At 43.1% G+C, this 144,179-nt stretch overlaps 2 protein-coding genes across 4 annotated transcripts in view; both read left to right on the plus strand.

Moving 5' to 3' along the window:
* The first annotated feature begins 844 nt into the window (after positions 1 to 844).
* Positions 845 to 80,467, plus strand: TADA2A (transcriptional adaptor 2A). 2 transcript variants are annotated; one of them, XM_073616059.1, is made up of 15 exons: positions 845 to 999; positions 17,241 to 17,347; positions 21,760 to 21,819; positions 24,932 to 25,023; positions 44,176 to 44,330; positions 55,262 to 55,350; positions 58,935 to 59,007; positions 59,560 to 59,623; positions 62,614 to 62,657; positions 62,790 to 62,900; positions 64,063 to 64,134; positions 66,155 to 66,287; positions 73,529 to 73,572; positions 76,211 to 76,284; positions 79,586 to 80,467. In XM_073616059.1, exons 1-15 carry the CDS (start codon positions 975 to 977, stop codon positions 79,775 to 79,777), a joined length of 1,335 nt encoding a protein of 444 aa, XP_073472160.1. In that variant the 5' UTR covers positions 845 to 974; the 3' UTR covers positions 79,778 to 80,467. The 2 variants fall into 2 exon arrangements, with proteins under 2 accessions (XP_073472160.1, XP_073472161.1); XM_073616060.1 differs by lacking the exons at positions 845 to 999; positions 17,241 to 17,347 and having other exon boundaries at positions 21,772 to 21,819; positions 24,948 to 25,023.
* A 49,750-nt stretch (positions 80,468 to 130,217) lies between these two features.
* ACACA (acetyl-CoA carboxylase alpha) overlaps positions 130,218 to 144,179 on the plus strand; it is a 571,750-nt gene continuing 557,788 nt past the window's right edge. The window contains exon 1 of one of the 2 annotated variants that reach the window (XM_073616063.1): positions 130,218 to 130,343. Coding sequence is in view for 1 of the 2 variants with exons in the window: in XM_073616061.1 (XP_073472162.1) it covers positions 130,392 to 130,470 (79 nt within the window). In the remaining variant the exon portion in view is untranslated. Of the gene's footprint in view, positions 130,471 to 144,179 lie in introns of both variants that reach the window. The other variant, XM_073616061.1, reaches the window with a different exon arrangement.

Genomic DNA, 144,179 nt, shown 5'->3' on the forward strand with positions numbered 1-144,179 from the left:
TCCCGGGCCATAGAAGATAATTTTTATTTTTTTTAATCTTTTGCTTTTAAATGTAAATTTGAGTTTTGGAGTCTTTTTGATCGCAGATCTGTCAATAAAGAGGACCTGTCATCCTTTTTTCTATTGCAAGAGATGTTTACATTCTTTGTAATAGGAATAAAAGTGCTATATATATATATATAAATTAATTTAAAGTACCCCATCCCTCCATGCTCGTGCGCAGAAGTGAATGCATACATAAGTTGCAAAAGCCTATGTAAATGAGGTTCAAACCACACAGGTGAGCCGCGATCGTTAGAGCGAGAGAAATAATTCTAGAGCAAGACCTCCTCTGTAACGTTACAGGTAACCTGTAAAAATTTTTAAAGTGCCGTCTATAAAGATTGAGTACCGTAGTTTGGCGCCATTCCACGAGCGTGCGCAATTTTAAAGCATGATATGTTAGTTATCTATTTACTCAGCGTAACATTATCTTTTATATTTAAGAAATTTGGTTATCCGTGGTGTTTTTTCACATTAAAATTAATTAAAGTGTATTTTTTCCAAACAAATTGAAAGACCGCTGTGCAAATACAGGGTGACAAAAAATATTGCGACAATCGCCATTTTATTCTCTAGGGTATCTGCTAAAACAAATTAAAAATAAAACATATAATGTTTGGGGGTTCTAAGTAAATTTCTAGCAAAAAGTACTGATTTAATCTTTTAAACAAAATGTTCTAGAAAGGGCCTGGCCAGCAAGAAATGGTGGGCGATGATAGAATGATACACAGTATAAGCTACTTGGGAGCTTCTATCTCTTCCAGAATCCTTTCAATCGGTAATCCCCTCTGCTGCAAGGAGGCTGGACGACACTCTCGGTTATCGACTATTATAGCCTGGCGTTCCCATGTTTCCCATAGACTAGGCCCTCTGCGGATTGGCTGACCAGGACAGAGGCTGCGGCGATACGTGGAGAGCGAGCTGTGAACATTATGGACCGGTTGGCTCCGTACAGAGGTGAGTGGCCGTACGAAACAGATGTACGGACCGGAAGCGGGATCTGGGACTTGTGGAGAGCGGCTGTGTGCTTGTTTGTATTGTACACAGGATTGTGTGCTCCTCCTGGAATAAATGAGCTGTGCAGAGCACCATGGCTTCTATTGGGGTGAATGGGAACACGAACGTATTTCCATCTATACAGTAATGCAGTGCACTAGGTTCAGGGGTGACCTGGCAGTGGTGCATTGGGCAGCCCATTCATTTCAATGGGCAGAAAAAGGAGTCCCAGTCCCTTTTCCAAATACACACCACTCTGGACCGTATGGTCCTTCGCACCCACAAAAAAAAGTGTTGCAAGGTTGTTTGATCCTGTCTTCTCTGATTCCCCTCCCTTTGTTTACTGTCCCCAATCCATCTCTGCATAAGACAGACTTTTGGAGGCACTCTGCACGTCCTCAGTTTGGTGTGTATTGCTAGAGAGTTTTTTTCTTGGGAGAGTGCATGGCCAGCACAGGGCCAATCAGCACTGTCCAGACAGAGGGTCAGGGGTCCTGCAGCCTCATAGGGCATCAAATGGAAAGCCAAAAAGAGACACATTGCTTCTAGGCTAACTTTGGGTGCAAAGACAGGTACCAGGTGCAGACCTCGGCTCGCCACCATCCACAATGGATAAAAAAACTAAATGGTCGCACACTGGAAATCCAAAACTTGCTTGTGTAATCTTCATTGTCAAAAGTTGACAGATACAGGGATTGCAGTTGACGCGTTTCACAAGTGTGTAGCTTGCTTGTTCAACAAGCAAGCTACACACTTGTGAAACGCGTCAACTGCAATCCCTGTATCTGTCAACTTTTGACAATGAAGATTTCACAAGCAAGTTTTGGATTTCCAGTGTGCGACCATTTAGTTTTTTTATCCTCATAGGGCAGTCAGTGCAGTATGAAAACTCCTCCTACGAGCTTTACCAGACACTAATTGTGACAAGACTGCTATATACTGCTGATGAGAAAATGTATAACTTTTGCATTTCTGTGTGCTGTGGGAGACCAGATATAGTGAATGCAGGCTCCTGGGTAAGGATAAGCTCTGGCGTGTTCGAACACCCCACATGCAGAGCCCGCCAGGAAGTCAGTGCTGCACTAATCACAGGCAGTGAGACATTTCCTGATCTCTGCAGCCGCACATCGGGAAATGTCTCACTGCCTGTGATTAGCGCTGTGCAGTGCCGACTTCCTGGCGGACTCTGCATGTGGGGTGTGCGAACACGCCGGAGCTCATCCTTACTCCTGGGTTTAGGAACACTTTAACCACTTGAGCCCCGGACCATTATGCTGCCTAAGGACCAGAGGTCTTTTTCCAATTTGGCACTGCGTCGCTTTAACTGCTAATTGCGCGGTCATGTAATGCTGTACCCAAACAAAATTTGCGTCCTTTTCTTCCCACAAATAAAGCTTTCTTTTGATGGTATTTGATCACCTCTGCAGTTTTTATTTTTTGCGCTATAAACGGAAAAAGACCGAAAATTTTGAAAAAAAATGATATTTTCTACTTTTTGTTATAAAAAAAATCCAATAAACTAAATTTTAGTCATACATTTAGGCCAAAATGTATTTGGCCACATGTCTTTGGTAAAAAAAATGTCAATAAGCATATATTTATTGGTTTGCGCAAAAGTTATAGCGTCTACAAACTAGGGTACATTTTCTGTAAATTACACAGCTTTTAGTTTATGACTGCCTATGTCATTTCTTGAGGTGCTAAAATGGCAGGGCAGTACAACCCCCCCCCCAAATGACCCCATTTTGGAAAGTAGACACCCCAAGGAAATTGCTGAGAGGCATGTTGAACCCATTGAATATTTATTTTTTTTGTCCCAAGTGATTGAATAATGACAAAAAAAAAAAAAATATTTACAAAAAGTTGTCACTAAATGATATATTGCTCACACAGGCCATGGGCCTATGTGGAATTGCACCCAAAAATACATTCAGCTGCTTCTCCTGAGTATGGAGATACCACATGTGTGGGACTTTTTGGGAGCCTAGCCGCGTACGGGGCCCCCGAAAACCAAGCACCGCCTTCAGGATTTCTAAGGGTGTAAATTTTTGATTTCACTCTTCACTGCCTATCACAGTTTCAGAGGCCATGGAATGCCCAGGTGGCACAAAACCCCCCCCAAATGACCCCATTTTGGAAAGTAGACACCCCAAGCTATTTGCTGAGAGGCATGTTGAGTCCATGGAATATTTTATATTTTGACACAAGTTGCGGGAAGGTGACACTTTTTTTTTTTTTTTTTTTTGCACAAAGTTGTCACTAAATTATATATTGCTCACACAGGGCATGGGCATATGTGGAATTGCACCCCAAAATACATTTAGCTGCTTCTCCTGAGTATGGGGATACCACATGTGTGGGACTTTTTGGGAGCCTAGCCGCGTACGGGGCCCCGAAAACCAAGCACCGCCTTCAGGATTTCCAAGGGTGAAAATTTTTGATTTCACTCTTCACTGCCTATCACAGTTTCGGAGGCCATGGAATGCCCAGGTGGCACAACCCCCCCAAATGACCCCATTTTGGAAAGTAGACACCCCAAGCTATTTGCTGAGAGGCATGGTGAGTATTTTGCAGCTCTCATTTGTTTTTGAAAATGAAGAAAGACAAGAAAAAACTTTTTTTTTTTTTCTTTTTTCAATTTTCAAAACTTTGTGACAAAAAGTGAGGTCTGCAAAATACTCACTATACCTCTCAGCAAATAGCTTTGGGTGTCTACTTTCCAAAATGGGGTCATTTGGGGGGGTTTTGTGCCACCTGGGCATTCCATGGCCTCCGAAACTGTGATAGGCAGTGAAAAGTGAAATCAAAAATTCACGCCCTTAGAAAGCCTGAAGGCGGTGCTTGGTTTTCGGGGTCCCGTACACGGCTAGGCTCCCAAAAAGTCTCACACATGTGGTATCCCCGTACTCAGGAGAAGCAGCAGAATGTATTTTGGGGTGTAATTTCACATATTCCCATGGCATGTTTGAGCAATATATCATTTAGTGACAACTTTGTCCAAAAAAAAAAAAAAAAAAAAAAAATTTGTCTCTTTCCCGCAACTTGTGTCGCAATATAAAATATTCCATGGACTCGACATGCCTCTCAGCAAATAGCTTGGGGTGTCTACTTTCCAAAATGGGGTCATTTGGGGGGGTTTTGAACTGTCCTGGCATTTTATGCACAACATTTAGAAGCTTATGTCACACATCACCAACTCTTCTAACCACTTGAAGACAAAGCCCTTTCTGACACTCATTGTTTACATGAAAAAGTTATTTTTTTTTGCAAAAAAATTACTTTGAACCCCCAAACATTATATATTTTTTTAAAGCAAATGCCCTACAGATTAAAATGGTGGGTGTTTCATTTTTTTTTTTCACACAGTATTTGCGCAGCGATTTTTCAAACGCATTTTTTGGGGAAAAAACACACTTTTTTAAATTTTAATGCACTAAAACACACTATATTGCCCAAATGTTTGATGAAATAAAAAAGATGATCTTAGGCCGAGTACATGGATACCAAACATGACATGCTTTAAAATTGCGCACAAACGTGCAGTGGCAACAAAATAAATGCATTTTTAAAAGCCTTTAAAAGCCTTTACAGGTTACCACTTTAGATTTACAGAGGAGGTCTACTGCAAAAATTACTGCCCTCAATCTGACCTTCGCAGCGATACCTCACATGCATGGTGCAATTGCTGTTTACGTTTGACGACAGACCGCCGTTTGCGTTCGCCTTAGCGCGAGAGCAGGGGGCGACAGGGGTGCTTTTTTTTTTTTTTTTTTTCTTTATTATTTTTTTGCTTTTTTATCTTATTTTTAAACTGTTCCTTCCATTTTTTTTTTTTTAATCATTTTTATTGTTATCTCGGGGAATGCAAATATCCCCTATGATAGCAATAGGTAGTGACAGGTACTCTTTTTTGAAAAAATTGGGGTCTATTAGACCCTAGATCTCTCCTCTGCCCTCAAAGCATCTGATGACACCAAGATCGGTGTGATAAAATGCTTCCCCAATTTCCCAATGGCGCTATTTACATCCGGCGAAATCTAAGTCATAAAATGATCGTAGCTTCCGGTTTCTTAGGCCATAGAGATGTTTGGAGCCACTCTGGTCTCTGATCAGCTCTATGGTCAGCTGGCTGAATCACCGGCTGCATTCTCAGGTTCCCTGTTGAGACAGGAGAGCCAGAGAAAAACACGGAAGACGGTGTGTGGGGGGGGGGGGGCATTCCCTCCCACGGCTTGTAAAAGCAGTCTAGAGGCTAATTAGCCACTAGGATTGCTTTTACATGAAAGCCGACCGCTGGCTGAAAAGAATGATACCAAGATGATACCTAAACCTGCAGGCATCATTCTGGTATAACCATTCAAAGTCGTGAATGGCGTACCTGAAGACAAAAAAATGGTTAACAATAAAGCACAGTAAACAGTAAAGTATAAATAATTACATACCTGAAAAACAAACATGATAAAACATAATAACAATAACAATAAAACATTGCAGAATAGAATACAGTAAAAAAAGAGCAGAACAATAGAGAGAGAGAATAGAGAGAGAGAACAATAAAACGACAACTATTTTTTTTTATTTTATATATATATATATTTTTTTACACTTTTTTTTTGTAACTAACTTTTATAACTGTAACCGGTTCCAGGTTCGGGTCTCTCAAAATGCGATGGCATCTTGGGAGACCCTGTGAAAGTGTGCCTAGTCTGTGCAATGCTGTACCCTACGCTAATAACTAGTGCATGGTAGCGTTCAAAACATTCACCAATGCAAAGACCAGGATTGTCAGGACAGGAGGGACAATAATAGCGGGTGTCACGCCTATATCCGCGCTTGCTGCAGACACGACATCTTTTTGGGGGGGTTCGTTGGGTAGGGGTACTCGGGAGGACATAAAAATGCCTCTCATGCAGCGGACTGCATTTGGTTGGGGATGTGAATGGGGGAAGTACGGGCGCTGCAGAAGCGGTGTGTTCCCAATTAGGATTGGCGAATGCAGCAGGAAGGGCACTATGGGCATGACGGGCCTGTGTTTGTCTTTTTGGTGGCAGCGGGACACTACTTGTGCTTGCCACCTCACCAGCTTGAACTGCACTTATGGGACTCGCCACGTCACCAAGTGTTACTGCAGCGCTGGTTTGACTACGACCGGGGTGTACTAGGCCGCTGGTGCTTGCCAGTTCAATAAAAAGCTTCCAAAAAAACTGTTAGCGATCGCAGGGATCAGGCCTGACTCTGCAAACGCTGCAGTTATGCGTTTAGTGTTTTGTAAGTGACAGTGATCGATCGATAGATACTGCACTTGGGTGGGCTGGGCTGGGCCGGGCGGAGGGGCAAAACGCAGGTGCTAGCAGGTATCTGGGCTGCTGGTGTCAGTTTGTGACTTGGGGGGGGATCGGGGTGTTTTGTGTGCCTGGCATGTTCTACTGTGTGTGTGTTGTGCACTCACTCACTTGTCTTCTCTCCTCGGGCCGGAACGGAAATTACCGAGCCGAGGAGAGATGACATCATTTCCTTTGCTGCTGTTTAGCATACAGCAGCAAAGAAATGTTCTCATTGGCCGGCGGCGATCGCGAGGGGGGGGCCACGAACGGATGGCCTCCCCCTCATCTCCGATCGCCGTGGGAGAAAAGACGACCGCCTCGGGCACCGGGGGGGGGGGTCCGATCGGACCCCCCACCCGCGGAAGGCAAATCACGTACATGTACGTGATTTTGCCTGTCCGTGCCACCTTGCCGACGTAAATCGGCGTGAGGCGGTCGTCAAGTGGTTAATTGCATTTCCATGGGTCTGCTAAATAGCAGCGTATTTCTCTGCGTGTTGGGAAAGCACGTGATTCTGCAGGCATTCTCGATAAGAAACAGTGTGACCCTAGCCCAACGTGCAACATAACCAACTTGCACTAATGCAGCAATTTTTTAAAAACTTTTTTGGCTAGGGTACAATACGACGTGCCGGTGTTTCGTCAGTATTTGTAACGGAAGTGAAGTTCAGTCACCTCCATCTTGCTACACCCCGCACCCATCCACAGTAAGGATTAGGGTTGCCACTAAGGATGAGCTCCGGCGTGTTCGCACACTCCACGTGCAGAGCCCACCAGGAAGTTGGCACGGCGCTGCGCTAATCACAGGCAGTGAGACATTGTCCCGATGTGCGGCTGCAGAGATCAGGAAATGTCTCACTGCCTGTGATTAGTGCAGCGCAGTGCTGACTTCCTGGTGGGCTGTGCGAACACGCCAGAGCTCATCCTTAGTTGCCACCTCATCCCTTTAAACCCGAACACATATTGATTACACAGGTTCTGAGGCTGACTAAGGTGGTAATTATACTCACTTAGTGCCTTGCCTGCATTCAATTAGCCACATAACCTGTGTAATTCATATGTGTTCGGGTTTAATGGGATGAGGTGGCAACTAGGGGTGCAACGGATCAAAAAACTCACGGTTCGGATCGTTCCTCGGATTAGGAGTCACGGTTCGGATCATTTTCGGATCAACAAAAAAAAAAATCTCCCCCACTGTAATATCCACAATCTCCCTATTGGCAGGGTGTGGCAGAGTATTGCAGGGTATTGGCGGGTATATTGGCAGGGTATGGAGGAGTATTGGCAGGGCATTGCAGAGTATTGGCAGGGCATTGCAGAGTATTGGCACTGCTGCCATCCGATCTCTCCCCTCCACTGTACAGATCAGTACAGAGAGGGGAGAGAGGAACCGATGTCATGACATGACGCCGGTTTGTTACAAGCGATCACTCCGTCATTTGACGGAGCGATCACGTGCTAAACTGCCGCCGGGTGTACCAAGATGGCCGGAGCTAGGCCGAAGCCGCGGCCTTTCCTATGGCCGAGGCCACAGAGCGCTCCGAGGTTCGCGGGTGTCCCGTACGGATCAACCTCTGCTGATCGGATCACGGATCGATGACGATCCGTTGCACCCCTAGTGGCAACGCTAGTAAGGATACAGTGAGAAGGCAGCAAGCAGACCTCTTGTTGCACCAACCGGAGTCTTGCATTTCACACTTATTTTTAATAGTAAACTGAGCTTATATAGTGAAATTCAGTATTTAAAAATCCGTCTGACTGTTTTAGATGTTGAATTTTAAAAGCAGCGGCAAGCCTGCTGATCTCGCAGGTTTACTAATCTGAAAGAGCACCACTGCTTTGAAAAATCAACATCAAAACAGTCTGATGGATTTCAAAATACTGAATCTTACAATGTAAGCTCCGTTTACTGTTAAAAATAAGTGTGAAATGCAAGACTCCGGTGGGTGTAACAAGATGTCTGCTTGCTGCCTTTTCACTGTATCCTTACTGTGGACGAGTGCGGGGTGTAGTAAGATGGCGGAGACAGAACGTTGCATCCGTTACAAAATCTGACGGGTCACCTAATCTGATGAAATGCCAGGAATGTGCACATTGAACGACGTTGCTATTTTGCAGACGCACAGCGGTTCCATTAATTGGTAATTGCACTCCCATGCATCTGAAAACGCACCACATTTTCGCATGTGCCAAACTGTTTGCTGCTGCAGCATTATGCCATTCGGGCTGGTGTGTTTTTGGAAGAGTCAGGGGCTTCTTTTGTGCATTTCTTACGCATAGGGAAATAAATTGGCTACCTTACATGCAATGTGCAGGAACACGCCTTTCTGTGTGTGTTTCCTTTATTTTTATTTTCTCAAGTCATCTTCCAGGACGGCACACCTGAGAGATGAGAGGCTCCTCCCCACAGGAAACACAATCAAACAACAGCTGTTTTAAGTCCACACCCTTCCGCCTGATCCTCAGTTTTTGATTGTGTTTCTCCCTACACGGCAAAACTGTTTGTTTTTTTCCAAATGACCGAAGCCTGGGGCTGGTGGTCTCCCCCTGGGAGCCGGACCAAATGCCTGGGAAGCCTCTGGGTCTGGCGGGATATATTTATCCTTCCCGGGGGGTTCCCCTATCCTTTCCTCAGGGGGGGCAGCAGAAACTGGAAGAGCCCCCCTGAGAGCTGAAGGCCCCTGGGTACAGTGGTGTCCCCAGAACTTCAGGGGCCCTTATCCTGTCTCCCCCCCCTTACCTGTCCGGAAGTCCTTTCAGATGGGGGTGCTGGCTGTCGGTTCTTTCCAGGGGGATCGTATCCCCTGACTCCTGGGTCCCTGGTAGCTCGCGTGGGCTGCTGGAGAGGGCACCGCCTGAACGACCCGCGTTCTTACCCAGAAGGGAAGGCTGAGAGTCAGCAGGAGCAGGCGCCCACATCCTCCTTTCGAGGAGGCACCAGTTTACTATGGTGAATGTCTGCCTAAACCACCTCATGGGAATGAGGAACGTACGGCATTGCCCCCCCCATGTGTATATACTGACTGGACAGTGCAGGACACAACCTAACCTTGCAGCTCCCTAAAGGGACAGCAGTTGGAGGGGGGGGCACTTTGGCGGCTATCCTCCTTGCGTGTGGACCATAAGGATGGAAAAGCAAGCCCGGTGGCTGTGGAAAAAGGGGAAGACGACAACGGTGAGTCAAAAATCCCCAATCCCAGCCAGATGGTTTCTGGGCATTTGAGATCTCCCCTGGGGTCTGGATTCAAATAGCCCAGAAGCTTTTGCTAAATACACCAGCCACAGCTCCCTCCTACATCAGAGATGCTGTATGGTGGACAAGTGGTGCAGAGGAGCGAGTGTGCCTAAACCACCTCAGATGGGAAAGAGGTAGGTAAGGCATTTTTTCCCCTTCCACCTGTATTTACTGAGTGGTGCAGTGGAGGACCTGGGGTCTGCATAACAAAATAGCCCAGAAGCTACTGCTAAAAACCACCAGCCACAGCTTCCTCTTATAGCAGAGACACTGTGGTTATCACAACAGTAGGTTGCCAGCCTCTCCCTACATACCCAGTTGTGGTACATTAGTAGGGGTGAATACAGCAAAGAGGGTGACCTGGTAGAACAAAGAGTTCCTTACTGGCCAGGTATACCACTGAACAAGTTATTAATGGTGCAATGGTTGAAGGATTCAGGAGTAAGCTCCCTTGCTCAGCAGGTGCACTAGGTTATCTGGCCCTATTAGCCCAGCTGCTAGGAATCTGCTTAAAGTTGCTCCAAGATGCTTAAAAGCTGACCTAACTTTCAACAATGTGGCAGGGACCAAGCTTCTGTGTGGCACAGTAGGGGTTCCCTTGTGACAGATCCTCCTTTTGGGGGTTGCTTGCTATGGGTAACTTTTCATAAGCTCCAACCTCCCACTCCACTCTTACATTGTGGTTATATTTTAATGCAGGGGGTAGGGATGAGCTCCGGCGTGTTCGCATGGCGCACGTGCCGAGCCCGCCAGGAAGTCGGCACGGGGCAGCGCTAATCACAAGCAGTGAGACATTTCCCGATGTGCGGCTGCAGAGATCGGGAAATGTCTCACTGCTTGTGATTAGCGCTGCGCCGTGCCGACTTCCTGGCGGGCTCGGCACGTGCGCCATGCGAACACGCCGGAGCTCATCCCTAGCAGGGGGTAAGAAAAACCTTTTTGTTGGTTTGGGCTACAGTCCACTCAGTGACAGATCTAAAAGCGATTTACCATAAATCGTTTTTCCTATATCCTTTGATTAAGGATTTTCTGTGCAAACATATGCAAGAGCTAGATGGCTATAGGATTGCTTCTTTAAGGGCTGCAGGTGGCTATTTACCTCCAGGCTAAATTGGTAACCACCCTTTTTAGAGGTCTTATATTGGTCTCTAGGGCTGGGCTCATTGAGACTTTAGTTACTGATCAGCCCCACCCGTGTATGAGCTGGCTAGCGTTTGCTCAATCTACGGAGGTAAGGTAGGACAACAGCTACTATAGTAAGGTGTCCAACCATTTTAGGATTGGTTCCTTCACTGGTGGTGAAGGATTAGTATCTACAGCCCAGGCTATGCCTATGAAATAATTTGCTCCTGTTTGGTTATTTCATAAAGGGATACACCATGACTCCTTCTTGGCTGCTCACCAGTAGACCTCAGTAGTGAAGGTTTGTGTTTGGTGGCACAACTAAAGTACACATTGAGATTTGTGACCTCTCTGCTGAAGCTTGTTGGGTGTCCTTTATATCCTAAAGGTACTGCTTTGTTTGGCTACAGATCAGAAAATACAACAGGGAAGGTGGTCTGTACTTTCTGGTTTTGTGCCGCACGCCAGAAACGCACATCATTGAGTCTGGTGATGACATTTCTGCTCATAATTGTTATATTGCTGCACATCAGACCTACACAAGATTGGGGTCTGTTTTGTGGGGTTTTTGTGTCCTGTATTACTGCCTTATTGGTTGCTTATCAGAAAGGCAGGAGGAAAGATTGATGGCAGGGGTAGTACATATACTGCCTTTGGTAATCGGTACAGCACCACAAGGTGGCGTCGTGCTGATTCAGACAGTGCTATTAACGGCAATAGCTGCCGATTTTAGGCATGCGATTTGACATGTGAGTCGCATGCCAAATCGCTTCAATATGGATGTGCTATCTCTATTCAGAATTGTTAGATTGTTGCACATTAGAGATATACACGATAGAAGTTTGTCTGTGGGTCCTGTATTACTGCCTTATTGGTTGCTTATCAGAAAGGTAGCAGTGAAGATGGATGGTCCTGATTTTGTTGGAAAATACAAATTGAACCTGTGCCATGGGTAGTACACATACTGCCATTGGTAATCGGTGCAGCACCACAAAGTGACGTGCTGATTCAGACAGCGCTATTAACAGCAATGGCTACCGATTTTAGGCATGCGACTTTGACATGTTGAGTTGCATGCCAAATCACTTCAATATGGATGTGCTATCTCTATTCAGAACTGTTATATTATTGCACATCAGACATATACAAGATTGAGGTTTGTCTGTGGGTACTGTATCACTGCCTTATTGGTTGCTTATCAGAAAGGCAGCAGTGATGACGGATGGTCCTGATTTTGTTGGAAAATACAAAATTGAACCTGTGCCAGGGGTAGTACACATACTGCCATTGGTAATCAGTGCAGCACCACAAAGTGGCCCGGGCTGATTCAGACAGTGCTATTAACGGCAATGGCTGCCAATTTTAGGCATGCGATTTGACATGTTGAGTCACATGCCAAATCACTTGAATATGGATGTGCTATCTCTATTCAAGATTGTTGTTGCACATCAGACACATACAAAATTGAAGGTTTACTGCCTTATTGGCTGCATATCAGAAAGGACACAACAGTGAAGGTTGTTTGTCTTTTTCTGATTTGTTTTTGCTGCTCAGCAGGGAGACACATTGAGGGTAATGACGACATCTCTGCTCAGTATTGGTATATGCTACACATCAGACATACACAAAGATTGAACATTGTTTGTGTCCTGTATGTCCTATATTTACTGACTTATCGTCCGTATATCAGAAAGGCACAGCAGTAAGTGGTGTTTCTCATTGATCTTCCTTGCTGTTTCTTAGGTATACACAGTAGGGGGTTGTTGGCTGCACTCCTCCAGGGAGCCACAGCATGGGGACCCCTTGTTTGTTCGACCCGAAAACTGCTTTTCCTGCGACCTGTGTAATCTTGAGGTCTGTGGTTCCGTAAGCAGGGACTGCTGGATACGCTGCGACCTGGAGTCGCACAGTCACGAATGATACCCTTTGGAAGCCATAGTATGACTTCTCATGCGTCTTGCAGTCCCAAGTGGCAGGTTGGGTCGCACGGGTGTGGGAACCCTAAGCTTATCTGTCCCTTCTGGTTCAGGTTTTGCAATGCTGCAGGAATACTCATTGTGGAGTTATTGCCTTATTTTGCAGTAGACCAGAAAGATCGCAGCTGTAAAGGCTGTCTGTTGTTTGTTTTTATGTGGCTGCACAGCAGAAGTACTCAACATTGAAGCTTGTTGGTGCTTTCTGTTTCATATTGCCTTACCTTATGGCACTTCAGAAAAACACAATGCTGTAGGTTGCTTGTGTTCTTTCTCTGTTGGTTCTATGTAACTGCACTACAGAACTGCATAACAGGAAGGATTGTCTTATAACTGTACTTGGTGGTTCGTCATAAATACGCAACATAGAAGTTTGGGTCTTTCTGTCTTTTCTTTATAGCCTTGTTTTGCTGTACATCAGTAAAATGCCACTGTAAAAGGGGGTTCCCGTCCTTTCTGTATTTACCAGTTATGACCTAGCTAGCTGCACTTCAGAAATGTGCAGCATTTAAGGTGTGTTTGTGTCTTAATGCTTACATATTGGCCGCACATCAGAAAACCAGACTGTGAGGTTCAGATTTGGGTCTCTTCCCATATTTGATATTTTGGTTTAGCTAGTCACACTCAGATACACAACATTGATGTCTATGCTTGTGTCCTTTCTGTCTAAATCTATTGTGCTATGTCCACAATCTATGATTTTTTTTATTTGTGATATTAATAATACATGTACCACCTTTTTGTATTTCAGCCTTCTCTTCCGTGAAAGGGCCAGGAGTTCTGGTGCAGATGTCACATGTCAGAAAGCCTCGACCCCTTACATTCAGGGATGCCAGAGCCATTTCCTAGGGTTGAAGCCCAGTAGAGTTATGGGTCACTGGAGGAAGGCGATAATGAATCGCCCCGTTTAATAAGAACTTAGGAAGTTCGGTTCAGAGGAGTTTTATGGCCTGAAGATGAAGTATAAACATGTATACCTGACTAAATAGGTTACAGCTCGGTGCATGGCCTTCATTTTGCCCTTCTAGCAAGACTAGATGTAGCAATATGAGTGTTCTTCTCCGGCTATAGATGTTAATCTCCTGAGTAGGCTCTCAGGCGTAAGTAAAACTATAGATTGGGCATGCCTTAAACGCAGGGATTAAGTTTTTGTTAATCTATTTCCCTTAAGTAGGTTCCCCTTCAGTCTTTGACGTAAAGCTAAAAATGAACAAAAAGGGTTGTCTGTCAGGGGCCCCCCTTTTTTGGCAGTTTTATTTCCCTGGACAGGGTTGTGTTAAGACAGGCCCCCTTATGGATCAATGTAGTGTCCTTGTCTTACAACACAGGTCTCCGATTAATCTTTTTAGTGGTTCTAAACAGCACCTATAGGCAGAATAGGCCATTGTTGGTAGATGTGTGACAGACAACATTGATAACCTACAAGTTTAACATGTTTTCTGATTCCATCTTTAAGAGCCCACTCCACCTAGATCCTGCATCCGAAACAGAGAAGGCAGGGACACCGGTGGAGTAGACCGGCAGATCAGCCGCATGATCCAGCTATGATACCTTCATCAAGCATATGGAGTAAAGGTAAAGCTTACTGCAGAACCGAGGTTCGCCAAGAGTCTTGCAGTGGTCCCACCCTAAGGTAGGCCTGAAGTACTTGATTATCCTCTCAGGTGTGCCGTCCTGGAAGATGACTTGAGAAAAGTACTAGTTACTTACCGGTAACTGTCTTTCTGGGAAATCTTCCAGGACGGCAGGCCTACTTCCCACCCGTTGGAGGAGGGAAAATTTTAGAACACTAGAAGGTGAGTGCCTATGAGGAATGATTTCCCTTGTGAACCAGGTTCAGGAGTTACTTCTCTACAAACTGAGGATCAGGGGGAAGGGTGTGGACTTAAAACAGCTGTTGATTGATTGTGGGGAGGAGTCTCTCATCTCTCAGGTGTGCCGTCCTGGAAGATTTCCCAGAAAGACAGTTACCGGTAAGTAACTAGTACTTTTTTTCTAGGCTTGAGTTTTTTTGTTTTGGCCAATGGAAAGCCAGTTACTAGGAAGAGGAGATGGCTGTTTAGGTTAAAAAAAAAAAAAAACAAGAAACTTGGGACACATTAAATCATTCACAGGCCAACTCACTAGGTGTAGCCACTGTAACCGCAAGCAACATGGAACATATAAAGGACTTCAAGGTCCATAAAGCGGTTACTTAAATTATTTACGTTGTCTAAATTTAGGCCACATATATCACTTAACTGCTTTATAAACCCCGGTGTTCAGGCCGAGTCCTTTATATGTTTTAGGTTCACTTACCGCTGAGACGCAATGTGTAAAGCGTGCATGTTTTTATCGCATGTTAATGTGCGCTGCATTAAGCAGCCCACTTAAAATGAAAAGGCTGACACACACACCCCAGAAACCCATAAATCAAACCTGCACCCATTATTTTAGACAGTGCCCTGTTATTCCACAGCACACTTCTGTTGGCACGGTGCACTGGAATGCCTTTCAGAAATGGTGCTGTATTGTACCATGTCAGGTGGCATGAGGTAACGTGTATGGGACCATTTGTGTTCCCATAGCCATAGCATAATCACAGATGAGCTCTCGGGTGTGTTGGGATCCTAATCCAAACCCGCCTAAGCTATCCTGCTAGAAAGTGGTCATAGTCATAAGCGGACAGGTCATTCCCCGCCCCACAGCCGTGCATAAGCACACTCATTGCATACAAGCGGCTGCAGGTCAGGGAATGCCTCATCCGCTTATGACTGGCGATCTGGAGTGACTGCTTCCTTGCAGGATAGCTCAGGTGGGTTTGGACTAAGATTCTAACACATCTGGACTCATCCCTATTGATAATGGGAACTGAACTGGCGGCCTGGTTTACACCTTTTGCGTTATAGAATGTCCAAAAATGTATTTCTTAAAACCTTTAGCCTAGGTTCACACTGTGAACTACATGTGAATCGCACCACATTCCTGTGCAAATCGCATGCGATTCTGTGCTATTTGGGCCCATTAATTTTGGATGACTCAAATCATACCGCATACGCATCAAACAGGTGCAGGCAGCTTCTTTCTTTCTTTTTTTTTATATTCTCACTCTAACCAGATTGCATGGGTGTTTACACTCATGCTATCCGGTTCAGACAAACGCACTGCATTTGTGACTTGCTTTTGGGGTGTTGTTAACTTTCCACTGACACCTGCAGCAGATCGCAGAACACAGTGCGTTTTCTATGCGGTGCGGGAAACACACAGGAATCGCTGTGTTTCCTGCAGAGTGAGCTGGGGCTCAATCGAATGAGCCCCATTCACATCTGGGCCGTGTGTTGGTAAAAATTCTGCACATCCAATTTTCTGCACAGTGATGCCTAATAGAATAATGAAAATGTGTAAAATACACCACAACGCATGTTAGAAAAAATAAAAAAAAAACTCCAATAGATGTGAGCCCAGCCTTAGGTCTGAAAACCTCTCATTGAAGTCTGTGGGGACAAAAACGCCCCATTTTGCATTAAAAAAAAAAGCTCATGTACCTCTTTGAGCTTCAGGAGCCTGAGCACTCATATGTGAACACACACAATTTAAAAGCATAGGATTGTGATTGAGCGTTTTGGAGATTTCTTGTTTCTTTGGCTAGGGAAGCAACACTATAGCAATAGGTAAGATTTATAGCTGCTTTCATAGCATTTCTGCTGTTGGTATGTTGCCACCAGCAACTGGATTCCTCGAGTGACATTGGCTTAAGGGTTTGTAGTGTGGCCAAAGCTTTCATCACCACTAAAGTCTTTGTTTTAAGCTATGATGTTATACTTGAAGGGGATCTGTGGTCTCAAAGTGAACCCTAGGAAGCAGCTAGCAATTTGTGTCTTCCATTAAACAACTGCTACCTGATAGTACCTGCTGTTACTCCCAGTGTCCTGCAGAGTGCCTCCAAACACCAGAAATATGGTGCACTCTTCTATGGCCACGTCTGTAGCCCACTGCCTGTTGGCTCTTTACTTAACCAGTAGTGAGGTGTGGGAGGGAGCTGTCCAGAGCCAGTATTCATTGATAGTGATTGCTGTTTGCATAGGAAAATGGCACATAGCCATCTATAATCTGTTTTTATCATTGAAAAGTGTGTATATATATATATATATATATATATATATATATATATATATATATATATATATATATATATATATATTCTTTTAACCTCTGTAAAAAAATATCAGTAAAGTGTGCCGTGTGGCTATGTTTAGTGTCACTGTACATCAACTTGAATACCGGTAAAGAATGCAGTATTTTTAAATAGTAGGTTCACCGAAAACTGAGCTTAGCTTTATTGGGAACCCAGGAGAAATGTTTTCTCCAAGAAATTCCACCAGCAGCACTACAAATGACCTTGCTTGGCTTTAGTTTTCCTAAATTATGACCATGCTGTCTACAGATTTGCAATATTTTTCTCATGTGTTTTGTGTCCATTACATAGAGATGCAGCTACATGCAGTTTAATTCTTCATTTTCAGTTATTGGCTGTTTTATTTATTATATGCCTGTTTGTTACACCCTATAGGGGATGCCTTTGATAAACCACCTTGTCGAGGCTGTTCCTCTTACCTTATGGAGCCATACATCAAGTGTGCTGAATGCGGACCTCCAGAATTTCTACTTTGTTTGCAGGTACAATTTCCTAATGCCTTTATTCTGTTGCAGGGAAACCTTTACATTTTCCTGAGCCCTATTTTACAATTACACTGAAATCTGTACTTTGGTCGCATATGTTCCGGAGATGGGGCTGCTGTGAACTTCACAAGGCACAGTGAAAATGCCATTCTGTACAGATATTGCAGGTCTTTTCTTTAAGAAGCTGGATTACCTTGAATTTTAATAGTCTTAAGTCTAGTACACACGGGCCAAATGTCAGGTGGCATTGGCTGGTTCAATAGAAACATTCCCACATTCGGCCTGTGTGTACTGTCAAAGGGGCATGGCCGACAAAGGTCTGCCGACCGGTTCCCAGTCATTGCTGTCATCCAATGGCCCCCTGTGAGAACACAATAGAACAGCAGGGGAGATCGATGTACTAACGTCAGATAGTTAGTACAGCGGCTCCTCCTGAGCTGTCAGTTCTTTTTCATGCAGCCCTGATGGGTTGAATGAGAAAACAACTACTAGTGTGTACTAGGCGTTAGTACCTGTAGCTGTAGTGGCAATTGTAATGCTGAAGGTTAGAAGGAACTGCCTTACTATGTGTTAGTAAAACTATACATATCATCATAACGTTATACACATCATTTGGTGGTAAATGGTAATGGATATCCTCCTGATTTTTTTTTTATATTATTATCAAAGAAAAACTGTCCCAAGATATATAATATAACATATATTTTTTTTTATTTAGCTGTATGTTTCTTGCTACTACAATAACCTTCCACTAAAGAACAGCCCAAATTAAATTCTCCTGCTCCTGACAATTGCAGCGATACCACATATGTGTATGTTAGTTGTTTGGACCCGTAGTACAGCCCAAAAACAATATAGTGCGCATTAACCCTGTCACTTTTTCTCTGCGCTCTCCTAGCGCAAATATGCAGCCCCACGGAAAAAAGCCCAGTCCAGTGGGGCCGCATATTTGCATCCGCTTGGCGTGAAGGGGTTAATGCAGGGAATGCATTAAGGTAAAAAAAAAAACGTTTAGGCTTTAGAACCACTTTAAATGTATGCAGCTATGTCACGCTGATTGCTTACAGCTCCTCTCTGCATTCAGTTGCAAATCAGTTTCACACACTGAGCACAGAGCCGTTCAGTGTGTGAAACTGTCAGTGGAGTGTGGGGAGTAACAATGGCAACACACGCCTGGTTGCCCTTATTTAAAATTGCGCCGGCCGCCGCCTTGCATCATGTCATTTCTGGTTTTGAAATAACGTGATACTACGGCCCAGCGACGCCTATTGCCTCCTGGGATTGATGACAAAAGGGGGGGGTTTCGGATTTCATTCCTTCAGGCGTCTGGGTGTGGAGTCTGTACACAGGCTGAACCGCTGCATCCAGTGCATGGAAAGCTCCACGCTGACCACTCTGGAGCGCGGAAGAGGAAATGACATAACTGATGCACGGCAAACGTCCAGGCTAATGTTGGGGATGATGCAGGGATAGTACAGGCTACGCGCTCGGGGCTCACAGCTCCTTCTACTGGCCTTTATGCTCCCTGGAGGAGAGCAGCTTGAATATATAGTGGAGGCAATTAGGTTAAAGTGTATGGGCTGGAGGTCTGTGGCTGTGGAACCACAACAGCCAGCAGACCCACAAAGCACAAAAAAGTTGAAAGTAAAGTATGAAGAATTAAAAATATGATGAATTGGGGGTAAGTTTAATAAATATAAGGATAATAATAGTAAGTGGAATTAGAGTTAAAACATTTATTTAGAAGATGAAAAAAATGTGGAAAATTAAAAATGAAATAAAAATAAATATAAACTAAAAAAATAAAAAATAAAATGAAAAATAAAAATAAAAATGGGAAAAAACAATGAAAAATAGAAATAAAAATAAATGTAAAATTAGAATAAAAATAAAAATGAAAATGAAACCTAAAAATTAAAGATAAAAATAGAAATAGAAAATGGGAGACAAAAAATCAAAAAATGAGATTAAAAAGCACTGGATTACACATTATGAGGATGAGCTCAGGGGGGACATGAGGGAAGGGGGGGTGGAGGAAAAATGGGGTGAAGTTGTTATATAGAACGGTGGAGTTCTATAGGTGGGAGGAAAAAGGGGGAGTTCACCCCCTTTTTCGTCCCCCCCCCCCCCCCCCCCCCCTTCCCTCATGTCCCCCCTGAGCTCATCCTCATAATGTGTATCCCAGTGCTTTTTAATCTCATTTTTTTATTTTTTGTTTTTTGTCTCCCATTTTCTATTTCTATTTTTATCTTTAATTTTTATGTTTCATTTTCATTTTTATTTCTTATTTTTATTTTTATTCTAATTTTACATTTATTTTTATACTTATTTTTATTTTTATTTCTATTTTTCATTGTTTTTTCCCATTTTTATTTTTCATTTTATTTTTTATTTTATATTTATTTTTATTTCATTTTTAATTTTCCACATTTTTTTCATCTTCTAAATAAATGTTTTAACTCTAATTCCACTTACTATTATTATCCTTATATTTATTAAACTTACCCCCAATTCATCATATTTTTAATTCTTCATACTTTACTTTCAACTTTTTTGTGCTTTGTGGGTCTGCTGGCTGTTGTGGTTCCACAGCCACAGACCTCCAGCCCATACACTTTAACCCAATTGCCTCCACTATATATTCAAGCTGCTCTCCTCCAGGGAGCATAAAGGCCAGTAGAAGGAGCTGTGAGCCCCGAGCGCGTAGCCTGTACTATCCCTGCATCATCCCCAACATTAGCCTGGACGTTTGCCTTGCATCAGTTATGTCATTTCCTCTTCCGCGCTCCAGAGTGGTCAGCGTGGAGCTTTCCATGCACTGGATGCAGCGGTTCAGCCTGTGTACAGACTCCACACCCAGACGCCTGAAGGAATGAAATCCGAGCCGGAAACAAGATAACAGCACATCCCAGGACACTTTCCATCTCAAAGAAACACCTCCACCCTGCGAACCAGTAAGTGTAATTGTTACACTAACTTTTATTTTTGCATAAACAAGCTACCACAGTTGGCGCCTCCACACCCCTCCTTTTTTCAACATTGATTATCAACAGAGGTAATGGACACCCTCTGAGGATGGCTGCCTCCTCATTCTAGAATTGACCTGCCTTATTTTAATGTGCTATTATAGCTACCATTGTACTATTTACCTTAGACATCACATGTTGCGGAGCGCCGGAATCCCCCCCCTTTTGTCATCAATCCCAGGAGGCAATAGGCATCGCTGGGCCGTAGTATCACGTTATTTCAAAACCAGAAATGACGTGCAAGGCGGCGGCCGGCGCAATTTTAAATAAGGGCAACCAGGCGTGTGTTGCCATTGTTACTCCCCACACTCCACTGACAGTTTCACACACTGAACGGCTCTGTGCTCAGTGTGTGAAACTGATTTGCAACTGAATGCAGAGAGGAGCTGTAAGCAATCAGCGTGACATAGCTGCATACATTTAAAGTGGTTCTAAAGCCTAAACTTTTTTTTTTACCTTAATGCATTCCCTGCATTAACCCCTTCACGCCAAGTGGATGCAAATATGCGGCCCCACTGGACTGGGCTTTTTTCCGTGGGGCTGCATATTTGCGCTAGGAGAGCGCAGAGAAAAAGTGCCAGGGTTAATGCGCACTATATTGTTTTTGGGCTGTACTACGGGTCCAAACAACTAACATACACATATGTGGTATCGCTGCAATTGTCAGGAGCAGAAGAATTTAATTTGGGCTGTTCTTTAGTGGAAGGTTATTGTAGTAGCAAGAAACATACAGCTAAATAAAAAAAAATATATGTTATATTATATATCTTGGGACAGTTTTTCTTTGATAATAATATAAAAAAAAATCAGGAGGATATCCATTACCATTTAGCACCAAATGATGTGTATAACGTTATGATGATATGTATAGTTTTACTAACACATGTCAATGTTGCAAAATTGTGCTTGGGCATTACCTGAGCCCCCACTCAGCGCTGTGCCTTTCTGTAGTGGCTCTCCCTGCTCTCACAAGCTTTAGCTTGGCTCCCGCTGCTGTCGGTTAAATCCTGTGAGGAGGGAGCAGGGGGCTGGGCTGAGCCACGTTGCCTGTATCTAAGGACACAGGCAGCATGGCTCGGTATTAAGCTTATAGGTGTGCCACAATAGGAAGTGGCTTCTTATGGTAGCACGCCGAGAAGAGGAGGATCATCCAAGAGCGCTGGATGGGGACCAGAGAAGAGGAGGATTGGGGCTGCTCTGTGAAACTCTATCGCACAGAGCAGGTAGGTATGTCATGTTTTGTTATTTAAAAAAACAAAATGTTGACTTTACATTCGCTTAAAATTGGGCATATTTTTCAAATCCTTGCACCCCCCAACCTTCGCTCAATTAAATACTGTTCGTATTTTAAAACTGTCTTTTTTTTTGTTTGTTTGTTTTTAGTGTTTCTCAAGAGGATTTGAGTACAAGAAGCACCAGAGTGACCACAGTTATGAGATCATGGTAGATAAAATTTCATATGACATGATCATGTAGATTAACAAAACTATGGTTAACAGTACCTATTTAATCCAGCCTCATTTTTATTTAGGGATAATTTATGCTTTGCTGGTTTATCTTTGGGGAATGGTTAACATTTTCCATGGTTGAACTGACTATAATATGACAGCGATGTCTACTAACCTTCGGGAACCATGTTTAGGTGCACATTGGCCATACAGCATAGTTCAAAAAATACAAAAAGAAAGTAAGACGCTTCACATGTACCAAATTATAGTGCACTGTGTATTCAAATAGTCTGTATATGTTGTGAGTCCATAAATATCATCCAATAGGTGTCCTGACATCATCAAGGAAAACTTTCCTAATCTAAATCATCTTAAAAAAATTATAAAAGATACCAAAAAACCCATAAAACAGAAATGGCTAATATTTGGTGTAGCTGCCCCTTTAAGTGCCCTAAGGAGCACTTCTGAACTAAGAAGTGCAAAAAGAAAGTAAGGCACTTCACATGTAATAAACAATTGTGCACTATACAGTGCTCAGCATAAAAGAGTACACCCCAACAAATTTGTCAGAAAATCTTTACTTTCCTTTTAGAATTAACTTTTTCTATGGGACACTATACGACAAAATACTCCCACAAATACTCCCCAGGCCATTGAGTGCAACCAAGATTTGTTAATTTGCACACACTAAAGTATTTTTCCTAACAAGACAATGTTACAAAAATGAATACACCCCAATGGAAGTCTTAGGAGCAAAGCTAAATTTTAGACAACAAAATCCTAATTAGTAAGAATTTAACTATTATTATTATTATACAGGATTTATATAGCGACAATAGTTTGCACAGTGCTTTACAACATGAGGGTGACTACAGTTGAGTCTAATTATTCATTAAACAGGTGTCCAGCAGACAGTTGATTATAAAAGGGCATTCTTTACAAAGAAAACCCCTTCCCATTTCATGCTGTCAGCAATGGCACCACACGGAAGAGAAATGCCACCAGGCCTGAGAAAGAAAAAACTTTCTTTACACAAGAAAGTTGAAGGCTACAAGAAGATCAGCAAAGCTTTACTTATCAGTCAGAATACTGTAGCAAAAGTGATACAAAAATGTAACTAAGATGGAACTGCAACCATCTCGCAGAGACATGCAGGCTCTCCATGGAAGTTAACATCTCGACAGGAGAGTCTTCTAATGAGAAGGGTTGAAGGAAATCATACAAGTTCACTGCAGTTAGCTAAAGTAGAAAGCCAAACTGGGGTGATTATTTCCCATGACACAATACGGTGTACACTGCAGAGGAATGGTGTGCATGGGTGTCGTCCAGGAAGAAAACCTCTCCTAAAGCCCACGCACAAAAAAGCCCACATAGAATTTGCCAGGTCCCATACTGAAAAAGAAAAAGAATACTGGGACTCTGGAGTGCTGAAACCAAGATAAATGTTTTTGGAACTGATGGCTTCAAAACTGTATGGAGTTGCAAATGTAAGGAGTACAAAGAAAAATGCATGGTGCCTACAGTGAAACGTGGTGGTGGCAATGTCCTTCTCTGGGGCTGCATGAGTTCTGCTGGTGTCGGGGAGCTGCATTTCATTGATGGTGTTATGAATTCACAGATGTGCTGCTCTATATTGAAAGAGAAGATGCTACCATAACTCCGTGCCCTTGGTTGTTGTGCACTTTTCCAACATGACAATGATCCAAAACGCACATCTAAGGCCACTGTTGTATTTCTGAAGAATGGTGAAAGTGATTCAGTGGCCAAGTATGTCTCCAGATCTGTACCCAATCGAATACCTATGGGGAATTCTGAAGAGACAAGTTGAGCATCACTTACCATCCAGGCTCTAAAAGAGGTTGTTATTGAAGAATGGAAAAAGATAGATGTTGCAATATGTCGCCAACTTGTTCATTCCATGCCAAGAAGACTTGGCGCTGTCCTTACAAATCATGGAGGTAATACAAAATACTAGATACATAATACATAGTAGTTTTTATTGTGGTGTGTATTCATTTTTGAATCAACTAGTTTAAGTAAAACTGAAGACTTTGTAATCTAAATTACGTCATTAACCTTGCTTTCATTTAATGAACTAAACAAATGTTCTATAAAACTCAGTTTTGACAAAATTTGGGAAATTGTTCTTGTGTTTGAGATGTTGATTAAAATCTTACTTTTCAAAAGGGGTGTACTCATTTATGCTGAGCACTGTATATTCAAATAGTCTGTGTGTAGTTAGTCCAATAAATACCATCCAGTAAGTGTCCCCACACCACCAGGAAAAACTTTCCCAATCTTAACACTCCTCTTCATTCCTTTTCACCCTAAACACACAGACAGGGAAGTATCGCCACATATGTGAAGAGTGCAAACTCGCCAAATATTTTTGACCCCTTTTTACAGAAAGCACTTTGTGGGTCTAGGCTCCCATGTATATTCCTATTACCCAAGTTCTCTGTTCTCCTGGATACTCCAAGTAGTCTGTTGGCTCTCCTTCCCTCTCAAGTATAAGGAATTGCATATGCTGAAGAGAAACTAATATAGTGTAGTATTTGTTGAAATCCTAATACATCACATATAGGTAATGAAAATCGCTCACATTTGCAAGTGCCACAGGTTGGCACCAATATAAATAGCCTTGTTCCAAACTCCATAAGCTTCCTGAGGATGCCATTCTGGAGAAATGCGTTGAGACAGGACTACGGCCGCCACTTCCGATTCTTTGACGTTGCATCCGGGGCCGCAGCTTCTGTGTTTTGGAATGCATGAGAGCGGAAGCGTTCCATCCCTTATACTACAAGGCTGTTTATATTGGTGCCTATCTGTGGCCCTTGATCAGATGACGTTAAACTTAGAAATATTCTCACTGATGTTACCACTCCGTGTAGCCTTGTATTTACCGCTATAAACTGATATCATAGTTTTCTTCCACATGTCTTTTGTAATGTTTCAGTGTTTTAAGATTTCACAAAGCAAGTCCTCCCCCTTTTTTTTTTTTTTTTTTTTTTGTAATGGGAAACATATGAAGGCTATCATTCTTATGTAATCTAATAAATAAAAAACATATGTGGTGGTCCTGTATTCCTTTCTTTCTTTTTAAATAGACCTCCGATTTTCCAGTACTGGATCCCAGCTGGACAGCTCAAGAGGAAATGGCTCTGCTGGAAGCTGTGATGGACTGTGGATTTGGAAACTGGTAAGCGTGTTTAATTGGTAACTCTAAAGAACTAATATGATGGTGGGGATGCATGATCCAGCTCCAGGAGTAGTTAAAATTTGCACATATCGTCATCTGCTTATGTCTCTAAGACCCTTTCACACTGAGGTGCTCAAAAACTGCCCATAAAATGTCGGGCGTTTTTGCTGTTCCTTTGCGGCGCTATATATATTTTTTTTTTTTTAAGGTTGCGTAACATCGTGACCTTAACTGCTTGCCGACCAGCCGCCGCAGTTTTATTGTGGCAGGTTGGCTCAGCTGGGCAAATCGTCGCTTTTCCTTTCGGCCACTAGGAGCGCGGACGTGTGCCCGGAGCCGATGCAAGTGCTGGCTCCCGCAGTCGCTCGTGACAGAGCGAGAACCGGGATCTGTGTGTGTAAACACACAGATCCCGGTTCTTTCAGGGGAGATCATGTGTTCATACCATGTATGAACACCGATCTCTCTCTCCTCCTAGACCATTGATTCTCAACCTGGGGGTCGGGACCCCCTCAGGGGTCAAATGATGATTTGCCAGGGGTCACCAAATCCTTGGCTGTTTCTGAAGCCTTTTTGTGGCCGCCCAGCAGGGCTGTCCCTGGAGCCCGCAGCTGCCCATTCAGTTCACGGCATGACTGGGGGGCAGAGACTAGAGGACAGCTGACTGGTGAGGAATGTGAAGTGGAAGGGGCTGGAGGAGACCCTAGCTCCTGATTTCGGCATAGCTGTCACCGCTACGAGACACCACAAAGTCGGAGACACAGTGAGTAACACTTGATCAAGAGCACCTAAGTTGGCTGATCAGAACTCCCTGCCAACATTGCCACTCATCCCATTCCCCCCTCCCCACCAAGGAGTAAGAGAAGGAATAAAAATAGAGACTACATGGAAGGGAGAGGAAAAGAGGGGGAGGAACAAAGAAAAGGGAGAGAAAGAACAAGAAAGATGGCTAGAAAGAGGTATGGGGGAAAAAAATAAGAAATTAGGATAGAGATAAAAGGGAAAGAACGGAGAACAAAGAGAAAGAGTGGTACATCCTAAAATGTACCATAAGGGGTTTTAATACTGTACGAGTGGAAGGGACTCAGGGAGCACTAAATGTCCGTGGGTTAGGGGCGCAAATTACTTATCTTGCCTTGGGTGCTGACAACCCACGCTACGAAAATAATTTTACGGTTGGGGGTCTCCATAACTTGTAAAATTTTATCAAGGGGTCACGGCACTAGAGAGGTTGAGAACCACTGTCCTAGACAGTCCCATCCCCCCACAGTTAGAAACACACATAGGGAACACAGTTAACCCCTTGATCACCCCATAGTGTTAACCCTTTCCCTGCCAGTGACATTTACACAGTAATCAGTGCATTTTATAAAAATCGCAGATTGCCGCCGTTACGAGTAAAAAAAATAAAAATGCCATAAATCTACCCCCTATTTTGTAGACGCTATACCAATCAACCAAACTAACCAATCAATATATGCTTATTGCGATTTTTTTTTTTTTTTTTTTTTTTTTTTTTACCCCCCAAAAACATGTAGAAGAATACATATTGGCCTAAACTGAGGAAAAAATTAGGTTTTTGGATAAAAAAAATGTGGGATATTATAGCAAAAAGTAAAAGATATTCTTCCGGGGCTGAATTGGTTAAAGAAAAAAGAGCTATTTTGCGGCGCTTCTTCAGCACTTTGGAAGCGCTCCATATTCATTTTAATGGAAAGAGGCCTTTTTGAGGCACTTTTTAAAGCGCTCCAAAGATGCCGCTTGCAGGACTTTGCCAGCGCACCTCCCCAGTGTGAAAGCATCCATTAAAATGAATAGAGAGCAGTTTTCAGGCACTTTTCAGATGCTATTGTTAGTGCAAAAGCTCCTTAATCTACTGATCCGTTTGACATGCGAATATTGTTGATGGTAACCTTAGCGTTCTATATTTTTACATTCAATAGGCAGTTTGAATTTCCCTGAAGTACACATACTTGTTTGAACTATCTTACCTGAATTAATCTTATAATCCTGTTTAGCCATTCTGCTGATTTTCACACCTTCCCGCATATTCTAAATAGCCTAGAAGATGACTCTACTATTTCCCTAACTAACTCCTTTGCCACTTGCCTGCTTATTGGACAGAGGGAATTTGTATAATATTGTTGTAGACATGATTGAAATAAACAAAAAATGCACTCACTGAATATACCTGGTTGATCTGCTTTTAGATCCCTTTCACACTGGGGCCGTGTGCGCGTTAGCGATAAAGTGCCACTCGTTTTAGCGGCGCTTTACCGCTGTTTAAGCAGCACTTTTCGGCTCGCTAAAACGCCTGAAAGCTGCCTCAGTGTGAAAGGGATCTAACAGCGATTTAATATTTTATCAGGCATGTTTGTTTCTTATCCTGACTGAAGCCAGCAATACATGGCTCAAAATTGGGCTGGTTCAGCAGAGACCAGATGAATTTCAATCCATGTTTGGGTAGAGTTTTGGATTTTTGTCACCCAATCAGGGCCACCTGCTGTAGCCAGTAACGGTGATTAGAACTGCACGATTCTCGTTAAAATAAGAATCACAATTTTTTTTCTTTAGAATAAAGATTACGATTCTCGCGGCGTAACATCATCTTTCACATTGTACAAAAAAATTGGGCTAACTTTACGGTTCATTTATTTTTATTCACTGTAGTGTATTTTTTCCCAAAAAATAGCATTTGAAAGACCGCAGCCCAAATACAGTGTAACATTAAATATTGCAGCAATCGCCATTTTATTCTCTAGGGTCTCTGATAAAAAAAATATATATAAATAATGTTTGGGGGTTCCAAGTAATTTTCTAGCAAAAAATACTGATTTTAACTTTGTAAGAAACAAATGTCAAAAGAGGGTTTGGTCTTTAAGTGGTTAAACTTCCCTTTGTCATGGTTATGCAATAGAGTTTGTCGATCAGCATACCTGTCTCCATGTGTTCATCTCTAGAGACCAGTTGACCCTCACCTGACTGCTTTTGTAACCTCTCCTCTAAGCATGGCCCCACCCCAGGCCCTATCAGGGAACCCTATATTAACCTGTGCACTGCAAGCCAGCAGTGCTGATCAACCATTGTGTGTTAGCCTCTGTGTGTACTTGCTGTGTTTCCTACATCTGATTCCTGTTACCGACTTTGGCCTGTTCTTAACTATTCCTGTCTGCTCGCGACCCTGACTTTTGGCATGTTCCCGACCATCCCTGTTTGCCTGTGACCCTGAACCTTGGCGTGTACTCTGTTGTCCTTGTCTGCTTGTGGCCCCAGACCTTGGCTTGTCCCTTACTTTCCTTGTTGTTCCAGCCTGCTGCCTCCTTCCTCTTCTCCTGTAGTCTACCGTGAGCGTGAGCTGTGAGACCCTGGGGGCCGCGACCTGGAGCCAGACTGCAGCGCAGTCCATCCTTACCATTAAAGGCTCTGGTGAACACCTGCTGGCTCTTAGACTCCGTGCCCTGGGGAATCTATGCTCTAGCTCCCAGTGGGATCTGTGTCAGTGATCCAGTAGACCTGCTTCCTGGACCTCCCAGGGTTTAGTCCACAGCAGTCAGTCGTAGGGTCCACTACCTTGCGGCGCACTCCTGATCCCAACGGTGTGTATCTGTCACCCAGTCTCTAGCTGACCTGACAGTTTGATCAGCCATGGACCCGGCTGATGTGCCGCTACCCGCAGATGATCCATTGCAGGGCTTAGTTCGCAGACTTGAGACCCAGGAATCGCATCAGACCCAAGTGATGCGATTTCTTCAGGAATTGGCATCCCGTTTTAAACAAGTTAAGGCCTCATTAGGACCTCCGGTTCAACAACCTCAACCGCTATCTGCTGCTGCACCTATCGCATCAGTCGCAGCCACACATTCATTACAACTGCCAGCTCCGGCCCGTTTCTCTGGGGACTCCAAGGCTTGCAGGGGGTTCCTTAGCCAGTGCACGATTCATTTTGAACTTCAGCCCCAAAACTTCCTGTCCGATCGGGAGAAAGTAGCCTATATTATATCCCTTCTGTCCGGCGAGGCGCTAGCTTGGGCTGCCCCTCTGTGGGAACTGAATGATCCAGTCATCTCTACCCTGTCTGATTTCTTGAAACTTTTTTGGAATATCTTCGAGGAACCGGGTCGTGTCTCCTCAGCGGATAGCGCTCTTTTACGTCTCCGTCAAGAGTCCGCTTCTGTGGGACAGTATGCTCTTCAGTTCCGTATCCTCACAGCTGTATTGAGCTGGAATAATGAGGCCCTAGTTGCAACCTTTTTACATGGCCTCTCTGATAGAGTGAAGGATGAATTAGCAGGAGGATCCTTCCCTGCTGATCTGGACGGTGTCATCACCTTGTGTAACCAGATCGATATTTGCTTTCAGGAGAGGGCCCTGGAAAAAAGACGCCAGCACTCCCCGTTCCTTAGGCAGCTAGAGCTCCCAGTCCCTTCTCTTCGATCCGAGGAGCACCCCCTGCCTGCTGAGGAACCTATGCAGCTGGGCTGGACCAAGTTGTTTCCTGAAGAACACGCCAGGCGCAGAACTCTGGGCCTGTGCCTCTACTGTGGGGCCAAAGGTCATTTTCGTGACACTTGTTCTCCTCGTCCGGAAAAACGATCGGGGCTAATACATCTGGAAGGTGGAGTATTAGACCCTGAAGTATCACCTTCACCTTCTTGTCTTCTTCTTTCTGTGTTCCTTCATGTCGGCGCTTCCTCTCATTCGGTCTCGGCACATCTGGATTCCAGAGCCGCTGGCAATTTCATGGACTGGGGAACTGCGTCTTCCATGAGACTTACCCTTTTGCTCCTTACAACGCCATTGGTGGTCTTGGCGATTGATGGCACTGTTCTCCCAGGGGGTCCTATCTGCTTCCAGACCCTCCCTGTTAAGATGTCGGTAGGGACACTCCACCAGGAGTGGATATCCTTCCTTGTCTTACCTAAGGCTTTGTCTCCTATCATATTAGGTTTTCTTGGTTACGGCTCCATTCTCCACATGTTGACTGGACTGCTGGACAGATCTTGACTTGGGGTTCCTCCTGTTCCTCCTCCTGCCTACTCAAGGTTACCTCAAAAGAGAATCCTCCTGTTGCCACCATCCCAGTATCTTCTGCTCTTCCCGCTGCGTATAGCGATTTCTGGAATGTCTCCTGCAATAGTCGGGCTGAGGCACTCTCTGGGTCGTGTGGCACTCTGGATGAGGAGCCTACCTGTGAACCTGAGCCGATCAGTCACTCCAGTTTGCATGGCCATTTCCCTTTGCCTGTCCCTGGACCCCCTTGGACACACACCCAGGCTGACTCGTCCCACAGTTCCACAGTCGCTACGCCCTGTGATGCAATTCTGGTGGTCGCTGCACCTGGCAATGCTGTTCAGTCGGCCTCTGCACCAGTCCAGCCTATGCCCAGTGAGCTTCCTGCTTCTTGTTGAGGACCTTCTGTAACCTGGCCTCACCCTACTGCTACTACGTCCGTTCAAACCTGTTTAAGAGGCTCAATCCATCCTTTGGATAGACTGCATCATTTGGCCAGGTGGGGTTTTCAATCTTTTGTTTAGGGCTCTCTGCATTCTGTTTGTGTTCCGGCTATCCAGCTTAACTCTTGTGACACGTCCCCTTTTAACTAACCTGACCTCAGGGATCCACTGACCTCTACCCAGTCTGATGGTCCTGTGTTGGATGTCCAGCACATCTTTAAGGGTCTGGGGGACCCTGCTTAGACTTCTGATGGTCTTCTCGTGCCCTTACCCATTTCTAAAAAGCCTTTAGTCCTCAATAAGTCCTTTCGTCCTCTCCTTACCTCGGTTCCGGCCTCTGAGGATAATCTAAAGTACGAGGTTAGTCAAGTTTTGGATTCCCGGCTCCGTAAAGGCATTTTTCAGTACCTCGTACATTGGTAGGGATTTGGTCCTGAGGAGAGGTCTTGGATCACTGCATCTGAGGTCTTTGCTCCTCGTCTATTGAGGAGCTTCCATCTGGAGTTTCCCTTTAAGCCTGGGCACAGGCAGGGGAGAGGGAGGTCTTAAGAGGGGGGGTACTGTCATGGTTATGCAATAGAGTTTGTCGATCAGCATACCTGTCTCCATGTGTTCATTTCTATTTATCTATTTATCTTCCACTTTTATATCTATTTATTTTCCACTTTTATTTTTAATGGTAATATTTATGTGGTTATCTTTTTATCAAAAATGTTTTCTACTCTGGTTTCTGGCAACAGGAAACTTTAAGTTGCATCCCTACACCATTATTTCCTTATGGGTGTGAGCATGGTGGCAGTGACAGGGGAAACCTACTTGGCACTGTGGGAGGAATTGTATAATATCGTTATGCCTCAGCCAACAAAATATGTGGGAAGAGGTTCCGATGAATTTTGGGAGAAGACTAATTGCATAGGAGCCCTTGGCGGAAAACGCATCTGGGTGAAAATTCTTCCGAAGTCTGGTTTAAAGTATTTTAGCTTTGGCTATATGAAGGACATCTTGGGATTCCTGCAAGGAGACCTCTTCCGTGTACAACGGAGCCTAGTCTTCCACTTGTAAAACATAGCCAATAATGCTTTTGGACTTGCAGGAAATATAATGTGGCCCTATAGTGAACATGGACTTGGTCATAAGCAAAAAATATTTAACTATCAAGCCATGCCCATCGAGTTATGGAGTGCGCATTTGGAGTATATACTGCAAAGTGGCTTGTACTCCCTTCTGCCATTCATAACTTTCTGTATCAATTTAATTTAGATCTGCAACTATACAAGATATTTTGTCCAAGCTTCGCTCTTTAGAGACTTTACATAAAAACTCCCCGACCCCAGAGTTATTGGCTAATATATCTTTGACAAGGTCCTCACTATTGCAGTTTCTAGAGGTCTCATATAGTAGTGGTCAACATAGCTATGCTCTAGGAAGGTACAGGTTTGGAAAACTGGGAGACGACTTGCTCGGTAATTACACCTCCGCTCCTTCCAGAACTTTATACCAAGCATTACGTTGCCATCAGGGATAATTGCCTCGGATCCACACTCCCTTCAACAGGTCTTTTGTGGTTATATTGCAGCTTTATACAACCTTGCTACTCCATTATCTGCCAATTCAGACTTTCTTAGCAGCCATATACAGGAGTCTATATTTGAAACTGCCATTCCAAAACTGGATGAGGATATTGGGAAATCCTTGGATTCTCCATTTTCGCTTGAGGAATTATTATAAGGAATTACTAATACACCGTTGGGCAAAAGTCCCAGTCCTGATGGTTTCACATCTAAAGTCTACAAGACCTATATGGAACATATAACACTGTTTTTTTGCTTCGGGTGCTCAATAGCATATCTGCTACTAAAGGGTTCTCACCTCAGACACTTGAGGCCCATGTCAACCTACTCCCCAAATCAGATAAGGACTTATGGCTTTTTTCTAGCTATATCCTATATCGTTCCTATATCTTTAATTGGGGCAGATGTTAATATCTATGCCAAATTGACTGTCTCGTGTCTTCAACCCCGTGGGCAGGTCTGTTGTCCAGGGTTCGGTGGGTGGAGTCGTGATGTCAGTAGACTCCCCGCCCAACTCTAAACTCCCCTTGGCCAGGCATCAATATTTCTTACACTGAACTTCTGCTGGTCTCATTGATTATGCCCCATGATCACTAACATCCAGTCAAAACCCAGGAAATTCACCACATGACTTCAGCATGCCCAATTATGCTGAGGTGTGGAGCAGCCAATCCTCGGAGAGCTGGAGAAGAAAGGAGGGTAATGTGAAGTACACAGAATGCCTCTCTCACACTTTTGCATGAAAGAACGAAATCATCTGTCTTTCACAGCAAGGGGGAAGAAATTGACCCTTATTTCTCTGTGTCTGTTTTTATCTTGCTGAAGAAAGATAAGAGGATTGCTCAGAGCCGGAATAACTCCTTGTGGCAAGACTGGGCACAGATGAAATTACATCCTCTGCTGTAACAGATATGAGTCTTAATTAAAACATTTTTAGGGGTTTACATCCACTTTAAACCTCTCTATTGCTTATTGATTGTGCCCAATCAGCAAAAACACCAGCCTGCCTTCTTTCTATTGATGCAGAGAAGGCTTTTGATCGTGTTGACAGAAAAACAGTAATAAAATTGCTCTTGCTCTAAATTATAAGCTGCTAACACAGCAACAAGAAAAATTGCTAAATGAACCAATAAAAAACAAAAAGTGTAGCGCTAAATGAAAATACACCCTTAGTGTATAGATGTGAAAAGTAATGAATAATAAATGATAAATAATTGTCCAATACTTTCAATAAAAGCAAAAGTCCACCCAAAACCATATAAATGTCATTCAGTGAACTGATAGTAAACAATAAGGACCTCAAAGGTCACCGCTGGTGAAGAGATGTGCACAATGCCGTCAACGACGTGTAATTCTGTACGGATAATTATGTAAAAAAGTCTATTATAAAAAGTTTCTTTCACAGCTGGTTGCTATTATATCCATAATATGTACATAGATCTTATTGGATGGTGAATATAGAGAATGATTCCATACACCGCACCACAGTGTCCTCACAAGAAACGTGCAATGCCCACTCCCAGTAAAGATGGAGGCTTACCGGATGGTTTGAACCCAGATCAGCATACACTGTCGGGGTCAAACCAGCTTGTATTGCACACCGGCAATGGGAGGGAGACCTTGGCAACCTGGAGATGGTAAAGTTCCAGGGGGCTTCATGGAGGGGTCTTCTCCAAAAGTAGCGTTAACTATCCCAACGTATGGCTCATAGGAGATAGAAAAGGGGCCACATAGTGTAAATCCGTAAACAAATACTTTTATTGTATAAAAGAAATACACTTACATTTTAAGAAGATAAAAAAGCGCTTGTAAGTAAAATAAAGGCGGCAGTGGAGTCCTCCCGACGCGTTTCGTCTAACAAGACTTCGTCTAGGGGTGTCCATCCACTGCAGCCTGACTCCATAATATAGGTGCTGTTATCCCTGTAATGTGACTCCAGCCCATTCAATTTCCGTAAATTGGCACTTCCGGGTAGCCCAAAATGGCGGACCCGCGTGCGTTCCAAGCCTCAGTATGGCGGGTATGCAATTGCGTTCCACCTCCCCATAATTCGGCCCGGTGGTCCCAATGTGATGTAATCCCAATGGGGCCTATGTTGATCGGGCAAAGTTGACAAAGTAATATGTTAAGTAGTAGTATAGATACATGGAAAAGTGTTTCCTAGTGTGTGCGGAGATAATCCATCTCCGATCTCGCGATACGACGCCATGACGTCTCACCGCGAGCACGAGATTCTCCTCAAGCCTCGTTCTGAAGTTGTTTGTGTTCCAAAGGGTGCTGTTTCCTCATGTGTACGGAGACGATTCTCCGCACGTCTCGCGATATGACGTCCTGACGTCACAACGCGAGACCGGGAATACGTTCAACTCTCATTATGGAGCGGCTTGCGTTTCAACAGTAACTCATTAGTGGGAAGCTTGCGTTCCACCATACGTTGCACCCGCAAACAGCACGGCTTCGCAAGCCCCAAATATACCAACACAGCCACCCGCGGGAGAATTTTAAATGGTTCTTCTTATCATTAAAATGCCGAGTAAGGCAGTCAAAAATGTCCCACACTTTATCTGCAAGAAGAAACACTCACCCCTATACGTACCCATATACATGGGCGATATCATCCTATGTATATTGTAATTAAATGTATTAGATGCAGATACCTTACCCATAATGAAAACCATAATTAGATGGTAACCCAAAAAAAGAACAAAATCAGTACTAAAGAGTATGTACATGACATGTAGATTAACTTGTATACCGGAAATTAGATGAGCTGGATTCACATGTATACATACACTTTAAATCAATTGATACAGCTCAAAGGTAAACTTTCAGAACATGCATATACAAACCTAAATCACTAAAGCCCTAAATTAAGATTGGTCTATGAATGCATTGACATCTATCTCCACATTCAGCCCCAATGGGGCAAATGTCCGTAACTCGTGTGCCCAGAACATTTCCAAACGGGAAATCCCTCTGGTTTTAGCACCCCCTCTCCATGGTGGTGTATATTTGTCAATAATGACAAACTGTGATCCATCTGGATTTCCATCGTGAAATTCTTTAAAATGTCTCGGAACCGTATGTTTTGGGTCTCTACTTTTAATCAGGGCAATATGCTCCCCCACTCTTATGGAGAATGTCCTGGTGGTACGGCCTATATACTGTTTGTGACAGGGACAGGTGATGAGATACACTATGTACTTGGTACTACATGTACAGAACGATTTTATAGTGTATCTCCTTCCCGTCACTGTGGAAGTAAATTCAGTCACCTTACGAGTCCTCACAGTATTGTGTTGGCATACTATACACTTCTTACAAGGAAAGAAGCCAGTCCAATCGTGAAAAAAAGAAGGATGGGTGGGAGCATTGATGGTATTGGGAGCTATCCGACCTTGTATCGAAGGGGCGCCCTTAAAGTGGTGTTCCGGCCAAAATTATAGTTTTTAAATAAAAATACTCATATAATACACAAGCTTAATGTATTCTAGTAAAGTTAGTCTGTAAACTAAGGTCTGTTTTGTTAGTTTTATAGCAGTAGTTTGTTATTTTATAAACTTACAGCAGGCCGTGGCCATCTTAAGTGTGGGCATCTGAAGCCAGACTGTATTTCTTCCTGGATCTCATCCTTGCAGATCTCGCACATGCTCAGTGCAGCACAAGTAGTGTAATAGGTTTCAGGTCAGGGTTTCCATAGCAACGGCAGTGTCAGAGGAAGTTGCCGCCCCTTCCCAAAAGGCATTGCAAACAGGAAATGATGCGATGAGCCACGGCTAGGGAGGAGGAAGTGAAAAATGAATACAGCATATATACAGTAGGTGCTGAGAAAATTTTTTTTAAATATCCAATTCGTTTGCAGTGCACAATTTAGTGAGGGATGCTGAAGAGTTGTAAAAGTGGGTGGAACTCCACTTTAAAGATAACATTGGCTTGTTCAGGGATAAGTGGACCCAAGATGTTGTCTTGCTTGAGAACGTCCCAATGTTTCCTTATAATATTTTCGATTTGTTGTATTGAGAAAGATGTCAACATGGCCCATCTGAACTTCCCATCAGGTTCTCTCTTGGGTTTAATTTCTAGTAGAGATTTCCTATCTGTGTCCATAGCCCTTTGGATTTCAGAATCCAGACTATCCCTGTCATATCCTTTATCCAAATATTTATATTTCAAAATTTCGGCTTGTTCGAGAAATACTTCTGTGTCAGTGCAGTTCCGGCGAAGTCTTAGAAACTGACCTCGCGGAACTGCGCTCAACCATGATCCATGGTGGCAACTGTCCACAGGAATAAAACCGTTGCGGTCTGTGGGCTTGAAGTATGTACTGAATATGAATCTTTTATCTACTATCTCTATCTGTAAATCCAAAAAATGAATTTTGGTCTTACTGGCCTCATATGACAGAGAGATCCCTCTATCATTGGAATTCAAACATTCAAAGAACTCTTTGAGGGAGTCAATGGTACCGTTCCATAGGAGGAGGATGTCGTCTCTATACCTAGCCCATAAAACCAAGGAACTGGTTTCATGGGTATAGACGACATCCTCCTCCCATTTGGCCATAAATAGGTTCGCAAGGCTAGGTGCGAATTTCGCCCCCATAGCAACTCCACATTGTTGGAGATAGAAATTGCGGTGAGACGTCATGGCGTCGTATCGCGAGATCGGAGATGGATTATCTCCGCACACACTAGGAAACACTTTTCCATGTATGTATACTACTACTTAACATATTACTTTGTCAACTTTGCCCGATCAACATAGGCCCCATTGGGATTACATCACATTGGGACCACCGGGCCGAATTATGGGGAGTGGAACGCAATTGCATACCCGCCATACTGAGGCTTGGAACGCACGCGGGTCCGCCATTTTGGGCTACCCGGAAGTGCCAATTTACGGAAATTGAATGGGCTGGAGTCACATTACAGGGATAACAGCACCTATATTATGGAGTCAGGCTGCAGTGGATGGACACCCCTAGACGAAGTCTTGTTAGACGAAAAGCGTCGGGAGGACTCCACTGCCGCCTTTATTTTACTTACAAGCGCTTTTTTATCTTCTTAAAATGTAAGTGTATTTCTTTTATACAATAAAAGTATTTGTTTACGGATTTACACTATGTGGCCCCTTTTCTATCTCCTATGAGCCATACGTTGGGATAGTTAACGCTACTTTTGGAGAAGACCCCTCCATGAAGCCCCCTGGAACTTTACCATCTCCAGGTTGCCAAGGTCTCCCTCCCATTGCCGGTGTGCAATACAAGCTGGTTTGACCCCGACAGTGTATGCTGATCTGGGTTCAAACCCTCCGGTAAGCCTCCATCTTTACTGGGAGTGGGCATTGCACGTTTCTTGTGAGGACACTGTGGTGCGGTATATGGAATCATTCTCTATATTCACCATCCAATAAGATCTATGTACATATTATGGATATAATAGCAACCAGCTGTGAAAGAAACTTTTTATAATAGACTTTTTTACATAATTATCCGTACAGAATTACACGTCGTTGACGGCATTGTGCACATCTCTTCACCAGCGGTGACCTTTGAGGTCCTTATTGTTTACTATCAGTTCACTGATTGACATTTATATGGTTTTGGGTGGACTTTTGCTTTTATTGAAAGTATTGGACAATTATTTATCATTTATTATTCATTACTTTTCACATCTATACACTAAGGGTGTATTTTCATTTAGCGCTACACCTTTTTTTTTTTTTTTTTTTTGATCGTGTTGGCTGGCCCTCCTTGGAACAAACTTTGGTGCAAATAGGACTAGAGGTCGACCGATATTGGTTTTTCTCTTGCCGATGCCGATATTTAGAAATCGCGGTGGCCGATGGCCGATATGTGATGCCGATATATTTGGCCGATTTTTTTTTTTTTTTTTCCTTTCTTTTTTCCCCTCATCTCATAAAATCTAACAGTTAGACCCCTTTCACACTGGGGCGTTTTTCAGGCGCTTTTGGGCTAAAAATAGCGCCTGTAAAGTGCCTGTAAAACGGCTCCCCTGCAGTCTCAGTGTGATATCCCGAGTGCTTTCACATTGAGGCGATGCGCTGGCAGGATGTAAAAAAAAGTCCTGCAAACAGCATCTTTGGAGCGGTGTATACCGCTCCACTACTCCTGCCCATTGAAATGAATGCGCACCGCTGCCGAAGCGCCTGCAAAGCGTTTTGGCAGCGGCGCTTCAGGGGCGCATTTAACCCCTTCCTCGGCCGCTAGCTGGGTTATAAGTGCCCCGCTAGCAGCCGAATAGCGCCTCTAAAATGACGGTAAAGCGCCGCTAAAACTAGCAGCGTTTTACCATCAACGCATGCCCGCTCCAGTGTGAAAGCAGCCTTAAGTAATAAGTAATACAGAAATTTTTTTTCATTTAAACATTAAACAAAACAAACCTTCAATCAGTTCACTTGTATGTATAATTTAGAAAAAAAAAAAATATCTTAAATAATAAATACACAAAAACAGGTAATCAAAACTTTTGGACGAAAAAAAATGGGCTAACTTTACTGCTTAGGTTTTTTTTTTTTAATTCATTACTGTATTTTTTTTTTTTTAATTGCGTTTGAAAGACCGCTGCGCAAATACCGTGTGACATAAAATATTGCAACAATCACCATTTTATTCCCTAGGGTCTCTGCTAAAAAAATATATATAATGTTTGGGGGTTCTAAGTGATTTTCTAGCAGAAAATACAGAATTTTTACTTGTAAGCAACAAGTGTCAGAAAAGATTTAGTCTTTAAATGGTTAAACTGAGAGCTTCTACACACTGAGTTCAGTCTATTGATAAAAAGAACCTGAAAGATACAAATGTATCTTCTTATCAGACTTGGCAGGCTGCCCAGAGGAGGAGAGAATCCTTTCCACAGATAACCTCAGGAAACTTGCATTAACTTCTATTACAGAAGTCATTTGCAAGTCACGCTGAAGTTATAATCGGCCTTTTTTATCAGCACAATCGGCCGATGCCGATTAAGTAAAAAACGCCAAATATCGGCCGATATATCGGCCGGCCGATATATCGGTCGACCTCTAAATAGGACTGGGGCCAGTTCTGTTACGATAAAAATTATGGCAGTCTATACCAAACCAAGTCCCAAAATACGGATTATTCATTGTTTTTCTATCAAAAATGGTAATCATCAGGGATGCCCGCTGTCTCCCCTCCTGTTTGTCTTGGTAATGGAACATCTGGTAACAGCTCTAACAGAACTCCTGTATTACTGGTATACCGATAGACGGACAGAAGATGAAGTTGGCGGTATTTGCTGATGACTTGCTGCTCCTTGTCACCAACCCACATGTGTCCATGCCTTCTATTTTTTATGAATTTCAGCAGTTTGGGGCCTTAAGTAACTTTAAAGTAAACTTATCTAAATCAGAATTTCTTAATGTATCTTTTCTATCACATAAAGTTCAGGCTCTTGGGAATAATTTCCCATTTAAAATTTGCACTTCAACGCTTAAAAATTTGGGTATTAGAATTCCCCCAGATCTCACTAAAGTTGTATATGGAAAATTATCACCCTCTTATGCAGCGTACAATGCAAGACCTCAAGAAGTATGAACGAGCCCAATACTCGTGGTTTGGGAGGATCAACATTTTAAAAATGGATATACTGTAGTACCGTTTTTCCTTTTACATCTTTCAAACTATACCTATTGTGATTCCCCGTTTGCTTTTTTTGTTATTTTACAATCTACATTCACAAGGTTTATTTGGGGTTGCAATAAACCTAGAGTACTAAGGAAAACTCTATCTCTCCCTAAAGCAAAGGGGGGGTGTAGGGGCACCGGACCTATATTACCACGTTGTAGCGGTTTTAACTAGGTTAATGAACTTGTTCCATCATTCTCATCTTAGACAATGGGTTTAAATAGAACAGTTGATTGTCCCTTATGATCTCCAGGCGCTTCCCTGGTTAGACATTTCTGTCCGTGGCACACTTTCTTTATCTTTCCTTACAGCACATCTATTGCATATTTGAGATAAAATGCAATTCAAAATAGGACTTTCTCCCAACGTGGGACCAATGGCTCCCCTGTTCGGTAAACCACGGTTTCCTCCGACAGTGGCACGAAGATGTTTCCTGTCATGGGAGTAAGGAAACAAGCCGCCAAATATCTCAAATCTTTTGCCAGGGAACCCACTGTTGTCAAGTTTGATATCTATACAACAGCAATCAATTACACATTGGCTGGAATATCGGCAACTATCATCTTTTCTATCTTCCTTCTCTTCAAGAGATGTCTTTAATAGAGAACTGGATACCTTTTGTGTTTCTTCTTTTACAGGATACTATACCAGATCACATTCTTTCTTTTGTATATAGGGTTCTTATTTCGAAATTTCATTTGCATTTCCCGGAATTTAGAAATAAATGGGCTCTAGACCTGAATGTTCAAATCAGAGGAATGGGAGAAAGCGTTTACTCTCACTCATTGTATGTCATTAGCAACTAAGGCACATGAGATTAATTTTAAGCTTTTCTCCCGTTGGTATAGATGTCCAACATTGCTTCACTGGATATATCAAAATGTTTCAGATTTATGTTGGCGCTACCATTCCGCCAAGGGCTCGCCACTGTATATCTGGTGAAAATGCCCATCTGTCCATTATTTCTGGAGTATGATTCTTCAGTTCTATACCCATGCAACTGGAGTGACTGTCTCCAACACGCCACACATTACTCTATCTATCTTACCGGGCTCTTTTTAAAAGCTTAAAACAATGCCTTCTTAGGCACTGGCTGACGGTTATACCATGCCATTGGAGATCAGTACATGCTCCACCTCTGAGTGGGTTATGGAAGTGGACCACATTGAGACAACGGAGACACTCCTGTCATGCCAATTGGACACATATGAACAATGTTGTCAAGTTTGGCTCCCCTGGAAGCTGTTCAGGCAATCCCCTAATATGCAAAATATATATTGGGCGGCTGTAAGATTTGAACTTGGTCCAGAGTTAAAATGAGCTGAGCGATGTCTGTCTGTCCGAGTGTCCATTTCTGGATACATTATTTATACTTTCACTTTTCCTTTTTACGTTCCCCCCTTATTTATTTATTTTTTTATGTGTGTCTTGTGCGATGTGTTCCACTCCCTTGGGAGTTGAAGATGGAGGGTAGTAAACTATAGACTACAACCTAGAGCTGCTGGCTAAAATGAGAATTGTTTTTTGCTTAGAATAAAGAGCACGATTCTCGTGGCGTAACATCATCTTTCACATTGTATAAAAAAAAATGTTAGTTTTTTTTAGTTTTTTTTTTTTTTTTTTATTAAAGTTTATTTTTTTCAAAAAAATAGTATTTGTGCTGCGGTCTTTCAAATGCAAAGTCATTTTCTAGCAGAGAATACTGATTTTAACTTGCAAGCAACAACTGTCAGAAAAAGGTGTAGTCTTTTAAGTGGTTAAACTGCCCTCATTTACAGACTGAAGTTCATTCCTTTGATCTAAGAAGAAAATGTTACTTCGTTTATAGTTCTCTCCGATGTTGAGATAAAATTTTTTTTTTGTCCTCTGCTCACTTCTGACAGCTAACTCTGCACTTGTTACATAGAATCGGGGAAATGCTGTTTTAAGATTGGGAGGGGGGTAGAATCGCGATTTTGATTCTTTAACAATTAATCGTGCAGCTCTTCTACAACCCTATTGGGCTGAGGAAGCTATGATCTGATTATTCTTTCCAGGGATCCAACAATCTGAATAGGTTGGTGTATCACTTTATTTTTTCTTTGTAATATATGAGTTCTTATATTGGTAGACTTTCCCCTATAGTATCTTAATGTTCTTGTGGGATGTTTACACACGTCTATATGTAACAACATGTTTTATTGTTATGTACATTATTATGATGCAATATGTTATTCTGATTGTCTGGTGGTATGTGGATAATATCCTTTTTTTCGTATAAATTTGTATGGAAATAATGTCAATAAAATTTACAGCTACATAACGTTCGAATTGACAAACAGAAAGTCTCCACTGAACCTATCTATGCCCCCAAATCCTGCACAGGATATTTAGTTCATGGACTCGCACTCCACTTCTCAAGTTATGTTATGAACATTAGAAATCAGTTTGTTTTATCTATTTTTAAAATTTTCCTAGTTGGTCAAGTGGCCTGGCAAGATCAATGTGTCTAGTTGGATTTCTCCTAATGCCAGTTAACTTTTTATCTTTTTTTTTTCCCCTTTTGAATAAAGTTTGTCAACTCTTTTTGTGTTTTTCTTCTCTCGCAGCAAGGTTGTGTTTTTATCTCATCTGTGTGAGGTACGGCGTTCATTCTTGGAGAATGGACGCATTATACCACATGCATGAAAATGTGCGATGTTTGTTTTCTTCGTGTGGTAAAGCAGCCATTACCTATGACAGAATTGACTCCTTAGCCCACAGACATGAAAATACGTGATGTGATGTTGGTTTTTAAAAACGCAAAACATAAGATAACATATAGGGGGTTCAGGGGCGTCAGGAAAAAATGCCTACAAAATTACATTTTACAAGCTGTGGTGTGCATGAGGCCTCAGAAGGATATTGTGAAAACACAGATCAGCCTGCATGCAGAAGGGGAATAATCTAGCAAGACTACGCTGCACAGGTTTACAGTGCTGTGCTATGCTGGGAGAAATGACAGGATGGGCAGTGGGAACAGCATGATTAAAGCAGAATTGAGTGGGTGGCTGAACTGAGTATACATGCAGTACAAGCTGAATGATTTTTTTTACTAGCTTATATATACACCCGTGCCACCGATAAATCTATATGTGAGTCTTCAGATAATTGCTGTGTTAAAACCCTGTGGGTTAAACTGTGATATATGTTACACTTGAGAAAAGCTCTTTGTTTAACAGTGCTTGCTACTATGTATCCATCAATAAGTGATTATCAATTAGTGAATTGACATTAAAGTGACATTGTGCAAACAAATTATTGTGACATAAACTGAAATTATAAAGTCCACATAACAGATATTGTGATCTCTGTGATCCTATGTGTACAAGTCTCTCAGGTACACAAATGGCTTTAGCTGCGTGTGGCCCACAATGGCTGACGATAAACAAAAACGTTCCTTCCCAATGGATAAACAAAGAGGTGAAGTAATGATCCCTACTCACCAGTTGTCATTGACCCTCTTTGCTTTACGACAAGAGGAGTCAGATAAGGCTTAAATGGTCTCTGTGGCTGGATGGTATACACCGACCAAATCTCTGGTCCTCTCCGCACGGAAATTCAGGATTCCCGGGATAGGCCTCAATTGGCAGGGTGAAAAAGGAAAAAAAAAAGAAGAGGCGGCTCCTCATTGCGTAAAAAAAAGTTTTATTAGAAGTCCTTCAACAAGGTAACATTGATAAAAAAAACATGAAAATATCCTTTGCCAAATAACCGCATGTAGCGGTATTGTAATAAAAATGTCTCGATATCGACGTGCGTTCCACCTAGAGCTCTGCGTAGCGCACCGTGCTTCTGAGAGTACTGAAGTGGAGTGCTGAAGAAGTCACATCCATTGACGTAACGCATATAGGGGGAGGAGTCTCGGTTGACGTCATCTCGCGTTCATCTTGTTTGTACATGGAGATTGATATGCTTGAATAGCTCGCACTGCTCAAGTGCTGCACTTGTGAGTATTTTGTATACTGCTTTTACTGGAGGAATAAATTATTGAAACGGAGAGCACTGGATCCTGTGTTTTTGTCCCCATCTATACCTGATTTCTTTGAGGGAGTTTCGAGGCTGGGTAAGCCATTAAGGAGGAAGAGGGTGATAAGGAGGAATAACACGCTAGCGCCACGCCTTGTCCATCTATTGATTACCCCTTAAAGGGGACCACTGGTAAAACGGGTCAGATTGTGAGGTGAGCGGCCAGAGCACACTGGTGGAGGAGAGCACTAGCACTTTTGGATATTATTTGTTCACAATTTAGGGTGAAGTTTGAATCCTTGATGTCATCTGTTGATACTGCAATCCATTTGATATTGGGACTTTACACATGGACATCATATAACATTATTTATTTTATTGATGTGTGACTATATACTAGTAGTGCAGCACTGTGTTGGTATTATAAGACCAACTTAGGTTCAATTGTTGATAATATATCTATTTTGCTTTGCAGGCAAGAAGTAGCGAATCAAATGCGCACAAAGACTAAGGAGGATTGCGAAAATCACTACATGAAACATTTCATTAATAACCCTCTCTTTGCAAGCACTTTACTGAATAAACAAAGTGAAGAGGAAAAGAATGTGGATACAGCTGTTCCCTTTCAAGGTAATATGTTTATTAGTATCATACTTATTGATCTGTGAGATGGAGGGGCTTGTTCACCCCATGTCTGTTGAGCTGCGTTTTTCTGCACACCACCACCGATGTATGGTGTGTACAGGGCACAGTTGTTTTCTATTTGCTCTGTTTTTGTACCATACATGTGTGGTGGTGTGCAGAAAAAGGCAGCTCAACAGACATGGGATGAACAAGCTAGGAGTGTTTTGTTTAACCACTTAAGGACGGCCCGCCATCGTTATATGTTGCAACTTTGACGTTAAATACCGTTGTTATGGCAGCAGCTAGCTGCCATTACCCCAGTATTTTAAAAAACAGCCGGCCGTCCTCTTTCAGATAAAAGTGGTCTCAGTGGCGGATTCGCCGCAAGATCACTTTTACCGGGGGGCGGGAGAGGGGCCCCCCTCCGCTGCACTCCGATCCTCTCCTCTGCTTACTGGAGCCGTCAATGGCAGAGGAGATGATTGCGTCCGCTCCCTTCACTGCCTGGATGCCAAGTGAAGGAAAGATGGCCTTCGCTTGGCTTCATATCATTGGAGGGCGGAAGTGACGTCAAACTGGGGAATTGTTTTTTTTTTTTTTTTTTTTTTTTGCATTCTAGTGTAAATGTGAGATTTGAGGTCTTTTTTGACCCCAGATCTCATATTTAAGAGCTCCTGTCATGCTTTTTTTTCTATTACAAGGAATGTTTACATTCCTTGTAGTTAGGAATAAAAGTGACCCAAACATTTTTTTATTTTTTTAAAAGTAAAATAAATAAGGATCAATTTACTCGGTATAACATTATCTTTCACAATATTAAAATAAAAAAAAATTGGGCTAACTTTACTGTTGTCTTATTTTTTTTAAGTTAAAAAAGTGTATTTTTTCCAAAAAAAAGTGCACTTGTAAGACCGCTGCGCAAATACGGTGTGACATAAAGTATTGCAACGACCGCCATTTTATTCTCTGGGGGAGTTAGAAAAAATTATATATAATGTTTGGGTGTTCTAAGTAATTTTCTAGCAAAAAAATAATGATTTTAACTTGTAAACACCGAGTGTGAAAAATAGGCCCGGTCCTTAAGGCTCGATTCACACAGGGGCAACGCGACTTTTCAACGCGACTTCAACACGACTTGTGGATCCGACTTTGCCCTGCGACGTGTCCGACTTTCAATGAACGGGGATCCGACTTGGATCCCCGCCACTGTGTTTAGTATGAATCTTTAGGGGGAACTCTGCGCCAAATTTTAAATAAAAAACCGGCATGGGTTCCCCCTCCAGGAGCATACCAGGCCCTTGGGTCTGGTATGGACCTTGAGGGGAACCCCCTACGCCGAAAAAACGGCGTGGGGGGTCCCCCCCAATCCATACCAGACCCTTATCCGAGCACGCAGCCCGGCCGGACAGGAATGGGAGTGGGGACGAGCGAGCGCCCCCCCCCCCCCCTCCTGAACCGTACCAGGCCGCATGCCCTCAACATGGGGGGGTTGGTGCCTTGGGGGAGGGGGCGCGTTGCGGGCCCCCCCCCCCCCCAAAGCACCTTGTCCCCATGTTGATGAGGACAAGGGCCTCTTCCCGACAACCCTGGCCGTTGGTTGTCGGGGTCTGCGGGCGGAGGGCTTATCGGAATCCGGGAGCCCCCTTTAATAAGGGGGCCCCCAGATCCCGGCCCCCCACCCTATGTGAATGAGTATGGGGTACATCGTACCCCTACCCATTCACCTAGGGAAAAAGTGTCAATTTAAAAAAAAAACACTACATAGATTTTTAAAGTATTTTATTAGACAGCTCCTGGGGTCTTCTTCCGACTTCGGGGGTCTCTCCAGTTCTTCTCCACACTCTCCGGATCTTCCTCCGGGCTCCTCCGCTCTCTTCTGCCGCTCTTTTGCTAAAGCGGAGGAGCCCGGTCTTCCGTCTTCTGCCCTCTTCTCTTCTTCTGATGTTGACACGACGCTCTCTCCGGCTAGAATGCTCTCTGTGCGCTCTGCTCTGACTTATATAGGCGGTGACCCCGCCCCCTTATGCCGTCACAGTCCCTGGGCATGCTGGGACTATGACTGCATAAGGGGGCGTGGTCATTGGGTGATGACCACGCCCCCTAAAACGTCACAGTCCCAGCATGCCCAGGGACTGTGACGGCATAAGGGGGCGTGGTCACCACCTATATAAGTCAGAGCGGAGCGCTCAGAGCGCATTCCAGCCCCAGAGAGCGTCGTGTCAACATCAGGAGAAGAGGGCAGAAGGCAGAAGATTGAAGACCGGGCTCCTTCGCTATAGCAAAAGAGCGGCAAAAGAGCAGAAAATAGCGGAGGAGCCCGGCAGAAGATCCGGAGAACGCGGAGAACCGGAGAGACCCCCGAAGAGAAGAAGGCAGCAGACCGGGCTCCTCCGCTATAGCAAAAGAGCAGAAAATAGCGGAGGAGCCCGGCAGAAGACCCGGAGAGCGCGGAGAAGAACCGGAGAGACCTCCGAAGTCGGAAGAAGACCCCCGGAGCTGTCTAATAAATTACTTTAAAAATCTGTGTAGTGTTTTTTTTTAAATTGACACTTTCCCTAGGTGAATGGGTAGGGGTTCGATGTACCCCATACTCATTCACATAGGGTGGGGGGCCGGGATCTGGGGGCCCTCTTATTAAAGGGGGCTCCCGGATTCCGATAAGCCCTCCGCCCGCAGACCCCGACAACCAACGGCCAGGGTTGTCGGGAAGAGGCCCTTGTCCTCATCAACATGGGGACAAGGTGCTTTGGGGTGGGGGGGCCGCAGCGCGCCCCCCTCCCCCAAGGCACCAACCCCCCCATGTTGAGGGCATGCGGCCTGGTACGGTTCAGGATGGGGGGGGGGGGCGCTTGCTCGTCCCCCACCCCCATTCCTGTCCGGCCGGGCTGCGCGCTCGGATAAGGGTCTGGTATGGATTGGGGGACCCCCCCACGCCATTTTTTTCGGCGTAGGGGGTACCCCTCAAGGTCCATACCAGACCCAAGGGCCTGGTATGCTCTTGGAGGGGGAACCCATGCCGGATTTTTATTTAAAATTTGGCGCGGAGTTCCCCCTCAAGATCATCTGAGCACAAGTCGCATGCCGAAGTCGGATCATACGAGACGGCGATCCGACTTCAATGATAGTCAATAGGCTGAAGTCGGATCAAAGTCGGATCAAAGTAGTACAGGGAGTACGCTCTGAAGTCGGAGCGACTTCAGTAGTGTATATTAAGACGCTCCCATTCACTTAAATGTGAATCTCTTTCTGGGGCGACTTGAGGGCGTACAAGTCGGATCCCAAGTCGTCCCAGTGTGAACTGACCCTAAGTGGTTAAAGCGGGATTCCGGCCAGCTAAAACATTTTTTTAAAGTCAGTGGCTACAAACACTGTAGCTGCTGATTTTAAATTAATAGACTTACCTGTCCTGGGTGCCCGCGTTGTCGGCTTCACTGCCAGTTTCCTACTGCGCACGCACGAGGATCTGTGAATGGCCCTGTGCTTTTCTGGGAACACACACAGTTCCCAGAAGGCAACGGGGCTGCTCAGCTAAGAGCAGAACACGTCGCGAAATAGGAACAGGCAGATTAGTAAGACTGCCTAGCAACAAGGGTTCAGGTAAGTATAAAATTTTTTTTTTTTTTTTTTTTTTTAGGATTTTTGGTGCAATTTTTTTTTTTTTTTTTTTCAGGGTGCCCCTCCACTTTAAATAGTATAAATAAGAGAAGCTACACTCTATGAATATTTGAATTCAACTTTACTTTTTCACTTTTCTAGAGTCAGTTCTTGAAAACCTCATATTTTGGTTATATGTAAAAGGTGTCCGATTTTACAAATTTATTGAATTCTTATACCTTTTGGGGTTTCTTGGCAGCAGGATTTTTGTACCTGATTTTGTTTGTTGGCCATCACATGAACATTTTTACTTTTCCTCTTGGGTTTATTTATTTAAATTACAGAAAATACAGCAAAGGGATTGCGGTATAAACAAATGAAGGATAGTGAGAAAGTGAAGTGAGGATCTACAGTACTGGAAATGTGTTTGCTAAATAGCTATGTAGTGGTAACTTAAACTATTTGCACATTACACAAGTGTTTTAGTGTTACATATTAGGTGAGGTTGAAAAAAAACACAAGTCCATCAAGTCCAACCTATGTGTGTGATTATATGTTAGTATTACATTGTATATCACTGCATGTTGTGGTCGTTCAGGTGCTTATCTAATAGTTTTTTTAAAACTATGGATGCCCCCCGCTGAGACCAACGCCTGTGGAAGGGAATTACACATCCTTGCCGCTCTTACAGTAAAGAACCCTCTACGTAGTTTAAGGTTAAAGCTCTTTTCTTCTAATTTTAATGAGTGGCCACGTGTCTTGCTAAACTCCCTTACACGAAAAAGTTTTTTCCCTATTGTGGGGTCACCAGTACGGTATTTATAAATTGAAATCATATCCCCTCTCAAGCGTCTCTTCTCCAGAGAGAATAAGTTCAGTGCTCGCAACCTTTCCTCATAACTAACATCCTCCAGACCCTTTATTAGCTTTGTTGCCCTTCTTTGTACTCAGCTCCATTTCCAGTATATGCTTCCTGAGGACTGGTGCCCAGAACTGGACGGCATACTCTATGTGCGGCCAGACCAGAGTCTTATAGAACTGGAGATTAGACATTGTAGATGTGTATATATCATGTATACATTGTGTACGTTTATTTAACCACCTCAAGACCCCCTAAAGTACATTTACCTTACGGGTTTGAATCGGTTTTCCAGGGCTATGGATTAGAATTTTCAGCTGGTGATTTCTCTTTTTACTAAAAGTAATCTGAGTGGCTGATTAGCAGCTGGATCACTTTTAGAAGCAGCGGGGGAGATTGTCGTCTCTATGATCTTTGAGGCAGGGAGCAACGTCACGACATGACTTGTCTTCATTTTTTTTTTTTTTTTTTTTTTTTTAAGTCTGATGCTTTCAAGGGTAGAGGAGAGATCTGTCATGCTTTATTGTTATCACAAGGGATGTTTACATCTTTGTTTATAGCAATAACGGTGATAAAAACAAAATGTAAAGGGACAGTGTAAAAATAAACGATAATTTACTGTAATACATTTATATTTATATATATATATATATATATATATATAATACACACGCACACCAGGTAAAATAAGCATTGAACACGTCACCATTTACTGACTGAAATGTATTTGATACTTTGTACAAAAGCCTTTGTTGGTAATGACAGCTTGAAGATGCTTGAAAATGCCTACTGTATGGAGAAACTAGTCGCATGCATTGCTCAGGTGTGATTTTGGCCCATTCTTCCACACAGACAGTCTTCAAATCTTGAAGGTTTCTGTGGACCTTCTATGAACTCTGATCTTTTGTTCTTTCCATAGATTTTCTATTGGATTCAAGTCAGGTGATTGGCTGGGCCATTCTAGCGGATTTATTTTCTTTGAAACCAATTGAGAGTTTCCTTGGCTTTGTGTTTGGGATCATTGTCTTGATGAAATGTCCACCATTGCGTCATCTTCATCATCCTGGTAGATGGCGGCAGATTTTTATCAAGAATGTCTTGGTACATTTTTCCATTCATCTTTCCTTCAATGACATGAAGTTTGCCAGTACCGCATGCTGAAAAACAGCCCCTTACCATGATGTTCCCACCTCCAAACTTCACTGTTGGTATGGGGGTGTTTTTAGGGTGATGTGCAGTGCCATTTGACCTCCAAACATGGTGTGCATTATGGCATCCAAAGAGTTCAATTGTGGTCTCTGACCAGACTATATTCTCCCAGTATTTCACAGGCTTGTCTAAATGTTGTGCAGCAAAGCAAGAACAGGCCATTTTTTGCATTACGGCACTGCGTTGATTTAACTGACAATTGTGTGACGTTGTACCCAAACAAAATTGATGTCCTTTTTTTCCCACAAATAGAGATTTCTTTTGGTGGTATTTGATCACCTCCTTGGTTTTTTATTTTTTGTGCTATAAACAAAAAAGAGCGACAATTTAAAGAAAAAAAAAAAAATTAAATACATTTTTTTACTTTCTGATATAATACTTATAATAAAAAATGTAAAAAAACAAATTTATTCATCAGTTTAGGCCAATGTGTATTCTGCTACATATTTTTGGTAAAAAAAAAATCCCAATAAGCGTATATTGTTTTGCACAAACAAAATAGATTTAGGGACTTTTAATTTTTTTTTTTACTGGTAATAGCTGGCAATCTGCAATTTTTCTGGCGGACAAATCTGACCCTAAGTGACACTTTTTGGGGACCAGTGACACCAATACAGTGATCAGTGCTAAAAAAATGCACTGATCAACGTATAAATGACAGGGATGTAGTTAACACTAGGGGCGATCAAAAGGTTAACACTGTGGGGGATGAGTTCACTGAGACAACACAGAGATGGCTGTTCCTGATTACTAGGAACATCCGATCTCAGTGTTGTCCCCTGTCAGAACGAGGATCTGCCTTGTTTACATAGGGAAATCCCTGTTTTGCCTCTCTGTGTAGCGATCGCAGGTGGGGGGCACGTGCCCACAGTATCTCATGCACAAACTACATACAGGTACATTGTTTCACGCAGTCGGGCCGCCCTGCTGCAGTATGTGTGCGGTGAGTGGTATGGAAGTGGTTAAACAAGCTTCAACGTTCTTTTTCTTCAGCAGTGGAGTCTTGCGTGGTGAGCTTGCACACAGGCCATGGAGGTTGAGTGCATTACTTATTTTCTTTAAACCATTGTACCTGCTAATTCCAGGTCTTTCTGAAGCCCTCCACAAGTGGTCTGCGGCTCTTGGATAACTCTTGTGATTAATTCTTCACTCCTCTGTCAGAAATATTGTGAGGAGCACCTGGTCATGGCCGGTTTATAGTGAAATGATGTTCTTTCCACTTCGTGATTATCGCCCCAACAGTGCTCATTGGAACATTCAGAAGTTTCAAAATCTTTCTCTAACCAATGCCATCAGTATGTTTTGCAACAATAAGGTTGCAAAGGTCTTGAGAGAGCTCTTTGCTTTTACCCACCATGAGATGTTTCTTGTGTGACACCTTGGTAATGAGACCTCTTTTTTATAGGTCATCAGTTGAGACTGAACCAGCTGGTTTTTACATTGACAAGGGGCAGGATTGCTTTCTAATTACTAATAGATTTCAGCTGGTGTCTGGCTTTCCATGCCTTTTTGCACCTCACTTTCTTCATGTGTTCAATACTTTTTCCCTGTGTCATTCCATCTTATTACACATAACTTAATTTCTGAACTTATTTGTTTTGGTTTCTTTGTATATATGGATTGCATGGGTTGTTGCCGACATGTGGTGAAGATTTCATGTCAACCACACCTTTAGAAATATATTTACCTAGAAATATGGTGATGTGTTATATATATATATATATATATATATATAATATATGATAATGATATGTATATATAATATGTGTGTGTGTGTGTATATATATATATATATATATGTGTGTGTGTGTGTGTATATATATATATTATGTATGTGTATGTGTATATATATATATATATATATATATATATATATACACACACATATACACACATATACACACATATATACATACACACACACACACACACCAGCTACGTTTATTAGGTACACCTTTCTGGTACCGGGTTGGACCCCCTTTTGCCTTCAGAACTGTTTTAATTCTTCATGGCATAGATTCAACAAGGTGATGAAAACATTCCTCAGAGATTTCATCCATATTGACTAGAGCTGCACAATTAACCACTTAAGCCCCGGACCATTTGGCTGGCCAAAGACCAGAGCACTTTTTGCAATTTGGCACTGCGTCGCTTTAACTGACAATTGCGCGGCCATGCGACGTGGCTCCCAAACAAAATTGACGTCCTTTTTTTTCCCACAAATTAGAGCTTTCTTTTGGTGGTATTTGATCACCTCTGCGGTTTTTATTTTTTGCGCTATAAACAAAAAAATAGTGACAATTTTGAAAAAAAAAACCTATTCTTTTTTACTTTTTGCTATAATAAACATCCCCAAAAAATATATAAAAAAATTTTTTTTCCTCAGTTGAGGCCGATACGTATTCTTCTACATATTTTTGGTAAAAAAATAAGCGTATATTGATTGGTTTGCGCAAAAGTTATAGCGTCTACAAAATAGGGGATAGTTTTATGGCATTTTTATTAATATTTTTTTTTTTTTACTAGTAATGGCAGCGATCAGCGATTTTTTTTTTTTTTTTTTTTTTTTTTTTTTTTTTGTGACTGGGACATTATGGCGGACACATCAGATACTTTTGGTACGATTTTTTACATTTATACAGCGATCAGTGCAATTAGAAATGCATTGATTACTGTGTAAATGTGACTGGCAGTGAAGGGGTTAACCACTAGGTGGCGCTGTAGGGGTTAAGTGTGTCCTAGGGAGTGATTCTAACTGTGGGGGGAGGGGCTGTGTGTGACACTACACTGATCACCGCTCCCCATTACAGGGAGCTGTGATCAGTGACATTGTCATTAGGCAGGACGGGGAAATGCTTGTTTACATTAGCATTTCTCCGTTCTTCCTCTCCGTGATACGATCATGGGTATCCCCGCGGACATAGAGTCCCGGCAGGCGCGCGTGTGCCTGCAAGCTGCCTCCTAAAGGGTAATGTACTGGTACGTTAATCTGCCTGTACGTGCCCTTCTGCCGCAGTATATCTGCGTGAGGCGGTCGGAAAGCTGTTAATCGTTAAAAAATCGTGATCTCGATTCAACACCCCTGACTATCTCTGTTGCAGAGTTTGCCGATTCTTTCATATAACAAGTGGAGAGACTTATCTGCTCACTCAGCTGTCAAAAGAAAACATCTGGGCAGTCTGCCAAGTTTTTAACATGAAACATTGTAACTAACTCTTCCTTCTTAGGCCTCTTTCACACTGCCGATCCGTTCACGTCCGCCTGTCAGTTTTTTAGGCGGACCTGAACGGACCCTCCATAGATCTCTATGGAGCGTCGGATGTCAGCGGTGACATATCCGCTGACATTCGACCCGCTCCGATCCGAAAAAGTGTAACGGAGGAAAAACCTACTTTTCCATCCGTTATCGGATCGGGTGACGACGGACTCATACGGCCCGTCATCATCCGATCCCCCATAGGGGAGAGCGGCGCTCTGATAGGTCCGTCGCCATCTGCCTGCTCAGCGGGGATCGGCGGAGCGATCCCCCGCTGAGCAGAGTGGGCTCCGTACACGGACACTTCCGTGTGAAGGAGCCCTTAGACCAAAGGGATAAACTTCTGTGTGAAAAAAAATCCAGGCAGTCTGCCAAGTTTTTAAACAAGTGTAAATGCAGGAAGTTTAACCACTTAAAGCCTAAATCTTTTTCTGACACTTGTTTCTTAAGTTAAAATCAATATTTTTTGCTAGAAAATTACTTGGAATCCCCAAACATTATATATATTTTAGCAGAGACCCTAGGGAATAAAATGTCAATTGCTGCAATATTTTATGTCAAATGTATTTGCCCAGCGGTCTTTCAAACGCAATTTTTTGGGAAAAAAATACACTTCAATGAACAAAAAAAAACCGAAACAGTAAAGTTAGCCCAATTTTTTTTGTTTTAATGTGAAAAATGATGATGCGGTGCGAGAATCATGAGAGAATCGTGATCTATCTTCTAAGCAAAGAATCGTGATTCTCATTTTAGCCAGAATCGTGCAACTCTAATATTGACATGATAGCACCACGCAGTTGCTGCAGATTTGTCAGCTGCACATCCATGGTGCGAATCTCCTGTTCCACCACATCCCAAAGATGCTCTATCGGTTTGAGATAAGGTGACTGTGGAGGCCATTGGAGTACTGTGAACTCATTGTCATGTTTAAGAAACCAGTTTGAGATGATTTGAGCTTTGTGTCGTGGTGCATTATTCTGCTGGAAGTAGCCATCAGAAAATGGGTACACTGTATTCATAAAGGGAGGGACAAGGTCAGCAACAATACTCAAGTAGGCGGTGGCATTTAAACAATGCTCATGGTACTAAGGGGCCCAAAGTGTACCAAGAAAATGTTCCCCACACCATTGCACCACCACCAGCCTGAACGGAAATCGAGACTCATCAGACCAGGCAAGTTTTTCCAATCTTCTATTGTCTAATTTTGGTGAGTCTGTGCTAATTGTAGCCTCGGTTTCCTGTTCTTAGCTGACAGGAGGGGCACCCGGTGTGGTCTTCTACTGCTGTAGCCCATCAGCTGTAAGGTTCAATGTGTTGCGCGTTCAGAGATGGTATTCTGCATACCTTGGTTGTAACAAGTGGTTATTTGAGTTGATGTTGCCTTTCTATCATCTCCGACCAGTCTGCCTATTCTCCTCTGACATCAACAAGACATTTTAGTCCACACAACTGCCACTCACTGGATATTTTCTCTTTTTCAGACCATTCTCTGTAAACCCTAGAGATGGTTGTGTGTGTAGATCAGCAGTTTTTAAATACTTAGACCAGCCCGTCTGGCACCATCAACCATGCCACATTCAAAATCAATAAATCCCCTTTCTTCCCCATTCTGATGCTCGGTTAGAAATTCAGTAAGTGGTCTTCACCACATCTAGATGCCTAAATGCATTGAGTTGGAGACATGTGATTGGCTGATTAGCAATTTGTGTTACTACAAATGTTTGTTTGGGGGTTCTGAGTAAACCTGGTTTTAAAGTAGTTGAATGAGACTGGTGAAAACTGTGATTGATGGTATCTTGCAGAGGTGCGTAATTCTTTCTATGTGCATCAAGGATATTGCATTTGCTTAGCTGTCAAGCAGCAATAAAGCATTTTATCGTACAACCCAGCTGGTAATTACATTACTTTTAGTGTCATGCAACAAATAAACGATGTAGTAAGGATTATATATAAAAGTGGAGAATACATTGTTTTATTGTATTATTGTTTTTGATAATGAAATAATTTTTTCTCTCTTAGCTTCTGATGACCCACCAAGGCCCACATTTGATTCATTGCTTTCTAGAGATATGGCAGGATATATGCCAGCAAGGGCAGATTTCATAGAGGTAAATGTAACTAATCGTATTGTGGGTTATGGCCAGCAAAATGTCCTATTTACTAATCCACACCAATATATGCCTTGCTATGTATGGTAAAATGGTGAGTTTGGTGTGTGTTTTCTGCAGATCACCTTGTGCTGCTTATCTGAAATACGTGTATTTCTATATGACTCCATACACCTAAGCACTCCAAAGCAGCCTTAACTCAGTTTGGACTGTGCTAAAACCAGGCTGGGCACCAACCAGGGAGACGATCAAAGGGAAATTATAATGGCTTTGGGTCAGTTTTAGTTTAGTTGCTGGTTTAATGTTTTTGACCTTTAAACTATTGTATTTCTGTTTTGTTTCTACATAAACAATGGTTGTTTTACAAATAAATGATACAGAATGCTTAGAGTACTATGGACAGTGCACATAGCACTTGATCCCATTTAAATCTGTTAAGTGGTTTTGGAAATAAAACAACTTTTTTTTTGTTTATTTTGAAGCCCTGTGCCCTCCCTCCCTCCTTACTCTGCTTCGCTCCATCTACTCTATGTGAAGCCCTGTGCCTCTCATCTATGCAGAGTCAGAGGCAATGATAGAGCCCTCTCCAATTGCAGTGGTGAAAGCTGACCATACTGCTTAGCAGCCACCTGGCAGATTTGAGTGGGATCAAGTGGTATGTGCACTTGGCCACCTTCTTGGGATACTTCTTTTTTTAAAGCATTGTACACTTCCTAATGTCTTCATTGTGTTAGCTAGTTATTAGTGTAGTTACACATTATTCCCTATGCTGTTTGGTTGCCTTTACCGTGTATTGATGGACTCACATGTTGTGGCTGAAGTTTGTAGTGTCATGGCTGATTGATTCCCCTATAGTAATGTTTTGCTACAGACTATCTCTAATCGCCAAAGGGCAAGCCAACTTCCCTTTCCAGTGTATGACATGTCAGCCTCTTTGTTGCACATCATAAATGTGAGAGTGCTGATGTGATTAAAGAAAAGTATCTTCCGAGCTGTGTCTGTAAATGCTCTGCCTGCCTCTGACTGGTAGATCTAATTAATGTGTAGCTATCTCTCGCCTGCAGACCTTTAGACTGAGACTCCAGGATTGTGGGATATCTACAGTAGGTGACCGCGATATTGTGTCAATCTCGCCGTTGTTATAGCCGAGATTTGACACCTGCGAGCCCCATTGCAGGAGCCAGCGCCGAGCTGGCTCGCTCATCGCGATGAGCGACAGGCAGTGCTGACAGCTGTCTGGTATGAATCATGAGGGGGAACGCCGCGCCAAATTTTAAATAAAAAAACGCACGGGTTCCCCCCCAGGGGCAGGCCCTTAGGTCCGGTATATATTTTAAGGGGAACCCCCTACGCCAAAAAAACGGCGTGGGGGTCCCCCCCAAAATCCATACCAGACCCTTATCCGAGCATGCAGCCCGGCCGGTCAGGAAAGGGGGTGGGGACGAGCGAGCGCCCCCCCCCCGAACCGTACCAGGCCGCATGCCCTCAACATGGGGGGTGGGCGCTTTGGGGCAGGGGGGCGCCCCACCCCAAAGCACCTTGTCCCCATGTTGATGAGGACAAGGGTTTCTTCCCGACAACCCTGGCTGTTGGTTGTTGAGGTCTGCGGGCAGGGGGCTTATCGGAATCCGGGAGCCCCTTTAAAAAGGGGGCCCCCAGATCCCAGCCCCCCACCCTATGTGAATGAGTATGGGGTACATCGTACCCCTACCCATTCACCTGGGGGAAAAGTATCAATAAAAAAACACACTACACAGGTTTTTAAAGTAATTTATTAGGCAGCTTTGGGGGGTCTTCTTCCAACTTCGGGGGGGTCTTCTTCCGACTTATCCGCTCGTGTCACCGGGTGATGAAATAAGGGGGCAGGGTTACCAGGTGATGACCCCTCCCCCTTATGTCACAGTCCCGGGGCATGATGGGATTGTGACGTCATAAGGGGCGGTTTCACCGGGTGACATCACCCGGTGAACATGCCTATATAAGTCATCGCGCACCGCTCACACAGCATTACAGCGGGAGAGAGCGTCGTGTCAACATCGGAAGAAGGAACAAGACGGTGGAGAAGACTGGGCCACCGCTAGCAAAAGAGCAGAAGATAGCAGAGGAGCCCGGCAGAAGATCCGGACGCCGGGAGAAGAACCGGACACCAGGAGAAGAGGCCTGAGAGCGGGAGAAGAACCGGACACCGGGAGAAGAGGCCGGAGAGAGCGGAGAAGTTGGAAGAATCCCCTGAAGTCAGAAGAAGACCCCCTGAAGTCGGAAGAAGACCCCCGGAGCTGCCTAATAAATTACTTTAAAAATCTGTGTAGTGTGTTTTTTTTTTTTTTACTGACACTTTTTCCCCAGGGAATGGGTAGGGGTATGATGTACCCCATACTCATTCACATAGGGTGGGGGGCCGGGATCTGGGGGCTCCCTTAATAAAGGAGGCTCCTGGATTCCGATAAGCCCCCCCCCCACAGACCCCGACAACCAACGGCCAGGGTTGTTGGGAAGAGGCCCTTGTCCTCATCAACATGGGGACAAGGTGCTTTGGAGTGGGGGGGCCGCAGGGTGCCCCCCTGCCCCAAAGCGCCCACCCCCCATGTTGAGGGCATGCGGCCTGGTACGGTTCAGGAGGGTGGGGGGCACCCGCTCGTCCCCACCCCCTTTCCTGACCGGCCGGGCTGCGTGCTCGGATAAGGGTATGGTATGGATCTTGGGGGGACCCCCACGCTGTTTTTTTGGCATAGGGGGTTCCCCTTAAAATACATACCAGACCTAAAGGCCTGGTATGCCCCTGGGGGGGAACCCATGCCGGTTTTTTATTAAAAATTTGGTGTGGCGTTCCCCCTCATTCATACCAGAAAGCTGTCAGCACTGCCTGTCGCTCATCACGAAACGAAAAAAAAGTTTTCCTTTCCCGATGAGTGAGCCAGCGCGAGATGCACAGCACCCTGTCGCCCGAGAACCAACGCCATGGGATCGCGCTGGAAACACATTCTGGCGGTCAGGTACTGTAGTTTCCTTACAGGAACTGTTAGTTCTCAGACTACAGACAGTGGTCATGCATTAATCTGTGCAATGGCGTGCCATATACCTTATGATTAAATACAAACAAACGTCTGACAAAGGAATGTGAAGATTCACTCTACTATACACCCTGTATATATGTGTACAGGGTAACAAATGATAACATTAAACGCCATGATCAATGCACATCTTATGCAGGTAAGAAGGTTTATAATGCCTTTGAGTTCTGCAAACAAGATGATTCTCCCATGAAATAAATTAAACAGAGACACCGTAGAGCATGAACAAGAGCCCACCTGTTGGCTCAAATGGTCAAAAAATATTTTAAAAAGTTTTTTTTTTTTCTTTTTGTAGTGCTGACCATAATATATAAAGAATTAAACTTGGTTAAATAGCACTAAATATTTCTTGTAAATGTGCAGAGCAATTCATGTCAAATGAATTCTCATCTATAGTATAATTGCATTTCTGTGGGTGTCTTGTTGGCAGTGATAAAGTTTTGTGTAAGAAACTGGAAGCTGCTGACAGCATTCATATTCTTTAATTAAAGTTTTCTATTTTATGCCCAACAGGAGTTTGATAATTATGCTGAGTGGGATTTAAGAGATATTGATTTTGTTGAAGATGATTCAGATGTTTTGCATGGTAAGCATTTTTTGTACAAGATATTGCAGTGTTTCTTTTTTTGGGCTTTCTAGAAAAAAAGTCATCCGTCTTGAATATTATAGACTGCAGCTGTGCTCAGTAAATTATCAGATGATGAAAATTTTGTCTTATGTCTGCTTTATTGCGATTCAGTCAAAGCTACATAGTCTATTTAAAACTGTTTGGTTACCGAGGCTCAATAGAGAGTGGCATGGCAGTAAGTGACACTTATGTGTAAATTTACTTTTTTCACACAACTTTCACACAATATTCACACATTTTTGTAATTGGATATTGGGCAGGAAAGGAAGGAGTGATTGAGGGGGAGGTGATACCACTTTTCTTTCCGTGGCTGTTATACTGAAACTGAAAGCTCTATAAATATACTTTTGTATTTAAATTTGTAACTTCAAGAGAGTGACAATTTTAAAATAGAAGATTTCTAAAAGTACCTTCAGTTGTTTCTCATATTTGTTATATTATTTTAATTATATATTTTCACATATTTTATATTTTACAGATTTTTTTAATTTTTTTTTTTTTTATTTTTAGCTTTGAAAATTTCTGTTGTGGATATTTATCACTCAAGACTGAAGGAGCGACAGAGAAGGAAAAGGTAATGTGACTGAATGTTGTTATAATTGTACCCTCCTACTAAGTTTCTTTTCATACAGTAACTTTTTTTTTTGTGATCATATTCCCTCTGTTCTCAGCTGCATAAGAGTTAGAAAACTTCACCATGCCTCTTCTTTCCCAAAAGGGGTCATTTGGGGATACTTGTGCTGTCCTGGCATTTTTGGGTCTCAGTAAATCAAGTTTGATTAAAGTGGTTGTATACCCCGCTTTTAGGAAATATTCTTTTTACGTACAGGTAAGCCTATAATAAGGCTAACCTATACGTAAAAAGAAAATTTCCTAAACGTGCACCGATTAGGAGATATTCACCCTGCATGCAGCCGCTGACGCCAGCGGCGCATTCACTCTGAAGGTCCAGCGTATCATGCCGGAACTTCAGAGCTTCTTGCCGGCACCAAGGGTTTCTGCACGCATGTGTGGTAGTGATGTCATCGCAGCTCTGGCCACTTACAGTGCTGGAGCCCGAAAACCCAAGAGAAACAATGGGGGAACATGTCAGCCCCCTCAGTGGTGACCGGGCACAGCTGCAGGGGCTTCGTTCTATGGTAAGTATTTCATAATGTACTAGAATGCGATTCATACTAGCACATTATGCCATTGTCTGTCCTATCTATCTATCTATCTATCTATCTATCTATCTATCTATCTCATAGTTTGTGGACTCTATAACTTTCCTACAGACTAAATAATAAACACTGATTTGAGCTATTTTCACCACAAAAAAAATGTAGCAGATAACATTATGGTGTAAATTTGACAAAAAGGTTATATATTTGCCAAATTTTGTAACAGAAACTAAGAAAAACGCATTTTTGTTTTTCAACATTTTCGATCTTTTTTCGTTTATTTAGCAAAAAATTAAAAAACCCAGTGGTGATTAAGTACCACCAAACAAAAGCTCTATTTGTATGAAAAAAAATCACAATTTCTTATGGGTATGGTGTTGCATGACCACGCAATTGTCATTCAAAGTGTGACAGCACTGAAAATTGGACTGGGCAGGAAGGGGAAGAAAGTGAATGAAAGTATTGAAGTAATTTAATAAATGAGCTATTATAGATTTGCCTGTCTCCTATTACGCGTTAAAACCAAAAAGCTCTGTCCCATCAATTCGCAACAAAACCAGCCATATTTTTGTATGGTTATTATGCTGCGGTAGCATCTGCTTTGTTGGTTGAACCATCATTGCCTCCTTAAACATGCAAACGCTTGGATATTTACCTCCTATTTTCCCCTTTTTTCTACCCTCTTTTCTACCCTCTTCTCTCTATCTACTCCTATTTTTTATTTTCTACCTTTCTTTTCATATTGTATGGTACCAATAAACACATTATCTCTTCTGTTTTTGATATACCTATTAGATTGTTCTCCTTATTACTACTCTTGCAAAATGTACCAATAGTAACTAGCTTACTTTTTTCTTCTGATGGAATTGTCTAATGCTTTTGATGTAATACTTTATTGGTTTATTTGTTGCTCTTCTCATTACATTTTTACATTGTTATGTACTCATCCTGTTCATAAATCAATATGTTTTGCTTAATTGCTATTTGCATATTGTACCACCATCCTTGTATGTACTCAATTTGTCAATCTTTGTTATATTTAAAAAAAAATATGAAAAAATAAACAAATTTGACGAGAAACTTGTGGCACAATTAACCCGGTGCAAAACTTCATGGAAGAATAAGTCAAACTTGCTTAAAATGGTGTGCCAAGCATCACTCATAGTATGAACAGTAAACATGTGTAAACGCTGCTACAAAAAGAATGCTTTATAAACTAGAAAAGCTACAATTTCTGGGGAAATTGTGTGAAGTGTTCTTGCCTCCACCTAGAGTAGTCTACAACTGGAGTGGGTGGAGTAACAGGGTGGAGTGGCTTGAGTAACTTGTGAGGTTGGAGTGGCTGGAGTAACTGTGAAAAGTGTTAAAAAGCTTAATATTTTAAAAAGTATAAATACTAGTAAAAAAGTTGAAGAAGTCCCATCATTAGCAGAAAGAGCTGAACATTTTTTTCAAAAATGATTTTTGTTTTTTTCATGGGGTGGTCATAATGATTTGGCTGATCATGGGGTGGTCATAATATTTTGGCTGATCGTGTTGTGGTTATAATGTTTTGGCTGATCATGGGGGGGTCATAATGTTTTGGCTGATCATGGGGTGGTCATAATGTTTTGGCTGATCATGGGGTGGTCATAATGTTTTGGCTGATCATGGGGTGGTCATAATGTTTTGGCTGATCATGGGGCGGTCATAATGTTTTGGCTGATCATGGGGCGGTCATAATGTTTTGGCTGATTATGGCGTGGACATAATGTTTTGGCTGATTATGGAGTGGACATAATGTTTTGGCTGATTATGGTGTGGTCATAATGGTTTGGTTGATTATGGCGTGGACATAATGTTTTGGCTGATTATGGTGTGGTCATAATGGTTTGGCTGATTATGGCGTGGACATAATGTTTTAGCTGATCATGGGGTTGTCAACTTTTGTCACCTCCCACTCTAGTTTTGAACATTTCGCCATTCATTCCTATGGGACCAATTTTGCCGCAAAAACGACGATATTTCGTGAACCATTTGGCGAAATGTTCTACAAAGTAATAGCACACCAATCTGGAACAATCTGCACGTTTCGGTATATTACTGTCTATGTAGTGTAAAAGCTGTGGGAGTTAGGGTGGTAAATTTGGCTATAATAATAAGAATAATATATATGTGAGATAAAAGTAAGTGGTCTTGTTATGCAAGAACACTTAAATATTAAATGTAAATATTAAATGTTTGAAATAACATTAAATTATTCTAAAACGCAAATAATGCAAGCATATCTATCGAGAGATCTAAAATGAAATTAATTCAGAAGGAGCCTTTATTTTATGCTCACTTGTGACTTTTTTGAAAGTTTTACTAGTTTGTACCTGTTTTCCTGTGACATTCTTGACTTTTTTTTTGTTGATCATTCTAGGATTATAAGAGAACATGGCCTTATAAATCTGAGGAAGTTTCAAAGTAAGCAGTTTGTCTTTCTTTACACTCCAGAGTGTAGGCTATAGCTGAAGCTGCCACTGCTGCACAATGTCCTATTTCTAGTCACATGCGTACATTACAGATTCTTTAAATACATTTTCTGGCTTTGTTTAGTTTTGGAAAGAAGATATTCCAAAGATATACAAGAGCTGTATGAAACTATGAGAAGATTTGCCAGGATTTTGGGAGCCACAAACCATGATCGATTTTTAGAAAGCCATGCATGTAAGTTTTTACGTAAAGCATTTTTACGACCTAATATTTACATTGATTATAATGGTTATTATTTTATCGAAATTTTGGGTTGTGTGTATATTCTAAGATTTAGAACTTCACTCCAGAAATGTTAATAATGCTGATCCCCACTTAGAATTCCCTTTTTCTCTCATCAACCACACCCTTATGAAGCCAAAATTTTGTGTTATGCTGTGGCCAAGGATCCTCCATAACCTAGAATACATAATTGGGGAGTCTGACCAAGAGAAAATGATACCTTGGCATTTTTGAAGGAAGTTGGGACTCATTGATATCTGTATTTCAACTGTGTATTTAGCTGTTTGATAGTGCTGCTGTAAGACACCAGTCAATAGGATAGATCTCCTTGGTTCTAGTATTAATGTGATACATTGTAAGGAGTAGAAAAACAGCATTGCAAGTGCACCACTGCATACATTTGTACTTTTCTCTGCTAGTTGGTCACCAAGGGTACCAATAAAAGGGCATATTTCCTAATCAGACCAGAGGATGGTGAGACAATTCACTAAGAGTTAAATACCGTATGCATATTTGCATTAAACTAACTATGTAACTCTGAAAATGGAAATGAAACTTGGAAAAAAATGCACAAAGTAAACCCCCCTATTGTTTTCAGCCAAGAAAGCTGCCATCTTGGCCTCTGTTTAATCTTCAGCTGCCATGATGTTGCACATGTGATCAGTTATGACACCAGCCATTGGATGGTTTGACAGTTTTGGTTGAGAGCACAACCAATGTAACAGCTAGTATTCCTGGTTTGCTAGGAATGCAACTGTTTTCTGAAAGTGTTAAATCAATGGGTTTATTTCCGTTTTAAATACAAGTTAATTTTTTTTTGCCATATGTAATGTGTGTGTTTGCACGTTAATTTAACACAGCTAGAAGTGAAACATTTGGCAGTGGTATTCCTACCACTGCTAAATGTGACAGTTCCGCTCAGTGCTGCTGGTTGTTAAGGAGCTGGCACCCACTTGTGTCCTAACATCCATGACTTATCCTTGCTGTCAGCGGGGATTAAAAAGTGGGGAAAAAGTTTGGAAATCTCAGCTTTTAATGGTCACTACAGGTGATGCTCATACCTGGACAACATTTATCCGTGAGTAAAATTTAATATAGGTTTGTTTATTTGCAGTGGAATTTGAGCTACGCAGGGAAATCAAAAGGCTACAAGAATACCGTAGAGCAGGAATCAAAACTTTTCAAAGTAAGCAATCCAGTTTTTGCATTTGTATTCACTAAATATGTTATGTTATACTTAAGGTTTTTAACAAGAATATTCCCAGTTTGTATCTCCCTCTTTAGCCTACTGCCATGAACCATCTTGAGTTTCTACAACCCCAATTTAAAAAAAGTTGAACAGGATGCTGTGTAAAATCTGCAACAAAACAGAATGCAATGATTTGCAAATCTCAAACACTTTAAACTGAGAATTTGTACCTTTTTAACCACTTGTCTACTGGGCACTTTTACCCTCTTTCTGCCCAGGCCAATTTTCAGCTTTTAGCGCTGTCACACTTTGAATGACAATTGTGCGGTCATGCTATGCTGTACCCGTATTAGATTTTTTTACAATCTTTTCACACAAATATAGCTTTCTTTTGGTGGTATTTAATCACCACCGGGTTTTTGATTTTTTTGCTAAATAAACGAAAAAAGACTGAAAACTTAAAAAAAAAAAAGTTTTTAATAGTTTTGTTATAAAATTTTGCAAAAAGGTCATTTTTTCTCATTCACTGATGAGGCTGCGCTGATGAGGCTGCACTAATGGGCATTGGTAGATGGCACTGGTAGGCAGAACTGATTGGCAGCACTGATGGGCACCAATTGGCAGCACTGGGGGGGGGGGGGGGCACTGTTGGGACTGCACTGATTATCAGGACACTAATAATCGGTGCCCTGTTAGCAGTGTAGATGTCCTTTTCACACAAGCTGGTTATTGGCTCTCCTCTCCTCACGCTGTCAGCATGAAGAAAAGAAATGCCGATAACCAGCTTGTGTTTACATTGTGATCAGCTGTGATCGGACACAGCTGATCACGTGGTCAAGGGCCGATGTGATTGGCCCTTTTACTCTGATCTGTGATCAGCTGTGTCCTAAGGACATAGTGATCACAGAGCGTGCCATCCCTATGCTGCAGCGGGCGTGATCATGGCAGGATGTCATATGACGCCCTCCCAGAACTGTCCAGCCATGCTGTAGCCAACATACAACACTAGGCTGCCTCTGACTAGTGTAGTAGCTGATATGTGCTGTTTTTAGCTTGCATTTTTGTGAATGAAAACATTTTTTCTCAGCTACAATCATTCACAACACAAGCTGACAAGTTTCCTCTCTCTTTACTTGCCCTAATTCTTTATGGTTTTGCAATTTTTTGTGAACTGCCTGTAATGCTCCCTCTCTTCCTGCAATGTCACTCAGAACTCGGCCTCCTTTGTTCAGTGTGATAGTGATATGGTGATAGTTTAAGCACTGGCGATCTTTCCTCCTGGCTAGGAGCAGAAGCAGGCAACTGCAGACACCTCCAGTTAACAGACACTAGTGAAAATAGCAACTGACTGTTTTGAGGATTCTTAAAAAGTTTATGTCCCACAGATTGTGTCAAAACTTTCAACCACCCTCTGGTTTAGTTTGGAATAGAGTGGGAAAAGATTAGACCCTCTGTATTTTTTTTTCTATTTGGTCTGTGTCCCATATAGGAGCTTAACCAGTCTATTTTTACCATTGTCACCAAAAGGAAACTGAGAAGAAATCCAAACCTGCTTTCCTTTGAAGAGAATTTTTCCCACTGGTACACAGCAGGGTTTTTAACTCTTCCCTACTTAATTTAAAACCCAAAAAACTTTTTTATATATATTTCAAAACCCTTTTAATCTAAATGTACATGAGAAGTTGGGGAACGTGTACACACAACATTTTGATTCCCTTATGCAAAAATATATTGCAAACACAATGACTCGCTGTGCGACCTGACTTTTCTGCTTGTCGTGCATGAGTAAGAGTTTATGTTGTTACAGCTATACGTTATTTTTACCAGTAGTCCAGTATGAATGGCTGACACAATTTAGTATTTGCTTGATTTGTTACATGTTATTATCTATGTAAGAAATTACTGGTAATACCATACAAAGTGGGAAAATACCACATGTGATTATCACTAGCAGATTAGCCAGTTATAACCTACAGTTTGTTTACCATGAGTTTAAAATTTGCACTTTTTGAAACAGGTTCCAAAATATACGATCATTTGAAAAAGACACGCGAAGAAGAGCGTTTGAAGAGAACCATGCTTTCTGAAGTCCTACAGTATGTTCATGATGGCAATGCCTGTCAACAATGGCTTAAGCGACAAGCCGCTATGTAAGTTTACAATGGTTGTGTACTTGCATATATTTTTGTATTACCTTAAAGCGTGTTAACATACCACCTAGATATTATTACTAAAATAAACTTCAAGTTTTATGATTATGTATTGCAACTTTTTTTTTGCCAGTTAAAATTCAACTTTTAAATTCTTCAGAAATCCATACTTTTTTTCTTGTCTGTTTGGGAGACACAGGAAATCATTTATCTTATGATTATACTGCTGCCAACAGGAGGATTGGACACTGGCAAACAGAGAAGAAACTGCAAGCCAGACCATGATAACCTCTCCTACTACCGGAATGCCTCAGTGTTTTGCTAGTGTCCGAGGGGGATGGACATCTTTTTCTTCAGCTCTGCTGTGTAAAAGACATGTTTGCTAGCACCATTTTTATTCAACATTTATTATTCTCAATCAAGCCTCTTTTATAGTGCTGGTTTCCCCGATTGCAGAAATCCATTGCGGCTAATCTCAGTTTGGATTTTAGAGTGCTACTTGAAGACCTTCAGGATGTGATCATCAAACAATGATTCCACATAGCGTGCACTCCAGACCCCATTCTGCTAAAAAGTGAACCAGCGCTTGCCCTGCCTCTGAACACTCTGTGAGTGGGCCGGTCAACCGAAGCATAGTGAGCAACTTCAAGTACATAGGTTGCTGGGTGCCTTTGGAATTCAGTTTCCTCCTAGTTCCACCATTAAAGGAGTTAATGTTGTGGGACTGAATTGTCACACATGCACACACTCATACAGCATGCAGGAAACCATAAGAAACTGCAATCTGTTCCTGATGCCCATCTGCAGTGACTGTGGTCACCTCCAGCCATCCAATCCTCACCCTGCCACACCTGGCTGGGTTTTGTGAGTACCTGAGATCTTGCCTTATGCCCTAAGCTTTATGTCGCTTTACTGCCACATGATCGCAACATGTCTGATTCAAGACACAGGGGATAGTCCCACTGTACCACCTCACAAATTACTTATGGCTTTGGTGCTGCTTACTGCACACCTACTGATTTGGCTGACCTCTGCAAACAAGAATCATGTTGCCCACTGCTCCTGGACTCTATCTTGTCTTTGGTACCTTCTTTAGCTTTGTCAGGTATGACTGGTCTCTCTGCCTCTCCGCTGAGGTTTTTACTACAGTCATGCAAGAATGTATGGTCTAAATCAGTTATTGCTGACTCTGACCACAGAGGACAAAAGCGGGCTCCCTCACCTTCCCTTACAGATTCTGAATCTGATCTATCCTTGGTCTGTGAGTTTAGACTGGGGGGTGGTCTGTCTGATGCTCAGTTCAATCTTTACCTGACAAACTTGACTTTGAGGAGTTTGTCTTCTGCCATTACTCCAAAAATAATAGAGACTATTTCAGCTTTTACTGATGTGGTGTCCAATATTCTGAAACTAGAGGATCAGCCTACTGCTTCCCCCAAATCACTTATTAGCCTGTTACCTGTTGTTTAAATAGGACTTTGTTAAAAAGTGGTCTGCCCTCACTGTGGATCCATCAGTGTCTTGCCTTAGCAAAGCAACCACTTTACTGTTTGAGAATGCATCTCCAACTAATAAGTGGTTGGAAGCCCTCTCTAGCACTCTATTCTCTCTGGAAGGCCCTCCATTCCAGCGATCCTCATTTTCCTGAACTTGCTCATGTTGATGCCAATCTAATAAGAGTCATGGCAGACATTGTATTGGTGTTAAAGGCATTTTTTTTAACCCTAATAGAACAAATTACGTCACTTAGAGTAAGTTGGGGCTTCCATACTAGGTGTTTTTCCATGGGACAGTTCCTCTCCTTCATGCATGTGGTTCTGGACTAGCGTTTGTATTTCAAAGGTCAGATTTTTATCTGGTTTATGTTTTAGAGACTGTTTGTCTTTTGCTCCTTGACTTAGACCTGTTTACAGGGAGTCTCCCTTGTAGCTCCCTGTTTGTTCCCCTGTCACTCTGTGGGATCTGAATTTGTCTCTCTCTGCACTTCAACCGCCATGTGAACCTATTAGAAATATTCCTCTCTTTACTCCCATCCACAAGGTAGTGTTCCTTGTAGCCATCACTTCTGCAAGGTGAGTGCCTGAACTGGTGGCCTTATCCTGTAAGGAATGAAGTCTTGTTTTGTTTAGGGACAAGGTGGTGTTCAGGCCCAGGACTTCCTGCTTGTTTAAGGTACTGCCTTTTTGCTTCAGGACAATGTTTTCTCATCCAGAACATGTTCTCTTGTCTCTATGGGGGATATTTACTAAAACTGGTGCACACAGAATTTGGTGCAGTTGTGCATAGTAACCACTCAGCTCCTAGGTTTTATTGTCAAAGCTTAATTAAACAAGCTGAAGTTAGAAGCTGGTTATTATGTACAGGTGAACCAGATTCTGTGTGCTACGGTTTTAGTAAATCTTCCCCACTGTGTTTTAAGTTGCAAGAGTCTATATTTCAGCCACTGCTTCTTCATAAAGACTGATTTCTTTTACTAGGTCTGTGAGTGCTTCTTTTCGGAACATTTCCCATCTTGCAAAGCTGCCACCTTGGTCTGTTAACACACCCTCCACCCCCCTCCCACCACCAGTTGGACTGCTTTTGGACGTCCCAGCAGTCTAAGAGTTCCTAAAAATCAGTGTGTCCCTTTAAAGAATGAAAAAGAAAATTGGATTTTTCTACTCATCATAAAATCCTTTTGGCATCCATTGAGAGACATATGTTCCTCCCCTCTGTGTTTATTTTCATGTTCTCGGTAATACTTTGCTACAAAACAGGCATGGTGGTTGTGGGCAGGGTTATCCTGTACTGTGTAATGGTTTTTGGTTGCAGCATCCATTTCTCCTGTAAGCAGAAAGATAACCCGATAGTCAAAGAATTCCTGTGCCCCTCAATGGACTCCAAGAAAAGGTTTTTACGGTAAAAAATCTTGTTGTTTACATCTCCAGAAGACGTTCTTATTTTGTTGAAATGCAGTTTGAGTGTGATCACTGTTTCCCCAGACACACGCAGTCTTCAGTGGCTAGTATTATTCTCAACACACATAGAAACCTTCTTGTTGCTCTTCCGCTCCGTTTTCTTTAGCCCTAAACATGCACCTTCAGTAGATCCAAAGGTGTACATTGCTGGAAAGGTCATTCACGTAAAAGCTCTTTTGGTATTTGCATGGTGTCTGCAAGTTAGGCTGTCATTGATATCTGTAGGTAGTTATTGTCAGTAATGTCTGTTTAGCCAAATCTTGATTTAAACATGCCTGTGGATATACCCAGTATTTACCAGGCACTGCTCTAAGCAGCTTCTTAATGTAGTCAAGTCAAAGCTATTCCAGGTTCTGATCATTTAGTCTTGTCCTCCACATTTTCAATAAGAGCTTTAACTTTCCAAAAGATGACAGTGCATTCTAGTATAGTCCCACTGTTAAGTTCTTTCTAGAAAGCTACACTCAATCTGCCAAGCTTCTTTATAGCGGGGTAAACATGGACATCTAGTATAAATTTATCAGCGGTATAGTAGCCGAGCGCAATGTCACCTTTTTGCAAGGGACCTGTAAATATAAGATGATAGTAGTCAAGTTTGGCTGATCATAAGTGGAATGATCTAATTTTCATAGGCAAGATCTATCCAGTGACAGTGGTAGGGGGCGCTAGTGGGTTAATTTGTTCAACTAACAATCAATTAGTATTCAACATTAACACCTATATAGCATAATAAAGTGCTCTGTGCTAAATAAAATAAATTTTACATTCTATAAACATATAGTGAAAACATTAAAACAATTCATTTAAAAGTCCATACGTTCTTCTGTGATATTTTTCAACACTCAACACCATAAGCTTGATACTGTAAAGTTGCACCTGATGTGTGTGGTTGAATTTCCTACTCACCAGAAGGACATGACCTCTCTAGTTAAAAAGGTCAGAATAGGCTTTGTTTGTGGGTCTTTAAACTTGCTCGAGTAATAACTGGAGATGAATCATGGCATCTTTCCAAATAACAACCTCCTCTCCACCAGGTTAGCCCATTAAAAATAAGATAGAGATAGCGTAAAACCATTTATTTTAAAATGACATACATAGCAAAATGCCAAATGGCTGCTTACTTAAAAGTACCTTTTCCCGGCACTGAGGACACTGGCATATAGTACTATTGGCAGGGATGCACCGCCACTCTGTTCTTGTGGTCCAGCGTGCGTTCCGTCACCGTAGTACAGTAAACCGGAAGTTTGGGACCCAGAAGTGACGTGACCGGAATGTGCCTCGATGTACATTTCATCCTGCGACGTCATCAGGAAGCGATTCCGGTCACTAGGCAGATTACATTAAATAGGTTGGTCATGGAATGTGATTGGCAGAATTTTTACTCTCCGCCTACCCATCAATCAGACAAGGAACCGTACTCTTTGCATTAGGCTTCGACAGAGAGAGTGACCACAACCTGTCTTTACCAAAAACCGGATGTAGTGATACTCCCATTGCTCCAACTCTGCCAGATAAATGACCACATGCAACAATAAAAGATTACATCGGGTAGAAAATGATATAAATGGGAGATATATATTATTCTGACTCCGATTGTTGTGAAGCGATTTATCCCTTGTGAGACCTCTATGCCTGCCCTGTATAAGATATAATCACTCAGGACCATCCTTATCAGATAGTTTGAACTCACCAAATACTGATTCCATCCACAAAGGTGCTTTTATTCTGAACATCAGGTTACAGCAGATGACAGGATACAAACAGATGAATAGGTTGTGGTATTTATGCGGTCAAAAGATGATATTGTCTGTAGCTTACTATGCAGAATACATGTGGCTTGTTAGCTGCATCCATGACACAGGAAGTACAATCACAGGAAAAAGGGTGGAGCATTACATACTAAAAGGAAGTGTGTCATAACATCAGGGAAAAGGAACATAAGAAAACAAGTGCATTACCACAAAAGGTCACTAGATGGCAGCATGTGAACTAAATAAAAAACATCCATAGAAAATGGTTAGGAAAACAATCTATAAATTCTATGCCCCGTTGGGGCGAGACATATATAGAAAAATAAATATTGATAGATAAATAAAATAATAATAAATGTAAATAAAAATAAAATGAAAATAAAACATATAGAAATGAAAAAATATAAACATTTTAATAAAAAAAAATGACCCAAATTTTTTTTTTTTTTTTTTTTTAAATAAATAGAAAAAATTAAATAAAGAATGAGAAAAGATTAACCATGAGGAGAAAAATATTGGGAAAGATAGACTACATTTTATGTGGTAAGCACAAAGTTGTAACATTCCATAGAAAGTGAGTTGGTTGGGTGGGATCTCAATCATGGTATTGTCTAAAGTGTTTCGACAAACTGTGTTTAATAAAGCCATTTTTGATGTTGGTTAAGTGTTCATTAATTCTTGTACGCAGTTTCCGTGTTGTTCTGCCTTCGTATTGTTTTCGACAATAAATCGTTTTTTCACTTTTCTATGGAATAGATCAAATTTCCAAACATTGGAGAGGTACCCATCTAAAACAAGCAGTATCCAAAAATGAAACCTTATGTCTGCATAGGTTGAATACCATGCAGCCTGCAGGAATGAACATAGATTTAGATCTCAATTGTTTTTTAACTAATGACTAGATTTTTGTTACTGGTTTTATCCAATGTTGTTGGGTCGTGGGAAAGTCCAATAGACAATCAATCATATTGTCTGTTGGGCACTCCTACCGTCCAACCTATTGAGGACCCATATATTATGGGACTCTGTTAAACTTAGTTGGTAAATAATATTCATTTACACTATTGAGTATGTTAATACATTTTTAATTTTATTTTTTATATACATTTATTATTATTTTATTTATCTATCAATATTTCTTTTTCTATATATATCTCCCATTTATCTAATTTTCTACGTGATGTAATCTTTTATTGTTGCATGTGCTCATTTACCTGGCAGATTTGGAGCAATGGGAGTATCACTACTTCCGGTTTTTGGTAAAGACAGGTTGTGGTCACTTTCTCTGTCTAAGCCTAATGCAAAAGGGACGTTTCCTGATCTTAATGATGGGGTAGTTGGAGAGTAAAAATTCTGCCAATCACATTCCATGACCAGGCTATTTAATGTAATCTGCCTAGTGACAGGAATCGCTTCCTGATGACGTCGTAAGACGAAACGAACGTTGAGGCACATTCCGGTCATGTCACTGCCGGGTCCTGAACTTACGGTTTACTGTACTACATCGGTGGAATGCAGGCCGAACCACGAGAACAGAGGGGCGGTGCATCCCTGCCAATAGTACTATATGCCAGTGTTCTCAGTGGCGGGAAAAGGTACTTTTAAAAGTAAGCAGCCATTTTGCTATGTATGTTATTTTAAAATAAACGTTTTTACGCTATGGAACCCTCTCTATCTTATTTTTAATGGGCTAACCTGGTGGAGAGGAGGTTGTTATTTGGAAAGATGCCATGATTCATCTCCAGTTATTACTCAAGCAAGTTTAAAGACCCACAAACAAAGCCTATTCTGACCTTCTTTTTAACTAAAGAGGTCATGTCCTTCTGGTGAGTAGGAAGTTCAACCACACACATCAGGTGCAACTTTACAGTATCAAGCTTATGGGGATGGTGTTGAGTGTTGGAAAATATCACAGAAGAACTTATGGACTTTTAAATGAATTGATTTAATTTTTTCACTATGTGTGTTTATGGAATGTAAAATTTCAATTTAGCACAGAGCACTTTATTATCCTATATAGGTGTTAATTTTGAATACTAATTGATTGATAGTTGAACAAATTAACCCACTAGCGCCCCCTACCACTGTCACTGATTATTTAAGTTAACTTGTCTACACTTGAGGGGAGCAGCTTATATATATACCTTATATATACCTAAAGATTTTTTTCACTCTTTTTCCTTCACTTAAATATTTTTTATCCATTATTCATAGCGTAAGGTTCACTGTACACAAGATCTGTCCAGTGCACACCCTTCCTGGCCAGTTGATCTCTGAGAAAGAACTATTCTAGTATGGATTATTGTCTGGATAGGACATACATATGCGTGTTCAGCCAGTGTGATTGTGCATATCTATGCCATAATAATTTTACAGAAATGTAATTTCTTCTGATCACTTTAATTTCTCTGAAAATGCCTTATATGGATAGGAAAAATATGTGTCCCTGTTACAATAGAAAAATAGGAGGGGAATTTGGTTGTGAGCAGTGCTTATTCGTATATTAACTTTTTTATTTCTATTTGTGTTTTAGAGACGCTGGTTTATATCAAGTTGTACCTGTTGTTTCAGGTTCAGGTATGAATCTTTTAATTTTAAATAGTAGTTTCTTTCATAACTCATTTTACTATATTACATCTTTATAATTTTTAGATTTGGATGCATTTTATCTTAGCTTGTAGTTTCCTGTTGTTAAAATAACATTGTGTAACTTGAAGGCAGAATGTTTCCTAGCATAAAATCTGTAACCATAGTTGCAGGAATTCTTTTTAGGAGAATGAAGTTGTGGCTGCTTTCAAGGCCAAACTTTTTACATTCACCTTTTAGATATATAGGTTGATATAATAACTCATATCATGTCATTGTTGTCCTTTTGCTATGTATCCTGTTTGTACACAGTATGTCCTCAGGATGCACCGATCGTGGGGCTGTGCAGAGGCATGATCTGTCACTCCAATCAGAGTATCGGCTCGATGTCGGTAGCATGTGACAGCTGTGACAAATCACAGCAGGTCATATGACAGTTGTACACAATGGATGGCTTCCTTTCAAACCATACAAATGTGTTGCTAGCTGTGATTGGTCAATTTGATCACCTGTGGGAAAAGAGATATCACCGCTCCAGGAGTTTTCAAACAGACAGGAAGTAACGTACTCCTCGGTTCGGAAGTCATAGGTGCTGGCAATTGCTTGATAGCAATGGATAAGAATAGATTCTGGACAGCCGCACTCTTGAAAAAATAGCTTCGTTTATTGGAAATAATTCATATCAAATCGGAAATAACAGCAGACAAAAAGAGCTGATGTTTTGCACTAACATTAGTGCTTACTCATGGCTTATGCCAAAAGCTATGAGTAAGCACTAACGTTAGTGCGAAACATCACCTCTTTTTGTCTGCTGTTATTTCCGATTTGATGTAAATTATTTCTAATAAACAAAGCTATTTTTTCAAGAGTGCGGCTGTCCAGAATCTATTCTTATCAGTTTGATCACCTGGTACAGACAGGGCCAATCACAACCCATCTGTACCATGTGATTAGCTTTTACCAATCATAGATAATCACAACAAAACAGACTGAATGATTCAGTTTTATTCAGTAAAATGCTTGCTTGTAGCAATGTAATAAATACACTGCTATAAGCAAACATAATGTGACATATAATATAATTAAAAAAAAAAATCCTGATCACTTCCCCAGAGCAGTACAATGTTACTATGGTAACCTTATATTGCTCTGGTCACAGTGTGTTAAAAGAAATCGTAAAAAAAAAAAAGAAAAAAAATTTATTTTTTTTTTTTGGTACTGTCACCAGTTTGTGTCCCTGATCACTGTCACACCAGTTCTATGATGATGCTGTACTGCACTGGTGACAGTATGTAAAAAAAATTGTAAATTTATTTTTATTTTTTATCCATTTCTTAATATTCCAAAAAATTATGACGAAAAATTACAACTTCAAAAAACCCACCATTCCTCTTACTAAATACTTTGGACTGTCTGCTTTCCAAAAGGGGGTCATTTGGGGGTATTTCTACTGTCCTGGTATTTTAGGGCCTCAAGAAATGAGATAGGTCATCAGGACTGATCAATTTTCACATATATATACCATAGTTTGTGGACTTTCCTACAGACTAAAAAATAAACACTGATTTAGGTTATTTTTACCAAAGAAATGTATAAAAACCTGTGCCTAACCTAAAAATTGCATTGAAATTATATTACTGTAGTGTCTTAGTGTAGTTGCCGCTTACCACTGTCATATGCTCCCATATCAAAAATATTAAAACAACCAATTATTATCGTACCTATAATCAGTATAGTACAAAGCTATACTTCAACACCTACACAAATATATATTACAATTAAAAAGTGCATACAAATACAAAAAAAATGTGTATATAAGAGTGCATATATGACAGTCCACCTTTGTGCACTCTATTTAACACACACGTGGTGCTATGCCAAATCACAGTCCACTCCTGATACCATCTTCTTTTTCACTGTGTTGTATATCCACACACACATGCTTTCTTAGAATGAAGTGCCCAATTGTGATCACCTCCGTGCTCACCTCCGATCAGACGATGGAGCATATTTGGTGTGATTTGGCATAGCACCCACCACGTGTGTGTTAGAGTGCACAGAGGTGGACTGTTATATATGCACTCTTCTTATATACACATTTTTTTTGTATGTGTATGCACTTATTAATTGTAATATATATTTGTGTATGTATTGAAGTATAGATTTGCACTATACTGATTATATGTACGATAATAATTGTTTGGTTGCGCTGCACGTTGTTTCAGGTTTTAAAACAACAGCAGTTATGGAGATAAGCTTCCCTGACTCGTTTACAGTATTCTTGTTCCAGGTCTGTGATTCATATGTCTTGAAATCACACACACAGTCATGCAACTAGCATTATTAGAAACAGGCAAGCGCAATGCTTATTTATCTGGTATTCTTTGAATTGTTTTGTATTGTCAAATTGTAACTCTTCAGAATATGTGCTACTATGAAATCTGTTTCTCTATTGAAGCTAACATGTTCACTCTTCTAAGAGTTGTGTATTTTTGATGGATCTGCTTGTTTTCGTGAGAAGGTTTACTGGGTACACTCACTGCTTGCAAAACATACAGTATTGGTATTCTCAAATCCTTTAAATCCTTTTTTTCAAAACCGCCTAATTATAATTTTTTGGATGCAATAGGTAGAAGAAGTGCTCCTCCTCTGGACTTGACAGGTCTTCCCGGCACAGAAAAGCTGAATGATAAAGAGAAAGAGGTACAATATCATATTAAATACATATTAAAGACCGATGAACTGGGCTATATTGATGATGTGACCACTGTTTGTGCTCTGCTTCTGAAAGCAAATTCTAAATATCCAATGCATGTTACCTCTTTTTTTCCAAGATTACGTGTAATTACTTTTAGTGCATCATCGTTGTCACCTTAATGATACAATTTTTTTTCTGTTGTATAATTAGTTTACTGTATGTGTGTTGTGTTGTGAATCAGTGTGTGCCAAAAACCTTTTTTCTATCTTATCCATTGAGGCACACAGGAATTCAGAAACAGTCATGATACTGCTGCTTACATGATTTTGGGACCTTGGGAAACAAACATTTTAGGCCAGCCCTTATAAAATGCCTCCTGTACCCAGTATCCCTCCACTTTTTTTCCCAGTGTCCTAGGAGTTTGGGCGCCATTTCTTTAGTTCTGTGTAAAAATCCAAATTCTTGCAAGCCTTCTCACTTTGTGGTATTTTTTCATGGTGACTTCTGTCGAGATTTCTTCCTGCTGCTTGAGCTTTTTCAAACATGGCAGCTATCTGGATTGGCATTTTCTCAGCACTAGCTTTGTAGGCTATATCCAGACCATACTGGACTGGACATGGGGTACTAGCCTGCAATGTGATTTTTGGCCACTGGGCTCTGCAATTTGTGTTGGTTAGCCACAGTGCACTTTTTGGGTCCCAAGCCATGGCACAACCTCAGCTGTGACCCTGTGTCTGAAGACTCATTTGTTGACTAAGGCTGGTTGGGCTGAAGCATTGAGAGCTTACAGAACTGCAGGGCGCCGTTTCAATTTTCCCTTCACTGCAGTAGGGGTTAAGGCTGGGGGTTTGAGCATAAACATCATCTGCTTAGCGGAGTGCTGCGTGCATTCTTTCTTATCATTTAGCCTTGAGTAAGAATCATCCCACTGCTGCACCATTTAAATCTCCATTCTCTAGTCTGTTTCCACTGCCCTCTTACAGTGATTTGGTCACCTCTGTCTGAAGCACCAGCGGTGCCTGCATTTGTGAGTCCTGGTGGCCTTGCCTAACATTGGGTCTAGTTGCATTTCCGCTGTGTGGGCATAATATGTCTTCGCTAAGACACAGAGGACAGTTCCACAGCTCATACTCCTCTAGTCACATTTAACTGGTATCCACAGAGAAAACTTATGCGTGTAATCTGGGACCTCTATTGACATAGGGTTGTCCTCATTAAAGTCTACTTCATCTAGATCAAGCATAGCAGAGATCTACAGTACCTCAGTTCCACAGAAACCTCCATGTTCCTTCAGGATTTCCTGAATGCTTGTGCTCAGGTGTCAGAACACTTTGCCCGCAAAGGTTCTAAGTGCACTCCTGTGCCATCCCCTGCAGAGTCTTTCTTACTCTCCAGAACCCCTAAATCAAGCCAGGCCTGTGGCTGTTACTATCTCTAATACCGTCCAAACAGTCTATTGCTTGAATGTTTGTTTGTTGTGATACCACAGTCTTCTGAAGTTGACTCGGATTAACAGGGGTTGTTTCAAACCTTATTGAAGCAATATGCACTACTTTGCATCTGGATCATCAGCCTGCTGTTCTAGACATTGGGTCCTAGAGCTCCTACATCTCTAAACACCATCTTGCTACACCTGTTATTTTGGTTATTTCTCTACAAGGACTGGAAACATCCTTGAAGGTTCCTGGATCTCACCTAAAACGTTTTCCCTTTTGTAAGGTAATTTTGGCCTGTTTTCACCTTAGATGTATCAGTGATCCATGAAGCAGGTTGAATGTGTGCTTTTATTTGGGATATCACTGAAAGACCGTTCAGCTGAGTATTATCCACAATACTTTTCTATTTTCCCACTTTTTTCTTTTAAGGTTCAGCAGGACTTATGGACAGTGCTCAACTGTAGTGCAAGTGCATTCGTATGGCTACAATCACCTTAAACAATGACAAACAGTTATATTCTCTCCTTAAATCCCTGTTTGGATTAACTGGTATGACTCTTTGTCCTTAGTTGGTGGTAACTTTATTCTGTTAAACTGTCTGTCAAAGACTGTTGGTCACCTTTTGGACATCCAAACTATTTCTCAATTTCCTATTTCCTGGATGAATGAGAAAGAAAATTGGGATTTTTGTACTTTCCATAAAATCTTCTTTTTCTTTGCTACCATTTATGGTCACGGGTCCCAAAATTGAGGCAGTTTTTCTGTTTGCCAGTGTACCAACCTCCTGTGGACTGCAGTGTAACCCAGCTGTTTCTAAATTCCTATGTCCCTTAATGAAAAAAATTTACAGTAAGTACAAAAATCATATTTTTTGTTTTAGGGAGAGAGACGAGAAGCCCTGTCTGCTTCTTACTACTATCTGGGGTTCCATTAGAGAGATTTTGCCTCACTTTTAATCTGTTAACAACAGTCTACCATACAGGAAGTAAGGGAACATCTGCAGCAGGAATAAAATAAAGAAATGGTCGCACTCCTAATATCCAAAATGCTTGCTTGATGTACCTTTTTTGTCACAAGTGTATCAGACAAACACAGGACAAGCAGTTGACATGTTTTGCAAGCAATAGCTTGCTTGTTCACAAGCAAGCTATTGCTTGCGAAACATGTCGCATTGGACGGTCATGAGCCAGGGTCTGCACCTGTCATCTATCTGCACCTGAAGATTTGCCTGGAGTGGTGTGTGCTTTTCTTTGGTATCTGCAGCAGGAACACAACAAACAAAAAGACAAAAATAAAGATCTAAATTGGGTTCTAGCCTCCCCGTACCCCACTGCAAAAAAAAAAAAAAAAATTGGTTCTGTCTGTTTCCATTGGAGAGTTTGTCACTTTTCATCTGGTAAATTGTTAACAGAACAGGAAGTGAGGGAGAGTCTCTCTAACAAGAGCCCCAGACAGCAGTGAAAATCCAACAGAGGTTCTAATCTTTCCCCACTCCACCCAAGAAATAAGTTTTGGCTTGCCATACAATAACACTTCATCCAGAAATTATATTCAGTCTACTAGGTATTATTATTATTTAAGGTACTTGTATAGCACAGTCCATTTACGCAGAGCTTTACATAAAGATTGTACATTCACATCGGTCCCTACCCTCAAGGAGCTTACAATCTAAGGTCACTAACTCACATTCATATACTAGGGCCAATTTAGACAGAAGCCAATTAACCTACCAGGTATGTTTTCCTTCTCTGTTCCCAGGTATTAATAGTTTGTGAAATTCTGTAAAAAAAAATAAATAAATAAATAAAATACAATTATTTATGTTGTCTACATTGTCAGGTGTACATTTACATACATTTTGTTTTCACAGCTCTGTCAGGTAGTGAGGTTGGTCCCAGGAGCTTACTTGGAATATAAAGCAGCACTTGTGAACGAATGCAACAAACAAGGAAGCTTACGTCTGGCTCAAGCTCGGTCACTTATAAAAATTGATGTCAATAAGACCCGTAAAATTTATGACTTTCTGCTACAAGAAGGGTATATCACAAAACCTCAGCCATAACAAAATGAACTGGTGCATAATTCAAAACATTTTCCATAAATAAAACCTTCCAAATGTTACATGTAACAAATTTGTGATTTTTAACTGTTACTTGTTACTCTATAGGTTTTTGTCTTTGCAAAGTGAAAATGGCCTCTAAACTGAAAGCAGAAATGTGGAATTGCTTATAACAGTCACTGATGCTGATGGATTGTTGAAAGTAGCCGCAATGACTTATCCACCAACATGTTAAAATTAATCTCAAGGCTTGGAACAAGCGAATACATTTCTGGGACAGAAATTGGACATGAGATATAATATTTGCCATAAACCTAGAAACTCAGAAATGACATCTGACCTACAACCTTTGTATATAACTTTTTGTGATATTGTTTCTCATCTAGGCCATTTTCAGTCTTAATTATCCACGTAGGTTTGTGTTTAACAGCAGGTCACCCAAACTTTTTATTGGCTGGTCACAGATTCATGGTTTTTCAATAGCATTCCAAGGTATTCCTAGTGTATGTGATTTCTACCTCCCCTGGACTGTTGGATGTGTATGGAACAGTTCAATGATCTTGACTGAACTTCTTTCCCTGTCTCAGAATGTGGACGCAGCAGTCTTGTAAAGACACTTCACTTTACTGTACTTCTTAGGTCATTAATCGTGTTTGTTTGTTTTTCTCATTCTTACTAAATGCTACAATCGTTGGTTGTTTATTTTGTGACTATGTATGATAAACTTGAAGCAAATGTGTCAAATGTTGTTTCCATAAGCATTTGTTAAAAACTTCAACTTTGTGATTCATGGAAAAGATTTGTTCTTTTTTTGTTCCCTGAGGGCACAGGAAGTCATATACAGTTGGGTTATACCTAACCTATGGCAGGATTGGACACTGGCAAGGAAAAAAATATCTGACCAGCCCAGGAAAATTCCTGCTCTGCCCAGCATTCCAGTTGTTTGCTAGTGTCCTAGAAGGATGGGTGTCTTCGTTTCAGCTCTGCTGACCAGTTTTTTACTAACCTTTTTGTGCCTTTAATTTTTTCTTGAGCTGATCCCTGAAAATCAAATTATTTCAGTTGGTGACTTGGGGACATGGAGAAGAGGTTTACGCCCTAAGGTACATCTCAGACCCTAAGGTACATCTCAGACCCTAATGGATTTTGGAGGGCCCCATGTCTCCATGAGCTGTCTATGAGTGGAACAATCTAGTCTCCTACTAAAGGTTTCTTCCGTTAGGGACTCCATGGGTCATGTCCAAATGAGGTTAGACCTCTTTTCCTTGGCTGCTTCTCAGATTTGTGAAAAATGCTTTGTTCTGGTTTCTCCATCCTGTTCTATGGATGTGGCTGGTGACCAACTTCATCCTTGGCTCCATCAGTGTTTTAACCATCTCAGCAGTTAGGTTTTAACTTTTATCTCCTGCCTGCTCTCGCTGGAGTGTTTTTCCATGCATCTTCCCTCTTCATTCATGTTGACTTTGTGGTTCTGGGTTCTCAATTGAATTAGGAATCTTTTTTTCACACCCTTCTCAGGCTGTGGTTCTAGTCTATTTCAAGATTCTCCCAGGTCACTTCCCTGATACTACTAGGGAGTTGTCTTTCCTTCTTTTATTTGTTTTTCATTTTGTTTCCACTAGATTTGTGTTCTGGTGATTCCTTATATGTTGAGTAATTTTGCTCTAGTTGGTGGTATCTTGGTCTTGGGCATCATGTTAGTTCTCTGCTTCTCCCCTCTGGTCAAGTTGGCAGTTTACTCTATCAGGCAGAAGATCCAGCCTCATACGGTGTCAGATATAAGCATTGGTCCTTCAGGTGCCGATTGGGATACACGGAGTCCCTAGTTTTGTTGGACCTCTTAGAGGTTGCTGCTGTTGCCCACCTTGACTGCTTTTGGACGTTTTAACAATATATGACTTCTTGTATCTGTCAGTAGACAAAAAAGTAAATTGGATTTCTACTCACTGAAAAATCTGCCTTGGAGTCCCTTAAGGGACGCAGGTGCCAACCCCTCTACACGGTCTTGGTACTGCATGTTACAAACAGTGGCATGCTGGGTAGCAGAAATTATCCTGAGCTAGCCTACAGACTATGTGCTTGCCAATGTCCAATTCTTCTGTAGGCAGCAATATAGTGTGGACTCCCAAGAAAAGGATTGGGTTTTACAGCAAGTGCAAAAATACAAATTTTCTCTCTGCTACTTGTTAATTAGATTTTGTTATAAATGACAGGCAACATTTGTCAGATAATTGCTCAAGAGCTGTAATTTATTCCTAATATTCACATTTATAAAGTCAGCAAAGCCAGGCCGTACTTTAAACGAAGTATAATGCCTGAATGGAATATAAGGCAGTGTGAGCATGTTTTAAAATGACGTGTATGGGTCCTATAAAGGAACTGTTATATTTCCCCATGTTTGTGTGGGTTTTGTCTGGATAGCTTGATTAAGACTAGGGCCATACCATGCAATAAATCTTTTTGCTAAGAGTTTTAAAGGAGTATTAAACAAAAAATGATTTATTATATTGCAGCTTACCAATCTGTTGATGTGATTTGCTGCCTTAGTTTTCTTTTTTAGGCTGGCTTTCTGTTATTTTCACCTGGTGATCCTGATAGTAAGTCTGCTGTTTCTCAACGGAACAAGCTGTCCTGCAGATGTAACAGTGAGTGTTGAGACAAACCATTTACCACTGACATGGGTGCTTACAATAAGCTTTTATTTAAGTAAAACCTTTATCTTTAAGGCTGGGTTCACACTATCTTTTCATGCGGCTCACAGCAGGGGTCTGGTGCGTCCCCGTTCACCCGTTTCAAGTCTGATTTCAGCCCGAATTTTTGGGGGAATTCGGACCTGAAATGGACCAAAAGACGCACAGGGCTCCTGTGCAAACTCGCACCAGAGCCGCAGCAGAAATCTGTGAACCGGCTCCATAGAGAGCCGGGCAATAATCTCCTGCTTTTGCGAATTGGATGTGGGGATCCAATTCGCAGTAGTGTGAACCCAGCCTAAAGGAACAAAACCGTTGCTCTAACTGGTTAAAATGTGTGAGTTTAATGTTTGGCTTCAATTCAATTTGTTAGTGTATCTAAATTTTCTTGTACACTAACACTCCCCTTCCCCCAGATTAACAATGCTGCTGTATAAGGAAGTCTCTGTTGCTCCTTAATCCTGAGTATAGGCACTCTAATACAGGAGTTGTGTTACTGGACAGATCACCAGGTAAAAATAGAGGGGTAAAAGCCTAAAAAATAAAAACTCATGTAGCCACCACATCCGATTTGGTAAGTTTCAATATATGACATTTTTGATTTTGTTTAGTACCACGTTAACTACCTGCCAATTATCTCATTAGCTACACAATGATTTAAAGCGGAGTTCCACCCAAAAATGGAACTTCCGCTTTAATTGATGGTGACCCCCTGACATGCCACATTTGACATGTCATTTTTTTGGGGGGAGGAGCAGGTACGCTGTTTTTAGAGGCTCCCACTTGCACTGTGGCGCCAGAAGGAAGATCACCTCTCCCCCCCTCCCTCCCTGCAATCTTCTGGGATGTGTCACAGGTCCCAGAAGGTTGCCTGACCATTCATAGCGCACAGCTCGCGCATTCGCAGTGCACGCCCGGCTGTGAAGCCACAGCCAGGCAGCCACAGTTAGAATGCCGGCACCGTGGAGAGGAGGGGGAGAGGAGCAGAGCTTCGTGCGCCCGCATGGCAGGACCGTGGGACAGGTAAGTATCTGATTATTAAATGTCAGCAGCTACACTTTTTTTTTTTTTTTTAGCTGCTGACTTTTAAATGGGTGGAACGCTGCTTTAAGTATGTTGCAGACTAGGATACTGCCAAAGTTTCATTAAATCTGTCTGTACCAAGAGATTGATTTGCCAGTGTAGCCCTATTCTTAAGCTGCCATACACTCTTCCCTCTTCTTAGATGTAGCCGCTGTTCTGGTATTCTGACAGCTGCTGGTGCCAACTCTCAGAAAATAATAGCTGTGGTGGGAAATTCACCCATTCACGCTGTTTAGCATGAATGGAAGAATCTGTCAGATTGTTTCCATCCTGCACAAAACTGCATGTTAAAAAAATTAAAAGTGTATAACCAGCCTAATACCCTAAATCTAAAATTATACAGTCATGTGAAAAAAGTAAGAATATCCCGTGGAATTTGTTGATATTTTTTGACAAATTTCAACAGACAAATATTAATTAAAATCTTACTTTTAAATGTGCTTTTAAAAAAAACACAAGGATAATTAACATTTTCAATAATTAATTCAAGAAATATTAATAGATGCAATAATTTACTGTGGAAAAAGTAAGTACACTCTTGGTCTCAGAAGCTAATATTGCCCTCTTTATCAGAAATTATTTCTTGTAGGTGTTTTGCGTAAATGCCTACCAGTCTCTTCGACTGAGAAATTGTTGCCCGCTACTCCATTAAAAATTCCTTCAGTTACAAGATGTTTGTCAGTATCCTTGCATGAAATGCCCTTTTAAACCCCCCCTACAACATTTCAATGGTATTCAAATCAAGGCTTTGACCAGGCTAGTCCATGACCATCCATTTCTTCCTTTTGAACCATTGCTTTGTAGATTTACTAGTGTAATTCAGATAATTATGGTGTTGAAAGATCAATTTCTGATCCAACTGAACAGTTGGCGTTTCATGCTTTAATATGATGCAGAATTTATATCTGTGTCAAAGTCTTCAAGCTGCGAAGTCCCTGAAGCATCAAAGTAATACAAAATCATAAAACCACTATGCTTTACAGTTGGTATGAGGTGCTTCTGAAAACTGGTTTGTGCCAAACATATCTATGGTGGCCACTCAAGTTCATCTTTGTTCCACGAATCTGCAGCACATTGTTCAAGAAAGTCTGGTCTTTTCCTGTATGTTCAATGGCAAGCTTGGCAGGAAGGGTTCCCCTGTCTGCACTGTCTGTGTTGATGGGGGAATTGTGCAAATTTCTTTTCTACAACCTTTGGTTGCAGGAAAGAAATGTGCACCATGTATAGCCAGCCTTACCCATTTGTTTGAGGATGGCACATTGAAGTACTTAATTGCGTCATCATAAAGCGGAGTTCTACCCAAAAGGGGAAGCTCCACTTATCTGACTCCTCCCCACCCTCCGGTGCCCCATTTGTCACCTTTTCGGGGGGGGGGGTGTCTGTATGTGTTTTTGACAGGTACCTGTCCCCACTTCCAGGAGATCGTGCCGTGGCATGATCACTCGGAAGTTTGGCCTCCCTCCGACAGTATATGTAGCTGCTGCCTTTTAATTTTTTGCTAGGGGGCTGGAGCAGTGCTTTAAGTAATTTGCAAAGCTATTTAGCTACTTGAGACATATATAGGGTATTTTGGTCTGTAAGGATCATCTTTGGGAATGCCTATGCAGCTTAAAACCTGAAATGGTACTTTAGCTATTATTTTGGCCAAAAGTGCTTCAGTGAGGAATTGCTTCCAGATAACGGGTAGCAGAGCAGGACACATTATTACTAGAATATGCCAGTGCCCACTAGCGCACTTCATCAAAGGGCTGACCAAATCCATAACAATCCTCTCGATAAAAGGTGGCTTTGATGCTGATAATACACAGGGAAGGAAGAACAGTACATTTTACCTCCTTCGCAACCCCAGACCAATAGAATTTCTCAACTATTCCCTTTCAGGTTTTCGTGGTTCCAAAACGCCCTCCTAGAATGTGCCCATAAACAAGCTCTAATACCAGCTTTCGGTAAGGTTTGGGCATCACGAATTGCTTGAGGGTCTTTCTACCCTCTGTGGCACACGCTCTAATAGGTCCCTTTCACAGATTAAATATAGGAGGGTAAGGCAAATGTCATACAAGCCAGGAGTCTTCAGGAGGGAAGGAGGGACTTTCTTAGCTAAGCACACCTGAACTAAGGGCAGATGGATTCCAGGAAGTAAATGTTACATTAATCATCTTACTCAAGATGGCCACAGCTAGAAATGCTAGGGTTTTTTTTAAGTGATTTTTCAGCAAAATAAAGCATGAAGACATGCATGGATGGGGGAGTTTGCTTTGAATATTAAAAATAAATTAAATGGCGTTTTTGGTTTGTGGTGCTCAGATACAGTGTAGTCAATCAGAGGAAGCTTTGTATTCATTGATACCCGATTTTGTTCCGCAGCAGACGGGAAGTCCCCATACTGCTGTCAGAACGCAGAATTACAGAATTTGTAGAACATGTTCCAGCTTCTGCTGCCAGTTCCCCCTCAGTGTGACATCGAGCAGGGAATCTCTTCTCTCTGAACCTATTGTGCCGCCCACACAGCCGCATCATTCATTTACAGTTTCCTGTGTACTACAAGTACTGTCAGGTTCTGAATGAACCTGAATGTGAGGGCGCTAAGGAGAGCTCTTGTAGTTCATTCACAAGCCCTGCAGCTTTCAAACAGACAGCCGATATGAAGGTATGGGCAGAAAGTTGCAGGGCTTGTCGGCAGAAGCCTGATATTGCACCCCTGATCCACTGATCTTGGGTGCAATGCTTTCCAGGCTCCTGCAGGAAAAAATAATAAATACACAATATTTTTTTTTTCTGGAAAGGTGAAATTATCCTTTAACCACTTGAGCCCCGGACCATTATGCTGCCTAAGGACCAGAAGTCTTTTTCCAATTTGGCACTGCGTCGCTTTAACTTTTAATTGCGCGATCATGCAATGCTGTACCCAAACGAAATTTGCGTCCTTTTCTTCCCACAAATAGAGCTTTCTTTTGATGGTATTTGATCACCTCTGCAGTTTTTATTTTTTGCGCTACAAACGGAAAAAGACCGAAAATTTTGAAAAAAAATGATATTTTCTACTTTTTGTTATAAAAAAAATCCAATAAACTCAATTTTAGTCATACATTTAGGCCAAAATGTATTCGGCCACATGTCTTTGGTAAAAAAAATGTCAATAAGCGTATATTTATTGGTTTGCGCAAAAGTTATAGCGTCTACAAACTAGGGTACATTTTCTGGAATTTACACAGCTTTTAGTTTATGACTGCCTATGTCATTTCTTGAGGTGCTAAAATGGCAGGGCAGTACAAAACCCCCACAAATGACCCCATTTTGGAAAGTAGACACCCCAAGGAAATTGCTGATAGGCATGTTGAACCCATTGAATATTTATTTTTTTTGTCCCAAGTGATTGAATAATGACAAAAAAAAAAAAAATATTTACAAAAAGTTGTCACTAAATGATATATTGCTCACACAGGCCATGGGCCTATGTGGAATTGCACCCCAAAATACATTCAGCTGCTTCTCCTGAGTACGGGGATACCACATGTGTGGGACTTTTTGGGAGCCTAGGCGCGTACGGGACCCCGAAAACCAATCACCGCCTTCAGGATTTCTAAGGGTGTAAATTTTTGATTTCACTCTTCACTGCCTATCACAGTTTCGGAGGCCATAAAATGCCCAGGTGGCACAAACCCCCCCCAAATGACCCCATTTTGGAAAGTAGACACCCCAAGCTATTTGCTGAGAGGCATATTGAGTCCATGGAATATTTTATATTTTGACACAAGTTGCGGGAATTTTTTTTTTTTTTTTTTTGCACAAAGTTATCACTAAATGATATATTGCTCACACAGGCCATGGGCATATGTGGAATTGCACCCCAAAATACATTTAGCTGCTTCTCCTGAGTATGGGGATACCACATGTGTGGGACTTTTTGGGAGCCTAGCCGCGTACGGGGCCCCGAAAACCAATCACCGCCTTCAGGATTTCTAAGGGCGTGAATTTTTGATTGTACTCTTCACTGCCTATCACCGTTTCGGAGGCCATGGAATGCCCAAATGACCCCATTTTGGAAAGTAGACACCCCAAGCTATTTGCTGAGAGGCATGGTGAGTATTTTGCAGCTCTCATTTGTTTTTGAAAATGAAGAAAGACAAGAAAAAACATTTTTTTTTTTTCTTTTTTCAAATTTCAAAACTTTGTGACAAAAAGTGAGGTCTGCAAAATACTCACTATACCTCTCAGCAAATAGCTTTGGGTGTCTACTTTCCAAAATGGGGTCATTTGGGGGGGTTTTGTGCCACCTGGGCTTTCCATGGCCTCCGAAACTGTGATAGGCAGTGAAGAGTGAAATCAAAAATTCACGCCCTTAGAAAGCCTGAAGGCGGTGCTTGGTTTTCGGGGTCCCGTACGCGGCTAGGCTCCCAAAAAGTCTCACACATGTGGTATCCCCGTACTCAGGAGAAGCAGCAGAATGTATTTTGGGGTGTAATTTCACATATTCCCATGGCATGTTTGAGCAATATATCATTTAGTGACAACTTTGTGCAAAAAAAAAAAAAAAAAATTTGTCTCTTTCCCGCAACTTGTGTCGCAATATAAAATATTCCATGGACTCGACATGCCTCTCAGCAAATAGCTTGGGGTGTCTACTTTCCAAAATGGGGTCATTTGGGGGGGTTTTGAACTGTCCTGGCATTTTATGCACAACATTTAGAAGCTTATGTCACACATCACCCACTCTTCTAACCACTTGAAGACAAAGCCCTTTCTGACACTTATTGTTTACATGAAAAAGTTATTTTTTTTTGCAAGAAAATAACTTTGAACCCCCAAACATTATATATTTTTTTAAAGCAAATGCCCTACAGATTAAAATGGTGGGTGTTTCATTTTTTTTTTTCGCACAGTATTTGCGCAGCGATTTTTCAAACGCATTTTTTGGGGAAAAAACACACTTTTTTAAATTTTAATGCACTAAAACACACTATATTGCCCAAATGTTTCATGAAATAAAAAAGATGATCTTAGGCCGAGTACATGGATACCAAACATGACATGCTTTACAATTGCGCACAAACGTGCAGTGGCAACAAAATAAATACATTTTTAAAAGCCTTTAAAAGCCTTTACAGGTTACCACTTTAGATTTACAGAGGAGGTCTACTGCTAAAATTACTGCCCTCGATCTGACCTTCGCGGTGATACCTCACATGCATGGTGCAATTGCTGTTTACGTTTGACGACAGACCGCCGCTTGCGTTCGCCTTAGCGCAAGAGCAGGGGGCGACAGGGGTGCTTTTTTTTTTTTTTTTTTTTTTTCTTTATTATTTTTTTGCTTTCTTATCTTATTTTTAAACTGTTCCTTTCATTTTTTTTTTTTTTTTTTTTATCATTTTTATTGTTATCTCGGGGAATGTAAATATCCCCTATGATAGCAATAGGTAGTGACAGGTACTCTTTTTTGAAAAAATTGGGGTCTATTAGACCCTAGATCTCTCCTCTGCCCTCAAAGCATCTGACCACACCAAGATCGGTGTGATAAAATGCTTCCCCAATTTCCCAATGGCGCTATTTACATCCGGCGAAATCGAAGTCATAAAATGCTCGTAGCTTCCGGTTTCTTAGGCCATAGAGATGTTTGGAGCCACTCTGGTCTCTGATCAGCTCTATGGTCAGCTGGCTGAATCACCGGCTGCATTCTCAGGTTCCCTGTTGAGACAGGAGAGCCAGAGAAAAACACGGAAGACAGTGGGGGGGGGGGCATTCCCTCCCACGGCTTGTAAAGGCAGTCTAGAGGCTAATTAGCCGCTAGGATTACTTTTACATGAAAGCCGACCGCTGGCTGAAAAGAATGATACCAAGATGATACCTAAACCTGCAGGCATCATTCTGGTATAACCACTCAAAGTCGTGAATGGCGTACCTGAAGACAAAAAAATGGTTAACAATAAAGCACAGTAAACGGTAAAGTATAAATAATTACATACCTGAAAAACAAACATGATAAAACATAATAACAATAAAACATTGCATGATAGAATACAGTAAAAAAGAGCAGAACAATAGAGAGAGAGAATAGAGAGAGAGAACAATAAAACGACAACAATTTTTTTTTTATTTTATATATATTTTTTTTTTTTACACTTTTTTTGTAACTAACTTTTATAACGGTAACCGGTTCCAGGTTCGGGTCTCTCAAAATGCGATGGCATCTTGGGAGACCCTGTGAAAGTGTGCCTAGTCTGTGCAATGCTGTACCCTACGCTAATACTCAACTAGTGAATGGTAGCGTTCAAAACATTCACCAATGCAAAGACCAGGATTGTCAGGACAGGAGGGACAATGATAGCGGGTGTCACGCCTATATCCGCGCTTGCTGCAGACACGACATTTTTTTTGGGGGGGTTCGTTGGGTAGGGGTACTCGGGAGGACATAAAGAAAATGCCTCTCATGCAGCCGACTGCATTTGGTTGGGGATGTGAATGGGGGAAGTACGGGCGCTGCAGAAGTGGTGGGTTCCCAATTAGGATTGGCGAATGCAGCAGGAAGGGCACTATGGGCACGACGGGCCTGTGTTTGTCTTCTTGGTGGCAGCGGGACACTACTTGTGCTTGCCACCTCACCAGCTTGAACTGCACTTATGGGACTCGCCACGTCACCAAGTGTTACTGCAGTGCTGGTTTGACCGGGGTGTACTAGGCCGCTGGTGCTTGCCAGTTCACCAAAACGCTACCAAAAAAACTGTTAGCGATCGCAGGGATCAGGCCTGACTCTGCGAACGCTGCAGTTATGCGTTTAGTGTTTTGTAAGTGACAGTGATTGATCGATACTGCACTTGGGTGGGCTGGGCTGGGCTGGGCGGAGGGGCAAAACGCAGGTGCTAGCAGGTATCTGGGCTGATCCCGCTAACACTGCGTTTTTGGGAACCCTAAACTGCTGGAGACGCTAGTATAGATCTGATCGGATCAGATATTGATCCGTTCAGATACTATACCACTAAGGGAGGTGTATGGTGTGTGCGTGGGTGTTAGCGGTACTGGCGCTAACCTGACGCTGCCTGGGGCTGGTGCTTGCTAGTTCACCAAAACGCTACCAAAAAAACTGTTAGCGATCGCAGGGATCAGGCCTGACTCTGCGAACGCTGCAGTTATGCATTTAGTGTTTTGTAAGTGACAGTGATCGATCGATACTGCACTTGGGTGGGCTGGGCTGGGCCGGGCGGAGGGGCAAAACGCAGGTGCTAGCAGGTATCTGGGCTGATCCCGCTAACACTGCGTTTTTGGGAACCCTAAACTGCTGGGGACGCTAGTATAGATCTGATCGGATCAGATATTGATCCGATCAGATACTATACCACTAAGGGAGGTGTACGGTGCGTGCGTGGGTGTTAGCGGTACTGGCGCTAACCTGACGCTGCCTGGGGCTGGTGCTTGCCAGTTCACCAAAATGCTACCAAAAAAAACTGTTAGCGATCGCAGGGATCAGGCCTGACTCTGCGAACGCTGCAGTTATGCGTTTAGTGCCTTGTAAGTGACAGTGATCGATCGATACTGCACTTGGGTGGGCTGGGCGGAGGGGCAAAACGCAGGTGCTAGCAGGTATCTGGGCTGATCCCGCTAACACTGCGTTTTTGGGAACCCTAAACTGCTGGGGACGCTAGTATAGATCTGATCGGATCAGATATTGATCCGTTCAAATACTATACCACTAAGGGAGGCGCATGCTGCGTGCGTGGGTGTTAGCGGTACTGGCGCTAATCTGACACTGCCTGGGGCGACGCATATCACCGCCGGGCGATCGGGGGGCTAAACCTTTATTCGGTAATAAACGGCGGGTTCCCTGACACTATAAAAAATAAACGAACTAACCAGCGTCACCCGTAACGGTTATACGGTGATCAGTGGTGAAAGGGTTAACTAGGGGGCAATCAAGGGGTTAAAACATTTATTAGATAGTATATGGGGGTCCCTGTCACTATAAAACGCTGACGGCGAACCTAAATCTTTACCTCACTAACTAGCGTCACCAGCGACACTAATACAGCGATCAGAAAAATGATCGCTTAGCAACACTGGTGACAGGGGGTGATCAAGGGGTTAAAACTTTATTAGGGGGGGTTAGGGGGGTATCCTAGACCTAAAGGGGGGTAATACTCACTGTTCCAACACTGTAACTGTCACAAACTGACACCAATGCAGTAATCAGAAAAAAAAAAAAAAAAACTGCTGGTGTCAGTTTGTGACAGGGAGGGGGGGGTGATCGGGGGGCGATCGGGGGGGGGATCGGGGTGTTTTGTATGCCTGGCATGTTCTACTGTGTTGTGTAGTGTTGGTGCACTCACATTGATGTCTTCTCTCCTCGGCGCTGCAACGGAATACCGAGCCGAGGAGAGATGACATAATTTCCTTTGCTGCTGTTTAGCATACAGCAGCAAAGGAAGTGATCTGATTGGCCGGCGGCGATCGCGAGGGGGGGGCCACGAACGGATGGCCTCCCCCTCATCTCCGATCGCCGGGGGACCAAACGGGACCGCCTCGGGCGGCGGGGGGGGTCCGATCGGACCCCCCACCCGCGGGAGGCAAATCACGTACATGTACGTGATTTTGCCTGCCCGTGCCGCCTTGCCGACGTACATCGGCGTGAGGCGGTCCTTAAGTGGTTAATACAGTTTATACAATATTGACAGCAGACGCATCTATTAGTAAAGGAAATAGATTGTTTGTGCCAGCCAGCTGTTTAAAGTAAAAGTACATATAAATATTATGCTTTAAAACCAGCAAATTATACAATGGTGTACCCAGAATGTAGTGCAGTTCACATTTCCAATAAGAGTAATTTTCTTATCAACTCTTCGTTACACGTACATGCTGAATTCCCCAGTAGATGCATGGAGACACCAGGCCTAGGATGCACAACATTTTTAGAAGAGGGAAAATACAATTGGCACCTTTCAAACTTCAATTTTAAGCAAAAGGAAACCCTCTTTCCCAACACCTTCTCTTTTTTTAACTGCTAATAACCTAGTTACATGCTGTATTTACAGAGCTCTCCCATACATAGCTCAAAATCACTGCTTGCATTGTTCTTCGGAAAGCTTCTCCAAAATTGTTGTTAGACCCTACAGTTGTGGATATTTCCTGTTCTCATTGCGTCTCTATACTGATTACTTCGGTACTTCACTGCGTCTGCAGTGATTAACTCTAAGGCTAATGAGATCCATGGTCAGGATCTTTCTTCATTTTTGTCTTTTGTGTAGGTATGATACACTTGATGAAACATTTATACGGCATATAAAAGCTCATTTTGAGCTCACTATGTTCCTACTTTGTCTTTGCCAATTTCGTAAATGTAAAAACAATAGTATTATGATTGTTTTATAGCAATGGAATATTTCTTTACTGTTACCTTTACAGTCAAAGACCTGGAAAACCTATTCAAACATGTTAGGTCTATGTGCTGAAGAACTAATCTATAAACAGTCAGTATAAAACTGGCCACACGTTGCAAGCTCATTTAGATTTGCCAACAAAGATACATTTTTGCTAGAAAAAAATATTTAAAAAAATATTTTAAAAAATATTTTACGTCTGGAGGAAAAGAGATTTAATTGGATACGGAAAGGTTTCTTCACAGTAAGAGCTGTAAAAATGTGGAATAGACTCCCTCAAGAGCTGGTTCTGGCTAGCTCAGTAGATTTGCTTATGCTTTAAAAAGGCCTGGATTCTTTCCTAGATACACATAATTTAACTGGATACTAATATTTATAGGTAAAGTTGATCCAAGGAATATCCGATTGCCTCTTGGGGGATCAAGAATGATTTTTTTTCCCCTGCTGGAGCAAATTGGAGCATGCTTTATTAGGGTTTTTCTGCCTTCCACTGGCTCAACTTTGAGTATAGGATTGTATAATTTTTTTTCCCTTCTATTGGTTGAATTGGATGGACTTGTGTTTTTTCAACCACACCAACTATGTATGTAACAACAGCTATTTGCATGATGTCCTGCCTAAATAAACTATTTACAGTGGAGTTTCACTCCCCACACCTACTTTCCCTAACTTGGATCTTTCTCCCTTCCTTTCATAGAATCGAGAAAAAAATGGATTTTTAAAACAGCTTACCTGTAAAATCATTTTCTTGGAGTACATCACGGGACACAGATCACCATAGTAATGACTATCTGGGTTATATGCTACCTTTAGGTGATTGGACACTGGCAACCAATAGTAAGAAGGTTCCTCCCATATAACCCCTCCCATACAGGAAGTACCTTTAGTTTTGTAGCAAGCAATGAAGATCCCAGAAAAGAGGGGAGGGACCTCTGTGTCCCGTGATGTACTCCAAGAAAAGGATTTTACAGGTAAGCTGTTTTAAAAATCAATTTTTCTTTATCGTACATCACGGGACACAGAGCACCATAGTAATGACTATCTGGGATGTCATAAAGCAATACATTTGAGGGGAGGGAACATAGTATTCCTAGACCCCTTTTAGGCCCCAAATTTATAAAGCTGCTTGCAGCACGCTGTGGCCAAAAACGGTTTCCTTTTGAGACCTAACATCCAGTTGGTAAAACCTGGTAAATGTATTAACCGAAGACCAAGCGGCCGCTTTGCAAACCTGAGCCATAGACACCTGCTGGAGCACTGCCCAAGATATACTAACTCCTCTAGTAGAGTGAGCTTTGAGATATCAAGGTGGAACCTTGTGTTTCAACTCATAAGCCTGGAAAATAACCTGCCGAATCCACCTAGAGATAGTTGAACTAGTTGCTGCCTGTCCCTTTTTAGGACCTTCTGGCAGAATGAAAAGAGAGTCAGTCTTCCGAAAAGGAGCTGACATATCCAAGTAAACCTTGACTGCCCTCACCACATCTAGTGAGTGAAGTGATCTTCTCTTCTTAGACCTAGGGTCGGGAAAGAAGGAAGGCAAAATAATATCCTGATTCAAGTGAAAACTGGAGACCACTTTAGGTAAAAAATCTGGACGGGGTCGCATCACCACCTTGTCCTGATGTACAAACAGAAACGGTTTCTTACAAGAAAGGGCAGCCAGTTCTGACACCCTTCTAGCCGAGGTTATGGCCACCAAAAAGACCAATTCCTAGTTAATAGGATCAAAGGAATATGCCTAATAGGTTCAAAGGGTTCACTCTGTAGTGCTGATAGCACCAAGTTCAAATCCCAGGGGCATGCCGGTGGCTTAACCGGTGGCCTTAAGTGCATCACCCCTTTGATGAAGGCTCGTACCAAAGAATGAGATGCCATTGGCCTCTGGAAAAAAACGTACAACGGCACCACGCACGCTATGTCACTTCCTGTTTTTCGAGTTGGTGGAACGCAGTTGGAGCGCAGAGGACCGCTACTGTCTCCACCTTGCATCCACCCTCTGTTGTCTGTTTTTCTGCCTGACTATTGCTAATAGGAGCCGGCCTTCACACAGTCTGCATATATATGCTATTGGAAAAGTTTTGTTTGTTTTAGATTTTTTAATGTCGCTCAATCAATTAACTTTATTATACTACACCATGAAAGTTCTTCTATGCTTTCTTGTATGAGGGATTCGGTAAAGATCATGCTGGCATCTATTTGAAGATAGAGCTTTTTTTTCCTGGAACCATACTGACAGTCCTGATGGCGGATTGGTCGTACTGATACTATCCACATGTGCATTTCCCCAGTGGGGTGATTGGATTTGGTGAGTGGGGACCCTTGAGGGGGAGCACGGAATTCACCTGTGAACACTGCAAGCACTCAAGTCACTTATAATATATATTTCTCCTGTCACATACCCGAGGAGCATCAGATGTATACCATATGGACTGTCCTCTATTTTTTATATACATATGAACTTTTAGCTTAGCTTTTTTTTTTTTATTCACAAGCATTCATCATGTTCGCCTAGTATGGCCTTATGCTAACACATGTATCATTTCCTTTGGACTATGGTTTGATATGCACATGGTATACCCTTGATTGTGGTTGATTTACACATATACATGTTAACAAGTTATTTTTATTTTTTCTCTTTACTATTATGTGTATTTCTATTTTTATTTAATATTACTGTCACAATATTTCACATCCTGGTTATTGGAGTGTTTATCATTAAGGAAGCTTTAGGCCACCACATATGGTCCATTGGACACATACGTGCTCTTTTTTTCCCCTTTAGGCCTGTGGCTAATGATACGCACCTATAAATATAAATATTTGCTACACACTTATAGCTGCGGTTTGTGACCACTTGGTGGACATCTTGCATTGCAGTTTGGGCACACATATATAATAGATAAAAAGGCAATCAGTGCACAAAGGTAAACTTCACATAAACACTAGATAATTGCAAGCTGAACACCACAAGGCAAATCACAAAACCTAATATGGATAAATGTAAAAACGAGAAGGTGCAGCGCAATGAAAGTCCATATCATAAAATAAAGAAAATAAGATCCACCACGTGAGAGACTAGATGCAGCCAAAGTTCATGTTGTGAAATCCTCCACCATCTGTAAAATGCTCTTACCAGATAAGATGGACCATTTGGGTGAACCAATGATCAAACACGCTTGTTACCCACTCATGGGAGTGCAGGTGATGAATCCAGCAGCATAAACAGAGGAAGATAACGGTGGATGGAGCAGTTATAAGAAAGATAAAAAGTGGACACAATCTAAGTGTACACTGTAAAAGTTCTTTATTGTATCAAAAAGTCTAGTATGTACAATGCATTGGACGTGATGACTTCAGTCTATAATATATAATCGCTTCAGCCGCCAGTGTATAAAATCATAAACTCCATAAACAGCAAACATCCAATGTATGGAAAGTGAGGATCAGCGGTGACAAAGCTGCACAAGCAGCACAGATGAACAGCGGGTGACGTCAACGGTGCAGTTCCTCCCCCCCCGTACGTACGTTACGTCCAAGTTGGACTTCTTCAGCGGTAGGCCCCGCATAACGTACGTACGGGGGGAGGAGCTGCACCGTTGACGTCACCCGCTGTTCGTCTGTGCTGCTTGTGCAGCTTTGTCACCGCTGATCCTCACTTTCCATACTTTCCATACATTGGATGTTTGCTGTTTATGGAGTTTATGATTTTATACACTGGCGGCTGAAGCGATTATATATTATAGACTGAAGTCATCACGTCCAGTGCATTGTACATACTAGAATTTTTGATACAATAAAGTACTTTTACAGTGTACACTTAGATTGTGTCCACTTTTTATCTTTCTTATATCTGCTCCATCCACCGTCATCTTCCTCTGTTTATGCCGCTGGATTCATCACCTGCACCACCCCATGAGTGGGTAACAAGCGTGTTTGATCATTTGTTCACCTAAATGGTCCATCTTATCTGGTAAGAGCATTTTACAGATGGTGGAGGATTTCACAACATGAACTTTGGCTGCATCTAGTCTCTCACGTGGTGGATTTTATTTTCTTTATTTTATGATATGGACTTTCATTGCGCTGCACCTTCTCGTTTTTACATTCTCACACACATATATATTTTTTTTTTTTTTTGGTACATATGATGTGAGTTTATTACCCACTTGTAAGTTATAAATATTTTTCACATATGTAGCACAGTCACTTTACTTGAGGTGGGAGTACATGTATTGCGTAACATTGGGGCATACATATCCTCAGTGCAGCATCTATACTCCCTCCACCTACGTTTTTGTCACTCTTGCCAGTAGGTAGCGCCATTTTTTCCCCATTCTGTCTAGGGGAGGCAGCACACCTACATATATTCATCCTAAGCACAGTTTTATATATATTTTTATACGTTAGGTTTGAATAAAACCTCTTGAACCTTTCTTTGTGCGGAACCTCGATAAACACCCCTTGCCTTTTTAGCTGTTCTAAGGCTAGGAATAGGCTTTTCTTTTTCTCTGGGTCCGATGGGACTCTTGATACCAGAAACCGATTTGGGGAAAATCCTGGAATTCTATTTTGTAACCTTATGTAATAATGGAAATGACCCACCTGTCCTGCACCAACCTTGCCCAAGCATCTGTGAACCGGCGCAGTCTGTCCCCCACTTGTAAGAGTGGGGGCGCCCCTTCACAAGGAGGACTTGGCATTGGCCTTGTTCGGCTTCTGAGTCCAATGTCTTTTTTGACCTTGAGGTTTCCTAAAGGTTGGTGGTTGAGGCCGTCGACACTTCTTGGGAGAAGAAGCGCCTGGCCCAGGAGCGTTAGGAATTTTAAAGGAGGGCTGCTTATTCCTTCTTTTAACAGGAAGCAAGGAGCTCTTTCCGCCTGAGATTTTTTGGATATACCTATCCAGATCTTCTCCAAATAAACGTTCCCCATGAAAGGGAAAAGCCGCGAGCAGCCTTTTGCATGGCATCTTGGCTGACCAGTTCTTTAGCCACAAGACTCTGCGCATGTGTATAGAGAGTAGCGCAAAGCGGGACATCTGCTGGATTTAGTCCTTTAATGCGTCTACCGCAAAACATAAAGTGTGAGGAAGTTCTGACAATTCGTCAGAATATTCCTCCTGAACAGGCAAATTCCTGACCAATCTTTTAAAACGGTCCTTCGGAGATTGACAGATCCCAGTAGCCGCAACAGCTGGTTGTACTGCTGACCCAGCCACTGCAAAGGAAGCCTTTAGTAAGGATTCCAGCTTTTTATCCACTGGATCTTTAAACCCTTGGGCCTTATCCACTGGACAGGTTAAGCTTTTATTTACTGAAGAAATAGCAGCATCCACTAAAGGCGTATCCCACCTTTTTTTCAATTTTTCCTCCATAGGGTACAAAAAAGAAAACCCTTTTGGAGGTAAGTATATTCTGTCCGGGTGGTCCCAATCAGCGTAAATCAGCTGCTCCAATAATGGATGTACAGGAAACGCCCGGGAACCTTGCTGAGGTCGCAAGGATCCTAATGTAGAACAGGAAAGTTCTGGCCCTTGTACAGGGGGTAACTTAAAACCTGCTCTTACCGTTTCAGCTAAAGACTGGATAAACAATTTTTGGGATTGTGAGGCCGACAGTGGTTCTTCAGAACCTGAGTCCCCCGCTGAGGACTCTTCAACCTCTGCCTCTTTATCCCCTACGGCCACCTCCTCAAAATCCTTCACCGCGGGTAGCATCACTGAGGACCTGCAGGGATCGGGTCCCCCTTTGTTTAGGGTCCACACCCCTGGACCTGTAAAGCACCCTTTAGGTTTCCTTGGGCAAATAAAAGACCAGGAATACCATATCACAAGGGTCCAGCTCCATAAGGACACATTACAGGCAAAACCTTGTTCTTGAACCAAGGCTCGGGTACCATCCACTTTAGCATAATATGCCATCCGAATGGATCCGATTATAACATCCTCACTGGGACATTATTGAAGAAATTTGAAGAGCTTCCATAGCCGTGACCATCACCTTTAAGACACTGACACAACACTTAAAGGTACTTCCTGTATGGGAGGGGTTATATGGGAGGAACCTTCTTACTATTGGTTGCCAGTGTCCAATCACCTAAAGGTAGCATATAACCCAGATAGTCATTACTATGGTGCTCTGTATCCCGTGATGTACAATAAAGAAAAGTATTTTTATTTTAAATACCTTTTTTTCTGAATGTGGCTTTATGCTTGTGGACTAGACTAGAATAACCTAGCCCCCAAGCTCCTGTGGCCTTCTAAAATTAGCACACATCCCACAAGGCTTTTGGTCACCAATTGAAAATGTGCAGACACAGCTGTGGGGCCAGCTATCTCTTCCTGGTTGTTGCATCTGGCCCCCTTTATGATGCACTGTGGGGGGCAGCTACAAGAACTAGGAAAAGACAGCCAACTCCCAATTAAGTTAAAATGGTGACACAGCTCTAGGTGAGAACAACAGTGTTCTTGATCACTACAGAGCACCTCTGGCTGTTTGTTTTTTTAGCTTAAGTGGCTGTAAATGATCACAACAACCCATTCAGTTTAATGAAAGCCTAAACTCCTGTATAGCGCCCTGCTGGAAGCTTCCATGGCATTGGACCCCGAAGCAGAAAAGGTCCTAAATGACTAATGCCGCGTACACACGGTCGGACTTTACGGCAGACTTTGCCCGGCGGACTTTTCGACGTACTTTACGACGGACTTTCTGAATGAATGGACTTGCCTGCACACAGTCCACCAAAGTCTGTCGAATTCGTACGTGATGACGTACGACCGTACTAAAACAAGGAAGTTCATAGCCAGTAGCCAATAGCTGCCCTAGCGTGGCTTTTTGTCCGTCAAACTAGCATACAAACGAGCGGACTTTTCGACCAGACTCGATTTTGATGGATTGATTTAAAACATGTTTCAAATCTAAGTCCGTCCAACTTTTGAGAAAACAAAGTCTGCTGGAGCCCACACACGATCGAATTGTCTGATGAAATCCAGTCCGCTGGGCAAAGTCTGCCGTAAAGTCCGCTCGTGTGTACGCGGCATTAGCCCGCCATGATGAGTGAAAATTGGATCTCTGTTTTTTGTTGGTAAGTTTTAGTAGCATGGTTGATGCTAAAAAACTTGGGGCTGCCAGGGATCCTCCTTGTTGGCAACTAGGGGTAGTGAGTGCGCTCACATTATGGATTGTGCCTCATCAAACTCATTGCCTTTGGATGCTCTGGTTTGGGAAGCTGTCTGTAACTGGTTTTGCTTTCTCCCCCTGCAGCTTGTATTCTAGTGTCTATTGTCGGTGTTTCTTGGTGTCCAGGGGCTTCATGCATGTGGGGCCGACAGCCATCTTGGTTATGTATTAAAGCCTTGTTACATGGCCATGCTTCAGGTGCAGATGCAGCCAGGAACACATTGGTCACAGAGCAAAGCCGAATGATGACTAAGGGCACGTGACTGCTATCAAGGGGGCAGCCACAGGGGGGCCTGCATTTCTGCATTACTGTTTATTATACTGCCTTTTCTACCACATTGCCACTGCATAATTTTGTATGACTGCTGCAAGGATTACTGCTTTGTGCTGCTTTTGCTTGTTTGTTGGCTGAAAGGTACTGATAACTGCATACATGCATACTTGAATAACTGCATACTTGCATTCCTGCATAATTGCGTGCCTGCATGCTTGCATACAGGCATACCTTCATGGGTGCATACCTGCGTGATTGCATACTTGCGTAATTGGATATTGGCGGCAAAGTTGCTTCAATATTACCTGCAAAATGTTTAAAGGAAGGGTTTCCTGAAGGAGGAGTGGGGGAAGCACAGCCTAGAGAGGCACAAGTGCACCGCTGTAAAGCCAAGAGGACTCCAGTCATAATCCACTATGTTCTCTTCTCTCGATAGACCAGAAGCATCAGCTGTAGCTGAAACACTGCATTTCTCTGGCATTGCACCTACTCTTAGCACATCATCCTCAGCGTATGCCACTAACAATGACTTGGCTGTGGCATTGACAGGCCTGGAATTGCCAAAGTAATTGCTTCTGGGCACAGAAGTTGCTAGTACAGTTCTTTTCTGCATGGTACGCTCCTTAGGTTGCCTCCGGCAGAAACTTTAGGACAAATGTTATATGGTGGAAAAGTATGTCTAAGTGTCTTAGTAAATCTCTAACTTGTCTGGATTTTTTTAGGACTTAAGCTTTCAGAATATTTTCCAGCCTCCTGTCAGCTATTTTTCCTTTGCTGGCTCTGCTATGCAACCCGCTGTGACAGCCATTGGCGTTTGGTGGGGACTGGACAAATACACCTAAGAGATCTCCGGGGAAAGAGTCCCCTTTTTGCCACTTGAAAAGAAGGGCAGACGTCCGGTTTATAGAAGAATGGTTGCTTTGCCAGCTGATACCTCGACATCCAGGCAGTCCTTTTGGTGCCCACTGGCATCTGGATAGAGATGGGTAACACAGGGCTAGAGGGCTGGCCACAGCTACAAAACAAGGCCTGTCTCTGAGAAATCAGGTCCTGGAACCAAAAATAGGTGAAAGTTCCCTTTGATATGTCTTTTCCATGAGCTTACTGGGAATGATGGTGTTCAAGGCCTCAGTTTCACTTCAGGCCATTCCAAAGGAATATCCTATCCGTATGAACAGAAAGGTTCTGTGTCGAGCATGCCATATGTCCCTAGCTCCCAGTGAGTTGCAGTTTTTAGACCAGTAGATGGTTTCTTGGAGCCTGGAGAGGTGGAAGTATTTCATTCCAGTAAAAATCTGCTGCCATCTACCAGGATGATAAAAATGAAACGAGGGTGGACATTTCAACAGGACACTGATCCCAAACACAAAACCAAGGAAACTCTCAATTTGTTTCAAAGAAAGAAAATAAAGCTGCTAGAATGGCCCAGCCAATCACCTGACTTGAATCCAATAGAAAATCTATGGAAAGAAGTAAAGATCATAGTTCATAGAAGAGGCCCACGTAACCTTCAAGATTTGAAGACTGTGTGGAAGAATGGGCCAAAATCACACCTGAGCAATGAATGCGACTAGTGTCCTACTTGAGCCTGAAAGATTAACCCTTTGCTAGTTAAACATTTGTATATACAATCACCAGGGGCGCACTGACCAGTCAGTCAATTCGGCCAAGGGCCCGGCCGCGGAAAAGGGCCCGCCAGCGCTGCCTGCTGTAACTCTTGGTCCTGCCCAGGGACAACAAACTTGCGCCTGCAATGATTATCTTTTTCGGCCTTGGCCAGGCCCCAGTGCCCAGGCCGTACATGGGGAGGTGTACGCTGCCATGGATAGGGTTAACACAGGTCGTGGCTGCCGCTCACCTACCACTGTGCGGACATGCCTGTGTCTCCTCCAAGGTTGATGGCTGCAGGGCTGAGCTGTGTCTCTCTCACACACAGCTCAGTCTCAGAGCTGCGCTGACACCCCCTCCTCTCTCCGCACGGACACGAGAGATGAAAGAGCTCACCTCGCTCCTCTTCCTTCTGCCCCTCTCCTTCTGGATCTGCCCTGCCCTCACTCCCTGGGGATGTGTGGGCGGTAAGTTTTAAACCAGAAAAGAAAAGCTGTAGACAGCCTGTGCCTGAGCATCCATCCTGGGGTGAGTAAGCTCACCCTCTCTCCTGCCTCCCACTGTATAAAACTAATTTAAGGGTTGCTTTGTGGACTTTGGTGTAAAGGGGAACTCTGATATAAGGGGGTCTCTACTCACTAAAGCCCCCCTTGCATCAGAGTCCACAGCATTCCCCCTTAAATCAGGGTTCCCAGAACACCCCTTACATCAGACCCCCCATTAAATGAGGGTTTACCTTTACATTAGAGTCCACAGAGCTCCCCCTTACAGTATAAGTGGAAATTCTGCAGACTCTAAGAGGGGCTCTGTGCATACTCTGATGGGGTGGGAGTGCCAGATATAGGATGCACCCTGGGTGCCAAATGCTTTAGGTACGCCCCTGGCAGCAGGCCCAATATTGGCTGTGAAGAAAGGGGTCAGGAGCGAGTAATGTGCAGGGATCAGGAGTGTGTAATGTACAGGGGGCAGGGATGAGTAGTATATAATGTTCAGGGGTCAGGAGTATGTAATGTACAGGGGTCAGCAGTGGGTGATTTACAGGGTGCAGGGGTTAGGAGTGTGTAATGTGCAGGGGTCAGGAATGTGTCATTTACAGGGTGTAGGGGTGAGAAAGTATATAATGTTCAGGGGTCAGAGTATGTAATGTACAGGGTGTAGGGGTCAGCAGTATGTAATGTGCAGGAGCAGGATTGTGTAATGTACAGGGTTCAGGTGTCAGGGGTATGTAATGTGCAGGGGTCAGGAGTTTGTAACGGACAGGGTTCAGAGGTCAGGAGTGTGTAATGTACAGGGATGAGAGTCATGGCACAAGGAGGGGGTCCTGTAAGGACCAGAGTGAATGAAGGTGTTCGCTGTACACTCTGTTAGAACGAGGCCCCCCTCCTGGTCCCATTATACTCCTTTTGTAGTCTCTAATGGGAGGGGGACCCTTTCTAACAGACTCCCTGTTGTACTTTGTGCAAAATGGCCTGACAGGGGGCCCTTGATTTATTTGGTCCGGAAGCCTCGAGTGTTGTAAGTCCGCCCCTAACCATCACTGTTTCTTTTGTGACATGGATAGCCCCTCTCATAAAGTAGCACTAAAGTCATATCAAATCGTTACAAATTTCATAGAAGTAGTGCTGAAGTTGGGCTTTAAATCGCGTTATTGCTGGAGATTGTACAATGAGATTGTAATGGGGGGGCATATACAAAAGAGTTAGGTATTCATTAATAAATCACTAAAAGTATTTTTGGATGTATTTAGTATTTGTACATGAACTAGGTTTGACATTGGACTCCTGCACAGCAGAGGTCAGACTGGCAGAACGATGGGCAGCGCGGGGAGACAGTCGGATGTCCTGCAATATACAGGTGCTGACAAGAAACATGCTGACCGGAGGAGGATCTCATCATTGTGTTGCCTCTTCATTGCCCAATCACAGGCTGTGAGCAGAGAGGTGACCTAGTCTTATTGCTTAACTGCAGTAGAGAAAAGTGAGGTCACAACCCCGCTCTGCTGTCTGGTAGAGATATGCAAATATTTGTACTGGATGAAGTGTAATATAAATCCTTGGAAGTCTAACCTATCCTGGTGTGATTTTTTTCAATTGTATATTTAGCCGTCTGTCTGCAGTTCAGCTTCAGAACTCACCTTGTAATCTTTTGGTAAATATTAGGCTGTTTCATCAGTTTTTGGTTTAATCAAATCTTTTTATGCATTTTTTTTTAGACTTTTCATACATAAAGCAGAATAATTAGAAATTAACAAAATTGTGGCTGTAGTTCCACATTCAAAATCATCCATGTACGTATTTCTTTTCAAATAGTTTTATTGGTAATTTACATGTAGCCGTTACATAAAGCTCAATACATATTACATTATGGGTAGTAAACAGTGCATATGACAATAGGGTAAAATAACATGAACCTAAAGAGAACTGGATGTTATTATAGAGAACGTATACTCAGTCAAATAACATACTGGTTTAGTGTGACTAAAAATACGAGTAGTGCAAGGGGACAATGTCTCCAGTTTCAATATAATAAAGTGCCGGTTGTTCCCCAAAAACACTGGCGGGGAAACCACCGGAATCATCATATATAACAGAGTACATTACCAATATTTAATAGTGAAAGGTAGGATAGAGTGGAAGAAAGAAAGAGAAAAAAAAATACTTGCGTAGGGGGGATCTAAGGAAAAGAGATGTGAGTTAGAGAGGTAGAGGGGAAAAGGGGACCGGCCGGTCCGCACGGGCACCAGATCAAATTCAAAGTCTAAAATGATGCTAGAACACACTCAGGGTAGCAAGAGCTTTTCATCAATATCTGCGGGTAAAAAATGCTCAACCCAGGGTTGCCAAGTTCCCTAGTATAGTCTTGTGGGAAAAGGTTAAGGAGGGCTACGGCTGGACTAGGATCCAAGGTGATGTGGGTGAGAGTGGATGCCATCCGGAATACTGTTGCCCAGAAGCACTGCACTAATGGGCATTTCCACCAGATATGTAAGTGTGTGCCCCTGTCTCCGCATCCTCTGAAACAACTCGGAGAAAATTCAGGCAAAAATTTAGCAATTCTAGCTGGGACTAGATACCAGCGCATTAACACTTTGTAATTTGCTTCTGAGGCAACAACATTTTGGGATGAGTTTTTGGTATTTGACCATACGGTCGTCCAGTCATCCTCTTCAAGGTTAATGTCTAAGTCTCTTAACCATCGCTGTGCATAGGTGGGGAGACTCGGGGGTGGCGATGTAAGGTGGGTATATAGGCGAGAAATGGTACCTGGGGCATGTGGGTCCGAGTCGCACATACGCTCAAATTCAGTTAGGGTATCAAGCCCAGAGTTAGATTTTATGATAGTTTGGGCAAAATGTTTAATTTGGAGGTAACGGAAGCATTCTCTGCTGGGGAGCTGTTCTTGTATCTGGATACTTGGAAATGATTTTACGGAGTCTCCATTAGTTAGATCGCAAATGCGAGTCAAACCCGCCTGGACCCAGGCTTGGAATGTGGCTGGTGTTGTGTAAGCTGGATAAAATTGAGGGTGGACTAAATAGGATAGTAGTGGGGAGTGTGGGGAGATTAGCTTAAAGGGGGACTTCAGTCTATCCCATAGCTTAAGTGTGTGTTGCGTTAATGGGTTAGTTATAGGTCCACGTGCTGTTGTAGGGAGCCATAGTAAATTAGTTACACTAATCGGGTGCAGGTCAATGGCTTCGAGGGTAACCCAAAGTGGTATCCCAGTTTTAGAGTGGTATAAAATTGACTGGGCCAGTCGGGCTGCATGATAGTAATGCAAGAAGTTGGGTATACCCAGGCTGCCCTTGAGCTTATTATGGAGAAGAACCGGTCTCGCGATTCTGGGCCTAGTAGGACCCCAGATGTATTTGAAAACTTTGTTTTGTATAATCCTATGATAATATGGAGGGACTGAGATAGGGAGCACTCTATATAGGTACAGTAGTTTTGGTAACAGGGACATTTTCACAGCCGCAATACGTCCAAGCCATGAGACACATAAAGGTAGCCAAGAATTTAGTAGAGCAGAAAGCTGGGGGGGCATTGGGAGATAATTAGATTGGAACAAGTTAGATGGGTCTTTAGTCACTTTGATCCCTAAATAGGGAATAGAAGAGGAGGACCAGTGGAAGGGAAAGTTTTTGCGCAACATATCGAGGTCAGCTTGTGGCAGAGACACTTCGAGAGCCCTTGATTTGGTTCGGTTGACTTCTAGTCCGGATATTTGGGCAAATTTATCTAAGGTATTCATGAGGTTTGGTAAAGTAGTATGGGGTGATGTAGTAAACATTAGTGCGTCATCAGCGAAGAGACACAATTTATGCGAGACTGATGCTACCTCCAAACCTCGTATATCAGGGTTCTAATCAGGGCTGCTAGAGGTTCAATCGTGAGTGCAAACAACAAAGGGGATAAGGGGCAGCCCTGTCTAGTTCCCTGCGAAATAGGGAAGGGTTCCGATCGAAATCCAGTATAATGCACGTATGGTTGTGGGTGGTTATATAGGGCCTTGATCCAGGTTAAAAAGTGTGGGCCAAAGCCCCAGCGCTGGAGGATATAAAATAAATAAGGCCAGGAGACTGTGTCAAAAGCCTTCCGTATGTCTAGGGAAAGGAGATGCATTGGGATTTTACGAGAGCGGGCCAAGTGTTGCAGTAGAATTTCACGCCTGATGTTATCGCTCGCTTGTCACTTAGGTATAAAACCCACTTGGTCCTTATGTATCGGTCCTCCAATGATGGGATTGTGGCGTAGGGCTAGGATTTTGGCTAGGATCTTAATGTCGACGTTTAGAAGTGAAATTGGCCTGTAATTAGACCATAGTGTATTGTCGGTGTTTGGTTTCGGGATCATTGAAATAAGTGCTGTCAACGTGTCTCTGCCAAAAGAGTGTTGTTTGAGTATGGCATTAAAAGTATTGGTAAGAAGGGGAGCTAGTTCTGCAGCAAATTTCTTATAATAGAGACTAGGGAGGCCATCAGGACCCGGGCGCTTATGGGGTTTGAGGGTTTTGATAGCTGCCAGGACTTCTTCTGTTGTGATCGTACTTTCCATCAGCTCGTGACTGGCTTCAGACAGGGTCGGAATGGGCAAGTTATGGAACAGTTTCTCAGCTTGGCGCAACGGAAATGCTGCTTTAGAGTCATAGAGATTTGCTAGCTGTTTACGGAACTCTGAGAGAGCCTTGATTGGATTGCTAGTGATTGTGTCCCTGGCCAGTCTGATCCTAATGGGGATACGAGTACGATCCGGTCTGCGTAGACGAAGAGCTAGGTAGGTGTCTGGTTTATTTGCTTTGGTGTAGATTGTATGGTTGGACCTGCGAATGGCCTTATCAGCTGACTCAGCGAGAAGTAAATCTAATTCTAGTTTAGTTTTATCTAACGTTAATTTGTGCGCTTCGGTTGGGTTGGCTTGGAATTGAAGGAAGATATCGTGGTAATCTGATTCAAGTTGCTGCAGTTTGAGTTTCCTATCCCTGTTGAGGTGTGATGCAACTGAGATACATGTGCCTCGTATCACTGGTTTATGTGCCTCCCAGAGCAGGATGGGGGAGATGTCAGGGGTGGCATTGTGGGTGAGATAATCCTTAAGGGCTATCTGGATATCCAAACAATATGATTGATTGGTTAGAAGAGAATCATTCATACACCATGATCTATTGGTAGATTGCGGAATTAAAGATGATACTATGGTGATAACAGCACAGTGATCTGTCCATGTGATTGGTTGGATATGTGAGTGAAGGAGGAGTGGGGCAGATGCTATAGAAATAAAAATATGATCGATCCTGGAAAAAGATTTGTGTGGATGAGAGTAGAATGTATAGTTTTTCTTGGTGGGATTAGATTCTCTCCATGTGTCTAGGAGGGAAGCCATTTGTATTAATTTACGAAATTGTGTTGAAGGAGTGTAGTGTTCTGGGGCATAGGGCGATTTATCTAAGTGTGGTTTCAGTACAGAATTAGAATCACTGTACAGGAACAAAGTTCCCTTACAGTGCGTTTTCACAACCTGCAATAAATGTGAAAAAAAGGGGTTCGGGTTTGTGTTGGGAGCATAAAAGGAAACAAAAGTTGTTTTTATGTCCTGCAATAATCTCACGAGAATTAGGTAGCGACCTTCTGGATCTTTTATTTCGGATAGTGGGGTAAATGGCATAGTGTGATGGAAGGCCAACAAAACCCCTCTATGCTTCATGTTTGCTGAAGCAGTAAATACCTGTGGATATTTAGAGCTAAAAAAGCTCGGGGTATGGCGTGTAGAAAAATGAGTTTCCTGGAGAGCAACTACTTTAGCCTTTAATGAAGCAAAAGTTTGAAAAGCTTTCACTCGCTTGTGTGGTGAGTTAAGTCCCTTAACGTTTAAGGTAAGTATTTCAAGTGGGGCCATTGTAGGGTGTATGGGGGCCAATACCAAAGAGCACTGAGCCCGTGCGAGCCAACCGGTCAAAGGGAGATGAAAAAGCAAGAGTGTAGAATAGAAAAGAGGGAAGGAAGGAAGAAAGGAGAGGGAGAGCATGGGGTGTAGGGCAAAGTACTGAGAGATCCTCCTGATGAGGAGGCGATAAATCAGTAATGCCCGACCAATGTGTGCACCGACTCTGAAACCAGGTCTCCAGTCAGAGAGTGGGCGCACCGTAGAGAGAGGGTAAGCAATGACTGCTCCCCGCCGCAAACAGGGATAATAAAGTCAATATGAGGTAAAAGAGGAATGTAAATCTTTTCCCCATATTCCCCCCAACGTTGTATTTAACATTAATATGTCAAACTAAAAAAGGGGGGGAGGGGGGAAATGTAAAAACGCAAGGTACAATACATTCAAACAACTGTAAAGCATATATATAAATATTCTGTAAGTGCCATTCCCGTAGGGGATAAATAAATTGAGAGTAAAAGGGACAAGGAAAGGGGAAGTAGGGGTAGGAAAAAGATAAGGGCAGGGAGGGGGAGGAGGGTGAAGGGATAAAGGAAGAGGGGGGTAATGGGAGGAGGGGGGGGTGAAGGGGAAAAGGGTGAAGGGGGAAAACAGGGGGAATAGAAGAGGGGGGGGGTAAAGAAAAGAAAAGAGGGGGGATGTGGGGGTGGGTGAAATGGAGGGACATGGGAAGAAAACTAATATATTATACCTAACAAGAGCAATATGTTAGCCAAACTGTAATAGGTATATAACTGTTGTATTACCAATACGCTAACACGGAAATGGCGAGGTAATGGGGTTATCCCGGCCCACTGTGCGTGGGCCTGGCCAAGCGCCATTTAGATATGTTCACTGTACAATTGCGTTATTTCAATATGTGTTGCAATAGTATCAAACAAAAACAGTAAAACAATAATATAATAGAACAAAAAAACTGAACCTGAAAAGGCCTTAAGTGGCCTGTAAGCCCTGAAGAGAAAACATTTTCAGATCCTGGAGTGATCGTAATCAACGATAGTCTACCAGCAGGTCCCGGTCACAGGGAAGTCCTCTTGGAATGGTGTGAGGTCAGTTACTGCAAATGCAACCGAGAACCTGTGTGCACAAAAAAGGGGGGAGATAAGAAAAGAAAAGCAGTTTCTTTGACATCAACGTGGGGCTCGGGATTTCGGGCTAAGATAGGAGTTTCCAGATGATCGAGCTGGGGTTCCTTTCTGTGTGGATGGTGGACCAGAGTTATTCCGTTTCAGGGTCATGGTGTATGGCTGGGAGGTAGGTCTGGCTGGAGTGCGAGGAAGGGATGTATCCGACTGATAGGTCTGGGGAGTCAGGCGAAGCGATTCCAGCAGTCGTTGAAGCGATTCTGGGGTGGTGCAGGTATGCTGTTGCACTTGGTAGGAGAATTGTAGTGCGAATGGAAACCGCCACGTGTATTTAAGCTGATGTTGTAATAAAATCTGCAATTGAGGTTTCACGACGTTTAGCAATAGTGAAGGGTGCTAAATCGGAAAACAATTGGTACGTGTGGCCCTGGAATTGAAGGGAGTTGCTATTACGGGCTGCTGCTAGTAATTGTTCCTTCGTGTGAAAAAAATGTAGCTTGATAATAATGTCTTGAGGTGGTCCGTCAGTCTGGCGCCTGGTGAGTGCCCTGTGTATTCTATCGAACTCAAGGCGCTCAATAGGAATGGAGGGTGCCAGCTCTTGGAATAATGCTGTAGCAAATGATTGTATGTCATCAATTGTCCCTGGTATACCTCTGAGGCGTAGGTTAGACCTGCGGGAGCGGTTTTCGGCGTCCTCGAGGCGGGATAGGAGCATGGAGTTTTCCTCTCAGAGGGCAATTTGTTCCTGTGCCTGCTCTTGAAGAGTTAACTCCATATCGTTGACCCTAGTTTCAAGGTCTGCTGTGCGTTGGCCTATCTCGCGGATTTCGCGTGTCAGGCTATTTGTAATCTGATCGGATGTTGCTTTAAGGGCCTTATGCAGCATTGTTTCCATAAGTTTCATAAAGGCAGTTTGTGACATACCTGTGTGTGGAATGGAAGGAGAACCGCCTAGGTTCTCTTGTATATCAGTCTCTTCCTCGCTATCAAGCATGTCAGAACGGGCAGGAGAGGATGCTGAGAGTTCAGCCAGGGCCCGGGCCTTCGCCGCCATCTTGGAGGAAGCGTGGGCCAGCGCTTCTTTGATGGGTTTCTGCTTGGTTTTACCACGGTGCCCCGTTAGCACCATACCAGGGGAGGCACTGGTGTGGGAAGAAGCGATCCCTGAAAGAGAGGCTCCGAAATGCCGGTTCAGTGAGGCGTAAGAGTCCCGAGTATGCGGTGGGGAGTGTGGAGAAGCGTCTGCCATGTAAAGCCGCGCGCATGCCCCATGTACGTATTTCTATCTCAAGATTGACTATAATTGAGTATACCTTGCAATACAATGAAATGGATAAAGTAAAACTGTATTATTCCCTTACAGGCAGGAGTGGTACAAGTATAAACGGTTAAAGTGATACTAAACAGAGAAGTGTTAATTGCCATATTTCATTCACATTAATCATTTATATCATGGTGCTGTATCCTTTTTTTTTTTTATTCTCTAAGTACCTTATTCCTGCCGTATGGTCACATGATCTTTTCCTGTTATTTGACATCTGCAGGGGTAGCTCTTTGGGAGGAGCTCCTATTACTCTGTATGCTCTTTGCACAGTGCTGATTGGTGCTGTATCAGTCACATAACTAAAAAAAAAAAAGGTTTCAGTAGAGCGAAATCTAAATTTGATTATAAATATCACAAACAGTTTTATAGCTCCATATAAAATCTTTATTGAACATCAGGTGTGTATTTTTTTGTGCATTAATATGGTGTAGGGGGAGTCAGAGATGACTGATACTAGCTTTCATTTTGTTTGGACAGCATCTGCATCCAAGGCTTATTTTTTTTCTTTACAGGTATTAGCATTTACATTAGATGTATTTAATACTGATTTACATTTAGGTCCATATATATTTGAACATGGGCACAATTTTCATACTTTTTGGCTCTATATGCCACCAGAATACAATTAAACAAAAAAATCCAGGTGAATTTGAAGTGCAGACTTTCAGCTTTAATTCAAGGAGTTGAACATGCATATCAAGTACAAATTTTAGGAACTGCAACCATTTTTCTACACAGTCCCCCATTTTCAGGGGCTTAAATGTAATTGGACAAATGAATATAATCATAAATAAAATTTTCATTTTTAATATTTTGTAGAAAATCCTTTACTGGCAATGACTGCCTGAAGTCTGGAACCCATGGACATTACCAAAGACTGGGTTTCCTCCTTTCTGATGCTTTGCCAGGCTCTAACTGCAGCTGTCTTCAGTTGTTCTTTGGTTGTGGCTCTTTCTGCCTTTAGTTTTGCCTTCAGCAAGTGGAATGCATGCTCAACTGTGTTGAGATCAGGTGACTGACTCTGCCATTGCAGAATATTCCACCTATTTCCTTCAAAAGCTCATGGGTTGCTTTTGCAGTGTGTTTTGGATCATTGTCCATCTGTACTGTGAAGCGCCGTCCTATCAACTTTGCTGCATTTGGCTGAATTTGGGCTGACAGTATATCTCTAAACACTGCAGAATTCATCTGGCTGCTTCTGTCTTTTGTCGCATCATCAATAAACACCAATGACCCAGTGCCACTGAAAGCCATGCATGCCCATGCCATCACACTGCCTCCACCATGTTTTACAGATGTGTGCTTTAGATCATGAACTGTTCCAAGCCTTCTGTAAACTTTTTTCTTCCCGTTATTCTGGTACAGATTAATCTTAGTTTCATCCACCCAAAGAATGCTTTTCCAGAACTGGTCTGTTTTGTTTAGATTTTTTTTGGCAAAGTCTAATCTAGCTTTTCTATTCTTAAGGCCCATGAATGGTTTGCACCTTGTGGTGAACCCTCTGTATTTGCTCTTGTGAAGTCTTCTCTTGATTGTAGACTGTGACAATGATACGCCCACCTCCTGGAGAGTGTCCTTCACTTGTCTGGAGGGTTGTGAATGGGTTTTGCTTTATAATCATCCACCACTGTTGTCTTCCGTGGACATCCAGGCCTTATGTTGCTGAGCTCAGTGCGTTCTTCTTTTACCGGAATGTACTGTTGTATGTATTGGTTTGGCTGCTCCTAATGTTGCTGCTATCTTTCTGATGGATTTGTTTCATTTTTGAAGCCTTACAATGACATAAAAAATATTGCGGCGCTAAAAACAGTCCAAAAAGGTCTGAAGAATGGGAGAAGTCCAATCACCAGATACAGTGCAGATGCGAAAGGGCACTCGTCACCACGTGATAATGTAGTCTGCTTACCAGAAAGCTATACGGATTAAGCATGTATGGATATTCCTCAATAGCATCCAGCAAATCCAGCTCCCTGGAACCCCTCGTCATCACAGATAGCAACCGCCGTGTAACTTCCCTCACAAATCTACAACTCCCAGTAATCGCATCAAAGATGGGACTTTCCAATGTGTGGTCATCAAATACCCGGGAAGAGAAATGAAGGACCCATAGTGAAGCCCGTAATGATAATAAAACAACTTTATTGTAGTAACTTACAGTTAGAAGTTCAAATTTGCATGCATCAGAAAAAGGACTGCAGCATTCAGCGTGCTGGTGTCAACCTGCCTGACATGTTTCTTCCTAACGGATGTCTTCAGAGGCGTGGCTTCAATTACCACCACACGCTATATATATGTAGAGGTTAGTGGGTGGATCAGAGGGGAAATGATCCATCCAAACGATAACAGCTGGGCTGGATGGATCCATGGATCGTTTGGATTCATCATTTTCCCTCTGATCCACCCACTGCCAGTAGCGCTAACACCCACGCACGCACCGTACACCTCCCTTAGTGGTATAGTATCTGAACGGATCAATATCTGATCCGATCAGATTTATACTAGCGTCCCCAGCAGTTTAGGGTTCCGAAAATGCAGTGTTAGTGGGATCAGCCCAGATACCTGCTAGCACCTGCGTTTTGCCCCTCCGCCCAGCCCACCCAAATGCAGTATCGATCGATCACTGTCACTTACAAAACACTAAACGCATAACTGCAGCATTCGCAGAGTCAGGCCTGATCCCTGCGATCGCTAACAGTTTTTTTGGTAGCGTTTTGGTGAACTGGCAAGCACCAGCGGCCTAGTACACCCCGGTCGTAGTCAAATCAGCACTGCAGTAACACTTGGTGACGTGGCGAGTCCCATAAGTGCAGTTCAAGCTGGTGAGGTGGCAAGCACAAGTAGTGTCCTGCTGCCACCAAGAAGAAGACAAACACAGGCCTGTCTGGCTGCATGAGAGGCATTTTCTTTATGTCCTCCCAAGTACCCCTACCCAACGAACCCCCCCAAAAAAGATGTTGTGTCTGCAGCAAGCACGGATATAGGCGTGACACCCGCTATTATTGTCCCTCCTGTCCTGACAATCCTGGTCTTTGCATTGGTGAATGTTTTGAACACTACCATACACTAGTTGAGTATTAGCGTAGGGTACAGCATTGCACAGACTAGGTACACTTTCACAGGGTCTCCCAAGATGCCATCGCATTTTGAGAGACCCGAACCTGGAACCGGTTACAGTTATAAAAGTTACAGTTACAAAAAAAAGTGTAAAAAAAAAAAAAAAACTCACAAAAAATATATAAAATAAAAAAAACAAAAATAGTTGTCGTTTTATTGTTCTCTCTCTCTCTATTCTCTCTCTATTGTTCTGCTCTTTTTTACTGTATTCTATTCTGCAATGTTTTATTGTTATTATGTTTTATCATGTTTGCTTTTCAGGTATGCAATTTTTTATACTTTACTGTTTACTGTGTTTTATTGTTAACCATTTTTTTTGTCTTCAGGTACGCCATTCAGCTGCAGCGCGGATTTATTTATCTTGACAGCAACAGCGTTTGCTCCCACGATATATAAAGCCGTGACTCCAGCGGAGGTGATATATGCCGAAGCATGGGGGCAGCAGGGGCGGAGGAGCGATTTGCTCCTAACTGTTGGGGCGGATGCCCCCATGCTTCGGCATATATAAACGGTGCATGTATGCCCAGCATTAGAAGTGGGTGGATGAAGGGAGGTATTCTAATGGTGGGCATACCCACCGATCAATCTCTTTTTTTCGTTCAGCCCACAGGCTGCATGAAAAAAAAGGATTACAATATATGCCCAACAAGGACCAGCAACGTACTGGTATGTTGCTGGACTTTGAGTGGTTATATCAGAATGATGCCTGCAGGTTTAGGTATCATCTTGGTATCATTCTTTTCAGCCAGCGGTCGGCTTTCATGTAAAAGCAATCCTAGCGGCTAATTAGCCTCTAGACTGCTTTTACAAGCAGTGGGAGGGAATGTCCCTCCCCCCACCATCTTCCATGTTTTTCTCTGGCTCTCCTGTCCCAACAGGGAACCTGAGAATGCAGCCGGTGATTCCGCCAGCTGACCATTGAGCTTATCAGAGACCAGAATGGTTCCAATCATCTCTATGGCCTAAGAAACCGGAAGCTACGAGCATTTAATGACTTAGATTTCGCTGGATGTAATTAGCGCCATTGGGAAATTGGGAAAGCATTTTATCACACTGATCTTGGTGTGGTCAGATGCTTTGAGGGCAGAGGAGAGATCTAGGGTCTAACAGACCCCATTTTTTTCAAAAAAGAGTACCTGTCACTACCTGTTGCTATCATAGGGGATATTTACATTCCCTGACATAACAATAAAAATGATAAAAAATACAAAAAATGAAAGGAGCAGTTTAAGAATAAGAGAAAAAAAAAAAAGAAAAAGCACCCCTGTCCCCCCCCCCCCTGCCCTCGTGCAAAGGCGAACACAAGCGTTGGTCTGGCGTCAAATGTAAACAGCAATTGCACCATGCATGTGAGGTATCACCGTGAAGGTCAGATCGAGGGCAGTAATTTTAGCAGTAGACCTCCTCTGTAAATGTAAAGTGGTAACCTGTAAAGGCATTTAAAGGCTTTTAAAAATGTATGTAGTTTTTCGCCACTGCACGTTTGTGCACAATTTTAAAGTATGTCATGTTTGGTATCCATGTACTCAGCCTAAGATCATTTTTTTTATTCCATCAAACATTTGGGCAATATGGTGTGTTTTAGTGCATTAAAATTAAAAAAAGTGTGTTTTTTTTTTTCCCCCAAAAAATGCGTTTGAAAAATCGCTGCGCAAATACTGCTTGAAAAAAAATGAAACACCCACCATTTTAAACTGTAGGGCCTTTGCTTTAAAAAAAATATATAATGTTTGGGGGTTCAAAGTAATTTTCTTGCAAAAAAAAATTTTTTTCATGTAAACAAATAGCTTGGGGTGTCTACTTTCAAAAATGGGGTCATTTGGGGGGGGGGGGTTTGTGCCATCTTGGCATTTTATGGCCTTGGAAACTGTGATAGGTAGTGAGGAGTGAAATCAAAAATTTACGCCCTTAGAAATCCTGCAGGCGGTGCTTGGTTTTTGGGTCCCCGTACGCAGCTAGGCTCCCAAAAAGTCCCACACATGTGGTATCCCCATACTCAGGAGAAGCAGCAGAATGTATTTTGGGGTGCAATTCCTCATATGCCCATGGCATGTTTGATCAATATATCAATATATCATTTAGTGACAACTTTGTGCAAAAGAAAAAAAAAGTTTGTCATTTTCCCGCAACTTGTGGCAAAATATAAAATATTCCATGGACTCGACTTGCCTCTCAGCAAATAGCTTGGGTTGTCTACTTTCCAAAATGGGGTCATTTGGGGGGGGGGGGGGGGGGGGGTTGAACTGTCCTGGCATTTTATGGCCTTCAAAACTGTGATAGGTAGTGAGGAGTGAAATCAAAAATTTACGCCCTTAGAAATCCTGAAGGCGGTGATTGGTTTTCGGGGCCCCGTACACAGCTAGGCTCACAAAAAGTCCCACACATGTGGTATCCCCAAACTCAGGAGAAGCAGCTAAATGTATTTTGGGGTGCAATTCCACATATGGCCTGTGTGAGCAAAATGTCATTTAGTGACAACTTTTTGTAATTTTTTTTTTCTTTTTGTCATTATTCAATCACTTCTTAGCAATTTCCTTGGGGTGTCTACTTTCCAAAATTGGGTCATTTGGGGGGGGGGGGGGGGGGTTTACTGCCCTGCCATTTTAGCACCTCAAGAAATGAGATAGGCAGTCATAAACTAAAAGCTGTGTAAATTCCAGAAAATGTACTCTAGGTTGTAGATGCTATAACTTTTGTGCAAACCAATAAATATACGCTTATTGACATTTTTTTTTAACCAAAGACATGTGGCTGAATACATTTTGGACTAAATGTATGACTAAAATTGAGTTTTTATTGTATTTTTCTTATAACAAAAAATAGAAAATATTATTTTTTTCAAAATTTTTGGTCTTTTTCCGTTTATAGCGCAAAAAATAAAAACCGCAGAGGTGATCAAATAGCATCAAAAGAAAGCTCTATTTGTTGGAACAAAAGGATGCAAATTTTGTTTGGGTACAGCATTGCATGACCGCGCAATTAGCAGTTAAAGCGACGCAGTGCCAAATTGTAAAAAGTGCTCTGGTCAGGAAGGGGGTAAATCCTTCCGGGGCTGAAGTGGTTAATAAAAATAAAAAAGTAAATAGAGTAAGCGTAGTCAAAGCATAGCCAGAGTCCAGTAACCAGATCGGGTAGTCAGCCAAACCAGAGTTCAGTACCAGTTTGGGTAATCAGCCAGGCCAGAAGTCAGGGACCCAAGTAGAGGAACAGCAAGCAGGATAAGGAGCCAGAAGGAATATCAGCAAAGCCAGTCTTTAAACAGGAACGCAGGAGATGGTTTCTTGTGATGTGACCAAGGCGAAGGCAGGAATGAAGTGAGCTGGAGATCTTTAAGTAGGCGGAACTGACAAGCAGATCCACAACAGCTGGTTAACTGTGGAGAGAGATGAGAGCTGGCAATTAGCCGACAGCTGAGCGGCCAGCTCAGAGAAGGAAGGGCTGAGTCAGCCCTGACAACACCAACTGGTATTCACAATCTCAGCCTGGCATGGGGACACAGAGAAGATGGGAGGGACAGATGAAGGCAGGATCAACCAGGTAAATGTCACTGTATACCTTGAAACAATGCCCTCAGACGGCATGCTGTCACCACTGCAGAGGCTTCCATCTTCACCTGGTCTTCCTTCCAGGTTTGTGGGCTGCCGCAGTTTGAATGGCCAAGCCTCAATGTCAAGTCTCGGTCACAGCTCTGAAAGAATGGCACGGGTATGCCGTTCCTTCAGAGCGCATGCATTGGTGATGTCACCAGCTGCTGCTCACTAGAAAATCTCGTATATGGTGCACGGTTAGGAGATAATGTAAAGCTTACCTGTAGGAAAAATGAATAAACTAACCTGTAGGTAAAATAATGAGAGAGAGAGTTTACTACCACTTTAACCAATTCAGAACCGCAGGCAGCAGCTGTAGCCAGTGTTTCTCTCACTCTCCATCCTTAGCAAAGCTCCTGGCTACACAGGGGATACTAGAATTGAGTATAAACGGACATCCCAACATGAGCTTCGGCAACATACCACAGAGAAGATGAAAATACTGTACATTTCTGGAGGAATGTCACAGTAAACTGTAATTCCAAGAGACATACGATAGAAGTGGAGAGAAAAAGAAGAGGCGGAAGGAGGGAAAATGGACTGGCTATGGTATTGGACATCAATCCTTTATTGAAAGAGGAAATACAAAACTAATAACAGCAGGGTACACCTACAGTTATGAAATGAAATCTGAAAAGTGACAAAAATTAACCCGTATAGCCGAGGTAGTTGTAAAAGTGTCAGAGCTACCTCTTTCCCTGAAGAGCATGTCTTCTAGGTGGTATACAGAATCCATCTCAAGTGCCCATTCCACCAGTGAAGGTCTTATAGGGTCACATCTAGAGATATTAGTACTAGCTAAAGCTAGAAAGTGGCGTAACAAGACCCTCTTATTTGTTGCAGGGCTGGTGCAAGGATTTTTGACACCCTAGGCCAGTGGTTCTCAACTCCAGTCCTCGGGACCCACCAACAGGCCAGATTTTAAGTATTACCTTGGGGAGTTGCATACTAGAATACTGCAATCACTGAGCAGCAAGTGATATCACCTGTGATGTATTTCAGTTATCTTGCAAACCTGGCCTGTTGGTGGGTCCTGAGGACTGAAGTTGAGAACCACTGCCCTAGGCAAAACCTAATTTTGCTGCCCCCCCTTGGCTCCATCCCTGACTCCACTCCCTTTTCCCTGCCCATGTATACCCCACCTTTTTAATGAAGTGCCCATCAAATGCAGCCTCACCAGCACCCATCAAATGCAGCCTCACCAGCACCCATCAAATGCAGCCTCACCAGCACCCATCAAATGCAGCCTACCAGCACCCATCAAATGCAGCCTACCAGCGCCCAACAATGAATGTTTGCTTGCTTCCATTCATTTGGGAGTCAGGACACATAACAGTCCTCCGACGCCGCTGTGTCTCTGACACTATGTGTGAACAGAGCAGTGGCTGCCTGCTGATGCTGAGACTTAGTTGCTTGCTGCAGAGAGAAGAGAGTAGGAACACAAGTGGCTGTGCCCTAGGCAGCAGTGCGCCCTAGGCGGCTGCCTAGTTTGCCTAGTGGTAGCACCGGCCCTGATTTGTTGATAAGATTCAGGTGTCACAGATAGTAAGGTAAAAAATAGCAAACAAACTGGGCTTAGTGTAAACGAAAAAATAAAAGAACATCGGAAGGTAACAGCAGGACTCACTGATATATAAATACCCAATACCTACACTAAACATAAACAATGTGTTGCGCTGTTAAACATTCAGTAAACAATGAGGTGTACAAATGCAACAAGTTCTGATGTGAAAATGAAATAAAAAAACTATAAAATAAAAAGTCCACTGTGAAGTGTTTCCTTTACACCACATTTACCAATCCATTGCTCATGGCCCCCACCACCACACCAATTGGCTTACCAGAACATTACACCCCAAAGCACAGGAGGTCTAATATAGCTTCAGACCCCTTTCACACTGGGGCCGCCCATGCGTTCGTGGTAAAGCGGCGCTTAAAAAAAGGGGGTTAAAAGCTCCCATGCTGCAGCACTTCGGAAGTGCTTTTCAGAAATGCTGCCCATTCATTGCAATGAGCAGGGGCATGGGCAGGGGCATTTTGGGAGCACTGTATACACCTTGTCTCCATGTTGATGGGGACAAGGGCCTCTTTCCGACAACCCAGGGCGGTGGTTGTGGGGGTCTGCAGGCAGGGGGCTTATCATGATCTGGAGGCCCCTTTTAACAAGGGGTCCCCCAGATCCCGGCCCCCCCTTATGTGAATGAGCATGGGGTACATTGTACCCCTACTCATTCACCCCTTAAAAAAACTGTGTAGTGTAAATAAAAACAAAAGACTGTTTCTGACAAGTCCTTTATTAAAAGTAAAGAATGTCCCCTGTCATAGCTCCAATGTGTCTTCTTCCTCTGGTCTTTTCCCTCCACTGCTTTCTTGACGTGACATGATGTCACAAGGGGCAGAGTCTCATTGGGACGTCACTGAATGTCCATGCCCCATGGCTATATAGGAAATGGCAGACATCGCAGATGACACAACAGTGGGAGCCAATGTTGGAGGATGACTGGGTTGGCAGTGGAGAAGACAGCAGTAGAGGGAGTCTCTTGTTTTTATTCACACTACACTGATTTTTTAGGGGTGAATGGGTAGGGGTACAATGTACCCCATGTTCATCCACATAAGGGGGGCCAGGATCTGGGGGCTCCCTTGATGAAGGGGCCTCCAGTTTCCAAAAAGCCTCCTGCCCGCAGACCCCGACAACCACCGCCCAGGGTTGTGGGGAAGAGGCCCTTGTCTCCATCAACATGCCCTCATGTTGAGGACATGTGGCGTGGTATGGTTCAGGCACGCACTTGCCCCCCCCCCCCTTCCTGACCTGGATTTTAGGGGGGACTCCATACCGTTTTTTTTTAAATGTTGGTATGGGGTTTCCTCTTAAAATCCATACCAGACCGGTCTGGTATGGTCTTGGGGGGACACCAAAAATTTCGGTGTGGGGTTCCCCCCTCAAGATTTATACGACTGAAAGGGTCTGGTATTGTCGGATCCTGTTCAATGAAGTCGCATAGAAGCTAGCCATGAAGTCGCAGGGCAAAGTTGGATTGGAAGTCGTACAACTTTTGTGTCGGCTCAGTGTAAATATAGCCTGAAGCAGGTTTAGGTTTAGCTGCATTTAGTCCTGTTTACATGTTAGGCCTCGTTCACACTGCCATTATTAACCCAGCCTTTACAGTATCTCACAAAAGTGAGTACACCCCTCACATTTTTGGAAATATTTTATTATATCTTTTCATGTGACAACACTGAAGAATTTACACTTTGTTATACAAGCTGTACACTCACTATTTTACATTGTAGCAGTGTAAATTTGTTGTCCCTTCAACATAACTCAACACACAGCCATTAATGTCTAAACCGCTGGGAACATAAGTGAGTACACCCCTAAGTGAAAATGTCCAAATTGGGCCCAGTTAGCCATTTTCCCTCCCTGGTGTCATTTGACTCGTTAGTGTTACAAGGTCTCAGGTGTGAATGGGGAGCAGGTGTGTTAAATTTGGTGTTATCGCTCTCACTCTCTCATATTAGTCACTGGAAGTTCAACATGGAACCTCATGACAAAGAACTCACTGAGGATCTGAAAAAAATAATTGTTGCTCTACATAAAGATGGCCTAGACCAGGGGTAGGCAACCTCTGCCCTCCAGCTGTGGTGAAACTACAAATCCCATCGTGCCTCTGCCTCTAGGAGTCATGCCTGTGATTGTCAGGGTCTTGCAATGTCTCATGTGACTTGTAGTTTCAAAATAGCTGGCGGGCCGAGGTTGCCTACCCCTGGCTTAGGCTATAAGAAGACTGACTGAAACAAGACCCTGAAACTGAGCTGCAGCATGGTGGCCAAGACCATACAGTGGTTTAACAGCACAGGTTCCACTCAGAACAGGCCTCGCCATGGTCGACCAAAGAGGTTGAGTGCACGTGCTCAGTCTTATCCAGATGTATGATTGCTACCAGCATTGCTACAGAGGTTGAAGGGGTTGGGGGGGTCAGCCTGTCAGTGCTCAGACCATACGCCACATACCTCAAATTGGTCTGCATGGCTGTTGTCCCAGATGGAAGCCTCTTCTAAAGATGATGCACAAGAACGCCCGCAGTTTGCTAAAGACAAGCAGACTAAGGGCATGGTTTACTGGAACCATGTCCTGTGCTCTGATGAGACCAAGATAAACTTATTTGGTTCAGATGATGTCAAGCGTGTGTGGCGGCAACCAGGTGAGGGGTACAAAGACAAGTGTGTCTTGCCTACAGTCAAGCATGGTGGTGGGAGTGTCCTGGTCTGGGGCTGCATGAGTTCTGCCGGCACTGGGGAGCTACAGTTCATTGAGGGAACCATGAATGCCAACATGTACTGTGACATACTGAAGCAGAGCATGATCCCCTGCCTTCGGAGACTGGGCCGCAGGGCAGTATTCCAACATGATAATGACCCCAAGCACACCTCCAAGATGACCACTGCCTTGCTAAAGAAGCTGAGGGTAAAGGTGATGGACAGGCCAAGCATGTCTCCAGACCTAAACCCACATCTTTGCCTCTCTCGGAAGAGAAAAAGCTAATTCTCCTGTCCTACGCAGAGTCTCCGGTTGACTCAGGGCGCTGCAATACCAGTTCCAGCCAACAAGAGTTTTCAAGGGTTCTACTCACCCCTCTTCATGGTGTTGAAGAAAAAGGAGGCCAGTTATAGACCTAACCCACTTGAATTCTTTTATCAAGAAGGAGAAGCTCAAGATGGAGACATTACTCATGATCCATCATATATAACACACTGTGCAGCGCTGATAAATATATGAATCCAATAAACACTATATATAACATAAATGTCTAAAGCATAACAACATATAAACACTATAAATAAAATGCTTGTGCTCCATGATATTACACTCAGTCCTCAACTCACATTTCAAATAAATAAAAACGCCTTTTAAAGTACAATAGTGCTGATAGAGTCACCACGATGAGAGAGGTACCAGGAAGTGTTGCAGAGCTGGCATAGGACAGGGGGAACGCCGTGTAAACCGGGGCTGCAGAACCGGACCCCAGGTGACTCTATCACTCCTCAGCACTATAGTACTTTAAAAGGCGTTTTTTATTTATTTGAAATGTGAGTTGTATATATGTAGAGTTCTGTTTGCGATTCAAATTTTTTAAACGTTATCACGCTATTGCATGCCTCTGTCATTTCCCGCATGTGATGTATATGAGTACAGTCTCTGAACATACCAGGAGAAAATAGTGACCTCTGAGATGGGTTATTATCCTAAGTAGCAGGTGGCCTGTGTTCCACACAAGTGTCTCATAAGGCCGGGTTTACACTGGTGCGACAAACGCTCCGACTGTGGGAGCTCATGTCGCATGAAGTGTGAAAATCAATGTTTCCCTATGGGAGCCATCTTAACTGGTCTGACACAAGTCGGTCCGACTTTGAAAATGCTCCCTGTACTACTTTGGTCCGACTTTGATCCTACTTCAGCTCATTGACTATCATTGAAGTCGGATCAAAGTCAGATCGCCGTCTTGCATGATCCGACTTTGGCATGCGACTTGTGCTCTGATGATCTTGAGGGGGAACTCAACGCCAAATTTTAAATAAAAAACCAGCATGGGTTCCCCCTCCATGAGCATACCAGGCCCTTCGGTCTGATATGGATTTTAGGGGGAACCCCCTACACCAGAAAAAACGGCGTGGGGTCCCCCCAAAATCCATACCAGACCCTTATCCGAGCACGCAGCCCGGGCCGGTCGGGAAAGGGGGTGGGGATGAGCGAGCACCCCCCCACGCACTGCGGGCCCCCCCACCCCAAAGCACCTTGTCCCCACGTTGATGAGGACAAGGGCCTCTTCCCAACAACCCTGGCCGTTGGTTGTCGGGGTCTGCGGGCGGGAGGCTTATCGGAATCTGGGAGCCTCCTTTAATTAGGGGTCCCCCAGATCCCAGCCCCCTGCCCTATGTGAATAAGTATAGGGTACTTCGTACCCCTACCCATTCACCTGGGGGGATAAAAGTGTCAATAAAAAAAACACACTAGACTGGTTTTTAAAGTAATTTATTAGGCAGCTCCGGGGGTCTCTTCCGACTTAGGGGGGTCTCTTCCGACTTAGGGGGGTCTCTTCCGACTTCTCTGCTCTCTCCGGCCTCTTCTCCCAGTCTCTGGTTCTTCTCCCGCTCTCCGGTGTCTTCTGCCTGGCTCCTCTGCTATATTCTGCTCTTTTGCTGGCTCTTTTGCTAGCTTTGGCCCGGTCTTCTCTGTCGTCTTCTTCCGATGTTGACACGACGCTCTCTCCCGCTGTAATGCGGTGTGCGTGGTGCGCAACGACTTATATAGGCATGGGGCGGGGTCACCGGGTCATGTCATCCGATGACCCCACCCCTTATGACGTCACGGCCCGGGACATGATTAAAGGGGGCTCCCATATTCCAATAAGCCCCCTGCCCGCAGACCCCGACAACCAACGGCCGCAGTGCGCCCCCCTGCCCCAAAGCACCCACCCCCCCATGTTGAGGGCATGCGGCCTGGTACGGTTCGGGGGGGCTCGCTCGTCCGAACCCCTTTTCCTGACCGGCTGGGCTGCGTGCTCGGATAAGGGTCTGGTATGGATTTTGGGGGGACCCCCACGCTGTTTTTTCGGCGTAGGGGGTTGTCTCTAAAATCCATATCAGACCGAAGGGCCTGGTATGCTCTTGGAGGGGGAACCCATGCCGTTTTTTTATTTAAAATTTGGCGTGGAGTTCCCCCTCAAGATTCATACCAAACATGGTGCCTGGTATTGGCGGGGATCCAAGTCGGATCCCTGTACATTGAAAGTCAGATGTATGTCGGCTTCAAGTCGCAGGGCAAAGTCGGATCCAAAGTAGGATGGCTGTCATGTCGCACCAGTGTAAACCCGGCCTTAACCTGCATAGGATAAAGGAAGAAAAGGAGGATCTCTGCAGGCTATTGCTATCCAATACAGGCTTATATGTTAAGCCCCTAAGGTGAGGGTACACCCGGTGGGGGTTGTGTGTGCACAACGCATAAAGACACAATTATCACATGGTTGATGTTAAGATGCATGTTTGCTGTTTAGCTTAAACACTCATCAAGGATTAATTGAAAGTCACGGTGCACGAGCACTTTATTTTCATACATATGGACTGTTGCTAAGTTAAATACCTCATTGAGGACTAAGTGTAATATCACGGAGCACGAGAACTTTATTTATAGTGTTTATATGTTGTTATGCTTTAGACATTTATGTTATATATAGTGTTTATTGGATTCATATATTTATATAGTATTGTTTCCATATTTATCAGCGCTGCACAGTGTGTTATATAATTATAGTATATGGTATATAGTTATATGGTTGGCTTCTGAATCTTGAAAAGAGCCATCTGGATCCTACGCAGTCTCTGGTATTCCTCGGGGCACAATTTAACACTATCAAGAGCACCATCTCCTTACCCCTGAAAAAAAATCCCAGTGATCTGGGACAGAGTTCGGCTTGCAATGTCATGCTCTCATCTCCGAGCCTCTCAATGCCTAAAGATCATCGGCACCATGGTGGCAACAACACCCATGGTAAAGTGGGCTCAGTGGAAAATGCGGCCCCTCCAGAAGGGCTTCCTCCAGCAGTGGAACCCAGGGCTTCGGGATCACTCTATCCAAAAAACCTTATCCATGCGGGAGAGCCTTCTTTGGTGGTTACAACAGAGGAACCTCCTCAATTGTCACTCCATCGCACCTGTGTCTTGGGTCACCATCACAACAGGTGCCAGCAACAGGGGCTGGGGCGCTCTCTGCCTGACAGAGGTAGTCCAAGGCATATGGAGTTTTCCCTCTCACAGGATAGTCTCCAATGTTATGGAACTCCAGGCAGCGCTCTGCAGGCCTTTCACCACTTAACAGCAGGTGCCTCAGTCCTCCTAAGACTGGACAACACGACAGCAGACGCATACACTAAGAGACAGGAAGGTACTCGCAGTCTCTCCCTGTTGAAGGAAGTAGAGCCTGTCATGACCTGGGCCCAGAAGAACCTGGACAACCTGACAGCTGTCTATCTCCCTGGAGTCCAAAACGTTCAGGCAGATTTTCTGTCAAGAGTTTCTCTGGACAACAATGAGTGGACTCTCCACCCCAAAGTCTTCAGGTGGATCCTGTCCCTGGGAGTAATTCCGGAGACTTGTTTGCCTCCCCGTGCAACTTCAGACTAGAGAAATACTGCACAATGTCTCAGTGTCTCCAAGCTTTCGGGGTAGATCCTCTGACAGACCATTGGCAGTTCCACAGGGCCTATGTCTTTCCCCCGGTTACTGTCATTCTCCGATTTCTGTCGAGGCTCAGGATGGAAGAAGCAGAGATAGTGGCAATAGTCCCATACTGGCCAAACAGGCCATGGTTTCCCCTGCTAATGCAACTCAGCTTCTGGGACCCAGTTCCTCTGCCCTCCAGACCAGATCTCCTATTACAAGGGGCAACTCTACATCCATGCCGGCCCATCTACATCTGATGGTCTGGTTCTTGAGAGGGGATAGATGGAGGCCCTAGGCCAGTGATGGTGAGCCTTGGCACTCTAGTTGTTTTAGAACTATATTTCCCATGATGCTCCACTACACTGCAGAGTGCAAGAGCATCATGGGAAATGTAGTTCAAAAACATCTGGAGTGCCAAGGTTCGCCATCACTGCCCTAGGCTGTCCAAGTAGGGCCATCTCCACGTTATTGAATGCCAGAAGAGCAGGCACCAACAGGGTCTACCAGAGGATTTTGAAAAAAAACACCTCTTCCACTGCAGGGTCTTGCAATAATCCAAAGATACATGATATCCTGGGCTTCCTACACTTAGGCTTGGATCTCTCCTTGTCAGCCAACTCGCTGTGGGTCCAAGTCTCTGCAATTTCTTCCTTTACAGGCATTTCCTGGGCTAGACACCCTCTTACTCAGCAGTTTTTTAGAGGAGCGATAAGGCTCAGACCTCAGAAAAAGCCAAGATTCCCTAAATGGGATCTTCCCCTTGTCCTGGATTTCTTCTCAGGTGGAGAGTTGGAACATGAAGATCAGTCCTCTATTAGAGAACTCTCTCTAAAAGTTACCTTCCTGGTGGCTATAATGTCGGCCAAGAGGGTGTCTGAAATTAGCTCTCTGGGATGCAAGGAGCCATTTCTAACCTTTTTTCCTAATCGGGTAGTCTTAATTCCTAAAGTGTCATCTGTGTTTCACGACAATCAGGAGATTGCTCTTCCAACGTTCAAATCTACTGAGGATTCCAGTATTCATCCCTTAGATGTCGGGAAAGCTCTGAGTCAATATCTAGAAGCTACAGCTTCGTTCCGTCAGACCGACCACCTGTTTTGTTCTTTTTCATGGGAAGAATAAGGGAATGCGTGCCTCTTCCACATCTATCACAGCATGGATTGTTCAGGCCATTCAGTGGGCTTACAAAGCTAAGGGCTTGGTGCCTCCAGAAGCGGTGACTGCTCACTCAACTAGAAGTGTGTCTACATCATGGGTGGCTTCACGTCACGTGGCTCCAGAAGTTAGGCAGCCTCGTGGTCTTCAATTAACATGTTCATGGCACACTACTGCATAGAGCCAGCCTCGTTATCTTCTGTTAAATTTGGTTTACGTATCTTGTCTGTTGATGGTGACAATTAAAACTTTTTTCTTTTGTCCAGCACTCTGCCCACCCGGGTGTGTATGGCTAGTTATTTCCAACACGTAGGCTGCCATGGAGTCTGTCAGGAGAATGGAAAATGTCTATCAAATACTTACTGTAATTTTCCTTTCCTGATGGACTCCATGGCAGCAGGAGTTCCCTCCCAGTGGCTGCAGTGGGCTAAATAATGAAACATGTCCTCTGGCCCGGAGCAAAGATTTATGGGAGAGGGGTCCTATGAGGTATGAGGGAGTGGGATTAGCCCACACATAGGCTGCCATGGAGTCCATCAGGAAAGAAAAATTACGGTAAATATTTGATAGAAATTTTCAATTTTTTTACTTTTTGCTATAATAAATATCCCAAAATGTTTTTTTTTTTTTTTTTAATTAATTTCTTTATCAGTTTAGGCCAATATGTATTCTTCTACATATTTTTGGTAAAAAAATCGCAATAAACGTATATTGATTGGTTTGCACAAATGTTATAGCGTCTACAAAATAGGGGATAGATTTATGGCATTTTTATTATTATTATTATTTTTACTAGTAATGGCAGCGATCTGCCCACCGCAATATCGCAGTCCTGCTAAAAATTGCAGATCGGATACTTTTAAAACATTTTTGGGACTATTGACATTTATACAGCGATCAGTGCTATAAAAATGCACTGATTACTGTGTAAATGTCACTGGTAGGGAAGGGGTTAACACTAGTGGTGATCAAGGGGTTAAATGTGTTCCCTGAGAAGTGTTTCTAACTGTGGGGGATGGGACTGACTGGAGGAGGAGAGAAATCGCTGTAACTAATCACTAGGAACAGCAGATCTGTCTCTCCTCCTGTCAGAACGGGGATCTGTTTGTTTACATTGACAGATCCTCGTTCTGGCCCTCTGTGGAGCGATTGCGGGTAGCCGGCGGACACACACATCGGCTCTGGCATCACGCTGAGGGCGGGCGTGCGTGCGTGCGCCCCCTAGAGCTCTTAAAGCGGCCTATGTACAATGATGGTGATTTGCCCAGGAGAGCCAACCTGCCGCAGTACAACTGGTCTTAAAGTGGTTAAATCTTCTGCCCTTGTTGTTTTAACTTTGGATAGTAAAACATTTTTTTTCAGTAAATCCCTTATACAGCCCACTTCCTGTTTCTTGTCTGGTAAAAGCCTAGGCTTGCGACATCATGCACAGCTCTCTCACTATTGTGAGAGTTTGCCAGGAAGGGAGGAGGGGGATGAGTCATAGGAGGGCCAATGAGAGCTGCAGAGCTGGAGGTGTGCCTCTGTGTAAATCCAGGAAGTGAACAGGCAGCAGCTTCATCTGCCCACAGTTAAAATGGATGCAGCCAGCCTTAGTGGAGGGAGATTTCTGCAGCATCTTTAGCAAGTATAGAATCACAGTATATATAAAATAATATGCAAAGTGGTTGGAGGGAAGCTTCAGAATGGCAAAGATGTTTTTATTACAAATTATGTGAGCAGACTGCAGTTCCTCTTCAACCCTTTGATCGCCCCGATGGTAACCCCTTTCCTGCAAGGGACATTTTTTTTATTTAGTATGTTTTATAGCAGAAAGTAAAAAAATTTTTTTTTTTCAAAATTGTCAGCCTTTTTTTTTTCATAAGTAATGATAAAGCTTTGCCTCATCTAGCCAACTGAATTGCCTGTGCGTCCCATCCCGGCATATATTAAAGAACAAGATTCCTCAAGGTTTGGGACTTTGAATGGACGCAAGGCAGTGATAATATAAAAATATAAAATATTAACAAACAATAAATCAATCAATAAGTTTTTTTTTTTCATAGTGCAAAAAATAAAAACCGCAGAGGTGATCAAGTACCACCAAAAGAAAGCTCTATTTGTGGAAAAAAAGTAAAAAAATTTGCAAAAAATGGCCTTGTCGTGAAGGGGGGGGTAAACCTTCTGGAAGCTGAAGTGATTAAATACCACTAAATGAAAGCACTGTCTGTCTTAGCCCGGGTTCACACTATAACGGGCTGTGGATCGCACAGGAGCGCTGTGCGTCCCTGTTCCCCGTTTCAGGGCCGATTCTATACCTGAATTCAGCCCTGAAACTGAGCCAAAGACGCACAGCGTTTTTTTGCAGTGCGCTTCGCAGCCGCCCCGGAGATATGTGAACTGGCTCCATAGGGAGCCAGTCACATTCTCCTACTATGTGAATTAGATGTGGGGAAACGCACATCTAATTCGCATAGGTGTGAACCCGGGCTAAAAAAAAAATGATAAAAATGTAGTTTGAGCGACAGCACTGAAAGCTGAAAATTGCCTTGGGCAGGAAGGGGGTGAAGTGGTTAAAACGCACGTGAAGGCATCACAATGATGTAAACTAGGCTTATTAAAGGACATTCATCTTTCTTGCATATGCGTTTAAAAATGCACCTGATTGCACGTGTGTTCCGGTATTGACAGCGTTGGAATGTGCATAAAGCAGTGCAGGCGGTCCCATGCAGCTGGATGGCCGCAAATGTGCTGCGTTTACGACATGCGTTTGGGGAGCCAATGGCACCTGTCCTGAACGCATCCGGCAGGGGCAGCGCATTTGTGCGCGGTACTTGAAATGCGCACCAAACGTTGCCTTTTTTTTTTTTTTGCACTGCGTTCCTTATTGGACATTAATAAATGCATGCGATTTCTCAATGGGACCATTCCAGGATGCGGTCACACACTCTGCAATGCAGAGATCTATAGGGGCTCCATTCATGTGTATAGAATTTAGCTTTGATCACATCCGGTCTCCCCCTCCTCCCCTGTACATACACCCAGGTAACCTTTCCACCAGACACGTGACGTCACACAGGGCTGCTATTTGGGTGACACACAGTTAGGCTAGTAGCAGGATGACAGCTCCGCCCCGCCCACCTCCTGTCAATGGGGGGCTGGCTCTAAGAGCTCGGACGATAGAGGTAGGCGCGGCCCAGCGCGGCTTCCTATTGGCCCGCCCTGAGCAATCAGCGCCCGAGAGCTCGCCGGTTCCCGGGGCGGAGCTACAGTGTGAACGCACTGAAGTAACCCCGATCACACCACTCTTCAGCGGAGGCTGACACACGGGGGGCGGGGTTTGCTGTGAATGGAGGTGGGTCTAGGGGGCGGGGATATTAACATGTACCGAATCGGTTGAGTAGCATCTTGTGTTTGGCTTGCTTCTGTTTCTATTGACTTCCTCCTGGACTGTGTGTGTGATCTCAGGTGAGCAGACCGCGTCATGCTGGATAATTCCCGGCAGGATCGGAATTAATGGGGATGAATGGCTGGGGAAAGTGCTGTGTGTTCTGTGCTGACAGCTCTGTGTGTTCTCTCACCGTTTGGCCTGAAGGTGTGTAGCTCTGTTTTGTCATCATATATATATATATATATATATATATATATATAATATATATATAGTGCTGGGAGAGGGCTGATCAGGAAAGTGTGTCATCATTATAAATAAATGGTGGGCTGTGTGTGATCATCATCTATGGGCCAGGATCAGGGGCACGATCATCATAGAGAAGAGCACACGGTCACCCTTTACACCCCATCCTCGGTGTCTCTGTATCAGGGATGCTCCAATCATCGTGCTGGACTGGTGGCTCCTCTGACCCCCAACGTGACATGGGGACACCTTCCTGATCACATGACAACCCTGACTTCAGGACACATACCTGTACAGTATGACAACTGCAGGCACACTTGACGATCATAAACAAATGGCCCGTACACGCGATCTGAAAATCGGACGAAAAATGCTGCTTTCGAAGCGATCGTATGATAATCGGATCGTTGGTACAGAGCTTTAGAGAGCCGATCACGACAGTTCATCCGATATTATCCAATCGGAAATGCGCGAAAATGATCCTTGTATGATACCAGATCGTACAATTTTCTTTTAATCAGTACAGTTGTCGTCCGAAAATACAATAGAAATACACCACAACACATGACATCACTTCCGAATTTTTTTTTTTTTTTAATTCTGTTGTACGAGAATTTTCATAACTTTAGTAAGCTCTTCATGTTCGATATACAACTAGCATGCAAAATAAATGGATGATCTGTCATCCGATTTTCGGAACGTGTGGACAGGGGCATTAGTGTAATGGCCTGTTCACACAATCAGAAAATGGTACGAAAAATACCGCTTTCGAATCAATCGTATGATAATCTGATCATTTGTACAGAGCTTTCAAGAGCTGATCATGACAGTTCATCCCGAATAAGGATGAGCTCCGGCGTGTTCGCAAGGCCCACATGCAGAGCCCACCAGGAATTCGGTGCTGCACTAATCACAGGCAGTGAGACATTGTCCTGATGCGCGGTTGCAGAGATCGGGAAATGTCTCACTGCCTGTGATTAGCGCTGTGCAGTGCTGACTTCCTGGCGGGCTCTGCACGTGGGCTGTGCGAATACGCCGGAGCTCATCCTTAATCCCATTGTTATCCAGTGGGACAAACAACAAAATTTTTCCTCGTACCATTTTAGTCGGAGTTCACATATATGCGATGAGGGACCCAGCGCGATTCCAGCTGCGAACCGCTACAGGTGTCAACGCAAAATTAATGACACCCCCCCCCTGGATTGCAGTTTGAACTGTCAAATTGTGCAGGAATCAGATTGTATAGGTTTGAACACCCATGTGATCCAATTCCAGTGCGGACCAAAAAAAAGGGTCCTGCACCATTCTGGTCCAAAATCGATGCGATTTCAGCCATGCATTTTGTATGGCTGAATTCACATCGCATGTGATCAGTACAGCAATGTTCCCCACTCACACATTCAAGAAAATCTGCTGTTCAGTAATGCTGGGTACTGTAATCACCATAGGCTGGAAACCGTGGATAATCAAAGTAAGAAAATGTCATCAGCACACCAAGGATTCCTGGAAAGGGTCCAAAGCTTTATTCCGCGGTCCCATAATAAATATACAGCAACGTTTCGGAGCCGTCAGGTGACCCCATGGGACCACGGAATAAGGCTTTGGACCCTTTCCAGGAATCCTTGGTGTGCTGATGACATTTCTTCACTCTGCCCAGCAATGCTGTGCAAATCAATCCATGTGATGCCTGTGATCGCACAAGTGTGAACCCAGCCTCAATCGGTACAGTTGTCATTCGAAAATACAAATACACTACAACACATCACTTCTGAATTTTTATTCTGTTGTGCGAGAATTTTCATAACTTTAGTAAACTCTTCATTGTCAATATGAGATTAGCATGCAAAAAAAAAAAAAAAAGCTTAAGGCTCTACCTGACTAGTTATACAGAGGTGGGCACGTTGGTTGGTATCCTTCATAAACTAAGTGTAAGGCTCTACCTGACTAGTTATACAGAGGCGGGCACATTGGTTGGTATCCTTCATAAACTAAGTGTAAGGCTCTACCTGACTAGTTATACAGAGGTGGGCACGTTGGTTGGTATCCTTCATAAACTAAGTGTAAGGCTCTACCTGACTAGTTATACAGAGGTGGGCACGTTGGTTGGTATCCTTCATAAACTAAGTGTAAGGCTCTACCTGACTAGTTATACAGAGGCGGGCACATTGGTTGGTATCCTTCATAAACTAAGTGTAAGGCTCTACCTGATTAGTTATACAGAGGTGGGCACATTGGTTGGCATTCCTTTTTATATGAAAAAAAAAACCCCAAGAACCCCCAGTTTTCTCTAAAGTCTGAACAAAGTAATTGGCACCCATTATTTTTTTTTTTTTTTGTTTACAAAATGTTTTATTGAAGAATTTTCAAAAACAAACATCACCATCTAGACATGTAAAACCTACATTAGATGGTACACAAAACCACAGAATTGGCACGCATCATTATTTGTTTCATATGTAACGCTTGACCTCCCGAAGATTTACCCCCCCCCTTCATGACCAGGCTATTTTTTTGCATCACTTTAACTGACAATTGCACAGTCATGCAACTCTGTACCCAAATAACATTTTTCATTTATTTCCCATGAATAGAACTTTCTTTTGGTGGTATTTGATCACCTCTGTGTTTTTACATTTTTTGTTCTATAAACAAAAAAAGACCGACAATTAAAAAAAAAAAAAAAAAAAAAAATTTTTTACTTTCTGCTATAATTTTCTATAAAAATAACAAATTGAAAAAAAAATCACATTTCTTCTTACATTTAGGCCAATATGTATTCTGCTACATATTTTTGGTAAAAAAACAAACAAACCAATAAGCATATATTTGGGTATGCACAAAAGTTATAGCGTCTGCAAACTACGGGATATTTTTATTTATTTTTTACTAGTAATGGTGATCAGCGACTTATAGCAGGACTGCGATCTTGTGGCGGACACCTGACACTTTTTGGGGACCAGCGCTCAAAAATATGCACTGTCACTGTTCTAATGACACTGTCTGGGAAGGGGTTAACATCAGGGGTGCTCAAAGGGTTAACTGTGTGCCTAGCCAGTGTTTATGTGTACTGTGGGAGGTGCGTTTATCAGGGGAAGAGATGTAATTTATTTCTTGCTTTGCAGGGACACAAATTCCATTCATTCCCTCCCGTCGAAACATCGATATGCCTCGTTTTCATAGGCAGATCACAGTTCTGTCTCTCTGCCTAACGTTCGATGGGTGCCGGAGGACATCGGGTACTGTGCACCCACTGATCGGCTTCTGCTGTGTGTAATCACACTGGAAGCAAGCCGCCGACAGCGTGCATGCGTGCCCCCTATGCGGAAGTGTCGGATCGTATGTGTATGTGTGTGTGTGTATATATATATATATATATATATATATATATTAATAATATAAAAATCCGGCGCACAAGTGTTACCATGAAGCAGTAAAACTGCTATAGGGCTGACCTTTTGTTTACAAAACTTTTTATTGACGTATTTTCAAAAACAAACATCACCAGCTAGACAAGTAAAACATAGATGGTACACAAAACATCTAAATTGACACCCATCATTATTTGTTCCATATATAATAAACATCAGACTTTGTTTTTGAACATTTTAAATAATAAATAAAAATGACGTGGACAAAAATGATGGGCACCTAAAAAGGGTAAGTTCACCTTTTCACAAAGAATAAAAAGATAAACTGGCTCCAAATATCCTGACCACCCCTCCGGCAGGGCCATCTTTTTGCACGGGCACTGCCCAGGGGGCTCAGGAGCCTGAAGGGCCTCTGCAGCTCCCCTCCCCTTCCTCAGCAGGGGAAATCACATGTGGATAGAGCGGGCGATCAGTGTGGCGAGTGGGGGAAGTTGCTGAAACTGATCTTTTTGTGGCTCCTTTTGGGTTTCAGTTACTGCAGGGTGAGTCACAAAAAGATCAATTCCAGTAATTTCCCCCACCTGCCACACTGATCACTATCAGAGTTCCCTCGCTGCTGGCTTCTGTCCTCTCCTCTTCTGCTGGCAACCGCTGCAGGCACGCAGGAGGATCTTCAGAGTGGAGCGTGGGGAAGGGGTTGGTAAGTATGTCATTTACCAGCCCTTCTTTTTTTAAGTGGAACTTTACCATTAACAACTTGATAACAAATAATGTTGCAAATAATGTTCTTTAGCAAGGAACATACATTTCACATTAATAATTATGCTTTTAAAATAAGCGTGTTTATGTAAATTGCCTCCAGCATTGCTCCCGTTTCTTCTTGCTGGAGGCAGCCATTTTCCTGAAGCCCCTGAACAGCAGTAAATCCTAAAGCAGAACTAAACCAATTGATCTAACGGTTTCAAAAACGGTTACATTCCTGGAATGCCGGGATTGCTAACTGTCACATTTGTTTGTGTCCACCACCAAACCAAACCATTAAATGGCTGGTATCGTAACTGATCAAATGTGCAGCATCATGGCAGTTGCAGATCAAACAGAAGCAGCTTCCTTGGCTGTAAAGCAGGGGTCTCAAACTGGTGGCCCTCCAGCTGTTGTGGAACTTCAATTCCCATCATGCCTCTGCCTGTGGGAGTCATGCTTGTAACTGTCAGCCTTGCAATGCCTCATGGGACTTGTAGTTTCACAACAGCTGGAGGGCCGCCAGTTTGAGACCACTGCTGTAAAGGATAGGAGGGTTTAATTCCACTTTAACCACTTGCTGACCCTGGCTTAGAACCCCTTAACATATTATAATTATATTTTATATATATATATATATATATATATACGCAGAGAACCTAGAGACTAAAATGTCAGTTGTTGCAATATTTTATGTCACACTGTATTTGCGCAGCGATCTTTCAAATGCAATTTTTGGAAAAAATACACTTTACCGCATTAACAAAAAAAACAGTAAAGTTAGCCATTTTTTTGTATAATGTGAAAGATGATGTTACGCTGAGCAGGGCTTTTTTTCAGTCCCTCTGCTCCCTGCTCACCAGTACTACTTGTCCGGCTCCTGTGTTTACAAGTGACAGCTCGTCTCCCACACATCTGATCTCCTGAGTGGCTTCCACTGGGTGCAGGATGAGGACAAGGGAAATGCAGGTGCCTGGGGTGCAGTTCAGATTCCAACACCCCTACTGGATGATCTCCCAGAAAGTAAGAAAGGCGGGGTCATCTACAGTGTGCGGGGAGGTACTAGAGCCGAATAGGTGCTTCGGCTTAAAAAAGCAACAAAATGAAGACATGTGGAAGATGGTGGTGGGGTTGCATGCAGAGGTCAGAGCTGAAGAAGACTGAAGGTGAGATGTGGATGGGGGAAGCAGAGGTAAATGGCTGTGGAGGAAGACTGAACTCTGCATTCTGTATGTAGCACACCCCTGAATTTCTGCACTCTGTGTGCACCCCCCGAACTCTGCACGTAATCCTCTCCTGGTATTTCATGTCACTTTAAGACCCTCCCACTGTTGAAATTTGACCACACCCACTATTTGATGCGGTTTGGTGGGTGTGTGTTTGGGGGGGAAGGGGATTTTGGGACGAGCGAGCTCCCCCCCCTCCAGAACCGCACCAGGCCGCATGCCCTCAACATGGGGGTTTGGTGCTTTGGGGAAGGGGGGCACCCTGCGGCCCCCCCCCACCTCAAAGCACCTTGTCCCCCATGGTTTTTGGGGTCTGCGGGAGGGGGGCTTATCGGAATCTGGGAGCCCCCTTTAATAAGGGGGCCCTCAGATCCCGGCCCCCCACCCTATGTGAATGAGTATGAGAGTATGGGTATCGTACCCCTACCCATTCACCTGGGGGAAAAAAGTGTCAATAAAAAAAACACACTTCACAGGTTTTTAAAGTAATTTATTAGGCAGCTCCGGGGGGTCTCTTTCTGACTTCTCCGCTCTCTCTCCGGCCTCTTCTCCTGGTGTCCGGTTCTTCTGCCGGGCTCCTCTGCTATCTTCTGCTCTTTTGCCGCTCTTTTGCTAGCGGTGGCCCGGTCTTCTCCGTCGTCTTCTTCCCTCTTCTCCCGATGTTGACACGACCCACTCTTCCACTGTAATGCCATGTACGCGGTGCGCAACGACTTTTATATAGGCATGGGGCGTGGTCACCGGGTGATGTCACCCGGTGACCCTGCCTCTTATGACGTCACAGTCCCATCATGCCCCAGGCCATAAGCCATACACCTAAATGTTTACTGTTGGGGGGGTTAAGCTTACACCATATCCCCTAATACTAGTGAGTATACATGTTGCTCACCTCCGCCCCTTTGATAGCCCATCTAATCCCTCATCAACTCAGTGGGGTCTGGACTCACACCCCCCTCTGGGGGGGGGGTATATATGCTGCTCAGCCCAGCGGAATTGAGGCTGCAGTTTTATGTTCGTTCACAGCCTTTAGGTTATTGGTTGGTTCATCTTTGATATCCTGTGATATTTAATGCTGGCCTAATACAAACTGTACTATATCTACTGCATGGTAATGATGAGGGCGCCACCTAATGGGTAGCAGGGCATATTTAATTCTTATTCATTTTGTCAATGAGGTGGGGACGGACTAGAATAATAGAAAATAGTAGGGGCTTGCCTCCAGGTTGTTCAGATTGGGGTTCATTAGGAGGTTTCTTGTATATGGAGACTTTTATGTGCATTGACATGTTTCACTTTTACCACCCCTCCCTTAGTTGAGTCCTTGTTCCCATACTTTAGGGGGAAGGAGACTCTGTATAGAACACCCTTGTTAAGGGGGTTACCTGAGAACCAGAATAGAACACCTGGATGATACTGTGACTGTATAACGTGACAAATGTATTGGAAACTAAACGAAAATCTCCTGCAGACCCCAGAAGTTGTAGAGGAGGTAAACAAGGAATTAAAGCCCATATACACTATTAGATTTTTGTCTCCAGATTTACCAAAACCATATAATATGAGGTCAAACCTTCATGCTTTTATAACCTATACACTGATCAGCCATAACATTATGACCATCCACCAAAACCCCTGGAGACTAGATTTCAGAAGGTATGCTGTGGTATCTGTTAGTAGCAGATCCTTTACGTTCTCTAAAGCCCCATACACACTATCAGATTTTCTGCTGATTTTTGTTTTCAGATTTACCAAAACCATATAATATGAGGTCAAACGTTAAGAGTTTAAATTTGTATGCAATCAGGCAGGCTCTTGCACTACATGGTTTTGGTAAATCTGAAGACAAAAATCTGCAGAAAATCTAATAGTGTGTATGGGGCCTACGTCTAAACTTTCAGACAAATGACCAACTCTCTTCATGCAGAAATTCACGTTGAGTCACAGCATAAGTATGCTCCAACTCCAAAGCTTGAATGAGATCTTATGTCTCTTCGTAGGCAAGTAACTGACTTGCTACGCTATAAAGCAAGGCAACTTTACAAATGCGCCATATATTTAGCTATGAATCGGGTGATAAATGCAGGAGAATGCTAGCTAAATCGATTAAAGAACAAAGATAAGCGACCCATGTCCCCCAAATTATATCGCAGAATGTCTGCAACTCCCTAAACAGATTGTACAGGCGTTTAGAGACTTTTACTCCTCCCTGTATAATCTACCAAACAAATCTACCACTCAGGATCAAATAGACAAATACATTGGGGGTTATTTACTAAAACTAGACAGTGCAAAGTCTGGTGCAGCTCTGCACTGAACCCAATCAGCTTCCAGGTTTTATTGCCAAAGCTTAATTGAACGAGATAAAGTTAGAAGCTGATTGGCTACCTCGCACAGCTGCACCAGATTCTGAGTGCTCCAGTTTTAGTAAATCAACCCTATTGCCTCTTCCCAACTCCCTCAGTTGCCCCCAGAAGTTGGGGAGGAACTGGAAACCCCAATGACTATGGAGGAACTTCAACGAGCCATTAATCTGTCAAAAACCAGGCAAGGCTCCGTGTCCGGATGGTTTTCCACTCTAGTTTTTTAAACTTTTCCTCCCCACTTTAGGCCCTTATATGATGAGACTATTCAACAAACTTGGGTCTGAGACAACTTTTTCTAGAAAGACTTTAAAAGCTCATGTCACAATACCTAAAGAGGGTAAAGACCCGACCTGTTGTGGCAGCTATAGGCCTATCTCACTTTTGAACTGTGATCTTAAACTGTTCCCTAAGATTATAACCTCTCGGATTGCACAGAATCTACAACAATTAGTCCACCTTGATCTGGTGGGATTTATCCCATCTAGAGAGGCTCAAGATTACACACTTAAAGTGTTGAATCTCATACACACAGCACATGAGACGCAAACTCCATGTTTAATGGTAGGCACAGACGCTGAGAAAGCGTTCGACTGAGTAAACTGGTGTTTTATGTTCTCGGTCTTACGCCATATTGGTATGGGAGAACATATGTTGAATTGGATCAGTAAGATCTATTCTAATCCGTACAGCCCAAGTCAAAGCTAATGGGGCGTACACACGGTCGGACTTTTCGGCTACAAAAGTCCGACGGACACCGCCGGACCAAATCCGGCGGACAATCCAATCATGTGTGGTCTGCATCGGAATTCCGACGGACCGTTACGGTCAAAAATCCGACGTACTTTAAATTTGAAGCCTGCTTCAAATCTCTACATCGTAACACCGCCGGACTCAGTTCCTGACAGAAAGCCCGTTCGTCTGTATGCTGGTCTGACGGAAAGCCCATTCGTCTGTATGCTGGTCTGACGGACCAGATACGACGGAGGGGCAGGTTACTGCATCTCGCGCTCGCTGCAATAGGAAAAACAAATTTTCCTATTGCGGCGAGCGCGGTGCATCCCAGGCCCTTAGGTCTGGTATGAATTTTAAGGGGAACCCCCTACGCCGAAAAAACGGCGTGGGGTCCCCCCCAAAATCCATACCAGACCCCAATCCGAGCACGCAGTCCGGCCGGTCAGGAAATGGGGTGGGGATGAGCGAGTGCCCCCCCCCCCCCAAACCGTACCAGGCCGCATGCCCTCAACATGGGGGGTGGGTGCTTTGGGGGAGGGGGGCACCCTGCGGGGCCCCCCCACCACAAAGCACCTTGTCCCCATGTTGATGAGGACAAGGGCCTCTTCCCAACAACCCTGGCCGTTGGTTGTCGGGGTCTGCGGGCAGGGGGCTTATCGGAATCCGGGAGCCCCCTTTAATAAGAGGGCCCCCAGATCCCGGCCCCCCACCCTATGTGAATGAGTATGGGGTACATGGTACCCCTACCCATTTACCTAGGAAAAAAGTGTCAATAATAAAACACACTACACAGGTTTTTAAAGTAATTTATTAGACAGCTCCGGGGGGGTCTTCTTCCGGCTTCGGGGGTCTTCTTCCGACTTCAGGGGTCCCTCCGGTTCCTCTTCTCCCGGCGTCCGGTTGGTTCTTCTCCGCTCTCTCTGGCCTCTTCTCCCGGTGTTCGACCTCTGCTCCCGGTGTTCCAGTTCTTCTGCCGGCTCCTCCGCTGTCTTCATGCCGTTCTTTTGCCAGCGGGGGGCGTGGTCAACATCATCCGGTGACCACACCCCCTTATGCCGTCACAGTCCCAGCATGCCCAGAGACTGTGATGGCATAAGGGGGCGGGGTCTCCGCCTATATAAGTCACATCGGAGCGCTCAGAGAGCATTCCAGCCGGAGAGACCGTCGTGTCAACATCGGAAGAAGAGAAGAGGGAAGAGGGAAGAAGCCAAGAAGCCAGAAGCCAGAAGTCTGGGCCTCCACTGGCAAAAGAGCGGCATGAAGATAGCGGAGGAGCCGTCAGAAGAACTGGAACACTGGGAGCAGAGGTCAAACACCGGGAGAAGAGGCCAGAGAGAGCGGAGAAGAACCAAGAGGAACCGGAGGGAACCCCGAAGTCGGAAGAAGACCCCCGAAGCCGGAAGAAGACCCCCCGGAGCTGTCTAATAAATTACTTTAAAAACCTGTGTAGTGTGTTTTATTATTGACACTTTTTCCCTAGGTAAATGGGTAGGGGTACCATGTACCCCATACTCATTCATATAGGATGGGGGGCTGGGATCTGGGGGCCCTCTTATTAAAGGGGGCTCCCGGATTCCGATAAGCCCCCCGCCCGCAGACCCAGACAATTAACGGCCAGGGTTGTCGGGAAGAGGCCCTTGTCCTCATCAACATGGGGACAAGGTGCTTTGTGGTGGGGGGCCCCGCAGGGCGCCCCCCCTCCCCCAAAGCACCCACCCCCCCATGTTGAGGGCATGCGGCCTGGTACGGTTCGGGGGGGGTGCTCGCTCGTCCCCACCCCTTTTCCTGACCGGACGGGCTGCGTGCTCGGATCGGGGTCTGGTATGGATTTTGGGGGGGACCCCACACCGTTTTTTTGGTGTAGGGGGTTCCCCTTAAAATCCATACCAGACCTAAGGGCCTGCGATGCCCGCGATGGGGCTTGCAAGGTGTCAATCTCGCCGATTAAAAGCGACGAGATTGACTTCCTTTTCTAGTCCCGTCGTACCCGAGCCACGTTCAAAATGAATGGGCTTGTCCGTGTGTGGGCAAGTCCGTTCATTCTGAAAGTCCGGCGGAAGTCCGTCGGGAAGACCGGATTCCGGAAAGTCCGGTCGTGTGTAGGCAAGTCCATCCGTTCAGAAAGTCCGGCGGTAGTCCGCCGGAAGTCTGGCGGCAAGTACGTCGGACCTAGCTTCCCAGAAAGTCCGACCGTGTGTACGCGGCATAACGGAATTCTTTCAGACTCCTTTTCCATTGCGAACAGGACAAGACAGGGATACCCACTATCCCCGCTACTCCTCGCTTTGTCCCTGGAGCCTTTTCTCTGTAGGGTTCGCCTAAACTCGGACATTACAGGAGTGAGGGTCTGGGAAATGCAACATAAAATATCTGCCTATGCGGATGACTTGCTCTTTTCCTTAACAAATACGGCTATCTCTCTTCCAAGTCTCCTCCTTGAATTTGAGATCTATGGCAAGTTGTCGAACTTGAAAATCAATTTCAGTAAATCGGAGAGTATGGGAGTCAGAGTTCCACCTGCCCTTCTTCAGACCTTGAGGTTGAGTTTCGGATTCAAATGGACGATTTGGCTTTGAGATACCTGGGAACATATATCCTATCCACATTATCTCGTAACTTTTGAACTTAACTTTCCTCCTCTCCTGACCAAAACTCGTACTCTTCTGGAAACTTGGCACCAGGGTTTGCACTCATGGTTTGGTAGATGCAACCTTCTCAAAAATGTGCAACCTGCCTAAATAGCTCTATCTCTTCCAGGCCTTACCAGTAAGGATACCATCTCATTACTTTAAGCAGGTGCACTCCTTATTCATCAAATTCATCTGCGCGCATAGATGACCTTGTGTTCCCCAGAGCCAACTTTCCTTGTCTAAACAATTTGGGGAAATAGCACTTCCTGACGCTCTGAAATGCTATCAGGCAGTACACCTAGGTATTTTTCTAAAAGGAGAAATTTGCGCTAGGTGTAAAGTGAAAAATATAAATCAATGAAAAATGATATTGTGCTCAAGTGTGCAAAAATATTGATAATAATAAACCTATGAGGAAGTATCCTGCAGCTATGCGCTATAACCCTGATAGGGGGCACCACTAAGAATATATACAAAGAGCGCAGCGCTGGATTTGAGTATACAGTGAAAAATATTCAAGCAGTAAAATTATTTTGTTCAAATAAAAATGTGCATATTAATCTTCAAAAAATGTCCATAAAATACAAAATTATAAGTGATTAAACGTCCGTGAGGTACATGAAACACCAATCTGGATATCTGACTTCCACCGCTGTGAGACCCGTCACCAGAAAGATTGAAGGCTTACCGGACCGCCTCTTTAAAAAGGCATGAATCAATCACCAACATGGATGCTGTCCCTCTCCTGGCTGGATCCTGCTGTGAAGCACTAGATGGTTAATCCCAAATCAGTCAACCGTGAAGGAGCGCCAATCCCAGTAGCATAAATATCCAAAGAAAAAAAGGGGGAGAAATGCTCCAATGGTGTAGTAAATTATTGGTTCCTTTATTAAAAAGCCATGAAGGCGTTTAACAATACAAAAATCCTTGCAAGGAGTGATAAAACAATTCGGATAGAAAATGAAAGTCCGCGCATGCGCAGTCCGTGCGTACGTGTCTACCCTACGGCCGTTTCGTCAGAAATGACATCATCAGGGGCACGCCTACACGTCCGCGCATGCGCTTTAAGTACCCGAGCGGCGAAGCGAAGACACTCAGCCATTGGTTGTCTAATTACTGAAGTTTGGAGACAGCTGAAGCATCACCACTAGTGTTGATACTAATATGCTTCCATGAATCTTATCCGATGCCATCTTGTGGACAATTTGGATAATGCTCCAAGTTTAAATTAGATCTGGTATTTTAAGCCTATTTAAATAGAAAAAATATAGAAAAAATATAAAAAGGAAAGGCTGAAGGACAATTCGCATCCCCCCTCGAGCAAAAACATTTCTTATTATAATTTCTATCGTTAAAACTAAAAAAGTCCCGGTGTTATCAAGGCTTAATATAACTAAACAAAAATTAAAAATTTAAATTTAAAATTAAAATTTAAAACATCAAGGAAACGTAATGTAACAAGCCAGAAATGTAGTCGTATCACACAAATTATTTTACTAGAAGCTGAAACATTTTAAATGAGAAAAGTCATCCAAACATAAGATGATAGCCCCTACATAGGAGAAACTTGGTACAAGCTAAATGACCCAATAGCAAAAAAATGTAAGGTCATTTCTTGTATAAAGAAGATAATGTTAGCCAAAGAATGTGGAGGGGACATCTAAACCAAGAGGGGGCGGGGAGGGGGAGGAGTTAAGGGCTTATTAGCTATTGTTAACAAAGCAATTAATGTCCCACTCCACATTCAAGCCTGTAGGGACATGACAACCCAATTTATATATCCAGTTAGTCTCACTTCTGGAAATACTACGTTTACCGTTACTCCCTCGCCAATGAGGTATGTATTTTTCAAGGGCTAGAAACGTGGTCCCCGTTCTAGCCCTTGAAAAATACATACCTCATTGGCGAGGGAGTAACGGTAAACGTAGTATTTCCAGAAGTGAGACTAACTGGATATATAAATTGGGTTGTCATGTCCCTACAGGCTTGAATGTGGAGTGGGACATTAATTGCTTTGTTAACAATAGCTAATAAGCCCTTAACTCCTCCCCCTCCCCGCCCCCTCTTGGTTTAGATGTCCCCTCCACATTCTTTGGCTAACATTATCTTCTTTATACAAGAAATGACCTTACATTTTTTTGCTATTGGGTCATTTAGCTTGTACCAAGTTTCTCCTATGTAGGGGCTATCATCTTATGTTTGGATGACTTTTCTCATTTAAAATGTTTCAGCTTCTAGTAAAATAATTTGTGTGATATGACTACATTTCTGGCTTGTTACATTACGTTTCCTTGATGTTTTAAATTTTAAATTTAATTTTTAATTTTTGTTTAGTTATATTAAGCCTTGATAACACCGGGACTTTTTTAGTTTTAACGATAGAAATTATAATAAGAAATGTTTTTTGCTCGAGGGGGGATGCGAATTGTCCTTCAGCCTTTCCTTTTTATATTTTTTCTATATTTTTTCTATTTAAATAGGCTTAAAATACCAGATCTAATTTAAACTTGGAGCATTATCCAAATTGTCCACAAGATGGCATCGGATAAGATTCATGGAAGCATATTAGTATCAACACTAGTGGTGATGCTTCAGCTGTCTCCAAACTTC

This window comes from Aquarana catesbeiana, linkage group LG02, assembly GCF_042186555.1.
Source record: "Aquarana catesbeiana isolate 2022-GZ linkage group LG02, ASM4218655v1, whole genome shotgun sequence".
Lineage (NCBI taxonomy): Eukaryota > Metazoa > Chordata > Amphibia > Anura > Ranidae > Aquarana > Aquarana catesbeiana.

Bases quoted from the DNA above. Each gene is read 5' to 3' on its own strand.
- TADA2A (XM_073616059.1), top strand. From the start codon at position 975: ATGGACCGGTTGGCTCCGTACAGAG. The intron at 59,624-62,613 runs GTAATGTGACTG...TGATCATTCTAG, and splicing joins GAGCGACAGAGAAGGAAAAG to GATTATAAGAGAACATGGCC. The intron at 73,573-76,210 runs GTATGAATCTTT...TGGATGCAATAG, and splicing joins ACCTGTTGTTTCAGGTTCAG to GTAGAAGAAGTGCTCCTCCT.